We start from the raw sequence: 144,179 nt of genomic DNA on the forward strand, positions 1-144,179 counted from the left end.
GAGCCCTCTCTGATTGCAGGTGGGCTAGAACCTGCAGTCCAAAGATTGGTCTGTGGTTACCTCGGCCATATCCTTTTGATGCCGACCAGAAGGACAACTTGAGTGATAACATAATGGCGACTCCACTGGGGAACATCCTCAGTTATTTTCACAAATCAAATTGGAAAAATCCGGAGGAACAAAAATCAGTGCTGTCTATTCCTTAAAACTACAGATGAAATTTGAATGTCGGCTAGGAAGCCTTTGAAACTGTTCTTGCTTTGCAGTTACAGGAGTAAATAAATGCTGCTTCAGTCAATCTTCATGCTAGTTTTAAGCTACAGATAGCTATCCCCGAAATTTAATCAGTTCCTTGCCAATTCTAAAAACATTCGTAGAAAATACCAAAACAAATTCAGAATCTGGCTCCCAAAAAGAATTCTCGTTATACTAGGTCAAATACAAACCCTAATCCACCAGTTGCTTTTGAAAATCTGAACTTAATCCCAAAAATCCTTAGGAAGCAAGAACAAAGAGAAGATTTTGCTGATAATAGTCCTCATGCAGTTCGCCCAAGCAGTGTTCCAACCCCTGTCAAAGTCTTATTTCGTTCAACCCCTACTTCCCCTTGTTCATCATCTAATTCCCAAAGCACTCCTTCCACACCTCCATTCACTGCACATACTACCATTACCACTACTGTTGTTCCAATTGTCCCAGTTGTTCCACTCATCCCTGTTGTTCCGGTCGTCGCTGTAAACATGGCTAATAGATATGCACCCCTGCAATTACCTGCAAACCCTGGGGCTATGCCTCAGGATTATCAAACTAAAATCACATATTTTGATGGAACTGGCGCTTACACAGCCCTTCAGCATACAAAGAAGATGAAAGAATACTTTGAGAACTACGAAATAGATGATGATAGTGTGAGAATGAAAATTTTTGTTCAAAGTTTAACAGGTGATGTAAGAACTTGGTTCAGATCACTTGCTGCAAATTTCATAACTACTCCGGATGAGCTTTACCAATCCTTTACCAACAGATGGGATAAAAAGAAAGACCCCTTGCACATACTTGCTGAGTACGATACAATAAAAAGAGGACCCAGATATGGCCTACCAGTTAAAAGAAAGAGCCCCTCAAACCCTTGCAGACATGCAAAATGTTGCTGTTAGCGTAGAGGCCAACCTGATTGCCAAAAGAAATAGAGCTAGAATGGAGAGAAGAACCACTTTCAAAGAAGAACCCACAACCTTAGATCAGAAACTTTATGCTATTATCAATGGCATGCAAAGGCTGGGAGACAGAGTAGAAAGTGTTGAGAGGAAATCATCATGGGAAGGACAATAGTCCAATACAATAAGGAACCCAAATTTCAGGAAAACATAGAACACAAATGCTGGTAGGTCTAGTCCAGACCATGATATAAGACCACCTTTTCATGAAAATTATGCGGAAGCATCTACATCTAGTGAACCCACAGAGGACACTCACATGAACCTAGTGGATTCGAGGGCTGAGCAACAATTTTTCCTAACTCAACAAGACCAAGATGAGCATGACTTTAATAAATTTTAGACTAAGTCTGGTGAGTCTTTTGATTTTAAACAAGGCTATCATACTACTGTGTATGAGGTCCACAAACAATATAAGCTGAGAACTAGGACCATTGACATTCCTGAACCTAACAAACCAAAGGATGGCAAACAGCCCAACAAGACTAAAGGCAAGGCTGTCATAACAGAACCAGCTGATATACCTGTCCCAAACCCGCATCAAGTGACTGTAGAGGACATAACACAAATGCAGCCTTCTATTGACCAGCCTCGGCCACCTTCTTCCTCGAAAGAAAATTTGAACAACATTCCGAAAAGCCCTCCTAAAACAGAAAAACCGCAATCAAACACTTCCCATAACATTGATAAACAAGACCAAGTTGCTGATACTCCAATGGAAAAAGGGAAACCTGCTTCTCACATTACTAAAACCCAATCTGAAAAATCATTTGACTTAGAGGTAGAAATAGGTAAATTGAAGATATCCATCCCCTTATCTGAACTGGCCAAACATGATGTGTATAGGCAACAAATTCAAAGGTCACTTCAAATGCCAGAGGTAAAGGATGATGTGAATGTTCTTGATGATCAACCTGAGCTGCTGTTTGGTCCAGAAGTTAATGGAAAATCAACATATGGATCTGCCTTGCCCTTTTATGTCAGTTTACATATACATGACAAAGTCCTGCACAATGCCATGTTTGACTCAGGTGCCTCCCACAACCTTATGCCCAAAGCTGTAATGGAAAATCTGAACCTTGATGTTACAAGACCTTACAAAGATCTATTCTCCTTTGACTCAAGTCAAGTCAAGTGTTTAGGCCTCATCAAAGACCTGTGTGTCTCCTTAGTCCAATTTCCTAACAAGACAATCCTCATGGATGTGGTGGTTGCTGACATTCCACCAAAGTATGGAATGTTATTGTCAAGATCTTGGGGAGAAAAACTCCAAGGATCCCTCCAATTAGACCTCTCCTATGCCACTATATCTGTCTTTGGGCAACCAAAGAGACTGTATAGAGAAACACTGATGAAATATGTGGTAACTAGTGAGAGCAAGCCTGAAAATTTTCCCATTTACTCAATCGATTCTGATATGGATTCTTTTATTTTATTTAATGATGAAATAAGTCCTCTAATTGATGACAAGCCGTTGGCTTTAGAAATGAACACACACATCAACGAAGAATCGGTTGCCCACACTGATAAAACTGTCAAAACAATCAAGGCAACCAGCTTACAAGAAGAACCTCCCCAAACAGAAAATTCAAATCTGTCCGCTGCAAGAATGATTGAAACTATTGACACTAACCACAAGCAAGAAATCATATGGTATTTAGAGTTTGATGGCACTGTCAACAAGTTAGGAGCAGGGGCAGGTGTCTGGATTCACAATACATATAACAATCATGCAGAAGGCCATGCCTACAGACTAAATTTCAAATGCACTAATAACATGGCAGAGTATGAGGCTCTCCTCTTAGGCCTTAAACTGCTCAAAGCTCTAGGAGCTGCAAAAGTATCCATTTTAGGTGACTCTGATTTAATCATACAATAGATGAAAGGTAATTTTGTTACCAATGACAATAGAATGAGGGCCTATAGGACTGCTGCCACTACTATACTCAATACATTTACTGAATCCAAGCTTGCCAAAATTTCAAGAGAGCATAACATTCATGCACACAGCCTAGCCACTTTTGCTAGTACATGCAAGCTTCCCTTTGAGCCAAATCATCATTTTACTGCTGAAATAAAACACAGGCCCACTGTCCCAAATAATGTTAAAGATTGGCAAGTGTTCAAGAATGATGCCCAGATTAACAATTTCCTCACCCTTGAGCATGAGTTTTCAAATATTAACATTGACATGGATGCTATGACGGATGAAAAACAACAAATGAATGAAAATCAGCAGGCTGTAACGCCCATAACGGCAAAACGAATGCTGAACCCAACTGTTTTTGATAATACAAATATAGAAGAACTGAAACTGATGCATTTGGAGGAAATAGCCGAAACAGAGGCCGAGATCGTTGATCTGAAAGATAACTTACTCCCTGCTGGCCTCACTCCGTTGGAAGACATGTTTGATGCTAATGATGTTCCCAAGAAACCAAAAATGCAACCCCTAAACGCTGCTATAGAAGAACATAACATTGGGACAGTAGAGAAGCCTAAAATGATCAAATTATCCAAAAATTTGCCACCTGATCAGAAGCCTAAATATGTTGATTTGTTCAAAGAATTCCAAGATGTATTTGCTTGGAGTTATGAGGATTTGAAATCCTATGACACCTCAGTAATCCAACACACCATTCCCTTAAAACCAAACCAAAAGCCCTTCAAACAGAAACTGAGGAGAATCAATCCCATGTGTCTCCCTTTGATTGAAAAGGAAGTGAAAAGAATGTTTGATGCAGGTATCATAGCACCCATCAGATTTTCTGAATGGGTATCCAATCTTGTTCCTACAAGAAAAAAGACAGGAGAGATTAGGCTATGCGTAGACCTAAGAAATCTAAACCAAGTCTCCCTAAAAGACCACTACCCATTGCCCAAAATGGATCATATTCTGCAGAGAGTAGTGGGATCATCTAGAATTTCTTTGCTAGATGGCTTTTCAGGTTTCAATCAAATACTGGTTCACCCGGATGACCAAGACAAGACAGCCTTTACCACACCGTGGGGAACATTTAAGTATGTGAAGATGCCATTCAGACTTAAAACGTTGGTGCCACCTTTCAAAGGGCAATGGATATTGCATTTGCCAAAGAAATACATGATTTCCTAGTTGTATATCTTGATGATTTAACCCCTTTATCTAAATCTGATCAAGAGCACCTGAAACATTTGAGGCAAATATTCATGACATGCAGGAAATATGGCATTTCCTTGAACCCCAAAAAATCCTTCTTTGGCCTTGAAGAAGGCAAAGTCCTTGGCCATATCATATCAAAGGATGGGATTAGAATTTATCCTGAAAGAATCCAAGCCATCCTCCAAATCCCATATCCAAGAGTTGTAAGAATTCCTGGGAAAGATCAATTTCCTAAGGATATTTATTCCAAATCTAGCTGAGTTGATAAGACTGTTAAGCAACATGTTAAAAAAGGATGCCAAGGTAAGATGGTCTCTTGAAACCAAACAAGCCTTTGAGGGCATAAAATTGGCCTTAACCCAAGCCCCTGTCCTTACAAGTCCACAATTTGATAGGGACTTTATCATATTTTCTTTTGCATCTGATCACACCATAGCTGCTGTTCTTTTGCAAAAGGATGATCAGGGAGCTGAAAAGCCAATTGCATTTTTCAGCCGAGCCTTAAGAGATGCCCCTTTGAAATACCCAATCATGGAGAAGCAGGCCTATGCCCTGGTCAAAGCAATCAAAGATTTCCGAGTATACATTTTATATTCACATGTAATTGCCTATGTCCCAAATGCTGTTATAAAAGACATATTAACCCAAGAGGGATTAGAGGGCAAAAGAGGCAAATGGATTGCAAACATCCTTGAGTATGACATAGAAATAAAACCAACCAAGCTCATAAAGGGACAAGGTTTAGCCAAACTGATGTCCGAAACAAACTTTCAAGCCTTAGACATTAACCAATTGGACAATGAACAGGAGCTGGCGACTCCACAGATCAGTGAAACCTTTTTGCAATCCCCATGGTACGCTGATATATGCTTTGTTTTGTTAAACCTGTTTGCTCCCCCAAGATTGTCCAGAACTAAGAAAAGATTTTTAAAAATGAAGGCTTCAAAGTTTTGTGTCATAGATGGTGCATTATTTTGGAAAAATCATGAAGGTATATTGCTTAATTGTTTAATCATGAATGAAACTAACAATGTCATGAAAAAATTCCATGCAGGTGACTGTGGAGGACATCTATATTGGAAATCCACTGCTGATAAAATTCTAAGGGCTGGTTTTGTATTGGCCCTCTCTTTTTGCAGATGTAAAGAAGTTTGCCATTTCATGTCACAAATGCAAAATCTTTGAGGGCAAAAGAAAGTTGTTGCCCCTGCCCCTTAAACCCATCTCAACTGAAAAGCCTTTTCAACAATGGGGTCTTGACTTCATTGGAGAAATCCATCCCTCTTCCTCAGGCCAACACAAATGGATTTTAACAGCCACTGACTATTTCACCAAGTGGGTTGAGGCCATCCCATGCAGACAAGCCAATGACACCATCATTATCCAATTCCTTGAGTGCAACATCCTTTCTAGATTTGGCTGCCCTGAGAAGATCATTACTGATAACGCCGTTGCTTTTAAATCCAAAAAAATGGTCAATTTTTGCCACAAATTTCACATCACCTTGGGGCATTCCACATCCTATAACCCCCAAGGTAATGGCTTGGCTGAGTCATCTAATAAGAGCCTGATTAATATCATAAAGAAAGTGCTAGAAGAAAACAAGAAGAACTAGCATAGAAAGCTCACAAATGCCCTATGGGCAGACAGACTTTCAACAAAGAAATCCATTGGGATGAGCCCTTATGAGCTAGTATATGGCATGGAAGCCAGGTTTCCTTCATCTTTGGGCATCCCTACTATCAGACTGTTACAGGAGATTCAGGCTGAACCAAATGACATTCAACGAAGAATCAACCAAACCATTCATCTTCAGCAAACCAGAGAGCAAGTTTATGACAGAGCTCATATTTTGCAAGAAAAGCTTAAAAGGATGTTTGATAAGAGAGCTAAGGCTGAGGATTTCTATATTGGTGACAAATTTCTAAGGTGGGATTCACGGAGAGAAGACAAGGGAAAACGTGCAAAATTTGATTTTTTATGGAAAGGGCCATTCGTTATTTCTGTTGTTTAGGGAAATAACACATATTTTCTCAAATATGTAGAGGGCAGCACGGCTGAAGAAGGCCCTGTGAATGGCCAAATGCTGAAACATTACCATGATCCATTTTGAAGGGATACAATCCAGCTCTGTACATATCTCTTTGTACATTGATATTTGTATATATCAGCGCTTTGTTTTTAGTTTTTGTGTAAGAAATCTGAGTGTTAGAGGAGCAGCAGCAATGTTTGTGAAGACACAGCCAATTGCCAGTATTCCATTCTTTAAAGCTCTGTCTCTGCATTAATCTCGGTAAAACAACAATAGTAGCACTGTCATATCACAGAAATTCATGGTAAAAGCAAACAGTGGGCAGCTTGCAGTCTTCAGTCAAACAGTATCAATAAGAGAGGAGCATTTTTTAATTTCACATCAGCAACTGTTTCTAGACCAGAGCTAAAGCAAACACATCAGTTTTGATCTCTGTTTTTCAAAGGCACAATGCTCAAGCAATACTGTACATAACATCAAGCACGCAGAAGAAAGCAGGCGATGCTATGCAGTTTACAGTAATTCAGTTGAGGAGGGAGCTGTTCATATTCCAAAGTTTCACACTTTAACAGCCAGCATAAAGAAGTTTTTCAATCCACAGCAACAATAGAAGATCAAGGCAGTCTGACCTGCTGTTCTTGGCTTTTTCACAAGGAAAAGCCATCCCCAAGTGGAGCCACTGTTAGCCTCCTATTGCAACAGGTGTTCATCTTTCATGATTGACAGTTTTACATGCCAAATATGTCATACTTTGCATCCTGCAATGCTCCATATTTCCAGAAAAAGGCCAAAGAAGAGGCCATGAAAGTGTGCCAGTCCAAATGCCACTGCTGTATTCCAATTTTGATGACTTAACCATTTTTGAAGAATGTTCTGTTAAGGGAAGTCCAAACAGCTTAATCTTGGCTTCCCTAGGTTTCAATTTCTTGTTTTAGAATATAGAGAATTGATATCTGTCCAAACAGCTTAATCTTGGCAGATTTGTAGATAGGTAGAGAAACAAAGGAGTCCAAATGCTTAATCTGGGCCCTTGGAAGAAATAAGGATAAAATTAGATAGGAGGGCAGCCAAAAGAAAAATTGTAAAGTAGGGTCTGCAAGTCTAAATGCACCCAAACCAAAAAGAAGAAAAAATGCCAGGTAAGTAGGCTGGGTAGGTAGTTTTTGAGGTTGCAGAATGTTGATATGTGATTAGTCTTGTGTTTTAAAGTGATATTGTACTTCAGATCACAGCTACAAGGCAGTTTTTGTTTGGAGGAACTCAAACTGGATATCTCTAACCTCCCCTTCTTCCTTTTCCCCCAAATCACTCACTAATTTCCCTAAAGAGGTCAAGATCTGCTTCATTCCCCTTAGTTTCATCATTTTCCGTATCATTTGCCTGGTGAAGATCCGCTTCACTCAAAGATTTCCATTCTTCCTCTATGAGTCACTTTTCCCCCTTTAATAGCCTAAGATAGACATAATTAGCGCTTTCTTGTCATTTCCATGTTAACTACTGACTCTATTATGTAAATCCCTATCTGTGTTACCCTTCCCCTACTAAAATTATGTTAATAGCTCCCCTATATACTTATCCCCTCCCCTTGGTTGAAACATAACCATAAGTTCATTGGGAATCGCTAAGTTTATCTGAAACTCACCAAGAACCCTCATCTCCACCCTCAAACTATCTCTTCATGCATATTACTCCATCACACAACATAAAATTCCTTTCATGTGTATAAAAACCATCTTATTTTGACTTATTTTCACCCTCCCAAGGCATAAACCCCTTGTTTTGCCTTAAAACCCTCCTCAAACTGCACAAATCCCCCTTTCTAGGCTTTCAGACCCCTCTGATGCCTTAAAAACTTGTTAAAAACCCCCCAAACTCCGCAAACCCAAGGTTTTGGATGTTGGAATTAATACTGAGAGGGGGGGTGAATCAGTATTATATAATACTTTTAATAAATCTTCATTATTTGTTCTTTGAATTATCTTTGCATGTTAGTACCATAAAATAATGAGCATGAACAAAAGAAAACAGATAGTCACACCAAAGAACACAAGATGTAAGGTGGAAACCCAATGTGGGTGAAAACCACCTGCTGCAATATGTCTCTATCTTCTTTCAAATTAGAAACTCCTTTTACAATGGTTTTGTACTGGTGCAGTCCTTTACCAGTACGCAGGCTGCAACCTGCAGAGAGCTACAACTCTCTCTCGTTTTCCAGTCTCTCCTGGAAGGGAGCTACAACCCCCTACTTATTTTCTTACAAGGACCACTTTTCATAAATTTTCAAACTGGATCCATAAGCATCAATTGATCATCAAGTATGAGAGAATCACCCAATCAACTGTAGTAACCAGATCAACAGTAATAGGACCAAACCCAGAACACAACAATGATAAACAAAGATTTTAAGAGAAGGAAGCACCCTGCTCCATTGCTAGCCTGCTTCCCGGACTCACCCTGCTCAACTGCTAGCCTGCTTCCCGGACTCACCCTGCTCAACTGCTAGCTTGCTTCCCGGACTCACCCTGCTCAACTGCTAGCCTGCGTCCCGGACGCACCCTGCTCAACTGCTAGCCTGCGTCCCTCGCTCTGAGTCTATTGAACTGCCTGCATCCCGGCGCACCTGAACCCTTCTGCGCCTGCGTCCCGACGCACCTGAACCCTTCTGCACCTGTATCCAGGCGCACCTGCACCCTTCTGTGCCTGCGTCCCGACGCACCTGAACCCTTCTGCGCCTGCGTCCCGGCGCACCTGAACCCTTACTGCACCTGCGTCTCTGGGCTTTCAAGACTTCAGAAGCAAACCCAGACAGTCAGATCTACAGATCTGAACATGCGCCGAAGAGATCTCGGTCCATCAGTAGATTCGCCTTGTTTAGATCTAGACCGGATCTAGCCCTCATAAGATATTCAACCAAAAACCATGCCTAAACCAAATGATCTCCTTTGCTTTATATAGGCAAGCTCCTCCTCAAATCATGGAACAATACCACGAGCCGACACCATAATAACACAATACCGTCGGCTAGATACCAAGAGTAAAACACAAGAAACCCCCACGTGAGCTTTTCTCTGCCTTGAAATGTGTGCACTGAGTGGACGCACCTCCTGAATGGCTGGCCTGCGTCTCTGGACGTAGTCCCTGCATGGTGTACCTGCGGGTATGCACCTTCTGAACTGCTTTCCTGCGTCCTTCTTAATTTTCAACAAATTGAGAGCCTTGCCACGGGAGTTGCCATCAAGTACAACATCTGTAACATATATAGCCATTCCTGAAACATAATGCCAACAATCTCCCCCTTTGGACTTGATGGCAACCTCACAATCTTTGCTTCATTCTCCCCCTTTGACATCAAGGGCAAAGGGTATGCTCCCCCTAAGATCATGCTCCCCCTGAACCAGGTCTGCAACAAAGAACCATAATCCTCCATGAAAGAGATAGAGACATATTGCAGCTATTTCCAAGATCTCCTTCTGACCATCCTCCATAATGCCAACAATGCATTATATGCTCCCCCTGAACCTGTACCATCAATCAGAAAAGGTTCAATAATAAGATGATGCATCAACAACCCCCAGCTTTTGCCTGAGGTATTCAAAAGTGTCCCTGGGCAATGGTTTGGTGAAAATATCAGCAACTTGTTCCTTAGAAGGAACATACTCCAACTTGACCTTCTGTTCAAGTACTTGTTCTCGGAGAAAATGGTACTTGATTGGTATGTGCTTGGTTTTTGAATGCATAACAGGATTCTTTGAGATGCTGATTGCACTTGTGTTGTCACATAAGGTGGGGATTGGTGGTGTACAAGTGATTTGAAAATCCTGCAAAGTCTGCATCATCCAAAGGAGTTGGGTGCAACAAGATGCAGCAGCAACATATTCCGCTTCAGCTGTAGAGAAGGCAATTGAACTCTGTTTCTTGCTGAACCAAGATACCAGTCTGGAACCCATAAAGAACGCACCACCACTTGTGCTTTTCCTGTCATCCACGCTTCCGGCCCAATCTGCATCTGTATAAGCATGAAGTGTAAGATCTGTATCTCTAGGATACCATAAGCCATAATTTTGAGTCCCTTGAAGATATTTGAAAATTCTCTTCACTGCCTGAAGATGAGTCTCTTTCGGATTTGCCTGAAATCTTCCAACTATTCCAACTGCATGCATGATGTCTGGTTGGGTACCTGTCAAATAAAGTAAACTTCCAATCATAGATCTGTAGGTTGGTTGATGTACTGCTGCAGATTCATCATTTGCACTGAGGCTACATCCTGTGACCATGGGTGTACATACTGGTTTTGCATATTCCATACCATATTTCTTCAAAATCTGTTTGAGATAAAAAGATTCCTCCTTCTTTTTGTTGGATTTGCAAACCAAGGAAATATGTCAGTTCTCCTAGCAAGGACATTTCAAATTCTTTCTGCATGACAGAGGCAAAGTTTTGACTCATAGCTTCTTCATTGCTCCCAAAAATAATGTCATCTACATATACAACAAGTATTAGCAATTTGTCATTTTCAACTTTTATATAAAGATTGCTATCTGCTGATCCTTTTGAAAAGCCTTGTTGATGAAGATATTTGTCCAAACGGTAGTACCAAGCCCTGGAGCTTGTTTGAGACCATAGAGAGCCTTTTTCAATCTGCATACAAGATTTGGATCATTTCTAAGAATGAACCCATCTGGTTGTTCAATGTACACTTCTTCTTCCAAGTCTCCATTCAGAAAGGCCGATTTCACGTCCATTTGAAATACTTTGAAGTTTTGAAAACTTGAGAGAGCAAGGAACATTCGGATGGCCTCAAGTCTTGCAACAGGAGCAAAGGTTTCTTCAAAGTCTATTCCTTCTTGCTGCGCATACCCTTTACAAACAAGTCTGGCTTTGTTTCTAATTACTTCTCCATTTTCATTCAATTTATTTTTGAAGACCCATTTTGTTCCGATAACATTCTTATCTTTTGGTCTAGGAACCAGCTCCCAAGTGTTGTTCTTTTCGATCTGCTCAAGTTCTTCATCCATTGCTTTCACCCAACATTCATCTTTGCATGCCTCTTTCACATTTTGTGGTTCAGTAGAGGAGAGTAATGCCAAATAGCTTGAAGCTTCTGCAACTATTCTTCTTGTTTGTACACCTGCTTCTTTCTGCCCCATAATCTGAGATTCTGGATGATTCTTCTGAACATATCTGGATGGAGTCTTTTCTTCTATTCTTGTTTGCTCCTCTGGTTCTTCTTCTTGAGGTTCTTCTTCTTCATCATTCTGTCGTTGGGGGTAGCCTTCATCTTCTTCGATGTCTTCATGATGTACTTGCCTAGGAATGTATCCCTTTTCATCAACCACTACATCAATGCTGTCAACAATTCTGCCAAGTCTTTTATTGTAGCATTTGTATGCTTTGCTATGTGGAGAGTAACCAAGAAGAATGCCTTCATCTGCTGTAGGTTCAAGTTTTCCAAGCTGCTCATCTGTATTCTTGATATAGCATTTGCTCCCAAAGATTTTGAAGTGCTTTACCGAAGGAGTCCTACCACTCCAGAGCTCATGAGGAGTTTGAGTGCTGTTCACCCGGACATTTGTTTTGTTGAGAATAACAACCGCAGCATGTGCAGCTTCACCCCAGAAGGTTGCGGGAGTTCCTGACTCATCAAGCATAGCACGAGCCATTTGTTGGATTGTTCTGTTCATTCTTTCCACAACTCCATTTTGCTGAGGAGTTCTTGCTGTAGAGAATTCTCTTCTTATCCCATGTTCTTCACAAAAATTGAAAAATTCATTTGAAGTAAATTCCCCACCTCTATCAGATCTAAGGCACTTAATTTTGTGACCTGATTGATTTTCAACCAAGGCTTTGAAGGATTTGAATTTTTCGAATGCTTCATCTTTGTGCTTCATAAGTCCTAACTAGACAAACCTGGAGAAATCGTCAATGAATAATATCAAGTATTCTTCTCCTCGAGGTGTTCTTTTCCTGAAAGGACCGCATGTATCTGTATGTACTAGCTCAAGAGGCATGCTAGCTGATCCTTCTTTCTCTGGAAAGTTAGTTCTGGTTTGTTTTCCAAATTGACATGATTTGCATATGGTGTTGTCAGGAATTTTGATATCTGGAAGATCACGAACTGCCTGATATTTGCATGCTTTCCTTATTTGTGAAAAGCTTAGATGTCCCAACCTCCGATGCCATAACCAGTGCTCATCATCCTTGCTCAGATAGCATTGTTGTTGTCCTTCTTCAAATATGTACATATTATTTGGAGTTCTTTTACCTTTGATCACTGTTTTACCTGTATCAAGATCACGAACAAGACATCCATTTGATCTGAATATAACCTCGGTTCTTTGATCACACATCTGGCTGACACTTAGAAGATTATGCTTCAATCCATCAACATACAAAACATTTCCAGCCTTGACCTTTTCTTTTAACTGAGCAATGCCCTTTCCTTTTATAGTTGCAGGAGTATCATTTCCAAAAGAGACTTTCTTTCCCTTTTCTAGAGCAGAACAAGACTCGAGTTTTTCTTTATCACCTGTCATATGCTTCGAACATCCACTGTCAATGTACCATAGATTTTCCTGTCCCTCTGCATAAAATGCTATCCCACATCTTTCTGTTTGAGGTTCCTTTATTCTCCATGTTTTGGTGCTTGAGGCTTGTTCCTTTTTCTGCTGAAACCTGCTCCTGCATTCCGAGTCTTCATGACCAAAGTTATTGCAAATAGAACATTCAACTTCATTTTCAAGAACCGAAAAGTTGTTATAGGTCCTCTTTGTAATCCCTGTCATACTTCTTTGCTTTTGAGCTTCTCTAGTCATGATCGTTTTATATGCAACACATTGAGCTGCTATGTGACAAAAGTTATGGCAAGAAAAACATTGTCCATTGAAGAAACTTCTGCGGTTATTGAATCTACCAGCCAACTGATTGTAGTTTCTATTTTCATCTATTCTTGAACCAATTTGAGAAGATTTTACCTGTGGCTGGTTGTAGCTTTTGTTCACCCTTAAGATGGATTGCCCTTGATAGTTTCTGTTTGTAATTCGTTCCTGCTTTACCTGTTGGTCTTCTTTGTTCTTTTGCTCATTTCTTCTTGCTGCATCAAGATAAATTTTTGAGGTGGATGCTTGAGAAGTTTCTCCATTATAGCCCAGACCTGTCTTGTTTAGAGGAGTCCGCTGCACATTGATAATCTCATCCAAAGTTTCAGATCCTTTGACAAACTTGAGATTTATAGCTTTTGTTTTCTCAATCTCTTTTCTAAGACCAACAATTTCACCTTCTAATTTTTCAAGATGTTTTTCCTTTCCATCAATTTGAAATTGTAGAGTATCAATGATCATGTTCTTTTCTTCTATACATCTCTTGAGTCTAGTAATTTCATCATAAAGGTTATCCACATCTACAACATCCATATAATCATCATCTTCAAATTCCATTAACAACTTATATTCATTACCTTGTTCATCTTCATCACTGTTTGATAGACCATCACTATCTTCATGAGTGTAGTAGCTTTTCTTATTTGCGTTCTGTTTCTTGTTCCATCTAGCAGGTTCTTTTCCTTTATCTTTATAAGGACATTTTGCAGCATAATGACCTACTCTTCCACAGGCAAAGCATTTAAATGGTAATTTACCTCTGAACCTTCCAGAACCCCTTTGAAGATTTCTGACAAAATTTGATTCTTCTTCCTCTTCTTCTGGAACGTGGCTTGCTTCATAATAATCTCCTTTGCCTGATGCCTTGAAAGCAGCTTCTCTTCTGTCTAAAGGACCTCCCTTTCTCATTTCATAAGCAGTTAGAATTCCATGTAGCTGAGACATAGTAAGAATTCGTAGATTTTCCTTTTCTTCTATAGCAGATACTTTAGATTCAAACTTGGGAGACAAAGATCTTAGAACCTTTTCAACCACTATAGCCTCTCTTATTTCTTCACCCAAATTTTTCATACAATTAACAATCTCATCTACCCGAAGAAAATAGTTAGCCACACTTTCATCATTATACATCTTGAGAGTCTCATACTGAATCCTGAGAGTTTGAAGTTTAGCACGCTTTACCTGTTCATCTCCTTCATAGCTTGTGACAATTTTGTCCCATATTTCTTTTGCGGATTTGTAGTGCATTACCTTCATGAATTCCGTTTGGGATATACATCCTAACAGAGTACTGACTGCTTTTGCATTTGTTTCATACTTCTTTTTCTCAGCTGGATCTGTAGGAGTAGCTGAAGGAAAAGCATAGCCTGTTTCTACAATGTCCCAAACTTCTGTACCAAGAGATTGAAGATATGCAGTAACTCTTACCTTCCAATAATTGAAGTTTGTTCCATCAAAAACCGGTGGCCTGATTGATGCTTCTCTCTCTTAGTTGCTCATGATGAACGATCTACCTTCAAGCGATCAAGCTTCTCTGAAGGACCTGCTCTGATACCAATTGTTGGAATTAATACTGAGAGGGGGGGTGAATCAGTATTATATAATACTTTTAATAAATCTTCATTATTTGTTCTTTGAATTATCTTTGCATGTCAGTACCATAAAATAATGAGCATGAACAAAAGAAAACAGATAGTCACACCAAAGAACACAAGATGTAAGGTGGAAACCCAATGTGGGTGAAAACCACCTGCTGCAATATGTCTCTATCTTCTTTCAAATTAGAAACTCCTTTTACAATGGTTTTGTACTGGTGCAGTCCTTTACCAGTACGCAGGCTGCAACCTGCAGAGAGCTACAACTCTCTCTCGTTTTCTAGTCTCTCCTGGAAGGGAGCTACAACCCCCTACTTCTTTTCTTACAAGGACCACTTTTCATAAATTTTCAAACTAGATCCATAAGCATCAATTGATCATCAAGTATGAGAGAATCACCCAATCAACTGTAGTAACTAGATCAACAGTAATAGGACCAAACCCAGAACACAACAATGATAAACAAATATTTTAAGAGAAGGAAGCACCCTGCTCCATTGCTAGCCTGCTTCCCGGACTCACCCTGCTCAACTGCTAGCCTGCTTCCCGGACTCACCCTGCTCAACTGCTAGCCTGCTTCCCGGACTCACCCTGCTCAACTGCTAGCCTGCGTCCCGGACGCACCCTGCTCAACTGCTAGCCTGCGTCCCTCGCTCTGAGTCTATTGAACTGCCTGCGTCCCGGCGCACCTGAACCCTTCTGCGCCTGCGTCCCGACGCACCTGAACCCTTCTGCGCCTGCATCCCGGCGCACCTGAACCCTTCTGCGCCTGCGTCCCGACGCACCTGAACCCTTCTGCGCCTGCGTCCCGGCGCACCTGAACCCTTACTGCACTTGCGTCTCCGGGCTTTCAAGACTTTAGAAGCAAACCCAGACAGTCAGATCTACAGATCTGAACATGCGCCAAAGAGATCTCGGTCCATCAGTAGATTCGCCTTGTTTAGATCTAGACCGGATCTAGCCCTCATGAGATATTCAACCAAAAACCATGCCTAAACCAAATGATCTCCTTTGCTTTATATAGGCAAGATCCTCCTCAAATCATGGAACAATACCACGAGCCAACACCATAATAACACAATACCGTCGGCTAGATACCAAGAGTAAAACACAAGAAACCCCCACGTGAGCTTTTCTCTGCCTTGAAATGTGTGCACTGGGTGGACGCACCTCCTGAATGGCTAGCCTGCGTCTCTGGACGCAGTCCCTGCATGGTGTACCTGCGGGTACGCACCTTCTGAACTGCTTTCCTGCGTCCTTCTTAATTTTCAACAAATTGAGAGCCTTGCCACGGGAGTTGCCATCATGTACAACATCTGTAACATATATAGCCATTCCTGAAACATAATGCCAACATTGGACCCTTGCGGCGCTGTATTAAAATTCAAATATTCGCTGGCCCCGTCCCTAAACCTCCGCCGCCTCATCTTTGCCGCCAACCGTTAGATCTGGCACGCCGCAGATCAACGGTGGGCGGGTCCTTTCCCCAGCGAAGCCGCCGAGGGTTAACGCCCAGGAGATCGGCGGTTTTCCCGTCGTACTCCCGCCACGCGTCGCCCTCCCAGCTGTGGCGGAGCCCCCTCCTCCCAAACCACTCAGGCGCTAAAGCGGTGCGCCATGAAACCGCTTACCACCCTCGCCTGCATGACATCAGCGCCACGTTCTACCACGCGTAGCCTTCTGCGCCTCCACTGCTGTGCCACGATTGCCGCCACCTCACCCCTCACCTCCCCTTGTCCTGCCACCGTGTCCTTGCCACGTAGCTGCCACCGTACCGCCACATCACCTCCTCCACCATACCGCCACATCACCCGGCCGTACTGCTGACATCATCTGCTGACGTCATCATGCCATGTCACCGCCGTACTGGGACCCACTGCTGACGTCATGCTGACGTCATCGTCAAAAAGTGCGAAAGGCGCAAATCGCAGCCTAGGAAGCCCGGAATCAGATTCTGAGGCAGTTTTTCATGCGCGATTAGCGTAATCGCGCATGGCTACGGGAAATGGGCCAAAGTGGAAAGCCCCTCACCACGCGGCCCCCAGCAAGCCCGAAAGGCGCAGAATGACCCGATTTTCTTCGCGAAGCATTCAGAAAGGGGAAAACACAGTTTTTAAAGCAACAGAGGGCCAAGCAGCTGCCATGAAGGATCGATGGGACAGTCTAAACCATTGAGAAGATATTAAAGACTCCAGGATCAGTGCCAAGGAGTATCAGGAAGCGGCAAAGAGTATCAGTTCAGCAACATCAAATCAGGTGAAAATTAAAAGCCTTCATCAAAGTCAGAAAAGCAGTTAAGACCATTTAAAAGCCTATCTGGTCGGGATTAGTGCACATTAATGCCGACAAAACAACAGCAAAACCAAGTTAGAGGTGGAGATAAAGGACAAATCATAGTTATTACAGGAGGACTGCACCGAGCCACCCAGGACAAATATTAACTCAATTTTGATACAGCTGCCCTCAGCGCAGCTCAAAGATATTTTCATGCATTTATTTCTGGATAAGATTAGGTTAAAGTAATCATTTTCTTTCAGACCTATTTAGGTCGGCTGTAATAGATGAGTTTTTGGATAATTTTCCCTATATATACTGACCCTCTATATTGTTTAAAGGGTTGGTTGGTTGATAGTCCTCATGAGAGACTCACACTGGATATCTGATATGTTTTACTTAATCAAAGATTGCTGAAAAGCTTTGGAGGAATGACTGTCTGCTCTGTGTCTAATGGTTTGAAGAATTGAATGCGGAATTCTTGTGCTGCTATATGAATCAATAAGTTTTCCTTACCTCTGTTATTTTGATTTCACATATGCTCAAGTCACAGAACAAAGGATTGGTTTAGAATTTGCTTGATTGCACTCTATGCTCAGTTTCTGTGGTTTCTTAATGTTTTCCTCTTGAATTAGGCATAAATATGAATTCTGTTATGGCTCTTGTTTGACCTATTTTCATATATGAATGACTGTTATCTAGGAATTCCTAACTGCTCCTAAATAGGGCTCATTTGTCTTCTTTCTGCTAATCTGAATGAGAGATTCTTAATGCCCCTCATTCCTTAGCCATTAATCCATCTCTTTTACCTTGAATGATTGTTTCATACGCAGCTAGCTTGCTCCATATTCCTTCTTGTGACCAAGAAAACGCACCAGCAGTCCTACTCCTTGACTCCACGCCCAATGGTTCTAAAACTTTCATGCTGTCCCTGCCTCTTTACTTGAAAGCATCATCCTTCCCACCAAAAAACAAAACAAAACCCCTTGAACTCAATAACTAGCCTAAAAACATTATCAACAAAGCTAAATCCGAAAGAGAGAGCCCTCTCTGATTGCAGGTGGGCTAGAACCTGCAGTCCAAAGATTGGTCTGTGGTTACCTCGGCCGTATCCTTTTGATGCCGACCAGAAGGACAACCTGAGTGATAACACAACTTGTGATATTTCACCTCCTTTTCTCCTATTTTCCTTTATTTTCATAAATACATGTGACAAAATACATTTTTTCCCTTTCTAATGCCTTAGCCATTGCCTTTGCCAATTTCCCTTAGCCATAAACACGTCTAGTGATGCCCAATAGGATATCTTTGCCCAACATTCAACTTGGAATAAGTGTCCCTTAACCATGGTCTTATTTTGCCTTTATTAACTTTTATTACATGAACTTTTAATCAAGGGATGTTACAGACCCCTCGCCCTTGGGGAACATTGTCCATGGTGTTAAACCACACCAAGAACTTGTTAGATGATCCAAAATAAATATTATCATAGGTTATTAAGTTAGAATAAAATAATTATTAATTTAAGATAGTAAATTAATAATTACTAATCTAGAATGTTTAATTATTAAATGGAGACATTTAGAATTAGTATATTGTTGTAAAAGGATATGGCTCTACAAATGTGTCGTATCTTGGGCTCTAATATAGGAGAATTGTTAGTAAGATGTTTGAATAGCTTTTATTGTAAATGGACACTTGTTGTTTTATAAGTGATCCATAATTAGAGATAGTTAGGACATTGAGCTTATAAATAGCTCATTGCAAGAGTGTTTTGTTGTTAGGGTGTAAACTCTTGCAAAATCCTAGATGTAATTGTTTTTCTTATTAATAAAATTACGTGTCTAAGGACACTTCTACCATTATTGTGGTATTAGAGCTTCAGGTATGCAGTTGATGTGAGGAGGATATTCCATCTCTACAAGTTTTTGGAAAACTCCATTGAATTAATCAACAAATGATTGGTATGAAAATTGTCCAGTTTTGTGTTCAAAAGAAAAGAAATTTTATTATTTTATCGATTTTAGATTTTTAAATCTGAAAATCAATTTTTGTATTATTATAAAAAATTTTTGTGTCTTATTTGCTTCGCTTCAATAATTTCTCTCTTGGTATGATTGGTTTGTTACAATCGATAAGTTGTTGCTTGGAAAGGGAAACAAGATTGCCATTCTCGATTTGGTGGATGCTTTCTACTGCTCCAGTTACGCTGAAAGCCCAAGAAGTGCCGTGTTTGCCTTGATCTTTCACAGCGGTCACTGCACCTTTCGTCCTCCAATCTATAGACTTGGGCACATCACTAATGTTTTTATATTTCGGAATGCACTTTCTCGCGCACCGGTGGTGAGCAGAAAGATTGCTTGATTTACACGTCTCAAAGGAGATATATCAACTGCTTGACGTCGAACAACACCAGCTGAACCAATTCGAGTGGCATCTTCTCTTGGACCACTGTTTATGATGGCATCCACTATGACCTGTATTGGGTTCTGATTAGTAAGGAGATGAATTATTTCCATAGCATGTTTGACTATTCGTACAACCATCAACTTCTTTCCATTGTTACGCCCATGCATCATCAAAGAGTTGGTCAATCGTTCAACAATAGGGCATTGAGCCTTCCGAAACCGTTTGATTGAGTAATGGCTAGCTGTGTGTGGAACAAATGTTGCATGTTTTTGTGATGAGACAACTATGTAATCTACTAGTGATAGATCATTATTCATTGCTGAAACAAATCGAAAACAGATTGTTGAGTCAGTATCAAGTCCAACCCCAAGCTGAATTTAACTAAAATCAATTCTCTGATTAGAAATTAATGTGGGTTGACATAATTGACCAGCATGAGCCAGCCAGCAAGCAAAAAGCTAGTGTGAGCCAGCCAGCCAGCAAGAAGCCGGGATGAGCCACAAATTGAATGCGTGGAAGTTTCCAGCTTGAAAATATATCGGAAAATAGCTTGGCGATAATTATCTGAATGGGTTAATTTTTTATTTTTTTTTGATGTGCATACATATTGGGTGTTGTGTGCTAAGAATTCATTTTATTAATTAAGTGCGTGCTTTTACATTTCAAAAAAAAAGAGGGAGATACACATTAAATTACCTCCATTCATTTTTCAAAGCAAGTTTTAGAGACTTTCATAAAGTTCTTTTAAATGAATGAGAGTTTAAAAGAACTTAAAAATGGATTAATTTGTAATTTGGAGAGATAAGGAATTTTCTATTATTTGTAAATGTTTAGGGCAGTAAATTTTTGGAGTAATAAGGAGATTTTATTTTGAGAGATAAGTGTGACATTGTAACTCAAAGTAATTTTACTTTGAGGGGGGGTAACATTTTTTTTACCAGGATTTGCAAGAGCATTGTAAAAGTCAAATTTCGAAAGTTACCTTGTAAATTTTTGAGAAATTGACTAGAGCCAAGTGCAAAGCTTAGTTATTTTTCTCCTGTTTCAACGACTATACGAGAGTCAAGGCCAAGCCTCAATAGATCATTTTTTCTTTTTGCATAGTGTGTTGCATGGTGTGTTGCCCATCTTGATATTTTTTCTGAGCCTGATTCTTGGTGTGAAGCTTCAACACTACAATGTCAAAGTTGATTAATTTGTTTTCTGATTCCGACAAACTTGAAGGCACAAAATCTTACAAAACATGGCAACGCCTCATCGAAAGCACTCTCATTTATAATGAACTGTGGCATGATATATGTGATGGTGATATTAAGCCAAATAAACCCACAGATGCAACTGCACTAGAAAAATGGGAAGTTAAGAATGCCAAAGCATTAGCTCTCATTAAATCTTATGTTAATGATGAAATGTATGTCCATATAGAAAATGCTACATATGCATGGTCTGCTTTGCGAATTTTCAAAGACTTTTTTGATACTCAGCCTGAATCAAAGAAAGTTGATCTACAATTAAAATTGTTGCAACAAAAATTGACTGAAGGAGGTGATGTTCTTGAATACATCTCCAGACTTAAGAATATAAAGCAGGAAATCATTAATGCTAGTTTTCAAGCAGTAGATGATAGTTTTATGGTCACAATTTTAATTGTTGGACTTCCTTCTTCCTAGACACATTTTTTGGAAACTCTGCAATTAACTGGAAAGTTAGAGAAGCTAAAGTTTGATGAGCTATGCGAAATTTTGAAAGAACATGATAAAACCTTTGGGAAGAAAAAGAAAGTTGGTGAAGATGTCTTTTTCGCAGAGGCCAACACTAGTAAATCATCAGCTGACAGTTCTAGAAATAGAGACAGAGGGAATTTAAATCAGAATCAAGCAGCACATAATGTACAAAGTCGAGGTTGAAGCCAAAGCTGAGGAAACAACTTTAATAGTGGAAACAATTTAGGCAAGAGTAATTTTCAAGGCAGAGGAAACAGTCAAGGAAGAGGCTATTTTCAAGGAAGAGGAAATAATAATCAAGGTAGAGGACAACCTCAAAACAGAAGTCAAAGCAAAGGCAGAGGATAGTCTCCACGAAGAGGAAGAGACTTAAGTCAAATTGTGTGTTGAAGGTGTAACAAAGTTGGACATTATGCTGAAGATTGTCGAACTTCTATTGACAAAGTCCCCAAGTTTCATCAGCACTCAACACAATTTACAAATGATCAAGATGATGATAGTTCATAAGATGTGTTTACTTCTTCCTCAGTATTACAACTTTCATCCCATCTTAAAAGTGATTATGAAGATGCTTGGATCTTGGATTCAGGGGCAACTCAACACATGACTTGTCGACATGATTTTTTTTGGAATTTTCAAGATTGCCTACTTAATGCCATCTTCTTGCAGATGATACAAAACATGTTCCTTATGGAAAAGGTGCAGTGAAAGTTTCTCTCCCTAGCATTGGAGAGAAAATGATTTCAAATGTATGGTATGTACCAACCTTTAAGAAAAATTTATTATCTTTAGTCACGATTCGAAAAGCAAGACATCAGGTAATTATGGAAGATGGCCTAGTTAAGATTAATTTAGTCAAACGTAGCTTGAAAACTATGATGACATGTTATGAAGATGGAAAATTGCTTAGGATGAAAGGGACAATTATTCCAAGGCATTCTGATTTTGCAGGGGCAGTGACTACAGGAATTTCACCTATAAGATTATGGCATGTAAGATATGAACATTTAAATTTTAATAGTCTTTCTCAATTTCAAAAACAAGGGATGGTTAAGGGACTTCCAACTTTCAAAAAGGAAAATGCAAATGTGAAGCTTGCATTTATGGAAAACAAAGTAGAGAATGTTTTCCAACAAGTTCATGGCGTGCAACCAAACTACTGCAACTAGTTCACAATGATGTTTGTGGACCACTACAAACTTCATTCGGTGGTTGCAAATATTTCTTACTATTCATTGATGATTTCAGTTGAATGGCTTGGGTTTATTTCTTAAAGAAAAAGTCAGAAGCATTTGAAAAGTTTAAAATTTTTTTCAAACTTGAAAATGAAGTCAAAGAAAAGATAGGTACTCTCAGGACAGATAATGGGGGAGAATTCACTTCAAATGAATTCAAAACTTATTTCAGTGATCATGGCATAAGAAGACATCTTACAAATGTTTACACTCAACAGCGAAATGGAGTAGTAGAAAGAATGAATCGCACCTTGTTAGGAATGGCGAGATCTATGTTAACTTTCAAAAGGTTAAGTCCAACATACTGGGCAGAATCAATTCATATAGTTTTTTACTTAAGAAACAGATCTCCAACTACTTGTTTAGACGGAATCACACCTTATGAGGCTTGGTTTGGTTTCAAACCTCGAGTTAAACATCTTAGATTTTTTGGATCAGTATGTTATGCCTTAGTTCCGAAAGAAAAAAGAACTAAGCTTGACTCAAGAAGTTTGAAATGCACAATGATTGGATATTCTGATGAGAAGAAAGGGTACCGTCTTTTGACCAATGGAAAATTTATTGTGAGAAGGGATGTAATTTTTGATGAAATAGAGAGTAAGAGTGCTGAAGAAATCGAAAGTCTTCTTCAAAAGTCAGAAGAACTGCTCGAAGATCCAGATGGCATTGTTGAAGTAGATGGATTGGATGAATCATTTTTAGATGAACGAAAATCAAGTTCATACAAATTTGGTGAATTTGGTTGAATTTGCATATTTCATTTTCTTTGAATGCCTTTAGTTTCTAACTTTTGAAGAAGAATTTCAATTTCTTCAGCACTCTTACTCTCTGTTTCATCAAAAACTACGTCCCTGCTCACAATAAATTTTCCTTTGGTCAAAAGACGGTACCCTTTCTCCACCTCCAGAATCTCCAACTGATCAACGAACATCAGTTTATATTAATCCTCTTTACAATGATGGTGACTTTTCAGAATCTCAAACAAGTGAGCATCAACTACCAAAATGGGCGGTTCAACTTTTGAAAGATGTAAGGCCTGATGAGCAGAATAAAACAGGAACAAGGAAGTCACACATAAGTGAAGGAAATTGTGCCTTGATAGCAAATGATTTTACTAAACCTTCCACAAACAACGAAGCAATAAAACGTAAAGAATGGAAACAAGATATGATTGAAGAATATCGAACAGTAATTGAGAACAACACTTGGAAACTTGTTGATTGTCCTCAAAATGTTAAACCCATAGGATGCAAATGGGTTTACAGAATTAAGTACAACCAAAAGGGAGAACTTGAAAAGTATAAATAAAGATTTGTGGCTAAAGGTTTTGCGCAGCAAGAAGGCATTGATTATGAGGAAACTTTTGCTCCTACAGCTAAATGGAACACCATCCGATTAACACTTGCATTGGCCGCTAAAAAAGGATGGAAAGTTCATAAAATAGATGTAAAAAGTGCTTTTCTCAACGGGGATTTACAAGAAGAAGTATATATGAAACAACCACCCGGTTTTGAAATTGAAGGGCAAGAACATAAAGTCTGCAAATTGATCAAGGCTTTATATGGGTTAAAACAAGCTCCCCGAGCTTGGTATGCAAAAATGGATGAATACCTTAGGAAAGTTGGTTTTCAACAAAGTGAATCTGATGATAAATTGTATGTGCAACAACAGGGTAAATATCTGATGATTCTTGTTATGTATGTACATGATTTGATCATTACTGGAAACAATGATGATCATATTGCAAAGGTGAAAACATAGTTACATGCAGGTTTTAAGATGACAGATTTGGGATTACTTCATTACTATCTTGGAGTTGAAGTCTTCCAACATCCACATCATATTTTCATTTCTTAGAGTTAGTATGCAACAGAGGTTCTTAGTGATTTGGAATGCAGGATTGCAAGCCCGTGCTTACCCCCATGGAGCAAAACTTGACACTTTCAAAATTTGAAGGGGGGGAAAGGTGGAGAATACTACTTATAGACAGTTGATTGGCGGCTTGATTTATTTGACAAATACTCGCCCTGATCTATCCTATGCAGTTAGTATTCTTTCATGTTTTATGCAGGAACCAGGAGACAACCATTGGAATGCCGCAAAAATAGTTCTTCGATATATCCAAGGAACAAAAGATTTTGGTCTTCTTTACATAAAGACTAAAAAATTTGTACTTGGTGGATATTCAGATGCCAACTTTGCTGGAAGTATCGATGATCAAGCATCAACATTAGGTTATTTAATGAACATGGGGTCAACAATAGTGTCTTAGAGTTGTAAGAAACAAGCTACAGTGGCCACTTCTTCAACAAAAGCATAGTACATTTCAGCATGAGAAGCAACATGTGAAATTGTTTGGTTGCACAGAATTTTGAAGGACTTGGGCATTTCTTAGGCAGAAGCTACGTCATTATTCATTGACAGCCAGTCAGCCATCAAGCTTGCTAAGAACCCAATTTTTCATTCAAAGACAAAGCATGTGGACACCAAGTATCATCATATCAGATCTCTCATAGCCAAAGATGTCCTCAAGCCAATTTATTGTCCTTCAGATTATCAGATCTCCGACATTTTCACAAAACCTCTTGGCAAAATAAAATTTACTAAGTTCAGGGATGAACTTGGTATCTGTTGTAATGTATCTTTGGATCATAGGGGGGAATGTTAAATGATCCAAAATAAATATTATCATAGGTTATTAAGTTAGAATAAAATAATTATTAATTTAAGATATTAACTTAATAATTATTAATCTAGAATATTTAATTATTAAATGGAGACATTTAGAATTAGTATATTGTTGTAGAAGGACATGACTCTACAAATGTGTCGTATCTTAGGCTCTAATTTAGGAGAATTATTAGTAAGTTGTTTGAATAACTTCTATTATAAATTGACACTTGTTATTTTATAAGTGATCCATAATTAGAGGTAGTTAGGACATTGAGCTTATAAATAGCTCACTGCAAGAGTGTTTTGTTGTTAGGGTGTAAACTCTTGCAAAATTCCAGATGTAATTGTTTTTCTTATTAATAAAACTACGTGTCTGAGGACACTTCTACCATTAGAACTCAAAAAAACTGCTGAAAAGCAAACATATTACCCATGGAGATTTATAACTTAGCTCGTTGCAATATTTACAATGAATGACCTGCTCAAAAGCAAAACATCATGACAACATAAGATAACAACCATACCGCCTATTGGAGCTTTATAACTTAGCTCATGGCGGTATGTACATCCATATACATATGTAAATATACCAAAACATCAACAAAACATATGCTAAACATATACCAAACATCATACCAAAACTACTTTGCCTCCACCAGCAAACAAAGAAGGATACATGGCCCACATTTGATTTGCCATCTCCCATGTAGCTTCGTTGGGCCCAAACTGCTTCAATTGCACTTTAACTTGCTTTATGGCTTTGTTCTTGAGAATGAGCTGCTTCCGTTGCAATATGCATTGGGTCTTCGATTGGAATTCTCCTTCTTGCTTCACCTGCAATAAAGAACAATCAATAACATGATCAACATCCTTTATATACCTCTTAAGAGATGAAACATGGAAAGCATCATGGAATTTCACTGTTGGAGGTAGTGTAAGTCGAAATTCCACTGGTCCAATCCTCTCAAGGATCTCAAAAGACCCGCAAAATCGTGGTACCAACTTGGCACATGATCCAATCCTCAAAAATCTCTTCTTGGGCTTGATGCACAAATAGACATGCTCCCCAACCTAAAACTCCTTGAATGCCCTGTGTTGTTTCGCATAACTCTTATGTCTATCATGTGTTGCCTTTAGATTCTTCTTTATAACCTGCATTTATTGTTCCATGTTTGGCAACATATCTGGTCCAATAAGTACCCTGTTCACTAGATCACTCCAGTTGATGGGAGTATTAAAACTCTTCCCATACAGTGCCTCAAAAGGACTCATCTTCAATGACTCCTGATAATCATTGTTGTATGCAAATTCAACCAATGGAATATACTTCTCCCATATTCTCTGTTGGTGCATCACATACATCCTTAACATATCCTCCAAGATCTTGTTAACCCTCTCTATCTGTCCATCTTTTTGCAGATGATAGGTTGTACTAAATGCCAAATCTGTACCCAAGCCTTCAAATAGCTCCTTCCAAAACTTGGAAGTGAAATTTTCATCCTTATCTGACACAATTTTCTTCAGAACACCATGTAACTCATGATCTCCTTGATGAAAACCTATGCCACATTGCTAGTTGCATATGTAGTCTTCACTGGAATGAAGTGAGATACCTTCCTCAACCTGTCAACCACGACCATAATAGAATCATGTTGTCTCACTGTCCTCGAAAGACCTGTAATGAAATCCATGGAGATGACCTCCAAATTCCATTCCAGAATCAAAATAGGCTGTAGTAGACTACTTGGATGCTTATATTCCGCCTTTACTTGCTGACAATCTAAACATCTAGCCACAAAATTTGCCACTTCCTTCTTCAGATTCATCCAATAGTAGAACTTCTTCACTGCCATCAATGTCTTCTAATATCCTGGGTGACTTGAGTATCACTTGATGTAAAACGCCCTCAATATAAGATCCTTGAGGTCACTGCAATCAAACACATAGATCCTATCCCTGAATCTCACCAAACCATCTACCGTGAGACGATAGTCTGCATCTTGATCACCTGTACCTATACTCTATTGTAACATGTGCATAATCTCCATATAACTGTCATCCCTCTGTCCTTCCTGCAAGATCCTATCCTATAAATTTGTGCCATAAGAGCTCATAGTTGCTATATGATTCACTTATACCTTATGTTGTACTATGTAACAACCCCCCCATTTATGAATAACAATATCTAGGTTAGAGATATAAATGAGGACCCTTTTTAAATTTTTAGTCTTAGGACAATAAAACCTAACTCTAATAAATGGCCTTGAAAAATCTCGCAAAACAACCCAAGGACGAGATCCTTATCGCAAATCACACTTTTCCATGTGACTATCATAAAACACCTTTAAAAATTTGCGATGCGCGATCAAACCTCCTGCTGCGATATCCCAATTATAAGCACCTTGTCATTTTGCAAATTGCACTTCGCAAACTTCGCAAGTAATTAAGTTATGCCACTACAATGCCCATTAATGATTTGCAAAATGCGATATTGTGACAATCGCAATCGCATTTCGCTTGATAGAAAGCACAATCCTATATTGTAGCCATTTGAAAATTGCGATGTGCGAGTAAGAGTGGTAATGATCTGAAAATGGGGCACTTAGGCTTCTTGTAAAACTTACAAGAACCTATCCCACTTCCAAGGCTTATTTATTCCCAAGTCTTTATGATTAACCAATGCGGAATTAGATATGTGTTTGAACAGAAGGTGTATGCTGGTATTTGTTTTAAACTGATTATATGCTTTAAAATCTGCTTTTTGTGCTGATATGTAAATGTGCTTGAACTGATATATAAATACATATAACAGTAAATAATGCAGCAGTAAAAACAAACACAGAACAACAATATTAATTTGGAGTTCACCCAAAACTCTTGGTCTACGTCTCCATGAGCTCTAGTCAACTCAACTAGGCTCTCTGGGATTATGGTATAAGTCCTTTTTACAAGCCCTTGGCTCAAATCCTGCTGTTTTCCGCAAAAATAGTGGGTTCAGACATCATTTTATCCCTTGGCTCTTGAAGCTTTCAACTTTCTAGCTCTCGGCTCTAGCTCTTCAGCTCTGGCTCTGGCTTTGTCTCTTCGACTCTGGCTTCTTGGCCCTTTGCGACCTTCAGCTCTCTGGCTTTTCACTTGAACTTCAAGTGACTCCCTCGGCTGCTCTATGCTTCAACTTTTTCTTTTTGCACTGCTTGTTATGCTGCTGCCTTTTCGCACTGCTCTCTTACGCCTCAGCTTCATGCTTTGGCTTCACTTTAGCAATAACTCCAAAAAACCCCCTCTGTCACTTACATTCATGGCTTTTAAGCCAATTGGTGATTGTTTGTTCATTTTCCTTCTTTGGGCTCTTCGGCCTTTCGAATCCCCCTTTGATCATTAGCAATCATTGCTAAATTCCCTCAGGGATGGTGGCCACCTGTTCTGTAACGGAATGGACCCATCAACACTTGAAATCCCTAGAAATAGCCGTTTTCTGTTTACACAGAAAAATGCTGCAAAACACAGAAAAATCCGCCAAAACACTATTTATCGGACTGCAAAAACTATGAACTCCGCCTTATATTCCATCGGGTCTGCATTTTAAATCGTTTATCGCGTCCCCACCATTGATCTAGGAGATCTGGATCCAATGGTGGTGGTTCATTTCAGGCGGCTCTTTCGTATGGGTGTTAACCACCCAATGAGGGTGGTTTTCTCTCTCCTTAGCTTGGACATGTGGCAACCATTGTATGGGATTGAGCGGAGCTCGATCCAAACCATCTACCGCCTGCAGTCCTCCCGAAATCTGCTTGTTTCCTTTCTATAGAATAAATGCATTAAACACTGAAAAACTCGGAAAAATGGATTTAGACAGACTTGAAATATTATTCAGTAGCATTAATAAACCCTTTCGGGTCTAGTTTTCATCGCATCGACACTTCCCTTCATATTTCGTTTAATAAACGAAATATGTGAAAATACATAGAAACTACTGTTTGACGGATCTCAAATTTTATGGAATATCGTTTATAGCTCTATCAGGTCCGGCTATCGCATTGTGCATATATATATATATATATATATATATATATATATAACCCCACTCCTCTGTGTAGCTTCGGTTGCGATTTGCCGATATCGGCGATCGCGATATTGCATCGCCCGGGGTCCCACCTTTGCCTCGTGGTATCGCTGATTGCGATCTGCTGATATCGGTGATCGCAATATCGGTGGCCGGATCCCGCCTTTATGTTATATGCGCATGTGCCTTCCTTCGACCCAATTTGTCGGGGATCGACAAATGGGGGTGCTTCCCCTTTTCACTTAAATCCTCCTCCAATGCGATTTTCTTCATAAAGCCTTTTAGGCCATTTTTAAAAGATTTTGCCACTTTTTCCAAAGAAACTGGGCATCTTCTACATGCGATAACTTCTGCATCCTAAGTCCATTTTAGCCCATTCAAGTTGTAGTAGATTCAGAAGAAAAGATCTATGCAATGGGGCTATTTCCGAGAGCAACCTACGACTTTCATTTTCATTTGATTTACAAAGTATTTGTGTCATTTGGCACCTTTTACCTCTTATATGAAGTTTTTTAGACTTAGAGGTTTATTCAGGATCCATTTTTGGATCATGCCTTCCCACTAAAGAACTTTTGGTCTCCAAAAGACTGATATACTGATCTGAAAAATACCTAAGAGTAAAAACACCCTCTTCTTTCAGCCTCCACACACTTGCCTTGCATAGTGCCTCTAAACCAAAGTCTTTGACCACTTCCTTTCCTGGATGGGCTGGTCTTCTTGGGAAGAACTCTCTTCCTCCTTGCCTTCCTGCAGAAGTTCTGCTGAAATGGTCATAGAAGGTGGTTTGAACTTCTTTACCTTGATCATTGATCCAAGGTGGCTCAAACCAATGTGGAGTTACATCTGCTCCACAAAACTATCATTTGCACCTGTTGGACAAGCTACCAACAACAATTGTTAACAACAACAAAAACGCAGACAACAACTAGATGGCCTAAACTCTTGCTTCAACAAAAGAAATAGATTTTCACATCTTCTGAACACCTCCATGTCTTACATCTACATACAAATGATGGACTAGATAACAAGCCCACAAAATATGCCTTTAGACAAATGACCCTTCAAGTCAAGCATGTAGAAAAGACCATTAGGAATCTTTTTCAAAAGATGAAACACTTCATCATTATCTCCATTTGGAGACCAAGTTAACTTCTCCCAAGTCAATCATGGCATCACATGTATGTCAAAGCAATCAACCCTGCAAGTTAATTACACAGACATGTTCAAAAACAAGGAATCATCAACATCCCTGTGTTCATGCATCTCAAGCTTAAGCATGCATTTCATTCTCCAAATTTCGCTTAAGCACACTGTACTTTCAAAGTTGAAATGAAATATAATGTTGCAGCAACAAAGTGAGTCTCCTGCTTAACTTCTCCATTCACCTACTTGGTAAAATCCTGCAACTTGCATTCCATTAACAAATAAATGCAAATAGATGCATCAATAGACATGCAATCTTAATCGGATAAGAACTCTAACCATTCCTCACCAATCCTTTTCAAAGGTACTACCTTTGTCTGCACATCAGCATCAACATGTGAATCATCCTGAAACACATCAATCATGGAATCTTCCTTTCCATTTCTGCCATCTTCTCTTTCCACTTTCTTCAACTTTGGTGGAAGCATTGCTAGATTCAAAGTCCAACATTATGCGGCAAGATGTCCTTGCTTATGGTAGTAAGTGCACTGCATGTGCATCCTCTTGACAGCATGATTTGCCTTGTCCAATGGACCTTTGGCTTTTTGCTTCTTTTCGTTCAAAATTTTCCTGTATGTGGCCATTCTCTTCCAACATCTAGAAACATTATGGTTATCCAAACGACAAAATGAACATGCAATTCTTTTCCCATACATATGTGGAAATTTACCATGCTTTGAAAAATCAAAAGGAAAAAGTTTAGAACCAGATTTATACCTTTCTCTTTCACCTTTATTGCCTTCATGAGGAGGTGAAGCATATGAAGAGGTGGCTCCCTTTAGAACACCATCAATCTCTTCAAGGCTGTTGGAGTCTCCCCAACTCTCTCGTTCAATTGTGTGCTTCTAAACACCTGCATCCTGCAAATGATGTTTCAAGCTATTGCATTTCTTCTGAATACAATCTTCACACTCTGTATTGCAACCCCTTCTTGGATCTGTTTTAATGGCCTTCATGGCAGCTCTGGAACTTTCTCCATAAGCTTGTCCATAGCCAAGACCCAAATACTTAGGCCTTTCCTCAGTCATTATTGGCTCAAAAATACCTTGTGCATGTCTACCCAAGCCTTTTCCTTCATAGCCCATCTTGGACATTAGCTTGGAACCTATGCCTTTGGTATGTTTTTCAAAAGAACCAATATAAGCATTCTTAGAGGAATTTGAAGAAAAACTGGAATGGCTTACCTCTTCTTCAAGCTGATACTTGACCAAGGCTTCTTTGGCAACAAAGAGCTGTGACTCCAACTCATGCATCCTTTTCAGGTTCATACTTTCTGTTAACACCCAGGTTGTTCCCTTTGACTCCTGAGGGAATACGGCCGGGGTAAACACTAACCAAGCTTTGGATTACAGGTTCTAGCCTACCTGTAATCAGAGAGGGCTCTCTCTTTTTAGTTTTAACTTTGTTTTCTGAAGATTTTAGGCTAGTTATGAGGTGAGAGTTTTGTTTGAATTTTGGTTGTCGGATATTGTTCAAAGAAGGGCAAGCAAGCATCAAAGAGAGTTCAATCCATTGGGCATGTGGAGTCCAGAAATGAATAGCATTTGATATCTATGATAAAGAGAGGTTCACTGCAGGGCCAGATGGGTATTCATGATACAAACTTTGATTTTTTTTAGACAAGAAACAGTATAAATCACACCAGAAAAGGCAGTTAAGAGTTCTTTCACAGTGTAACAGGGAATAACGGACAAATCCTAATCAGCAGCAAGTGAGAACTACTGAATACAGACTTATCATGTGATTAGAGCAAATAGGAGCATTTAAGAATTCCATAGTCGCAGCTAACCCTGGAGAAAACATATTTAGTAGTAAAGATTGAGTTTAGGGTGTTCTTAATGGACAAATCCTGAACTATTCTTTTTCTTTTCTACCAAGACTAATCACCAAACATCATAAATAGATTATGCAAGAAATGAAACACAAATACAGTTAGAAAACACTTATTGTATCACGCCATAACACGAGAATCCTGCAGCAGTCAATAGTTTCATCACATCACGTCCAAGCCAAACTCATTCTTTTGGAAACCAACAGCTCCTTTGCATTATATCTTTCAGAGGATATACAGCCGAGTTCTCTTGAACAACTGAGCAACAACCACCCAAATAAGCTATGCGGGGGTGCATATATAAAAAATATCACAAAAATATCTCAATAATGAGTTATTGCACAATAATTGCTCTTACCAACTTCCTAAGATATTTCTTACAAAATTAAAAGCTACTTAAATAAATATACAACAGTTGCTTGCTGTTTGTCAGAAATTCTTGACTTTTGGGTTTATGGGCCATCTGAGCTCCTTGCGGCGATTTCGATTGCTTTTGCCTTTATGCTACCGCGTCAGGGCACTGTTGTATTCGGACAGCTCATCTGTGATGCTCAAGCTGTGCATAGCCACTGTCCACCTCATCCAACTGCTTTCCTGTTGCTGTGAAAAGCTTTTAGACCAAAATTTAGACTTGATTTAAAGCACAGTTTTAATCATATTCATCCACCACTCTTCAGTGGGCATTTGATGTCTCTGCATCTTGATTAAGGTCTCATCTGCCTCTGTATACTTATAATAATTAGGGGGCACTTCAAAAAGGTGCTTAATTTCATGTTCAATGAAGAATAAATTCTCTAATTTATCATAAATCTCTTGCCCTGATGGTGGCCCAACTCCTTCTGGACTGCTTGCTGTAGCTGTCAATTGATTAGCTGCATAATTGTTGACCCTTTTAGCATACTGTTCATGGGACAACAGTCTTCCTACACTGGTCAATAGGCTGGGAAGCCCTCTGCCATGTAATGCTGTGATTTTGGTGGCAAAAGCATTGACCTCTACTTGAATATCTTGGCACTTTCTTTCTAATGTCTGCAAATAGTTCCGGAGGGTGAGCACCCTTTTGATTAACAAAATTGTATCAGTCCTATCCCTGATACCTATTGTTGCCAATTGAAGGCTAGTTCTATTATTCAGGACATTGATCATCCTGGTAGCAATATCAGGCATACTTCCCAGAGAAGCTCTGGCCCTTTGACTTTCAGCATGAGCCTTGTTCAGTAGATCCATTTGCTCATGAATTGTCTCTATGTATTGCCACCGATCTGTGATTGACTGGCCAATCTTAGCCCACAGGATCTTCTTGACCTCAGTTATGACCTTGCTCATGGTGAGCTCCTTTTCAAGCTCTTTGATCCTTCTTTCTAGTGTCCTAACTTCCCTGGTCTTTTCTGCCACTTGCTGCTTAGATTTGTCATATTTCTCGTCCAGCTGGGCCAGCTTTTCTTTGGCATCCTTCAGCTCAATCATTTGGGTTTCAAGAGCTTGCATCTCCTTCATCATATCTCGCATACCGAGGCCTGTGACTTGCTCTGTTGCTGTTTCCTTTTCTGTGGCTTGAGGCCCAGCAATTGAGGCACTTGCTTCTGTTGTTTGCACGAGGGGAGGACTTATAATTTGAGGAGACTCCTCAAGATTTATTACTGGTTGAGAGGGTTGAGGTATCTGCTCTCCTTGTTTTTGTTTCAGGGCTGCCTCTAATGCACCCTCTGTTGCTACCAATCGTCCTTCTGTTTCTACCAATTGTTTGTGTAATGTCAACAGCATGGCCGCTACATCTTGATCCTTTCTCTGCTGAGCAACATCTTCTGTTTGCGGGTGAAGGGTTGCTGGAAGTTTGACCATCTTCCTCAAAGCTGATATATCTTCAGCTTTTCTCTTCATCAGCGCCTGCATAGCTTTGGGATCACTTGGGTCATGCCCAAGCTCTATGATGATATCTTCCAAAGACTTAATCCTATTGTCTTTGGCTTGAGAAGAAGCTTTCTCCAATTCTAGTTGGGCAGTAGTATTATGGAGAGAATTTTGCAGTTTGTGTGCTAGAAGTGTTTTATCTGCAAGAGTAGAGTAGACCATCTCACCCGTTTGCTTATGTAGCTCTATTTGGTCCATTGGGTGGATGTCTTTTGCAAACACTTCTAGGTTGGTTCTGATGTAATCTGCAGCTGACTGTGGCTGCAGCATGGCAGGCATGAAATGGACCATAGTCATCTTCCCCTCTGCAATGTCATATGATGACATGAGCCTCTGTTGATTGGTGGGAGCCATCTTGAGCAAATGATTGTAAAGCTGGATTTTGACTGGCTCATTCCTAGCTTTTATATCCATAATTTTTTTTTTGATTCCAGACTCCGCCCTTCTTTGCTGGCTTGAGGAGCTGACCTCTCCTCCAAGTGGTCTCTCTTGTTCCTACTGGAAGGAACTGGCTGATGCTTCCATACTAGGGGGGCCCATACCCATGGATGGTCCAATAGGCATCTCTTCTTCAGAAAAAGGGTTTAGTCTTTGCCTTTTCTCCCCTTGTTGACTTGCTGATGTAGTAAGGGGAGTTTCTTGCTGTCTATCCCTCTTCCTGGCTCTCTCTTCATTCATCAGGGTTTGGAGCACCGAGGTATCCACTGCTATTTCCTGCCTTGGAGGCACATTTTCTTGAACCTGTTGCTCTGTGGATACAGGGGCCTCAGCCATTTCTTCTTGCTGTTCTGTCTGTTCTTTCTGCTGTTCTGCTGTTGGGAGTGTCTGCTCCTGCTCCATTTCTTTCCCCTTATCTGTGCTAGCTGCTAGAGTAGTGGTTTGAGCTGCTTGCTGGGGAGCTGTAGAAGATGAGGCAGCTGCTCCAAGTTGAGTATGATGAAAAGAAGAAACCTGTCCATAATATTCCAAGTTAGCTTCCTTCTCAAGTTTCTTTCCTGCTTTTTGTGTTATTTCCTCTTTAGAACTTGCCTCTTCTAGGGTGCCCTCTTTCCATTCTAATTGATTTGCATATTTTTCAATATGTGGTAACCTGAGATGATCATAGCTAGCCAATTTGTATATGACCCTTCTAAGACTAATGAAGTGATTGGGGTTATAGGGTAACCAGAGGAAACTGGTTTGCAACTCGAGGCACTTCAGGATCTTATCTGCTTCTTGCCATGCCTCTTCTCTTTTGTTATAAATAAATGGGCCTAGCTGGTTTTTGACTTTGAGCTGTGCCTTTTTATTTTTGCTGTGGAAATGGATCATGTCTGCATTTCCAAACTGTCTGAAATATTCTAAGGCAAAAAGTCTCATAGGGACATATCTTGGTAGCCTGTATGGGGCTAACTCACAACCATATATCCTGATCACTGTATGGTGTTGGTAAAAGTACCAATCCCCAATGCTGTAGGCCTTTGAGAGCTGGAGGATTCTTTGCATCTCATCTGTCAATCTTGGAGGAGGAGAACTCAACAGCAAGGACATGGCTGGATGGATGAAAAGGTCTATGAATTCATAGTAGCTATATGGTGAAAAAGATGTGTGATGAAAGATTGAAGACCAAAATACCACAGACCTTTGGTTCCCCTGGGCATCAAACTTCTTGAGAGTAATAGGGAAGCTGTCAGGCTAATTAAATAGGAACAAGTGATAGATGTAAGAAGTGTATCTAAACATCCTTTCCCTCTCTAAATTCATTAATTGCTCGTGAATTTTGTTGGCAATGAATGTAGCATAATCATAGTGAACCGAAGGAGGCTTTCCAGGGGAGAAGACAGACATCATAGCCAGAATGGTTTCATCAACATCCTCAGTTGACCTGTAACCCAGGATATAACTAATCATATCCACAAGAATCCTGCCCAACTCATTGAGATATACATTTACAATAGGAGGAAACCTCACAGTTTGAGAGCTTGATTGAATGAATAGTTGATTAATCTTTACGATTTGGGCACTGGACAGCTTGCCTCCTTGGTCTATCAAGTGCATCATGGATAGAGGAGTCAATGGCTTTATAGTATGAAAGTGCAGCATTTGATTTATAGCCTCAGGGGTGACATAGAACAAGACTGAGCCTGAGGGACTGAGAACAGCTCTCTGACATGGATCATAGTTGGCACTGCATCGATGGATTAAATCTGGGAGGACATTGACTTGAGGAAGATTGAAAATGGGGAAATAGGAGTCCCAAATCCCTAGAATATCAGTTCCATTGAGATGTTTGGCTTTTAGTTCATTGATTAAATGAATATGATACCTGCTGTAATCTGGGATTACTTCTACCATCTGGTAGTATCTATCAGCCAGGGGCAGCCATTCTAGCTCTCTGTGTGGGGAATTTAAAGGTGGAATGTTTAGAGCTACCGATGTATCCATGTGTTTGGTGCTTTTCAAGCAGAATTTCACTTAGGAATGTCGGCAAATGTGACCTTGCGCGACGAATTGAGGTAAAAAGGATTTTCAACGAAAACAGGGCAGTTCTGGTGTAAAAAGGGGCACAATTGGTCACTCTTGGAAGAAATTGAATCACTTGCAGGACGAGGAAGCTTGAGTTTTTAGGAAAAAAGGCAGTTCCGGGCCTTTTTTACAGCGAAGAACCAACTGAACCAGGTGCAGAAAGAGTTGGTAAATACCTGGTCACGGCGCGATGGGTGGAGGCTTATCCAAACTGAATTCTAGGCGGCCACGACTTTGAATCAGTTTCTGCAGGTTTGCGACGAGAACGTCGTGAAATTTCATGCAGGAGGCAGAGTAGTTTTTTGGTGAAAAATGCGAAAAAACGTGATTTTGGGCAAAAATATAGAAAATTTGGCCTTTGGCGCGCTTTTGTCGGATGACGTCGTAGGTGAGGTCATGGTGCAAAATGATGACGTGGCGATCTGTGAGGGGTCCACGTGGACGGGGGACATGGCAGACAGCTCGGAGCGATGGCGGGTTGGGCGCTGATGTGGTGCTGACTCGGCAATGGCGTGGAGGTGACGTAGGGTTGACTTGGCGGGCGGTAAACAGAAGGTGGTAAGCGGTAATTTCGGACCGCTTAACGTACGGGCGCGGTTTTGGCAGGAGGCCGCCCGATACAATTAAATTGTGACACGTGTCCAGCACCCTACGTCATCATTCTGACATTTTCGGGCGCTAAAGTACCGCCACCGGAGGCAGCCCGATATTGCAGAGGACCGTCGGATGGGAGGGCCCAGATCCGACGGTTGACGGGGAGCAGATCCGATCGGACAATACGGCGGGGAGCAGATAATAAAAAATTATTTTTTCTGGGAATGCGCGCCAGAGCGGGACTTTAGCCATCAGCGGGTTTTTGGGTTTTTGTAATGTTTTATGGACAAAATGGGTTTTGGACATTTGGTTAATAAAACGCAGTTAGGGTTGTTAAACCAAGCAGGTCTTGATTTAATCCCGAGACATAGTTCTAGCGCTATTTTGCCTTTCGCTCTTCAATTCCTTTACGCTCTGACCTTTTGGAGCTATAAGGCTATATTGCCTAGGGGAAGGGGTATATACATATTTTTGGGGTTTTTTATATACAATAGTGATATAATAATAGGGAAAAGGGGAACATAGGGAGTTAAGTAATGATAGAGTTAGTAGTTAGTATTGGATGGGAGATATGGAAGAGAGGAAGCAAACACTAAGTTTTTGGGGAACAAACTTAGTTATGAGAGTAGATCAAAATGAAAAGATTTTTACACAAGAAATGTGGCTCTTCTATATAACAAGAATCAACAAATGAGTTTGATTTCTGTCATGAACCAAGGTGATAGTGGGATGTTAGAAAGAAGTTTGATAGGGAATGATTGGGAAATTAGACATGCTTCACTTTGTTGCCACAAAATTGCTGAATAGGAAGATCTGCCCTGGCCACCATGTGTTCCTTTGCTTAGGCCAGTGATATGAAAGAAATCATGCTTCTGCAACCCCATCTACCTACCCATTCTATTGCCTAGCATTCTTTGTTACTTCAAGGAGGGTGCACTTAGACTGGAAAACCCTCAATTGCTCTCCTTCTTTTCTTTTTTGCATTTCCTTTTGATTTTCTATCTAAGGCTAGCCTTATTACTGCCAAGGCCCCAGATTAAGCAGTTGGGAACCTTCATTCTCTACCTAACTACTGATCTGCCAAGATTGAACAGTTTGGACAGATTTCTCTCTCTAATCTACAACAAAAATTGAAATATGGCATGACCCAGCTTAGACTGTTGGATCACCTATTTAGAAGTAGGACAGTATCAATCAACTGTAGATAGGTGTTTTCCACAAAAATATGAGATCTTTGCATCACGAAAGTAGAGCATATTTGGGACTTCCCCTGCCAATCATGAAAAATGAAACCTATTGGTATAGGTAGCTAACAGTGGCTCCACTTGGGGATGGTTTTTCTACTTGAAAGACCAAGAACAGTAGGTCAGACTGCCTTGGCTCTTGACTTCTTATCAAAACTTGGAAGCTTTCTCCTTGGATTTCAAAACTGGAATCTTCCACCATTGTGGAAGTTCTGAAGTAAAAAGCCTTTTCCCGCTTATTTACAAAACTTGTGAAGCTGCAATATCTATATGCTGAAAGAAAATACTATATACAACTGATAATGTACAGGGAAAATCCATGCTATATACATGGAAAGTAGTCAAAATAATGCTTTAACATGCGGAAATTCATAGGGCCCTCTTCAGCTTCAGTGTCATCCAAATTCTTCAAGAAATAGGTGTTATTTCCTTGTACTGCTTGAATTACAAAGGGTCCCCTCCAAAGGGAGTCAAATTTGCCATGCTTTCCCTTGTCTTCTCTTCTTGAATCCCATTTAAGCACTTTATCACCTATGAAAAAATCTTCGGCCTTTGATCTTCTATCAAAGGCTTTCTTCAGCTTCTCTTGTAGGACTTGAACTCTGCTGTACACTTGATCTCTGGTTTGCTGTAAACAAATTATCTGTTTGATTCTTATTTGCATGTTATTTGGTTCAGCCTGACTTTATTGAAGTAGCTTCATGACAGGGACCCCTAATGATGAAGGGAATTTGGCTTCCATTCCATAAACCAACTTATATGGGCTGACCCCAATAGATCTTTTGGTTGTTAGCCTGTCTGTCCATAAGGCATTTACAAGCTTCTTATGCCAATTTTTCTTATTCTCTTCCAATATCTTCTTAATGATGTTGATAAGACTTTTATTAGATGATTCAGCTAAACCATTGCCTTGAGGGTAGTATGCAGTAGAATGGCCCAAAGTAATATGGAACTTGTGGCAAAAGTTCACCATCTTCTTGGATCTGAAAGCAGCAGCATTGTCTGTGATAATCTTGTCAGGACAACCAAATCTGGAAAGAATATTAGTTTCAAGGAACTGAATGATAGTAGAATCATTTGCTTGTCTGCATGGAACAGCCTCAATCCATTTAGTAAAATAATCTGTGGCTGTTAGGATCCATTTAATTTGGCTTGAAGATGAAGGATGAATTTCCCCAATGAAGTCCAAGCCTCATTGCTGAAAGGGCCTTTCTGTTGCAATAGGCTTTAAGGGGAGTGGTAGTAACTTTCTTTTTCCCTCAAACATTTGACACTTGTGACATGAAGTGGTAAAATTTTTAACATCAGAGAACAGAGTGGGCCAATAGTAACCTGCCCTTAATATCTTATCCACAGTGGACTTCCAATACAAATGTCCACCACAATCACCTGCATGAAATTCTTTCATAACATTGTTAGTCTCATCCATATTCAAACAATTCAGCAATATACCTTCATGATTTTTCCATAGTAAATTACCATCTATAACACAAAATCTTGAAGCTTTCATTTTTAAAAATCTAGATTTGGTTCTGGACAATCCTGGGGGAGCACACAGGTTTTGCAATACATAACAGATATCAGAATACCAAAGGGATTGTTCAAAGGCTGCACTGATCTTTGGAGTCGCCAGCTCCGGTTCATTGTCCAGTTGGTTAATATCCAAGGCTTGGAAGTTTGCTTCAGACATCAATTTAGCCAAACCTTGCCCTTTTATCAGTTTTGTAGGTCTTATTTCAATGTCAAATTCTAAAATGTTAGCAATCCATTTTCCTCTTCTGCCCTCTAAACTTTCTTGAGTCAATATGTCTTTCACAATGGCATTTGGTACATAAGCAATAACATGGGAGTATAGGATGTAAATCCTAAAGTCTTTGATGGCCTTGACCAAAGCATAAGCTTGCTTTTCCATGATCTGATATTTTAGAGGTGCATCTCTAAGGGCTCTACTGAAGAAAGCAATCGGTTTTTCATCCCCCTGATCATCTTTCTGCAATAAGACAGCAGCAATGGTATGATGGGAGGCAAAAGAGAAAATGATAAATTCTCTGTCAAATTGAGGATTTGTTAAGACTGGGGTTTGGGTAAGGGCCAATTTAATACCTTCAAAAGCTTGATTTGCTTCTACTGTCCACTTCACTTTTGAATCCTTTTTTAGCATGTTGTTTAGTAATCTGATCAATTTTGCTAAGTTTGGGATAAATCTCCTTAAAAAGTTGATCTTTCCCAAGAAGGCTTGTAATTCTTTAATATTTCTTGGATGGGGCATTTGCAAGATGGCCTGTATTCTGTCTGGGTCAATTCTAATGCCATCCTTTGAAATGATATGACCCAATAGCTTACCCTCTTCCAAACCAAATAGAGACTTCTTAGGATTTAAGGAAATTCCATATTTCCTACATGTTATGAATATTTGTCTCAAGTGTTTCAGATGTTCTTGGTCAGACTTTGAGAAAGGTGTGAGGTCATCTAAGTAAATAACAAGGAAATCACGAATCTCTTTAGCAAAAGCAATATCCATTGCTCTCTGAAATGTAGCTCCTGCATTTTTCAACCCAAAAGGCATTTTGACATACTTGAAAGTTCCCCATGGGGTTGTGAATGCTGTTTTATCCTGATCATCAGGGTGGACTAGGATCTGATTAAAGCCTGAAAATCCATCAAGTAATGAGATTCTTGAAGCCCCCACCACTCTTTGGAGAATGTGATCCATTTTGGGTAAGGGATAATTGTCTTTGAGGGACACTTGATTCAAATTCCTTAGATCAACACAAAGCCTAATCTCACCAGTTTTCTTTCTTGTGGGGACCAAATTTGAAATCCAGTCTGAAAACTTGATTGGTGCTATGATACCAGCTTTAAACATTTTTTGCACCTCTTTCTCAATTGAAGGGAGAAGCATAGGATTGATTCTTCTTAATTTTTTCTTGAATGGCTTTTGATTAGGCTTGGGAGGGATGGTGTGTTGAATAACAGAGGTGTCATAGGATTTCAAATTCTCATAACTCCATGCAAACACATCTTGGAACTCTTTAAAGAGGTCAATGTATTTGGGCTTCTGGTCGGGAGGTAAAGATGCAGACAATTTTATTATCTTGGGTTTTTCAGTAGTTCCAATGTTGCATTCTTCAATGGCAGCATTAAGGGGTTGCATTTTTGGTTTCCTAGGAACATCATTTGAGTAAAAAATGTCCTCCAAAGGAGTCAGGCCCGCTGGTAGAAAATTGTCTTTTAGTTGTATGACTTCAGCCTCTGTACCAGCTATTTCATCAAAATGTAATTGTTTGAGTTCTTGTATATTTACCTTGTCAAAGGTTGTTGGACAAAGTATTTGATTTGTTGTTTTGTGCGATATAGTTGTTTGGTCATATTCACTTAGTGGTTGTGTGTCTTTCACAGAATCAACATCAATGTTTAAACCTGAAAATTCATGCTACAAGGTCAAGAAACTATTTATCTGTGTGTCATCCTCAAATACTTGCCAATCTTTGACATTGTTTGGGATAGAAGGTCTGTGTTTTATCTCAGCTGTAAAACAATGGTTGGGTTCAAAAGGCAATTTGCATGTACTGGAAAATGTAGCTAAACTATGTGCATGAAGGTTGTGGGTTCTAGATATTTTGGTCATTTGAAATTTAGTGAAGGCATTGAGTATTTCAATAGCAGCAGACCTGTATGATCTTAGTCTTTTGTCATTGGTGACAAAATTGCCTTTCACTTGTTGAATAATGAGGTCTGAATCTCCCAGGATTGAAACTTTTGTGGCCTGTAAGGATTTTACCAGTTTGAGGCCTAGCAAAAGAGCCTCATACTCTGCCACATTATTAGTACATCTGAAATTAAGCCTATAAGCTCGACCTTCTGCACGATTGCTTTATTTGTTATGAATCCATACTCCAGCTCCTGCCCCTGATTTGTTGACTGATCCATCAAACTCAAGAAACCAAAGGATTTCTTGATTTAGGGGAGGTTTAACAACCTCTTTATGACTTGGAATTAAAAGCTGGGGGTCTTGTTTTTCATCTGGTTTGTGTTCTAGAACGGTCTCATCAATTGATTTCTCAACCTTGATTTCTTGGGAACTTGATTTCTCATTCATATGCAGATCTTGTTCAAGTAAGACAGATTTGTCATCACACATTGGACTTATATCATCATTGAACATAATGAAGGAATCCATGTCAGAATGGACTGCATAAATAGGGAAATTTTGAGGTTTTTCTTCACTGCTCACCATGTATTTCATGAGTGATTCTATGTATAGCCTCTTTGGTTTCCCAAAGACAGAGATGGTGGCATATGACATGTCCAATTGTAGGGAACCTTGGAGTTTAGCTCCCCATGATCTTGATAACAACATTCCATATTTAGGTGGGATATCAGCAACTACAACATCCATTAAAATTGTTTTATTTGGGTACTGGACAAGGGAAACACATAGATCTCTTATCAAGCCTAAACACTTAACTTGGCTGGAGTCAAATGAAAATAGGTCCTTATATGGTCTTGTGATGTCTAGATTCAATCTCTCCATTACTGACTTAGGCATAAGGTTATGAGAGGCGCCTGAATCAAACATTGCATTGTGTAATATCTTATCATGAATATGCAAGCTGACATAAAGTAAAATTCCAGTGCCTCCTGTCTTTCCATCAACTTCTGGACCGAAAAGCAATTCTGGGGTGTCATCCAACACATTGACATCATCTTTGTTGTGGGTCAGTTGAAGGGACTTCTTGATTTGTTGTTTGTAAATGTTAAGTTTAGCTAGCTCTGAAAGAGGAATGGCTATCTTTAATTTACCAATTTCAGCTTCTAAGTCGAAAGGTTTTTCAGATTAAATCTTGGTGTTCTGGTTAACAACTTTTTCTTTGTCAATTGACTTTTGGTTTCCTCTTGACTTTCTATCTGATCTTGAGTTTTATCTTTTTTGCTCAACTTCTGAGAAGTGTTACTTGGATTGTGCTGTAAAGGAGGTGTAGCCAATTGTTAGAAAATTATATATTACGGAGCAATGGAACACATAAAATATTGCAGAAATATAAACACAGAAAACGCACAAAACAAGAGAGACACAGATATACGTGGTTCACCCAGTTTGGGCTACGTCCACCCCGAACAGCCAGTCCTTCCTTTCTATTATCCAGCAAAATGAAGAGATACAACCTACATCAAAACCACTGTAATATCCTCTGTTTTCTCTCACAGTCTCACCTCTATGTTTCTCGCTCACCGAATACTCATCTGTCACAGCCTCAAATACAATGCCCTCATATAAAGAGAGGGGTTGCCTTCTAGGGAAAAAAAACCCTAAACTAAACATAAGTTCTACCGTCAGATCATCCGCCTAATGAACGGCCCAGATTGACTAGAAATTACTATACTTTTACAAGGCAATTTTACAGCTGTTTTTAGCTTCGGGGGCACTGCCCCCGAAACCCCCCGCCAGGGGGGGGCGGCAGCGATCATTTTACGGGCGGCGTTGCCGCCCCATTTTGAACTGGGGTCCAAAATGCCGGTACTATAGAAGATAATCAGGCTCCACACCCAACAATCTCCCACTTGGAGACTGATTGTAGCAACTCCACCGCTGCTCCATTTGCTGGACAATGACTCCTCTTTGGACCTGGCTGTTTCTCATCTTCATCGTCATCCTTGAAGACCAACTGAAACTGAGCATATTCTCAGTTTCTCCCTGGTTACAACTTTTGTTAGCATATCTGCAGGGTTCTGGCTAGTGTGTATCTTTTCCAGCTTCAACTCTCCATCTTCCAACACTGATCGCATGAAATGGTACTTGAGCTGTATGTGTTTTGTCCTGGAATGAAATGCTGAGTTCTTTGCAAGATGAATGGCACTTTGACTATCACTGTATAACGTGCCCATATCATGCTCCTTATCCAATTCACCCATAAACCTTTGTAACCAAATCATTTCTTTACTAGCCTCTGTAGCAGCAACATACTCTGCTTCTGTTGTTGAGAGTGCAACAACACTTTGGATTTTTGAAACCCAACTGACAGCTGTTCCTCCGACAGTAAATACATATCCTGTAGTGCTCCTCCTATTATCTCTGTCACCTGCCATATCTGCATCAACATATCCTTGTAGGGATATGTTTGAACCACCAAAGCATAGTGCCTGATTTGTGGTACCTCTCAAATATCTGAGAATCCATTTCACTGCCATCCAATGTTCCTTTCCTGGATTGTTCATGTACCTGCTTACAACTCCCTCTGCATGTGCAATATCAGGCCTTGTGCAGACCATTGCATACATTAAACTTCCAACTGCTGATGCATATGGAACTTTAGACATATGATCCATGTCTTCTTGGGTCTTTGGGCACATTTCTTTGCTAAGTTTGAAATGGCTAGCAAAAGGTGTACTAACTGTTTTGCATTTTGCATGTTAAATCTTTTCAACACCTTTTGTATGTACTCATTCTGAGACAATGTTAATTTTCTATTTTTCCTGTCTCTAGTTATTCTCATACCAAGGATTTGTTTTGCAGCACCCAAATCCTTCATTGAAAATGAATTTTCCAATTTTCTTTTGAGCACATTTATTTCCTGCATGTTAGATTCTGCAACAAGCATGTCATCTACATACAATAACAATATAATATAGCTGCCATCATTTTGCTTTTTCAGATAAACACAATGATCAGAGTGACATCTAGTATAACCTTGTTCAGACATAAACTTGTCAAATTTTAGATACCACTGCCTTGGAACCTGTTTTAAACCATACAAGCTCTTCTTCAACCTGCACACAAGTTTCTCCTTCCCTTTCACCTCATATCCTTGTGGCTGCTGCATATATATCTCTTCCTCCAAATCCCCATGGAGAAAGGCTGTCTTTACATCTAACTGCTCAAGATGCAAATCTTCAGCTGCTACAAGACTTAAAATAGTTATGATTGAAGTCATTTTAACAACAGGAGAAAATATTTCATCAAAATCAATACCTTTCTTCTGTGCAAACCCCTTCACCACAAGTCTAGCTTTGTACCTTTGCTTTCCTCCATCTTCTCCCTTCAGCCTGTAAACCCATTTATTCTTCAATGTAGTTTTTCCTGCAGGCAACCTGGCTAAATCCCAAGTCTGGTTATGCATTAAGGAGTCCATCTCTTCTTCCATGGATACGTCTCACTTCTTCTTGTTTTCAACCTGCATTGCTTCTTCATAACATTCAGGTTCACCGGAATCAGTCAACAATAAATAATATAATGAAGGAGAGTATCGTTCAGGAGGTCTACCTATCCTGGTAGATCTTCTAACACCACTTTCAGGTGTTTGGGGTGCCTGTTGCTGTTGTGGTGGTTGCTGTTGTTGTGGTTGTTGATTATTATTATTTTCAGGCACCTTTACTTTTTCAGTGATTTCATCAAGGACTGCGTATTCCTTGTTTTCCTTTTCCTGTTTCTTTTCCTGCAACTGATTCTTATACAAGACCTTTTCATTGAATATTACATCTCTGCTCCTAATGATTTTGTGATTTTCGTAATCATATAAGCGATAACCAAAATCATTAACACCATATCCAATAAAGGTACATTTCTTTGACTTTGCCTCAAGCTTTGTTCTATTTTCTTTATCAATATGGACAAAGGCCTCACAACCAAAAGACTTTAAAATAGAGTAGTTTACCTTTTTACCTGTCCATGCTTCCTCTGGAACACCACCATCCAAGGAACTTGAAGGCCCTCTGTTTATTAGATAAACAACAGTATCTACAGCATCTGCCCAAAACTGTAAAGGCAATCCTGCATGCAATCTCATGCACCTTGCACACTCCATGATTGTTCTGTTCATCCTTTCTGACACACCATTTTCTTGTGGTGTTCTTGGAACTGTCTTCTCTCTACGAATTCCATGCTCTGAATAGTACCTATCAAACTCTTTGCTGCAATATTCACCTCCAGTGTCTGATCTAAGACACTTCAATTTCTTTCCTGTCTCAATCTCAACCAAAGCTTTCCATTTCTTGAAAGTATCAAATACATCAGATTTATTCTTAATACAATAAATCCAAGTTTTTCTAGTTGCATCATCAATAAAAGTAACATAATAACGAGAGCCACCAAGAGATGATACCTGAGCAGGTCCCCATATGTCTGTATGCACAAGCTCTAATTTTTCGTTCTTCTTTTCTTTCCCAACTCTGAGAAATCTGACTCTCTTCTGTTTTCCATAAATGCAGTTCTCACAGAAGTCCAAATCAACATTCTTCAAACCTGGCAACAAATTCCTTGAGTGAAGAATCTTCATCCCTTTTTCACTCATGTGTCCGAGCCTATGATGCCATAATGCTGCATCTGCTCCTTTGGAAGTCAAAGCATTAACAGAGTTAGAAATACCATTGCATAAATACAATGTACCAACCTTTTCACCTTTTGCTATTACCAGGGCTCCTTTTGTGACCTTCCAAGCTTTATCTGTGAAAGTTGTCACACAACCTTCACTGCCTAACTGCCCTGTTGAAATCAGAATTTTCTTTAGATCTGGAACATGCCTTACCTCCTTTAGTAGCCATTGGTTTCCATTCTGCTGTTTTACAAGAACCTTACCCATTCCAACAATTTTACAGGGTTTGTCATCACCCAGACGAACTTGTCCAAAATCTCCTTGAACATAGTCATAAAAGTATTTCTTTTCAGGTGTGGCATGGAATGAGGCCCCTGAATCTACCACCCAGGAATCAGTAATATTTTCGAAAGAAAGAATCAAAGCATCTTGTTACACCTCACCTGTCACATTTGCTTCATGATTGTTTTCTTGCTGTGCATCTCCTTCTTTTCCCTTCCGAGATCTACAGTCTTTCTTTAGGTGTCCTTTCTTTCCACATTTCCAGCACACTATCCCCGATCTGGACTTGGATCTGCCTTTCCTTGATTTACTGCAATATCCTGAGCTCTTTCCTCTTTCCATTTTTCTTCCTCTAGACTCTGCACTCAAAGCATTTCCCGATGTCTCACCGGAGATTTTCCGTCGCATTTCCTCGCTAAGGATAGCACCGACAACATCATCAAACTTTAAAGTACTAGATCCAGAAACGGAGTTACTAATGGCCATTACCAAACCATTCCAACTTTTTGGTAATGAGCACAAGAATAACAGAGCTCTAACTTCATCATCAAAGTTTACCCCTACAGAACTTAACTGGCTTGTAACTGTATTAAAATCATTTAAATGGTTTGCAACAGATCCACCTTCCGACATATTCATATTAAATAACCGTTTCATAAGAAATACCTTGTTTGAGGCTGAGGGTTTTTCATATAGTTTCGACAATGTCTGCATCAAACCCTCTGTCGTGGTTTCCTTCGAAATGTTGAAGGCGACTGACGCAGCAAGACACAACCGTATTGTTCCGAGTGCCTTTCTATCGAGAAGGTTCCATTCTTCGTCTTTCATACCCATCGGCATCTTTGTTTTTCCGCCCAATGGTAGGTATAGATCTTTCTGATACAGGTAATCTTCCATCTGCATCTTCCACAGCGAGAAGTTTTGGCCGTTAAATTTCTCGACCCTAAACTTACCATCTTCCGCCATTGCTCCCACTCGAACCAGGAACCCTTCTTTCCTGCGAGTTTACCAGCCAAATAGACCTTCGGCTCTGATACCAGTTGTTAGAAAATTATATATTACGGAGCAATGGAACATATAAAATATTGCAGAAATATAAACACAGAAAATGCACAAAACAAGAGAGACACAGATATACGTGGTTCACCCAGTTTGGGCTACGTCCACCCCGAACAGCCAGTCCTTCCTTTCTATTATCCAGCAAAATGAAGAGATACAACCTATAGCAAAACCACTGTAATATCCTCTGTTTTCTCTCACAGTCTCACCTCTATGTTTCTCGCTCACCGAATACTCATCTGTCACAGCCTCAAATACAATGCCCTCATATAAAGAGAGGGGTTGCCTTCTAGGGCAAAAAAACCCTAAACTAAACATAAGTTCTACCGTCAGATCATCCGCCTAATGAACGGCCCAGATTGACTAGAAATTACTATACTTTTACAAGGCAATTTTACAGCTGTTTTTAGCTTCGGGGGTGCTGCGCCCGAAACCCCCCGCCAGGGGGGGCGGCAGCGATCATTTTACGGGCGGCGTTGCCGCCCCATTTTGAACTGGGGTCCAAAATGCCGGTACTATAGAAGATAATCAGGCTCCACACCCAACACCAATGGCTATTGATTTGAGGGAATTGCTTCGGCTACCTCTTCAACTGTTACTTCATTTGTAATTGAATCAATTTTGTCAATTGGCTCTGTGATAATAACCTTCCTGGGCTGTTGGCTATCTTTTGTTTTCTCAGGCTGTGTCACGTTTATAGTTCTGCTTCTCAATTTGTATTGTTTATGAACTTCAAAAACAACTGTGTCATAGCCTTGTTTGAAATCAAATGATTCACCTGATTTAGTTTGGAACTGATTGGTGTCATCATCCTGATTGTCTTCTTGACTCAGAAAAACTTGCTGATCATCGTTCAGGCCCATCAAATTAATGTGGGTATCATCTATCTGCTCACTAGAAGTGGATGCTTCAACATAGTTTTCTTGGAACGAAGGTCTAATCTCTGGTTCAGGGCTGGCCTTGCCAACATTAGGATTTTGATTTCTTCTAAAATTGGGATTCCTGATAGGATTATTCTGTGGTGCCTCCCATGATGATTTCCTCTCGACTGATTCTACTATGTCACCTAATCTGTGCATACCAGAGATTATTGCATCTAATTTCTGATCCCAGCCTGAAGGCTCTTCTTTGAAGGTAGTTTTTCTTTCAGTTTTCGTCCTATTTCTCTTAGCTATCAGGTTGGCTTCTACACTAACTGCTATATCTTGCATCTCAGCTAAAGTTCGGGGAGCTCTTTCTCTCAATTGGTATGCCATATCTGAATCAAACCCATCAGGAAAGGTGTATATGGCCAAATCAGGTGGGGGTCTCAGATTTTGGGGAATAGCATTGTACACATTGTTGAATCGAGCACAATAGTCCAAGACAGTTTCTTGGGGACCTCTTTTGATAGCATTGGATTCAGATAAAATATGGAGTGGATCCTTTTTCTTCTCCCATCTGTTGATAAAGGTTTGGTACAGGGCTTCGGGGTCAGCTATGGAGTTTGCTGGAAGTGACCTGAACCATGATCTTACATCTCCGGTTAGACTTTGCACAAAAATTTTCATTCTAACCCCATCATCATCTATCTCATAATTTTCAAAACAATCCTGCATTTTCTTAGTATGTTGAAGGGCTGAATAAGAGCCAGTACCATCAAAATATGAAATCTTGGTTTGATAATCTTGAGGCATAGGCCCTGGATTGGCAGGTAACTACAGTGGAGCATATCTATTAGCCATGTTTGGTGGGACAATAGGGATAACAGGAACAAATGGGACAAGTGGAGGAAAGGGGATGAGAAGGGTATGTGCAGTTGATGGAGGGGTTGAAAGGACACCTTGTGAAGTGGATGAAGAACTGGGAGAGTGTGGAACGGTGGTATGAGGATGTAAAGAAACCTTAGCAGGGGTTGGAATATTAGTTTGAAATCCTGCCTCAGAACTTGAATCTGATAAAGTCTCTTCCGATTTTTGTTTCTTAATGATTCTTGGAATCAGGTTTGGATTTTGGAACTCAGGTGATGGATCTAGATCCGGGTTAGATCTTGTATAACGAGTTTTCTTCTTAGGAGCCAGCTTCTATGATTTTCTTTGGGAGAATTTTCTAAGAAATATTAATCTTTGAAAAGGACTGATCAAGTATAGCACAACTGTATGGAACTTAAGACTGAATAAAGATTGACTGAGGCAACCTTTATATAATCCTGCAAATGGAAAGCAAAGGCAGTTTCTGAGGCTGTATGGCTATCACTTAGGCTTTATCTACAGTTTTAAGAATCAGACAGGGGCTTATGGATTTCACTCAGCTCCCCAGTGGAGTCGCCATTTATGTTAACACCCAGGTTGTTCCCTTTGACTCCTGAGGGAATACGGCCGGGGTAACCACTAACCAAGCTTTGGATTACAGGTTCTAGCCTACCTGTAATCAGAGAGGGCTCTCTCTTTTTAGTTTTAACTTTGTTTTTTGAAGATTTTAGGCTAGTTATGAGGTGAGAGTTTTGTTTGAATTTTGGTTGTCGGCTATTGTTCAAAGAAGGGCAAGCAAGTATCAAAGAGAGTTCAATCCATTGGGCATGTGGAGTCCAGAAATGAATAGCATTTGATATCTGTGATAAAGAGAGGTTCACTGCAGGGCCAGATGGGTATTCATGATACAAAATTTGATTTTTTTTAGACAAGAAACAGTATAAATCACACCAGAAAAGGCAGTTAAGAGTTCTTTCACAGTGTAACAGGGAATAACAGACAAATCCTAATCAGCAGCAAGTGAGAATTACTGAATACAGACTTATCATGTGATTAGAGCAAATAGGAGCATTTAAGAATTCCATAGTCGCAGCTAACCCTGGAGAAAACATATTTAGTAGTAAAGATTGAGTTTAGGGTGTTCTTAATGGACAAATCCTGAACTATTCTTTTTCTTTTCTACCAAGACTAATCACCAAACATCATAAATAGATTATGCAAGAAATGAAACACAAATACAGTTAGAAAACACTTATTGTATCACGCCATAACACGAGAATCCTGCAGCAGTCAATAGTTTCATCACATCACGTCCAAGCCAAACTCATTCTTTTGGAAACCAACAGCTCCTTTGCATTATATCTTTCAGAGGATATACAGCCGAGTTCTCTTGAACAACTGAGCAACAACCACCCCAATAAGCTATGCGGGGGTGCATATATACAAAATATCACAAAAATATCTCAACAATGAGTTATTGCACAATAACTGCTCTTACCAACTTTCTAAGATATTTCTTACAAAATTAAAAGCTACTTAAATAAATATACAACAGCTGCTTGCTGTTTGTCAGAAATTCTTGACTTTTGGGTTTATGGGCCATCTGAGCTCCTTACGGCGATTTCGATTGCTTTTGCCTTTATGCTACCGCGTCAGGGCACTGCTGTATTCGGACAGCTCATCTGTGATGCTCAAGCTGTGCATAGCCACTGTCCACCTCATCTAACTGCTTTCTTGTTGTTGTGAAAAACTTTTAGACCAAAATTTAGGTTTGATTTAAAGCAAAGTTTTAATCATATTCGTCCACCACTCTTCAGTGGGCATTTGATGTCTCTGCATCTTGATTAAGGTCTCATCTGCCTCTGTATACTTATAATAATTAGGGGGCACTTCAAAAAGGTGCTTAATTTCATGTTCAATGAAGAATAAATTCTCTAATTTATCATAAATCTCTTGCCCTGATGGTGGCCCAGCTCCTTCTGGACTGCTTGCTGTAGCTGTCAACTGATTAGCTGCATAATTGTTGACCCTTTTAGCATACTGTTCATGGGACAACAGTCTTCCTACACTGGTCACTAGGCTGGGAAGCCCTCTGCCATGTAATGCTGTGATTTTGGTGGCAAAAGCATTGACCTCTACTTGAATATCTTGGCACTTTCTTTCTAATGTCTGCAAATAGTTCCGGAGGGTGAGCACCCTTTTGATTAACAAAATTGTATCAGTCCTATCCCTGATACCTATTGTTGCCAATTGAAGGCCAGTTCTATTATTTAGGACATTGATCATCCTGGTAGCAATATCAGGCATACTTCCCAGAGAAGCTCTGGCCCTTTGACTTTCAGCATGAGCCTTGTTCAGTAGATCCATTTGCTCATGAATTGTCTCTATGTATTGCCACCGATCTGTGATTGACTGGCCAATATTAGCCCACAGGATCTTCTTGACCTCAGTTATGACCTTGCTCATGGTGAGCTCCTTTTCAAGCTCTTTGATCCTTCTTTCTAGTGTCCTAACTTCCCTGGTCTTTTCTGCCACTTGCTGCTTAGATTTGTCATATTTCTCGTCCAACTGGGCCAGCTTTTCTTTGGCATCCTTCAACTAAATCATTTGGGTTTCAAGAGCTTGCAGCTCCTTCATCATATCTCGCATACTGAGGCCTGGGACTTGCTCTGTTGCTGTTTCCTTTTCTGTGGCTTGAGGCCCAGCAATTGAGGCACTTGCTTCTGTTGTTTGCACCAGGGGAGGACTTATAATTTGAGGAGGCTCCTCAAGATTTATTACTGGTTGAGAGGGCTGAGGTATCTGCTCTCCTTGTTTTTGTTTCAGGGCTGCCTCTAATGCACCCTCTGTTGCTACCAATCGTCCTTCTGTTTCTACCAATTGTTTGTGTAATGTAAACAACATGGCCGCTACATCTTGATCCTTTCTCTGCTGAGCAACATCTTCTGTTTGGGGGTGAAGGGTTGCTGGAAGTTTGACCATCTTCCTCAAAGCTGATATATCTTCATCTTTTTTCTTCATCAGCGCCTGCACAGCTTTGGGATCACTTGGGTCATGCCCAAGCTCTATGATGATATCTTCCAAAGACTTAATCCTATTGTCTTTGGCTTGAGAAGAAGCTTTCTCCAATTCTAGTTGGGCAGTAGTATTATGGAGAGAATTTTGCAGTTTGTGCGCTAGAAGTGTTTTAACTGCAAGAGTAGAGTAGACCATCTCACCCGTTTTCTTATGTAGCTCTCTTTGGTCCATTGGGTGGATGTCTTTTGCAAACACTTCTAGGTTGGTTCTGATGTAATCTGCAGCTGACTGTGGCTGCAGCATGGCAGGCATGAAATGGCTCATAGTCATCTTCCCCTCTGCAATGTCATATGCTGACATGAGCCTTTGTTGATTGGTGGGAGCCATCTTGAGCAAATGATTGTAAAGCTGGATTCTGACTGGCTCATTCCTAGCTTTTATATCCATAAATTGTTTTTTGATTCCAGACTCTGCCCTTCTTTGTTGGCTTGAGGAGCTGACCTCTCCTCCAAGTGGTCTCTCTTGTTCCTGCTGGAAGGAACTGGCTGATGCATCCATACTAGGGGGGCCCATACCCATGGATGGTCCAATAGGAATCTCTTCTTCAGAAAAAGGGTTTAGTCTTTGCCTTTTCTTCCCTTGTTGACTTGCTGATGTTGTAAGGGGAGTTTCTTGCTGTCTGTCCCTCTTCCTGTCTCTCTCTTCATTCATCGGGGTTTGGAGCACCGAGGTCTCCACTGCTATTTCCTGCCTTGGAGGCACACTTTATTGAACCTGTTGCTCTATGGATACAGGGGCCTCAGCCATTTCTTCTTGCTGTTTTGTCTATTCTTTCTGCTGTTTTGCTGTTGGGAGTGTCTGCTCCTGCTCCATTTCTTTCCCCTTATCTGTGCTAGCTGCTAGAGTAGTGGTTTGAGCTACTTGCTGGGGAGCTGTAGAAGATGAGGCAACTGCTCCAAGTTGAGTATGATGAAAAGAAGAAACCTGTCCACAATATTCCAAGTCAGCTTCCTTCTCAAGTTTCTTTGCTGCTTTTTGTGCTATTTCCTCTTTAGAACTTGCCTCTTTTAGGGTGCCCTCTTTCCATTCTAATTGATTTGCATATTTTTCAATATGTGGTAACCTGAGATGATCATAGCTAGCCAATTTGTATTTGAACCTTCTAAGACTAATGAAAGTGATTGGGGTCATAGGGTAACCAGAGGAACCTGGTTTGCAAGTTGAGGCACTTCAGGATCTTATCTGCTTCTTGCCATGCCTCTTCTCTTTTGTTATAAATAAATGGGCCTAGCTGGTTTTTGACTTTGAGCTGTGCCTTTTTATTTTTGCTGTGGAAATGGATCATGTCTGCATTTCCAAACTGTCTGAAATATTCTAAGGCAAAAAGTCTCATAGGGACATATCTTGGTAGCCTGTATGGGGCTATCTCACAACCATATATCCTGATCACTGTATGGTGTTGGTAAAAGTACCAATCCCCAATGTTGTAGGCCTTTGAGAGCTGGAGGATTCTTTGCATCTCATCTGTCAATCTTGGAGGAGGAGAAATCAACAGCAAGGACATGGCTGGATGGATGAAAAGGTCTATGAATTCACAGTAGCTATATGGTGAAAAAGATGTGTGATGAAAGATTGAAGACCAAAATACCACAGACCTTTGGTTCCCCTGGGCATCAAACTTCTTGAGAGTAATAGGGAAGCTGTCAGGCTGATTAAATAGGAACAAGTGATAGATGTAAGAAGTGTATCTAAACATCCTTTCCCTCTCTAAATTCATCAATTGCTCGTGAATTTTGTTGGCAATGAATGTAGCATAATCATAGTGAACCGAAGGAGGCTTTCCAGGGGAGAAGACAGACATCATAGCCAGAATGGTTTCATCAACATCCTCAGTTGACCTGTAACCCAGGATATAACTGATCATATCCACAAGAATCCTGCCCAACTCATTGAGATATACATTTCCAATAGGAGGAGACCTCACAGTTTGAGAGCCTGATTGAATGAATAGTTGATTAATCTTTACGATTTGGGCATTGGACAGCTTGCCTCCTTGGTCTATCAAGTGCATCATGGATAGAGGAGTCAATGGCTTTGTAGTATGAAAGTGCAGCATTTGATTTATAGCCTCAGGGGTGACATAGAACAAGACTGAGCCTGAGGGACTGAGGACAGCTCTCTGACATGGATCATAGTTGGCACTACATCGATGGATTAAATCTGGGAGGACATTGACTTGAGGAAGATTGAAAATGGGCAAATAGGAGTCCCAAATCCCTAGAATATCAGTTCCATTGAGATGTTTGGCTTTTAGCTCATTGATTAAATGAATATGATACCTGCTGTAATCTGGGATTACTTCTGCCATCTGGTAGTCTCTATCAGCCAGGGGCAGCCATTCTAGCTCTCTGTGTGGGGCATTTAAAGGTGGAATGTTTAGAGCTACTGGTGTCTCCATGTGTTTGGTGATTTTCAAGCAGAATTTCACTTAGGAATGTAGGCAAATGTGACCTTGCGCGGTGAATTGAGGTAAAAATGATTTTCAATGAAAACAGGGCAGTTCTGGTGTAAAAAGTGGCACAATTGGTCACTCTTGGAAGAAATTGAATCACTTGCAGGACGAGGAAGCTTGATTTTTTAGGAAAAAAGGCAGTTCCGGGTGTTTTTTACAGCGAAGAACCAACTGAACCAGGTGCAGAAAGAATTGGTAAATACCTGGTCACGGCGCGATGGGTGGAGGCTTATCCAAGCTGAATTCTGGGCGGCCACGACTTTGAATTAGTTTCTACAGGTTGGCGGCGAGAACGTCGTGAAATTTCATGCAGGAGGCATAGTAGTTTTTTGGTGAAAAATGCGAAAAAACGTGATTTTGGGCAAAAATATAGAAAATTTGACCTTTGGCGCGCTTTTGTCGGATGACGTCAGCATGACGTCATAGGTGGGGTCATGGTACGGAATGATGACGTGGCGATCTGTGAGGGGTACACGTGGACGGGGGACGTGGCAGACAACTTGGAGCGATGGCGGGTCGGGCGCTGATGTGGTGTTGACTCGGCAATGGCGTGGAGGTGACGTAGGGTTGACTTGGCGGGCGGTAAACAGAAGGTGGTAAGCGGTAATTTCAGACCGCTTAACGTACGGGCGCGGTTTTGGCAGGAGGTCGCCCGATACAATTAAATTGTGACGCGTGTCCAGCGCCCTACGTCATCATTCTGAAATTTTCGGGCGCTAAAGTACCGCCACCGGAGGCAGCCCGATATTGCAGAGGACCGTTGGATGGGAGGGCCCAGATCCGACAGTCGACGAGGAGCAGATCTGATCGGACAATACGACGGGGAGCGGATAATAAAAAATTATTTTTTCTGGGAATGCGCGCCAGAGCGGGACTTTAGCCATCGGCGGGTTTTTGGGTTTTTGCAATGTTTTGTGGACAAAATGGGTTTTGGACATTTGGTTAATAAAACGCGGTTAGGGCTGTTAAACCAAGCAGGTCTTGATTTAATCCCGAGACATAGTTCTAGCGCTATTTTGCCTTTCGCTCTTCAATTCTTTTGCGCTCTGACCTTTTGGAGCTATAAGGCTATATTGCCTAGGGGAAGGGGTATATACATATTTTTGGGGTTTTTTATATATAATAGTGATATAATAATAGGGAAAAGGGGAACATAGGGAGTTAAGTAATGATAGAGTTAGTAGTTAGTATTGGATGGGAGATATGGAAGAGAGGAAGCAAACACTAAGTTTTTGGGGAACAAACTTAGTTATGAGAGTAGATCAAAATGAAAAGATTTTTACACAAGAAATGTGGCTCTTCTATATAACAAGAATCAACAAATGAGTTTGATTTCTGTCATGAACCAAGGTGATAGTGGGATGTTAGAAAGAAGTTTGATAGGGAATGATTGGGAAATTAGACATGCTTCACTTTGTTGCCACAAAATTGCTGAATAGGAAGATCTGCCCTGGCCACCATGTGTTCCTTTGCTTAGGCCAGTGATATGAAAGAAATCATGCTTCTGCAACCCCATCTACCTACCCATTCTATTGCCTAGCATTCTTTGTTACTTCAAGGAGGATGCACTTAGACTGGCAAACCCTTAATTGCTCTCCTTCTTTTCTTTTTGCATTTCCTTTTGATTTTCTATCTAAGGCTAGCCTTATTACTTCCAAGGCCCCAGATTAAGCAGTTGGGAACCTTCATTCTCTACCTAACTACTGATCTGCCAAGATTGAACAGTTTGGACAGATTTCTCTCTCTAATCTACAACAAAAATTGAAATATGGCATGACCCAGCTTAGACTGTTGGATCACCCATTTAGAAGTAGGACAATATCAATCAACTGTAGATAGGTGTATTCCACAAAAATATGAGATCTTTGCATCACCAAAGTAGACCATATTTGGCACTTCCCCTGCCAATCATGAAAAATGAAACCTATTGGTATAGGTAGGTAAAACTTTCAATATGAAGTTGCCTCTCCATTTCCTCCAATTTTTCAGAAAGCAACTGCTTCTCTTCCTCCATGTAATTCAACTTCTCTATAAGTCTGCTGCTCTTCCTTCCATCCTCATACATTTCTCTTACCATATCCATCATGGTGGATAATTCTTGCTGCATGTCTTCATCAAAGAATCCTTTGAAGAAAGCAAAATTTGAGGACCCACTTGTAGAAGTTGTCACTAAGCCAATGAACAAAAAAAAACTTCAAACAAGATTAAAAAAAGGCTTTATTAAGCAACCTTTTGCAACAAATCTCTTGTGCTTCAAGGATTGCTTTGAGGTCCTTTGGAATAGAAGAATGCCTTTAGCCCTTCTTCCTTCTTGTCCTTCCTGGACTGAGCTATCAACAACTTTTCCTTTACCTCTACAAACACAAACAATAGTCAGTTTGCAACAAGCATACAATCAATTAGACAATCAATCCTTGACTGCCCAAACACCTTCCAGACAATCAATCCTTGCTCTGTAAATCAAGCATTCTAATATAACCTTCTTTGAAGGTGTGGTTAATCAAACTTAAGCTCTGATACCACTTGATCTAAAAATGGGGCACTTAGGCTTCTTGTCAAACTTACAAGAACCTCTCCCACTTTCAAAGCTTATTTATTTTCAAGTCTTTATGATTAACTAGTGCAGAATTAGATGTGTGCTTGAACAGAAGGTGTATGCTGGTATTTGTTTTAAATTGATTATATGCTTTAAAATCTGCTTTTTGTGTTGATATGTAAATGTGCTTGAACTGATATATAAATACATATAACAGTAAATAATGCAGCAGTAAAAACAAACATAGAACAACAATATTAATTTGGAGTTCACCCAAAACTCTTGGGCTACGTCTCTGTGAGCTCTAGTCAATTCAACTAGTCTCTCTGGGATTATGGTATAAGTCCTTTTTACAAGCTCTTGGCTCAACTCCTACTGTTTTACACATAAATAGTGGGTTCAGGCACCATTTTATCCCCTAGCTCTTGGATCTCTCGACTTTCTAGCTCTCGGCTCTGGCACTGGCTCTTCGGCTGTGGCTTCTTGGCCCTCTGCAACCTTCAGCTCTATGGATTTTCACTTGAAGTTCAAGTGACTCCCTCGGCTGCTCTGCACTTCAGCTTTTGCTTTATGCGCTGCTTATTTTGCTGCTGCCTTTTCGCACTGTTGTCTTACACCTCAGCTTCCTTCTTTGACTTCGCTTTCAGCAACAACTGCAAACAAACCCCTCTGTCAGTAACATTCATGGATTTTAAGCCAATTGGTGGTTGTCTATTCATTTTCCTTCTTCGAGCTCTCCGGCCTTTCGAATCCCCCTCTGAGCATTAGTAATCATTGCAAAATTCCCTCAGGGATGGTGGCCACCTGTTCTGTAACGGAATGGACCCATCGGTGCTTGAAATCCCCAGAAACATTCGTTTTTTGTTTACACAGAGAAACGGTGCAAAACACGGAAAAATCCGCCAAAACACTATTTATCGGACTTCAAAAACTATGAAATCCACCTTATATTCCATCGGGTCTGCCTTTTAAATCGTTTATCACATCCCCACCGTTGATCTAGGAGATCTGGATCCAACAGTGGTGGTTCATTTTGGGTGGATCTTTCGTATGGGGGTTAATCGCCTGATGAGGGTGGTTTTCTCTCTCCTTGGCCTGGACACGTGGCAGCCATTGTATGGGATCGAGCGGAGCCCGACCCAAACCATCTACCACCTTCTGTCCTCCTGTTGAGGCCTCGAAAATCGCTGCAACAACATTGGGGATAACCACCTGGTCCGGACCTTAGTACAGTTCCTTTTCCGTTTGGAATAGTGGCTCCGACTGGGGATAATGGGAATAGTTTCCCAAAAGTGGATAAACGGGATGAATGGATGATTTATAAACTAAACTAGCGGTGAGCGAATAACTAAAACTATTAACACGAATACATAAACTATAATCTATCCCGGGAACTTATTGAGCTTTAAAGTGCAGTGCTTGATGATCTGTGTCTATAAACAGGCATATAGATGACTCTATTTAACAGACATAGACATTATTTCATTCATGTTTACTATGCCTAAATAGTTAAGCAAAGCGATTGAAGCGATATTACCAAACTTATCATTTATATCATTGACATATACATGATTAAAATGAAAGGCACATCATAAAACATCCAATAGTGGAATGAATGTAGATCTGCTATTACAGCGCATGCATATAATCAATAATAGCAAGAATAATCACATAAAAATTCATATGAAAGGAATGAATTCAGACATAGATAGAAATACCATATGAGCTGCTTGACACTCCCAATATCAATCGCTACTTGTAATTCTTCCTTCAACGCAGAAACATTCTCAACAAAGACAATAGTGCACAATTGCATCAAAACTTCCTTGTTGAATTAAGAACAACTGGTCCAGTTTCATAAAAGAATATTGACTGAAGCACAATAGTGCAAACTTCAGTCTTTAAGGCTGGTACAAAACTTTACGACCTTTTCCAAAACAATGAAAGGGTCTATAAATACTAAATTAATCTAAATATCTACTAAACTAAAATCCTACTAAATCGGTATCAATAAATCTTGATCCTATTTTCCTTAGCGATCTAGCAATCAGCGGCATGATTCATCAAGTAGGCTGCTTGCCTTTAAATCTGAGCTGACTTATCGCAAGCATTGGCTCTACTTCAGGAGGTTTGTTGAGGCGCGAACTGAGCTGGGCGGCATAGGTGGCATCCTGAATATCGGGAATCATATACCCGATCGCATCTGTTAGGCACTTAAGGGTGGCTCTTTGTGTATGCGGCTTTACCAGGAAGAACCAATATGTGTCCCAGGTTAAACTGTTAATCCCAGCGATTAATCTCCCTTTTTCCTCTAAATCAGGATAACATGATTGCTCCAATGTGTTCGTTGTTGTCAACTGTCCTGGTGTGCATTGGGAGATCATGTTTGATAAGTAGAGAGTGTTATTAACCAGTTCAACTAGATTGCTGGAAGTTGATTTACATCTTGAAGCCGCCCTCTCTGCTTTCATCAACTGGGACTGCCATTTTGTGAAGAGTATATCTTTATGTGGTTCTAGGATCCTGGGCAAATTCGCCGCTTGTCCTTGATCAGAATCTTGCCAGTCAAGAAATGCAGCTATGGTTTCCTCGGCTTGATCCAATTCAGTTCTGGCCTTTTCTACCTGCTTATTAATGGATGCCGTTAATTCACACAGTGGCTCTGCCTGGGCGATTTGTTGACACAGAAGCTTAATTTGAGATATTAATGCAGTGTTTATTTGTAATGCTTCTGCTCTAAATTCAGCCACTTGTGGAATGCCCTTTGTCTTTTCAACCTGTGCTGATAATTGAGCGATTTTCTCATCCTTTGTTTTCAGCATTAATTCATTCACGGCCTTTAATTGTGCCAATGCATCTGATAATTCCTTCTGTTTCTGGATCGCGCTTTGCTTGACCCTTTGCTTTTCTGCCTGCAATTGTTGAGTTAGTTGACTGTTCGCTTGCTGTTGTGTTAACAATTGCTGCTCTGCCTGCTCTGCCTTTTGCTTTGTCTCAGCTAACTCTGCCTGTAATGAGAAAATTTCTTGATCCTTGGTTTTCAGTAGAAGACTTACCTCTGATGCCTTATCAATCGTCGCTGCTGAATAGGCTCCCACATAGTGCGACAGTTTTGTCAGGTCATCGCAGGGGTCAAATTCCTCCTTCCAAACCACATTGCCCGTAACAGTTTGTTCTGGGAAAAGGGAAGGTTGATCAGTCCTTCTTCTTTTCCTTTGTCGCTTAACCACTGCTTTATGCCTTGGGCTGTAGAAAACATCCAGGGGAGGAATATCTTCTACCTGCAAAATGATTTGGTCGGAGGGGTCCTTTGGTATTATCTCAACGTCTTTAGAAATGGGTGGGCCGCTGGTTCCACTTAGAACCTGAGGTGAAGTGATTTCCGGTGTGTCCGTTGTCTTGGAAGTGTCTCTATCTTTTGAACATTCCAACCCACTGATGATGGAATCAAATTTCTTCCATTCCTGGAGCAATTTAGGGTCAATACGAGTATCTATATTGACATCAATGGTGGTTTGTTTTTGCTTTTCCGCTTGGGACTCCTTCCGCACTTTTTCCTGTTCTCTCTTCTGCTGTTCCTCTTGTTCTTTTCTCTGCCTTTCCTCTTGTTCTCTCCTCTGCTTTTCCTCCTGTTCTTTCTTATGATCCTTTGTTATAACCAGAGGTTCCTTTGACTGTTTCCGACCAGGCTCGCTTGATGATGTCGCTGGGGTTGTTGCTAGTAAATCTAGAGGCAGAGTTTGCAACCTCTGTTCTCTAAGTTTATTAAATTCAGTCAACCCTTCATCATTATATTTCGCTTTGGCGAATTCTTTAACCTGATATATTGAATCAGCTGAAGAGAACAGGTCGTCAAACATATCTTCCTTATGGTCAAATCTTGTCAATTTGGCCTGTTCTAGTGCATTGTAGACAACTTTGTTTGGATCAAATGGCTTATTTGGGAGAGTTTCCAGAGTTAAGGATTGAATATTTGTGGCTTCCTTTTCTGCATGCTTGAGATCATGCAGAGTATAGACACCACACCTCAAGGGAAAAGAGGGCCAACCCTTCTTCTTTTCTTTCTTGAGAGTCTGTGTAACACTCTCAGCCATAATCTGGTAAGCAATTTCCCTTGCCAGCAGTTTATCAGGTATGTATAAAGGGAGGACATGGGGGTTGGCTTGACTACCGAAAACTCTTATGTAGGTAAATCTCTCCTCTCCAAACGATCTACCTAATGCGGTTAAATCAAATTCGTCTTGATAAGAAATCTTGGGAGCAGGTTGATCGAAAATGGAATAATAAATAGGCAACATAAAGCCATTACAGACTTGGTATAGATGATGTTTATAAGAAGATTTCCACAACTTCTGATGATATATATGAATAGGCGTGGGGTCTTGTGCAGTCCACCTCCAGCCGAGTAGAGGGAATTCAGAGTTAAAACACAGGGTATCTAGAATATAGGCACTGTAGTAAAATGGGGGAATTACCCTTTCAGAAATACGGGTCTTGCTTCTAAACTCAAGCACAGCTGTTGCTAATTTGTCTGAGAGGATAGTGGCCCAATCCATAATTACACTATTGCATGCTGCTTCCATTAGGGGAACCATTTCTATGGTAAAATTAGCAGAATCATGCAATCCCCACAATCTACACATCATTATCCCAGCATAGCAATAAGGAGAGGACAAGGAATCAACTGAGTACTTACTAGACGACTCATGTTTGTGCTTGGCCGTATTTTGTCTCCAATCCCGGATAGGTTCGGATTCAACTTCATTTTCGTTTGCGAATTTCTCCAGGAACGCCTTATTATATATCTTCTCGGGTAAATGATACATTTGCCTTAGATCATCCGCCCTGAATGACCTGAAAATTATCCCGTCTCTGGTGCTGAAGGTTCTATCCAGGATTGGGATTTCTTCAATCGCCCATCGCACTACATCCGTGTATGGGAGAATTTGTTCCCTGGGTTCTATCCTGTGAAGGAAAGAGTTTGCTAAGTCCTTGAGAGTACCTTCAGATTTCCGAGTTAAATCCACAGTAGCTTCTACTGTTGTCACTGCTGGTTCTTTGGCTTCAATCAGGTTGTAGATACCTTGCCAAGTAACTCTAACGAGACCCGTACATGTAGTATCAGATATCAATCCCTTCTTTTTGTCCACGACAGCTTGTCCTGCAGCTGGTGTAGCGGAAGCGCCTATTGTCTTCTTGGATTTCTTCCCCATTTTGCTTGAGCCTTCTCCTTTGGATGAATTCTGCACAGAGGCGAAAATAAACGTAACACAGAGATATGCCAATGAAAATCCAATAGGGGAAAGATATATTGATCAAAGCGTGCTAAGAGATTAACTCTAAAAAATGGTCGCGGATACAATCCATGGGAAGATCTTTCAATTGCATTAAATGGCCGTTTAAAACCTGCCACCCCTTAAATGCACATTATATCATTAATCGGCCGAATGACCTGTTTAAGCGTGCTGTGGATGTTTTGGCGGTTGAGCGCAGGTGAATAATTGCTTAACAGATCAAGCTTTAAATATGAATGAATCGTAATATTCCTCCACTTAACGGATTTTTTGAAATCTGCGCTTTATCGCAATAAGCGATCGGGGAGAGCTTAGCCTCTTGTATTGGCACCATTTAAAATCCCCCGATCGCCGATAGCCGATATCGCATCGCGTTGGGAGCATAGGAATTATATATGACATGCATTATATATCGCCGATCGCCGATCGCCGATATCGCATCAGATCGGGGTGAAAGGCTTGGGGCAATTTAAGACTGCGTATAGAGTATCGCCGATCACCGATCGCCGATTGCGCATCGCATCGGGGCTAATGGTATGGAGGCGCTTTAAAATGTGCATAGAGTATTGCCGATAGCCGATAGCGATATCGCATCGACGGAGACCAATGTGCCACTTATTTATGTACCTTATGTCATTGCGATATGCGATCTTGCGATCACTTTATCGCAATGATAAAGGATTGTTTTATTTGATCAAATGATTTTTCAAAAGGCTTTTTAATAATGTTTTCATTTGGTTATCGGACCTTTTTGAGCAATATAATATTGATACCAATTAAACTCTAAAGGGACCCATTTCATATGATAATTTTGTAAATAAACATGATATGAAATGGGGGGTTGTTGTAGGGCACAACAATTGGCGATTCGCTAGAAGAACCAGTTATCTCTGGAAAGCATAGAAATACTTAGACTTTTTCAAAATAGAGTTCTAATCAAAGGGGAAAATTCTAATATAACTGGTTATATATGCATTCTGAGTAAAATGAAACTATTTTGCTAACTTCCTTTCTTTTTTAAGAAAATAAATACATTCTAAGTTTTAAATAGGCCTTTATTGGTTTATAATGATAAAACATAAAAACCTTTCCAAATCAGCTTTTATAGTGAACTCATCTGTCATAGGTAGAGCCTCTGCTGCCAGCAAACGTTCATAGTTTCGACAGGGATACCTTTTAACCATGTTATTGTCCATTGTCCCATCCAATTAAGAGTGTGATTAACAGAATGAATTCAAAACATGTTTTCATATTTTGTATTCCTTCTTTTTTCTGTAATTGACAAGATAAAAAGCCATTGTCTTGGTTTGGTGGCCAACTATTGACAATGCCATTCACTGGTAGTAATCTAACCGAACAAGCTAGCTCGTGATGAGACCCCTTGTATTATAATTTTAAGCCATTACCCTGTTTTGGTATGCAGTATTGGTAATGTCGGTTAAACTATTTCCCTATGAACATGGTAAGCAGGCTTATAATAAGACCTCTTATCTTTAATATCGGATATTTTAGAATTACACTCTGAGTAATCATAAACTTTAGTGAATGGGATGAACAATCTTCTCCTTAAGAGTAAATGGATGACAGGGTAAGAGTTGAAGATGATGAAATTGGATTAGCTTCTATCTTGATATTGATAACCTTTTGAGACCAATTTGAAAACAGAAAATGATTTACAATATTTCTAAACTTTGAGAGGAGTTCACAAAACTTGAAATGTGGTTTCAAAATACAATGATACCTAATTTCCTAGAAATTATCCCTTTTGGTTAAGAGTTCTATTATTTTAAAAGCAAATATCACACTACTTTTGTAGATCAAATTTTCAAACATAGCAAAGGTCAATATAAGATACCTTACAACATTATTTTCTACAAATCCTACAAACTACAAAAATCTATCAAACTAAAAGGAGAAGGGGTTACCTCCTCAATTAAATAATTTCTTCAAGATAAGGCCATTAACAGGGAGAGAATCTCTCAACCCTGATAAGTCTTGCAATATAAAAGTCGAATGTCCTATCTTTTCACAGATCTGAAATGGTCCAAGCCACTCTTCTGGAACTTGGTGTGTTTTCCCTTGTCCTCATGGGCTTTGTCCCATTTCAGAACTAAATCACCGACTTGAAATTGTTTTGAACCAGATGATACTGAATCAAAAGCTGCCTTGATGATTTGCTGATGTTTGGCATGAATGACCCTGGCTTTTTCTCTTTCCTCTTCTAATTTTAGAATTTGATCATGTCTAAGTTGAATAGAAGAAGAAGGAGTTTCCTCAATGAACTGAACTAGGGCTAGAGAAGGAAGAACAAGATTTGTGGGTAGTACTGCTTCTTTTCCATACACGAGATTGAATGGGGAAGATCCTATAGAAGCTTTCTGTGTTATCCTATCAGCCCATAAAGCAAACATTAAGGATTTATGCCAGTTTTTATGATTCTATTCGATAGTTCGCTTAATGATTTTGATCAGATTCTTATTAGTAAATTCTGCTAAACCATTACCCTGGGGATAGTAATTAGTAGAATATTTTAATTTAAATCATATTTTAATAGCGAAATCAAACATAGCATTTCCTGAGAAATAAGATGCATTATCAAAAACAAGAGCATTTGGGACACCAAACCTGGTAATGATGAATTGATCTATGAATTCAATGATTGCTTCAAACTTTGCTGTCTTCAAAGGGATTGCCTCAACCCACTTAGTAAAATAATCGGCAGCAGTAAGGATATACTTATGCTGTTTGGAAGACGGTGGAGTAATTTTCCCAATGATATCCAATCCCCATTGCTCAAACGGTTGTTCAATGTTGACTGGTTGCAGAGGGAAAGCTGGTTTACGTTGTCTTCCACTAGAAGTTTGGCAATTGAGGCATTTCCTTACATACTCGTGGGCATCTTTAAACAGAGTGGGCCAATAATATCCAGCATGAATAATTTTGTGAGCTGTTGTGTCAGCTCCAAAATGTCCTCCTGCTGGTCCATCATGTAACTCCTGCAAAACCTTTTGTGCTTCAGGTTTCTCAAGGCATCTTAATAAGATAGAATCATAATTCTGCTTAAAAAGCACATCATCAATAATTGTAAAATTCTTTGCTTTCAACCTAATGGCCCTTTTGTTCTTGTAAGATAGGTTTGGAGGTGCATAACCATTCTTTAAATAAAAGATTAAATCTGCATATTGAGATTCAGAATCAGTAACACTTATCTGATTGATTTCTTCAGTTTGATCTGTATCGCTTGATTCTGGAATGTTGGATGCTCCTGCCAAAAATCCTGCAAAAACCTTGGCCCCTAACAATCTTTGCTGGCCTAATTTCTAAGTCATACTCTTGAAGCGCTGTGACCCAATTTGCCCTTTTTTCACCCAGTTATTTTTGGATTAATAGTTGCCTAACTGCAAGGAAAGAAACTATAATTTTTGTGTGGGTTTTCAAAAGGAAGGGTCTATAATGCTTGACTGCTTTAAATACAGCAAAGGTTTGTTTTTCTACATCAGAATAATTCAATTCAGCACCCTAAAGATTTGAGCTAAAAAATGAAATGGGTGCTTCCAAATTGTGATCATTTAGTTGCGTGAGTACTGCAACATACGACGAGTTGGAGGCGATGGTATACAATGTAAAATGATTAGAAAAATTTGGAGTATTTAAGGCTGGGGCATTGATTATTGATTGCTTGATTAGATCAAAAGCTTCTTTTTCTACTGATCCCCACTTAAAAACTGAATTTTTCTTAATCATTGTTTGAAGTGGAAAAATAATTTGAGAAAAATCTGGAACAAATCTTTTAACAAAATTGATCTGGCCTAAAAATGACTGCATCAATTTTTTATTGTGTGGGAAAGGGATTTCAGAGATTTCTTTGATCCGATCAGGATCAATATAAATGCCATCTTTGGACACAATAAAACCTAAGAGTTTTCCTTGATCAAGAGCAAAGAAAGAATTTTTTGGGTTAAGGGAAATACCATATCTTTTGCAACGTTGAAAAATTTGATTTAGATCATGCAAATGATTATACCTCTCCTTAGAGAATACAGTAATATCGTCTAGATAGACGACTACTGTTCTATTAATCAACCCTCTAAAAGCTATATCCATAGCTCTTTGAAATGTCGCTCCTGCATTTATAAGTCCGAAAGGCATTTTCTGATATGCATATGTTCCCCATTTTGTTCTGAATGTAGTTTTAAGCTGGTCATCAGGATGAACCATGACTTGGTCATATCCTGAGAAATCATCTAGAAAGGACATCAATTCAGAGCTTGCTACCGATTGAAGTATTTGCTCCATAGTAGGTAATGGGAAATTGTCCTTCAAGCTTGCTTTGTTCAAATTTCTGAAATCAATACAAATTCGAATGTCACCATTTTTCTTTCTGACTGGCACCATATTAGAGACCCAGTTTGAGTGTCGGACAAGAAAAATAATCTTGGCTTTCAAGAGTTTGTTAAGTTCCGATTTTATCTGGCTCTCTAAGTTTGGATGTATTTTTCTTAACTTTTGCTGAATCGGTTTCTGATCGGGGAGTACCGGAATGGTATGCTGGATAATAGATGTATCATATGTCTTCAAATCATCATATTTCCAAGCAAAAATCTGTTTATTTTTCCTTAACAGTTTAATGAATGCCTCTTTCTCTTCAAAGGAAAGTCCTAATCCTAAATTAATATTTTGAGGAGCTTGCTCAGTACCTAGATTTATCAATTCAAACCTTAGGGTAGAGCTTTGGAGCTTTGCATTAGTTACAGGTTTAAACCTGTCTTTAATATCATAAAGATCTTCCAGCTTTACCACAGGCTTAGGAATTGCATTTTCCTGAGGTGTCTCTCTAATTTGGGAGTCATGCTCATCTTCCTCAATGATTTGATTATCATAGGACTTTTCAGAAGTTAAGAATTGTAAAATATCCTCATCATGGTTGAATACTCTCCAATTAGTGACATTGTCAGGAACTGAAGGCCTAAAAAGCAATTCTACGGAAAATCTATCTGGGCTGTAGTCTTCAGAAGGTAGGAGCTTGGAAGCTACATTAGCTAGGAGATCGGCTGCCGAGTTTTGAGACCTGGGAATGGAGGAAATGTTGAATGCAGAAAAGTGCGAGGTAAGTTCTTGTACTAGCGATTGATAATGCTTGAGGTGTTTTGAAAGACAATGAATTGCATTCCTCACCTGTTTAACAATAATTTCAGAATCGCCAAATACTTTTAGATACTCCACTTTAAGGCCGATTGCTTTATATAATCCCTAGACTAAGGCTTCATATTCGGCTGTATTGTTAGTGCATTCAAATTCTAGCCTACAGGACAGCATTGTCTTTTCTCCTTGTGGGCTAACCAAAATACATCCTGCTCCTGAGCCCTCGCTAGACTTGGACCCATTGAAATATAAAGACCAAAATAAAGAGGTATTAACAAATGTATTTACAGTTTTCTCAGCATCATTGAAACATCTAGACCTATCAGTTTGTGAAAAATTCTCAATCTGAGATGTAAAATGATTGACTGAGAAAGGATATGGTTGGGCAACAAAGTTGCCAAAGAATGACTCTGATGAATAATTCCCCAAAATGTTGTTTTTGAATGCTAAGGGTTGGTTTTCTTGCTCAAATTCAGTAACTGTATGGGTCATATGTTTCTCTCGATCGATCCTTATTTGATTTGGCTTACCCTTATAGGGAAGCCACATATGTGACCAATCAGTGGAAATATACCCATGCAATTTTTCGGACCAATCCCTACTCAAAACTAAACCGTAAAATTCAGGTATATCGGCTATTAGGATGTCAATCCTTTGTACTACTCTGGGATCAACAGACAACCTGATAGTTACGGAATTAATTTCTCCCACAACCTGCACTTTGGTCCTATCCAACTGTACAATATGGATAACAGACTTCTGGGGTTCAATGTTCAGTTTAGAACAAACTGAAGTTGGCATTATGTTAGACGATGCCCCTGAGTCAATTAAACAGTTGTGCAGGTTGCTGTTATAGATATCATAGGTTAGAAGGAAGGGTGGAGTATGAGAATTTGATCTATCTCCAATCAGAACTGAATCGGTAGCTTCAACCATACCTGGAGGAGGTTGGCCTGAATCATTAGCAGCTTTAGCACTGGGAAGAGGTGGGAACAACATTCAATTCTTTAAGAAGTAATTTCTGCTGATGCTTTAATTTACTAAGTTCAAACATGGTAATGTTTGCTTTAGTTTTCTTCATGTCATCAACAATGTTATACTCCATTGAATCAGATACCACTAATGTTTTGGATGTTGAAGGAGTACTAGAAGTTGAAGGCTGGTTTTGGGGAACTGCTACAGGTGATTTCTTTGCAGGTGTTTTTTCTTTGGTTGTAGCAGCACCAACACTCCTTTTCTTTGACGTTACCTGAACAGGTTCAGAAGTACTTTTGCTCCTAGTAGTGACTGGGAACGCTTCTTCTTCATTATCGGTATCGGAGTTGGGGAGTATAAAATCCCACATTCCATGACATTCCACTACTTCTTCTTCATCATCAGTTGGTAAAATCGTTTCCTCTTCCTCTTCTTCTTCTTGCTCTGAATCTGCGTTAGATATGACATTTGGTGGCTTTGATTCATTTCTCTTATAAGTCCTAAAGGGTCTTTTGGTTGAGGTTTCGGCTACCTGTTTCTTTATCTCCACCATTTCATTCGATAAAGTTTTTAGGACTTTTTGCAAACCTTCCATGTCATATGGGTCTTTTGGGGTCTTCTTTCTTGAGTCATCTTTAAAAGAGACTTTTTTGGCTTTTCTGTCTTCCAGAGCAACTTTCTTTTCTAGAGCATTGATGCGTTTTTCCACAGCAAGTGCTTCTCTCATGTTTTCAGCTAAGGTAGGTTTCCCAGCCCTGTCTACAAAAATGGCTATATTGGCAGGTAGGGCGGTGATATACCATTTGCTTCGAATTTGTTCACTTGGTTTGGAAGCTGTAGGGATTTTATTGAGGAGTTTATTGAAGCGAGCATTAAATTCCTTAATTGGTTCCCTATGCTCTATTCTCAGATTGGAGAGATCGTTTATTAGGGTAGCCAAAGACCTATCATCTCCATATTTGGTAAGAAACTGCTCTTGGCAAGTGTTCCAACTGGTAATGGAACCAGAGGGTAAAGAGAAATACCAGGATCCTGCTGATCCTTGCAAGGTGTAAGGGAAAAGTCTAACAACAACATCTTGTTCTGTTACTCCTTTCAAGTTGACTGCTAACATGAAATTATTAATGTGTTCCTCAGCCTGGGTTCCATCATCTGGATTAAACTTGGGTAGCCATTTTTCAGGATAATCTGGTAATGGATGCAATGGTGCAGGCATATTGACTGCACCAGGTCTGGTCCATGGATCTGCCATTATAATAGCAGTAGTGGATGATACTACTGCTGGAACTCCAGATGTCTAGGAAGGAAATAATGTTGAGGAGTGAGCAGGTTGGGATGTTGAAGCTTCTAATCCCTGGTGAACAACAATATGTAATGGGGGAGTGGATGATTGACTTTGCAGATGGGAAGTTGAAATGGAGGATGTGGATGAAAGCTCTCCACTATCAGATTCTTCAGTATATTTCTTCGCCTTTTTCCTTTTGGGTAAAGGGAACTCAGTGGGTTCAATACCGAGCTTTTCGCTCTGAAGTCTGGTGAGAGGATGAGATAAATTGAACTGCGAAGTCGCACTGCTTTGTGATACCTCAGATTTCTGTGGTGAAATCGAGAAGCTCTGAAGTTTGTGGATAAGAGACTGGACTTCAGGTGATTCAAGACTTAATTGTTCTGGAGTATGATGGGTTTGAGCAGTGGTAGTTGATTCCTCTTCTTCTTGTTTGGATACTGGAGAACCAGCATGCGAATGAGAAGTTCGAGGGGATTCGGAGGGAGATTTACTCTTAGAATGGCTTGCAGATTTGGGTTTGCTTGCCATTCACAGTCAGGCCCTCCTTCTAGCGCCAAAAATGTTGAGGCCTCGAAAATCGCTGCAACAACATTGGGGATAACCACCTGGTCCGGACCTTAGTACAGTTCCTTTTCCGTTTGGAATAGTGGCTCCGACTGGGGATAATGGGACCAGTTTCCCAAAAGTGGATAAACAGGATTAATGGACGATTTATAAACTAAACTAGCGGTGAGCGAATAACTAAAAATATTAACACGAATACATAAACTATAATCTATCCCAGGAACTTATTGAGCTTTAAAGTGCAGTGCTTGATGATCTGTGTCTATAAACAGGCATATAGATGACTCTATTTAACAGACATAGACATTATTTTATTCATGTTTACTATGCTTAAATAGTTAAGCAAAGCGATTGAAGCGATATTACCACACTTATCATTTATATCATTGACATATACATGATTAAAATGAAAGGTACATCATAAAACATCCAATAGTGGAATGAATGTAGATCTGCTATTACAACGCATGCATATAATCAATAATAGCAAGAATAATCACATAACAATTCATATGAAAGGAATGAATTCAGACATAGATAGAAATACCATATGAGATGCTTGACACTCCCAATATCAATCGCTACTTGTAATTCTTCCTTCAACGCAGAAACATTCTCAACAAAGACAATAGTGCACAATTGCATCAAAACTTCCTTGTTGAATTAAGAACAACTGGTCCAGTTTCATAAAAGGATATTGACTAAAGCACAATAGTGCAAACTTCAGTCTTTAAGTCTGGTACAAAACTTTACGACCTTTTCCAAAACAATGAAAGGGTCTATAAATACTAAATTAATCTAAATATCTACTAAACTGAAATCCTACTAAATCGGTATCAATAAATCTTGATCCTATTTTCCTCAGCGATCTGGCAATCGGCGGCATGATTCATCAAGTAGGCTGCTTGCCTTTAAATCTGAGCTGACTTATCGCAAGCATTGGCTCTACTTCAGGAGGTCTGTTGAGGTGCGAACTGAGCTGGGCGGCATAGGTGGCATCGTGAATATCGGGAATCATATACCCGATCGCATCTGTTAGGCACTTAAGGGTGGCTCTTTGTGTATGCGGCTTTACCAGGAAGAACCAATATGTGTCCCAGGTTAAACTATTAATCCCAGCGATTAATCTCCCTTTTTCCTCTAAATTAGGATAACATGATTGCTCCAATGTGTTCATTGTTTTCAACTGTCCTGGTGTGCATTGGGAGATCATGTTTGATAAGTAGAGAGTGTTATTAACTAGTTCAACTAGATTGCTGGAAGTTGATTTACATCTTGAAGCCGCCCTCTCTGCTTTCATCAACTGGGACTGCCATTATGTGAAGAGTATATCTTTATGTGGTTCTAGGATCCTGGGCAAATTCGCCGCTTGTCCTTGATCAGAATCTTGCCAGTCAAGAAATGCAGCTATGGTTTCCTCGGCTTGATCCAATTCAGTTCTGGCCTTTTCTACCTGCTTATTAATGGATGCCGTTAATTCACACAGCGGCTCTGCCTGGGCGATTTGTTGACACAGAAGCTTAATTTGAGATATTAATTCAGTGTTTATTTGTAATGCTTCTGCTCTAAATTCAGCCACTTGTGGAATGCCCTTGCCTTTTCAACCTGTGCTGATAATTGAGCGATTTGCTCATCCTTTGTTTTCAGCATTAATTCATTCGCGGCCTTTAATTGTGCCAATGCCTCTGATAATTCCTTCTGTTTTTGGATCGCGCTTTGGTCGACCCTTTGCTTTTCTGCCTGCAATTGTTGAGTTAGTTGACTGTTCGCTTGTTGTTGTGTCAACAATTGCTGCTCTGCCTTCTGCTTTGTCTCAGCTAACTCTGCCTGTAATGAGAAAATTTCTTGATCCTTGGTTTTCAGTAGAAGACTTACCTCTGATGCCTTATCAATCGTCGCTGCTGAATAAGCTCCCGCATACTGCGACAGTTTTGTCACGTCATCGGATGGGTCAAATTCCTCCTTCCAAACCACATTGCCCGTAACAGTTTGTTCTGGGAAAAGGGAAGGTTGATCAGTCCTTCTTCTTTTCCTTTGTCACTTAACCACTGCTTTATGCCTTGGGCTGTAGAAAACATCCAGGGGAGGAATATCTTCTACCTGCAAAATGATTTGGTCGGAGGGGTCCTTTGGTATTATCTCAACGTCTTTAGAAATGGGTGGGCTGCTGGTTCCACTTAGAACCTGAGGTGAAGTGATTTCCGGTGTGTCCGTTGTCTTGGAAGTGTCTGTATCTTTTGAACATTCCAACCCACTGATGATGGAATCAAATTGCTTCCATTCCTGGAGCAATTTAGGGTCAATACAAGTATCTATATTGACATCAATGGTGGTTTGTTTTTGCTTTTCAGCTTGGGACTCCTTCCGCACTTTTTCCTGTTCTCTCTTCTGCTGTTCCTCTTGTTCTTTTCTCTGCCTTTCCTCTTGTTCTCTCCTCTGCTTTTCCTCCTGTTCTTTCTTATGATCCTTTGTTATAACCGGAGGTTCCTTTGACTGTTGCCGACCAGGCTCACTTGATGATGTCGCTGGGGTTGTTGCTAGTAAATCTAGAGGCAGAGTTTGCAAACTCTGTTCTCTAAGTTTATTAAATTCAGTCAACCCTTCATCATTATATTTCGCTTTGGAAAATTCTTTAACCTGATATATTGACTCAACTGAAGAGAACAGGTCGTCAAACATATCTTCCTTATGGTCAAATCTTGTCAATTTGGCCTGTTCTAGTGCATTGTAGACAAGTTTGTTTGGATCAAATGGCCTATTTGGTAGAGTTTCCAGAGTTAAGGATTGAATCTTTGTGGCTTCCTTTTCTGCATGCTTGAGATCATGCAGAGTATAGACACCACACCTCAAGGGAAAAGAGGGCCAACCCTTCTTCTTTTCTTTCTTGAGAGTCTGTGTAACACTCTCAGCCATAATCTGGTAAGCAATTTCCCTTGCCAGCAGTTTATCAGGTATGTATAAAGGGAGGACATGGGGGTTGGCTTGACTACCGAAAACTCTTATGTAGGTAAATCTCTCCTCTCCAAACGATCTACCTAATGTGGTTAAATCAAATTCGGCTTGATAAGAAATCTTGGGAGCAGGTTGATCGAAAATGGAATAATAAATAGGCAACATAAAGCCATTACAGACTTGGTATAGATGATGTTTATAAGAAGATTTCCACAACTTCTGATGATATATATGAATAGGCGTGGGGTCTTGTGCAGTCCACCTCCAGCCGAGTAGAGGGAATTCAGAGTTAAAACACAGGGTATCTAGAATATAGGCACTGTAGTAAAATGGGGGAATTACCCTTTCAGAAATACGGGTCTTGCTTCTAAACTCAAGCACAGCTGTTGCTAATTTGTCTGAGAGGATAGTGTCCCAATCCATAATTATACTATTGCATGCTGCTTCCATTAGGGGAACCATTTCTATGGTAAAATTAGCAGAATCATGCAATCCCCACAATCTACACATCATTATCCCAGCATAGCAATAAGGAGAGGACAGGGAATCAACTGAGTACTTACCAGACGACTCATGTTTGTGCTTGGCCAGATTTTGTCTCCAATCCCGGATAGGTTCGGTTTCAACTTCATTTTCGTTCGCGAATTTCTCCAGGAACGCCTTATTATATATCTTCTCTGGCTCGGGCAAATGATACATTTGCCTTAGATCATCCACCCTGAATGACCCGAAAATTCTCTCGTCTCTGGTGCTGAAGGTTCTATCCAGGATTGGGATTTCTTCAATCGCCCATCGCACTACGTCCGTGTATGGGAGAATTTGTTCCCTGGCTGCTATCCTGTGAAGGAAAGAGTCTGCTAAGTCCTTGAGAGTACCTTCAGATTTCCGAGTTAAATCCACAGTAGCTTCTACTGTTTTCATTGCTGGTTCTTCGGCTTCAATCAGGTTGTAGGTACCTTGCCAAGTAACTCTAACGAGACCCGTACATGTAGTATCAGATATCAATCCCTTCTTTTTGTCCACGACAGCTTGTCTTGCAGTTGGTGTAGCGGAAGCGCCTGTGGTCTTCTTGGATTTCTTCCCCATTTTGCTTGAGCCTTCTCCTTTGGATGAATTCTGCACAGAGGTGGAAATAAACGTAACACAGAGATATGCCAATGAAAATCCAATATGGGAAAGATATATTGATCAAATCGTGCTGAGAGATTAACTCTAAAAAATGGCTGCGGATACAATCGATGGGAAGATCTTTCAATTACATTAAATGGCCGTTTAAAACCTGGCACCCCTTAAATGCGCATTATATCATTAATCGGCCGAATGACCTGTTTAAGCGTGCTGTGGATGTTTTGGCGGTGTAGCGCAGGTGAATGATTGCTTAACAGATCAAGCTTTAAATATGAATGAATCGTAATATTCCTCCACTTAACGACTTTTTTGAAATCTGCGCTTTATCACAATAAGCGATCGGGGAGAGCTTAACCTCTTGTATTGGCACCATTTAAAACCCCCGATCGCCGATAGTCGATATCGCATCGCGTTGGGAGCATAGGAATTATATAAGACATGCATTATATATCGCCGATCGCCGATATCGCATCGGATCGGGGTGAAAGGCTTGGGGCAATTTAAGACTGCGTATAGAGTATCGCCGATCGCCGATCGCCGATTGCGCATCGCATCGGGGCTAATGGCATGGGGGCGCTTTAAAATGTGCATAGAGTATTGCCGATAGCCGATAGCGATATCGCATCGGCGGAGACCAATGTGCCACTTATTTATGTACCTTATGTCATTGCGATATGCGATCTTGCGATCGCTTTATCGCAATGATAAAGGATTGTTTTATTTGATCAAATGGATTTTTCAAAAGGCTTTTTAATAATGTTTTCATTTGGTTATCGGACCTTTTTGAACAATATAATATTGATACCAATTAAACTCTAAAGGGACCCATTTCATATGATAATTTTGTAAATAAACATGATATGAAATGGGGGGTTGTTGTAGGGCACAACACCTCCTGAAATCTGTTTATTTCCTTTGTATAAAAGAAATGCATTAAACACTGAAAAACCTGGAAAAATGGCTTTAGATGGACTTGAAATATTATTCAACATCATTAATAAACCCTTTCGGCTCCAGTTTTCATCGCATCGACACTTCCCTTCATATTTCCTTTAATAAACAAAATACGTGAAAATACATAGAAACTATCGTTTGACGGATCTCAAATTTTATGGAATATTGTTTATAGCTCTATTGGGTCTGGATATCGCATCATGCATATATATATATAACCCCGCTCCTCTGTGTAGCTCTGATTGCGATCCGCCGATATTGACGATTGCGATATCACATCATCCCGGGGTCCCGCCTTTGCCTCGTGGTATTGCCGATTGCGATCCGCTGATATCGGCGATCACAATATCGCCGGCCCGGTCCCGCCTTTATGTTATATGTGCATGTGCCTTCCTCCAACCCGATTTGTCGGGGATCGGCAATCGGGGGTGCTTACCCTTTTCACTTAAATCCTCCTCCGATGCGATTTTCTTCATAAAGCCTTTTAGGCCATTTTTAAAGGACTTTTCCTCTTCTTCCAAAGAAACTGGGCATCTTCTGCATGCGATAACTTCTGCATCCTAAGTCCCTTTTAGCCTGTTCAAGTTGTAGTAGATCTAGAAGAAAAAGATCTCTACAACGGGGCTATTTCTGAGAGCAGCCCACGACTTTCATTTTCCTTTAATTTACAAAGGTTTTGTGCCATTTGTCACCTTTTACCTCTTATATGAAGTCTTTTATACTTAGAGGTTTATTCAGGATCCATTTTTGGATCAAGTAAGCATGTGAAATAATTGCATTTTAAATACAAAAACTAATGAATTGACAGGTTAATAAATATTTAGCAGCCCAAGGAGAGCTAATCATTTTCCAAGTTATGGGTAGTTAACGTTGAGTATCTCATTAAACCTTTCTCATGATCCAAGGTCATTTCAGAAATGATTTCAATCTTAATTGCCCGATATTGTCTGCGCTGATATATCTTGTCCATTTTAGGCAAGCTACAAAAGACATGTCATTGAGGAAGGTGATGCAAAAACAGAAAAAGTAGAGCATTGCTGAATCCGAGTTTACAGAGATGGCTCCCATATTCTCTGATACAGTCTGCAACTCTGACGGAGGAGCAACAGCTTGGGAGGTCATTTACAATAGGCTTGAGGACGAGCGTCCCAAGATTACTATTACAAGAGCAACAACTGACTCAACAAGACCTTTGGGGCTTCAATTCAAGGATGCTGCCTGTTATTTCCTGCATAGGATAGGAGAAAGGGCTAAAATCCTCCCATACACGGATATGATCAGGTGGGTGGTCAAAAACCTCACCATTGAAGATAGGCAATTCAGGAATTCAAGAAACGAACTCATGGGATCATTCAGAGCAGAGGACATGAAGAAAATGTATCATATACCTGATCCTCAGGATATATATGATAAGACATACATGGCCACCTTTGCAAAGAAGATCCCAGACCCCTTCAAGCTGATTTATGGCTCGAGAGTAGTGGACAACAAATTTAAATTTGACAAATCGGGTATGTATGCTATAGCCTCTTTGGCAAACCCCTATAACTATGCAGCTACTATGTTATGTAGAATATAATTGGGCCACCATCCTATCTGATAACCTGGCCACCATCATTATTGAATATCGACCGAAGGGAGCCTCCTCTCCGGAGAACCTTTCCCCCTTTTATTTTAGTGCCTACATTATGGATTCCATTTGTTTCTGCACTGCATTTCTGACCATGGGTTGCAAATGGACCTTACAGGACCCCTACCCTATCCACCTCAGTCATAAGAAAATATGGGAATCCCATTATATACCCCATTTCTATAAGATATGTCATTATGTTGTTTTTCCCCTGCATCAAATAATTTTCAATAAGAAAGCCCCCAGGTTTTCCCAAGAAGCCGCAACAGATCTTCTAGCTGTCAGCAAATATTTTATTGAAGAATGGTTCACCTACATTAGGGTTTTTGGTAGCACAACTGACCCACATATCCTTGCTTTATATGTTTTTGATAAATTGTTAGCTAGGGAAGTCGCCCACCAGACCGTGGGAAAAGGCCTAACTAAAGTCCTCAAAGAAAACAAGGAGTTATCATGGCCCTCATTTCCTGTCAAGTACGGTTCTTTTGCTTTAGCAAATTTTAATCATGCCATTAAGGAGTCAAAAAACATGCAAGCCCTTAGGCTTCATACATTATCGAAAAGGCAATTCGATCCAGACAAGGTAACACATAAAATCACTACTGTGGTAAAGCTCAAGCCATACAACCATGAGGATAATGATTTTTAAGACCTGTTACAGTCAGCCAAGTCCTTCGAATGGGCTAAAGCGAACCTGAGTCTTGAAATTTTTGAAAGATTTTGGGAATTAAGAAATGAAAGGCTCGAAGTAATCCCACTGCACTTGTTGAAGATTGAAGATAATCCTACACCAAGTGTGACTGCTAACAGTGAAGGACCTAGTTCCCGTACAACGGCTCAGGTGAATACTAAGAAAACACCAGATACGGGGAAGGCCCAATCGACAGATAATACCTTAGAGTCCAGTAGGAAGTTAGCTGAGAAACAAGTTCTGAGCACCCTACCTAAAGAAATTAGTTCAAAGGTCAAAGGCAGCAGTTTGGAGCAGGAGTGGGATCAGTTTAGTTAGAAACTACAAGACACTTCCAAAACGACAGATACCCAAAAGACAATGGAGTGTCAAACTCCTCTACATATTCAAGAGAATACAGTGTCCAAGTCTATGGATGAGTAGTCCAAACCCATGGATGAGCAGTCAAAGCCTATGGATGAGCAAGCGACAACATCCCAACAGACTGAGATTATCACTACTTTGCCCACATCAGAGATCATCTTGAAAGTGACCGAAATCCTTCCACTTGATGTGTTCTACAACTCGCTCCACAAGGCAGTAGTAAGAAGACAGAGAAAAAGGAAAATGGTAGAAACACCTGAGCTCCCACCTGGAAATGAGCCAATGGACATAGTTTGGAGGGACATTCCTTTCAACCCAACTGAGAACTTGACTAGATTATCACAGTTCACATGAGCATATGTAATGGCTACCATGGACAAAGCCACTGAAGTCTCTACTTTTTTGAGAGAAAAGGAGGAGAGGATTGCACAGCTTGAGCAACAGCTCAAAATAGAGAAAGCAAATGTGAACAAGCAAGTAGCTGAGCAATAGAGCATGGAGGTCCTGAAAATAAGCCACAAAGTCGATATATAGGTTAAAAACATGCAACTCCAAGAATTGTAGCAAGCCATGGAAATATATAAGGATGTTCCTACTATTGAGGAGTTCGTTAAAGAGGCTCTGGAACTGAATTCCCTCCTAATGAAACAACAGGAGAATTTTTGCCAAAAGATGTCACACATTACTCCTTATCTGATCACTAGCGACCAACTAACAGATAAGGCGATTGACCAGAGAACCAAGTTTACTGATCTCAACACCAGAATCTCAGAGTTCATCGAATGGCAGGAAATAGAAGATGGAAGGAAGGCCAATCTGCTTGAAATCGAGGAGACACACAAAGACATTCTTTTCACAGATTGGGATGCGAGAATCAAGCAAGATGAGCTAGCAGTGGCAAGGGTAGCTGGGGTATCGAAGAATATAATCAAGGCGGTGAACCACACTTTGTTTGTCACCAACCTGCTAAAGGAAGGAAACCTAAAAGAAATGCCTGATTTTGGTGCTTTGCATAAACACTAGTAGGAAAATGCATAGGCTCAAAGGAAGGCAATCAAAAAATTGACCAACACCAACTGGGAGTCATATTGGAAATAACTCGTAAAACTGCACAACCAGATCATGATCCTTAACTGCTCACTTCATTCGACTCAGTGGATGTTTCCATCTCTCACCGATGTGATTTTCGTAGGACAGCTTAGGACACATTATGGGGCACCTCCTCAAAGCAAATGAATGGTCGATATATGCGATTTTAAGGACAATATGGAAGACAACAAATCATCATCTTAGTTATGCTCATCAGGCCATTGTTTATTTTTAGAGTTAGTTAACTAGTTAAGAGGAAGGTTGTTTGAAACCTCCTCAAATTTTTGTATAATCTATTTTTGCACATTAGTTAGAATAGTATTTATACTGTTCTCATGCATTCAGAGAAGGGTTCATAATTTTATCAAAAACATTTGCAAAGAATGCACTTTTGTAAGTTTGTGAATGCTTTGGTGAAATTATGGAAAATGATCATTTCTTTTAGATATCAGATTACTTTCCTCTCTTGACGCACTACTGTGTTCTTGGGAGATAATTTGATTTGAAGAAAGGAGTTGATCCATGTCATTAGTTAAATGAGCAAAACTTTTCACATATGGTACTATTATCTTGTATGATTGATTTTGTTTTCTTTTAATCAGTGACAACACTTTACTTTCATGAATTATATGTGAGATTTATTCTTTTTGTTAAGCGTTAATTTCACTATTGTATGATGCCTAGCTGAAATTGTTAATTTTCATATATATATAATTCATAATATAAGTGATATATTTTATAAATTTCTTTGAATAACTATTTAGTCAAAGAAATTATCCTATACGTTATCATCTCTGTTTATAAGTGATTAATCTTTATTACCACATGTTAAGCAGATATCTTTGTAGATCGCATACCAAAAAGAAATACCCGAGTTTATATTAGAATAAGTTAGTTGGAAGATTTGCATGATATAATAGGTTATTTAGATTAACATTAATCTATTGCAAATGCTCATGAACCACCCACTCTCATCTTAAAACCCATACTGGGAAACTGGTCCCATTATCCCCAGTTGGAGCCATCACTTTAAACAGAAAAGGAGTTGTCTTAAGGTCTAGACCGGGTGGTTATCCCCCATGTTGGGGAAATAGAGATCTGAGGCCATTCAACACCTTCCTTCTAAGAGCATCTACAACTTGGTTCTACTTTCCCTTAATTTATCTAATCTCGAAGTCAAACTCACTAAGGGTAGCAAACCATCTAGCTTGCCTAAAATTTAGATTCTCTTGGTCAAACAAGTATCTCAACCCACTGTGATCGCTTATCAATACAAATCTCATGCTAATAATATATGTCTCCACATCTTCAATGTGTGAATAATAGTTTCCATCTCAAGATCATGAGTCGCATAGTTCTGCTCATGATCATTCAACTTCTTGGATTAATAGCACACCACCTGTCCCTCCTGCATAAGGACTCCACCAAGTCCTATTTTACATGTATCTATACACACTACAAAATATTTATCCGGATATGCAATCTTAAGGACTGGAGCATTGGTCAACAATTGTTTTAGCTGCTAAAAAATAGCTGCACATTCTTCTGTCCATTTGAACTTCTTACCTTTCCTCTGCAAGGATGTCATATGATATGCAATGCATGATAAGTTCATGATGAACCTCTTGTTGTAACCTTCCAATCCCATGAATGATCTCAACGCATCCACATTCTTAATGGCCCTTATCTTTTCTAGATCTACTACTATGCCTTCCTTGGAAACAAAATGTCCCAAGTAATGTACCTCTATCTGAAAGAATTTGCAATTGATAATATTGGCATACAATTGATGCTCTCTTAGCAATATCAACACTACTGCTAAATGCTCGACATGATCTTCTTCATTCTTGGAGTATATCAAGATGTCATCATTGAATACAATAACAAATTTATCTAGATAAGGACACAACACACTATTCATCAAACACATAAATGTAGCTTGGGCATTAGTAAAACTGAATGGAACTACAACAAACTCATAATGCCCATACCTGGGCTTGAAGGCAGTCATGTAGATATCCTCTTCCTTGATGCGTACTTGATGGTATCCTGATATCAAGATGATCTTAGAGAACACTGCTTCTCCCTTCAACTGATCAAAAAAATCATCAATCCTCAGCAATGGGTACTTGTTCTTGATTGTCACCTTGTTCAACTACCTGTAATCAATGCACAGTCTGAGAGTACCATATTTCTTCTTTACAAACAACACTCATGCACCCCAAGGTGATACAATTGGCCTAATGTATCCCTTGTCAAGCATATCTTTTAACTATAATTTGACTCTACTAGCTCTGGGGTACTTATCTTGTAAGGTGCCTTTGATGTTGGTGCTACCACTGGCACCAACTCAATAGAGAAATCTATTTCCTTGTGAGGAGGTAACTCTGGAATATCTACTGGAAACACATCCTAATAATGCTGTAATATAGGGTACCTCTTGAATATTTCTTCATCCTCAACATCTTTACCCTTGTCACTAGATATATGCACTACAAACATCACTTAACCTTTTCTGAAATTGCGCTTAGCTTGCATAGCAGTAACCATCCTAACTGATGTAAGCTTCTTCTTTCCCTAAAAAATTATCTTTTACCCATTATCATCTAGGCACTCAATGGCCCTGTCGAAGCAATCCAATTTGGTGCTGTGAAGGTACAACCAGTCGATACCCAAAAGCATGTTATGCGATCCCAATGGTAGTACATTCAAATGTGTTGTTGTAGGCATACCATTTAACTCAAATTCACAAGCTCTTACCCAATGGTGAACTCTCTTCTTTGTACCTGTATCCAACTGTACCAACCAAGATTTTGCATGCACTTGTTTTCTCAAAGAACACTTATCCACCAGGTCAAGATTAATATAACTATAATTAGATCTAGGATCAATCAAAGTAGAGACAACTTGATCACAAAGCATATCATCCATCTCAATGATAGATGCCTAATGATCCGCCCGCCTGTTGTCCACAGGTGCATAAATTCGAGGAATGTTATGACCAACATCCCCAATTGTATGCGCCTCCTGAGCACTAATGATATGGGGTATACCACCCTGATATTGCAGACAATCCCTCTTATGATGATCCTTTCCACATATCCAACACTACAACGCCGCTCTACCATCGCCTCTAGTATGCTGCTCTCGATGTCCCTTCTCAATTGCATTGACTTCTTGTAAGGGATCACATTTTCTTTCTCACCTGTATCTTGAGGTCTTCCCCATTGTTATCACTCCTCCGGATCTCCAAGGATGAGGAAGATTCCAGCTGAGGTAACCATAGACCAATCTTTTGACTTGGTAGCTAGCCCTACCAAGTCGGTAAGGGATCTCTCCAAAGGATCACAGTCCAAAAGGCTTGGATGGATTACAGTTTTAGGCTAGATATAGTAGCTCAGGGTTTTGATTTGATTTTGATTGGGGTAGTCACTGGATGAGTGAATTAGGTCAAAGAGTGAACTAGGTCAAGGCAAAAGAAAAACAAAATTGTAGACATTTGATGGGGCAAGGTAGGAAAGTATTTTAACACTTTGTAGTATTTTGAAGAAATGGTTTAGACTGATGAGGTGCTAAAAATGAAAATCATGAATTCTTTTTAAACTGAAGAAATGAAACAAATTAAGGTGATTTTCCCAAAACAGAGCATAGAAGATGAATTCTGCTTATCACACCTTGAAAATAAAACATATTTAGAAGTGAAATATATCATGGAAGATAAAAAACATTCACACACATGTAACTGAGGAAGAAACATTATCAAAATACCATGCCACGAGAATCCCACCAAAATAGCTGCAACTCATCCAATATATTCCATGCCAAAGTCTGAAACACTAGTACGACATCCAATGGAGTCCAACTTGTAGAATGGCTGAAAAAGTACATGATATAGGGCTCAAAACAACTCCTCCCAGTCTCAGGGGTTGAATCCATGAGAGGAGGAGTAGTTCCACCAAAAACTAAACTGGTAGCTAGAGTGTAGGGTCGTCAAAGTGACTCATCCCTCACTTTTTGGAAACTGATTCATTACATCACAAAAAGAGTTTTCACCTAATGTATTTACCCTAGGTAATAGTAAAAAAATCATTATTATATTTACATCCTTCAATTACATTGGTAAAAACATGATTTTTCAAGGTGAAACTGTCAAAACTGAGAAAATTCACAAAATGATGAAACTCGGAAAATTTGTGTCAAAAGCATAGTGCCACTGTCCTAAGCGTAGTGCCAACTTCAGCTCCACTTTTGATGGGGTTCCTGATTTCCATAGTGAGCCCATGATAGCTCATTGGAAAGCCTGACCTATCTAGTTTCCAGATCTACCTTTAGTTTCCAAAATGGTCAAATTTTGACCCTCCAAAAATTGACCCTTTGACTGCCCAGTTGACCCAAAAAATCTTAGAAAAGTGGTTTTCCTGACTGTATGTGGCCTTTTGAATATAATGGTGGTGGCCATTTTTCATTTGGAGGCCTCTAGGAAAAGTGCAACGCCCTAGCCTCCAAAATAGGGTAGAAACATGAATTTTTGGGTGTTTTTTGACCTTTTGACTGCCCAGTTGACCAAAAAAAGCTTAGCAAAGTGGTTTTCCATTTTGCTTTTTGGCAGTGAGACTGGTGCAAAAATTGCCAAAAATGCAAAAAAATCCAAAATTTTCCAAAATTGCTCAAACTTCTTCAAAATTTGATATGTGGAAGGCTGATGAGGTATGTTAGGAAATGAGTGAAGCCTCAACAAGGATTTCAAGCTTGTCTTCCTTCTTTTGGTTGGCTAGGGTTTCAAGTCTTGTTTTGACCTTTTGGAGCTTGGACCTTGCAATTTGATTTTTCTTGAAGTAATGTTTGGCCATATTTCTTTGTAAGTCATTGTCCCTATTTGACTTCTTCAAGAGCTTCTCAAGATGTTGGTTAATCCTTCCTCCCTTATGTGGCCTTCTCTCTTCCCTCTCTTCTTCCTCCATGAAATCTATGTTTCTCTTCTTCCATAGTGTCTTGGCTAGAAACCCTAGGGAGATGAATTGGGAGTGAAATGTAGGTTTAGGGAGTGGGGAATGGGATGGAAAAAATTAGGGAGATGGGGGAAGGGATTATCAAATTGAGGGAGGTGACAGGGAGGAGAAATGTTGTGGGATTTGGGAGCCTAGGGAATTGAGATACCTAGGTCTTAGGGTTTAGAGGATAAAGGGCTCTGGGCAAAGGGAATGGTAGTGTAGGGTTTAGAGGATAAAGGGCTCTGGGCAAAGGGAATGGTAGTGTAAGGGTAGGGATAGGTTTTCTAGATATGTAGGAAGGGTAGTGAAAGTATTAGGAAGTATATTTGGAATTTGGGAATGAAACTAGGGTTTTTAGCAAGAAAGACACCAAATTTTTATAGAAGATTCAAACACCACTAAAATTTTCCTTTAGGAATGCTAAGAGGTGTAATTAGATGTTATTTACTTTCTAGGAGGTGGAAACAAGACTTTTTTGAAGTTTTGAGAGAATTTGGAGGTGTTTTGGTGCTCTGGGGGCTCATTGGGAAAAAGCGCAATACCTTGTTGAGAAGCACAACACCTGTGTTAAAAAAGGCACAACCACTGCTCTAAGAGCAACACCAACTTCAGCTCCACTTTTGAGGGGGTTCCTGGTGTCCAAATTGAGCTCATGATATCTCGTTGGAAATATCTCTCTCTTTGCTACAAAATGGACCTATAAAGCATTGAAAATGATCAAGTATAGCCCTCAAAAATTAATTCTCCCAAGACGGGTCAAAAAGTGTAGAATGGGGGTGCAAAAATGTAGTGTTATCTTGCAGGAAACTTTTGGAGGCCTTCCTCAATTCCAAATTGAGCTAAGGATATCTCATTGGAAAGATCTTCCAGTCTAGGTTTCATTTGGCTCATCAAGAAAGTCATTTGGAGACTCAAGCTAGGATAAAAAATGATTTTCCCAAGGTCACTCCAGAAACGCAGAAAACCTCTTGTAGCACCTGTATGTTTTACATTTCTCCAAAACCATAACATCTGTGTAAAAATTGAAGGAGGGCTTTCATCCTTGGCCTATGATGGACAAAAACATCTCTCACTATTGTCAAATTCATCTCTGCTTGGTCAAAAACACAATTTGAAGAAACACTGGCCCTATGTGTGGAAAATGATGTGTCCCTTGGAATGAATTCTTTGAAAAATGATGGAGACATAATGTTTATGAGTTGGAATGGCTTCACACTTGCTGAAATGACCTCCATTATGCCTCCCCTTCTCAGATGTCTCTGATTCCATAGCCAACCCTAGCTCAGTGGGAGAGAAAATTAGGGTTTAGTGCTTGTGGAAAATGATGATTTAGGCACCCTTGGGAAAAGACAACTCCCTTTGGGATTCACTCAAATTTTGAAACTTTACCCTTTCACTTGACTATTTCCTTTGAACTTGATCTTTTGATTTTATCTTCTTCGTGGATCTGGAAACATAACGACTTTGAAACTCTTCCTTTTGGCTAATGGAACTTTGAACTTACAACACTTGGAACCATGAGAATTATTACATATTAAAACCATAAAATTACATTTTTGCTTGAATATTCAAATTACAAATTATTTTGCTGATGAAATCTTGTTTATTCTTACTCCTTCACTTGCTGGTCTTTTATGTAGGAAATGGTGTTTTAGTGGACCTCGGAAACCCTAAGACCTAATGGAGACTTTGAGTGGCTATGACCATGATGAAAATGACTGTCATGATGAAGACAAGTCATGACTAATGGTATACTTCAACAAAAGGTGAAATGAGCTAGCAAGGGGTAAATTTATAAAAGGAGTAAAGGAAACCCTAATTCAACCATCAGTGACCAAATTTTGCTTGATGACCTAGTGGAATGACAAAAATTTCAGAATGGGACCCTAATATGATATGAAAAGAGGATTTTGATCACTAATGGAAGTATGCAAATACTAACACTAACACCCACTTTGGTGAACATTTTCCTTTAAATTTATCATTTCCTTTCAAGTCATGCTTAGGCTCAACTTTGCACTTTGACTGCTCATAAGAATGTTTCAGTTTTCAGATGGCATCCTCAACCGATCTAGCCTCATCAAACTCAATCTGGTCTCTGTATGTTACTAACATTCCACTGACAAATCTCTGAACCTTGTCCTTCTCCTCATTGAGGTAAGGCACATATCTCAATAGCTCCATTAACATGCTAGTGTACTCATCATTTGTCATGGAACCCATCTGCAACTCATAAAACTCCTTAGCTCTGTCATCATAGTACCTTTCTGACAAATACTTCTTCTTGAAGAGCCTCTCAAACTCATTCCAAGTCAAGTCATCCTCCCAAATACCTTTAACATTCTTCACATCCTCCCACTAGATATTTACTTTCCCTTTAAGACTAAAAGTGGCTATCTTTTGTTTCATGTTCTTTGTATAAATATGAAATCTGAAGATTTTCTTCAACCCAAGCAACCATGCCTCAACATCTTCTGACTTCTTCATCTTTCCATCGAATGTAGGCAACTTGACTTTCTTAAAATCCTCAGGCAAGTACTCACCCTTCCTGTAAGGATGATGATGATGATGACTACGGTAATGTCTCCTAGAAGAGGAACTAGAATGATGCCCATACATATTAGTCCTCCTATCATGTGTGTCCAATGATCTGCCACCTCTAACTCTGTCTGGATGAAGACCTGCTACCATAGGTGCCATTGGTCTTTTCTTCTTGCTCTTGACTTGTTGGGTGTGTGTTATATTATTTCCATGACTACCCCATGTGCGGGGGGGTGGTAGCCCCCCTGCACAAGGTCCGACGCAGCACCACAGGAATTTTTTTTTAGACCCTATATTACGTGGGTAGACCTACTTATGGTTTTGTGTATGGATTTCACACATGTTTTTAGGCATGATGGTTTTCTGTCCATGGTATTTTGTAGATCTAGTCAAATGAACTGCGGTTATGTTCTAATCCAGGGTTAATGGATTGGGGTTTATGGATGCTTCAGCATGTATATATATGTATTGTAACATTGAAAGGAATAATAAAAAATCAATTTAGTAGTCCCGGTTTTGGGATCAAAGGAAAATCTCTGCGTATATTTGTTTTATGTTTTATGCTCTCGCCATTGTTTATTTTCTATTTTTTTAGAATTCGTATGCACATAATTTCTGTACAGGGTTAAAACCTACATGACTGATCCTCATATGTACTTGTTTATGCAACTTTAAAAAGATTTGAAGGATAGTTGCATTAACCTCTATCCTCTTTTCCTGAGCCCTTGCAAGTCTTTCCTAAGCCTAAGCCAACCTGTCATTATCTAGCTTGCAACTTCTGATTTCAACCCTCAAGCTCCTCAATGTATCTTCCATACCAGGAGAATTCTCATCTCCTTTCTTCCAAACTGATCTGTAAGGAGAGTAACACGAGCTATAGTCTACCATTTTTCTCTCCATCCTTGATTCTCTTCTTCATGAAAGTATATCATGTTAGAAAAACCAAATAGATACCAAAAATTAAATCCATACCTTTTTTTTGTTTAGGGGAGGCTTATCTCGTCTGCAAGATCAGTCCACATTATCATGTACATGTATAAATATAATCATATATGGATATAACATTATAAACATATAACACCATGCATGGCCATACCAACAGTATACCCTGATCCCATTCATGATGACAATGACCTTGACAACATCAGACTTTTCCCACAGAGAGCGCAACCTGCTACGATACCACTCTGTAACTCCCTCATCCCACATCTACCTAAGAAACTAGCCAACCAAGGTAAATATGTGATGAAAGGCCACTATAATTGGATTCAACCTCCTAATTCACCTTAAGGTAGTGGAATCGACAAAAACACACCACACAAGCCTTCCACATCAGCAATAGAACTCCGAGGAGCCATCCCAACGACTCAAGTAACCAACCACTGAGACCAAATAAAGTTTTAGTGCATCAAAACCTTGGACGCTCCCTTTATATGGAGAAGAGTGTGTCTGGGAGGCTCCAGAATCTCCCACAACAAGGGAAAGGGAGCTTCTGGGGACCTTTTTTTCCAGTGTTGTGCCCGTGACTCTGGGATTTGTGCCACTTTTCAAGCCCATAATCTAGGTCACTTCTTAGAAACCATTGTAGCTTTTAGAATCCATAATTTATATGACAAAAAGACTTGCAAGCCAAAAAATGGCTCTAGGACTAGGCTTGACCATCCCCAACCGGGACTGAAATTCTATCAAAAACTTGGCATCAATGCAAACTATAGGACATGAATACAATACAAAGCATAAATGACTGATAACTCATATGAGACTTGACGAGAAGGATCACCACCCTCTTCCCTTAACTATTTTGACATCAATTAGGTCTTTCATCCATTATCCTTTTAGTTACAAGTAAATACATGAAATAATAATGAATATAACCTACCATATAACTATGCTCATAACCAACATTAAACCATGTAAATAACAATGAGATAACAACCATTAAGGCCACATAATAACAAGTACAAAATCAAGTGAACTTAGCTTTTATTAAACATACGCAAGTGCGAACCAGGTTCGAGACTTCCACGTACCACCCGACCATAGACATGGATGAACCAAATATTTCTTTTAGTCTGTCACCCCTGTTCTATATTCCAAGAATGAATGTGGGATCTCATGGATAAACCAATCAAAAAACAACCAAGGGAATTGAGAGGCTAAATCACCTCCAACCTCACCAAACCATGATCTCACCAAAACCGACACCGATAGGGAAAACATCATTTATCCTATTTTCATCCATAGGTTGGGTATGTGAAGTGGGTTCTTCTTCTTCCCTAATAGGTTCTTCAAATATTTTAGGTTGCCCACCTAGAGGGTATTATAACTCCCTTGTAGTCAGTGAGGGAAGTTGACAGTCACCGAAGAAGAGTGAAGGTTGACTGCTTGAGGGTGTGGGGGTGTTTGGTAAGAATTTTCCTTGAGTATCTATACTCCTACAAGGCATGAAATAATTTTTTCTCTTTTTCTTTTATGCTACTTTTTCAAAACTATATGCAAAACAAAAACAATGCTTAAGAAGAAACAACATCTACCTAGACACCCCCTTGACAATGACACCAAAATGTGGCGAGCTTTGGTATTGCACCAAGAGTGATGCAACTCCCAAGGGCTCCTCAACTCTATTTATCTACTCGGGGTTCATATAAACTTCAAGGTGACAATGATATATGCACATTATATGGGATTCCACTCATGCCACCCTCAAATAGGACAATTGATCAATAGTGCTCCAAGGCCATTCCTCATTGACACAGGGAAAACCTGCGATATCCACAGTATGCATATAAAATGCATAATCTAATCTATCCCAGAAATTTCAATGACTTGCCTAGTCAAATATTCATAAGTTAAGGTTTAAGTCCCCTTAATTAAATCCCATGCGCAATGAGTTAATAACTAACCCCAGTATGATCCTTAGTTAATCCTGGTTCGCAGAACCTTGTAACTCGACCCTTCAACCTTTATACCATACTTTGGTTAATTGTATAACCATGCATGTTAACCAAAGCCCCCCTCTACGTGCCAACTCATCATATGTCGCAATCGCGGAGTTTCAATGGACTCAATAGAATATGCATTCAGAACTCCCGATTTGCGATAAGCGATTGCACTTTCCACCGTTGATTTCATCCATTAGATCAACGGCCATCGCAATATCGCATCACACGACTTCATCGCATTCCTAAGTCTCCTCCTCTCACATGCAATATGTGATAACACAACCAGACTTCAAATAAAATAAAACTACACCTATAACCTTCTTGGGTTCGCTCTACCCAAGCCTTATCACTCAATCTCCACTATCGATCTTACCTTCAATCTGACAGTTGATGTCTTCCCCGATCAACAGAGTTGCTCGGTGATCCTACGCTGTAGATCAAAACCCATTTGATCCGATGGTCTGCGGCCCTTCAACTAGCACGTGAGTTAATTATAGGCTTAATACCATAGTTGACTGTGACGTAAGTGTTGACTTTTGTGATCGATGACTAAGATCAATTGCGGGCCTTCAACCACGATTTAGGCATCCTGTACTCTCCTACCCCGCTCCGATTGCTAATCACCATCGATCTACTAGATCTGTCGATCTGACAGTCCAGATCGATTCTCGCCTTTCACCTTCCGCAAATACTTGGATTTAATCTTCATCGTTCATTTATTTCTCTTATGTTGTGACTTAATCTTGGTCACCCATCGGCTTCAGACTCGTTCGTTGATCTTTAGATCCAACCACTCTTGTATGTTGTTACCGCACTTCCTTTGTCCTTCTCTTTCCTTGGTTTTTATGCCATTCCTTCAATGTTCTTCTGTGGTTTCAATTTCTTAAGGGTTCTGGTCCTTCGCTGTTCTTCCAAATAACTCTGTCCTTAACTTAGCTTCGCTCATGCCTTTATGCTCCCTTCACCTTACTGTAACATTAAGGGCTTCCTCCTATACTGTCGGTGTGTACAAAGCCATAACACCTCTATGTTATTCTTCTCTATATTCCACCTCTGATTCTACACATGCAACTTCTGTTACATAGAACTTACTTCTAGTTCACACATAGATTACAACTAAATTACTCCTTACACACACAAACTCAGGATTGAGTTGTTTGTATTAATAAACAAGGATTTACACAGTTTATTCTCTCAAGCCTGATTTCCAATATCAATGGCCTCTGTTTCACAATCTGCTGGTAGGCTTACAATCAAACTCTTCACACTCTAACTCCTAACTAACCAGCTAACCCCTGAGTATTCCTTTTAGGCTTACATTTATAAAAAAAGATTCTACAAAAAATTCTTGGTTTAGATCCATAATATTCTCAAAAAAATCCTAAAGTCTCTTCCTTATTTCTAAGGATCCTCTCTAATCCACAAAATCATGAACTAACTCCTAATATGAGATTTACAGTTAATTCTCAAATCTCTCAATCTCTCAACTATCCTGATTCTCTCATGTTCTCCTACATTCGAGAATATTTACTAACATGCCTCACTATACTTAATTAAATCCCTATTCTAGCTTCTCTCATTAAAATCACTCAAAACCTTAATAATTACATTAATTCAAAACATAGGAAACCAACTTCCTTAAAAACACAAGACCCCCCTATGTCTACTAAGATACAATGATATTATTGAGATGAATGCTCCTGCATCTGACTCTCAAGGTTGAAAATAATCATGATCTCTTGATCATGTGCTTCTAATTTGTGTCCTCCTGGATCCCATACTTTGTTTTGTAGTCTGTACTTGGTTGATGTTGTTGTCTGTTGTTGTTCTCCAGGTCTCCACACTTTATGATGCATTGCCCCACTAGCTATGCTTTCATAGTCTGCTGCTGTCTTTTTCTTGTTGCTACTTTGCTTCATTTATGTTGTCTTCTCCCTTTGAGACTCTTTTCTCATCAAATCCATCATCAATTCAATTTCTATGTCCAACTCACTTCTTTTCTGGACATTTTCCTCTTCCTTTCTTGCATATCCTTTGCAATCTTCATCAGGTTCTTTCTTCCCTACTGGTGCTTTTAGCCATTTCTCCAGTAGCTCCAATTCTGTCTCCCATTCACTGATCCTTTGATGAGAGTTTAGTCCTTCTTCTTTATTGACTACCTCAACAGCTTCCCTGGTTATCTCCACTGTGCCTATCATCATGATGGAATGATTATCCTTTACTATTTTTTCAGCTAACATAGTCTCTTCTTTAAATTTGCTTTTAATCTTTTGCTGGCTACCTTTACTTAGTAGTTGTTGGTTCCTTACGGCCACCCTTACATCCTTACCTTGCTTCTGAACTTCCATTTCATCTCCAAATAAATTTTGTTCAATTTCTTCGATCACAGCTTCACACTCATTCATTCTATGAATTGTTCCTGCAAACAAACTATTGGTTTGTGAACCAAAACACTCTTCTGCCTCCATGTCTTTTAAAGACCCTTTTCTACTATTGAGTACTGTTGTAACCACTTCTTTTCTATTTCCATTTCCTCCTAGCAACTTCTCTAGCAATTCAGTTTCCTCCTTACATTTAGCAAGTGTCTTATCACGATGCTCTTAATTTCCAACTTCATCCTTTACATGGTCACTATTGTCCAACTATTCAATCGGTCTGCCTTCCATAGACAATTCTATCTGCTTAATCTCCACAGAAATAAGTTCCTGTTCAACACTTATAATCCCTGTATTCACACAAAAATTGTTAGTTTGAAAAATTTATAGATCAACAATCTCAACTAACGTTTCACATATCAGCTTTTCAAGCTGATCTTCATCTCCTTCTTCCACAAGGAATTGTTCTTGTTTTGTAACAGTTCCAAATATCAATTCATCAATAATTTCTTTCTACTGCAACAATTAAATATTTTCCCCATTTAAGAGGCATTCTTCATCATACTCTGCTCTAGAATACTTATACTCTTCATCCTCTATCAGTACTCCAGTATGCTGACCCAAGTTCTCCTCTGAACTCTGGTATTTTTTATCAAGTTTTATGACAACTTCATAAGGCTTCCAATCCTCTACAAAACCTACACTCACAAAACAATCATTATAATTAAAAACGTAAGACCTCAGTGTCTCTTCTTCCTTTTGGCAACACTTTAGTATGATTCTATGAACTATCCCAATTGTTCACTGATCTCCATTCTTCATCTTCACCCATAACTTCACCCTGTTCTGTTTCACAAATGGAAACTTCCGTTTCCAACTCAGCTTCTCTGAGTTCTCCCATCAACCACTTTACTTTCCTCTGTTGTATCCTTCTCTGTAGTTTGTGCCACTTTATTGGCTTCTTCTTTAATACCCAACCTAATCTCTGGTTTTCCTCCAATATCCTTCTTAATGCATCAAGTTGTTCTTTTATCTCCGCAACTTCATTTTCAAGCTCCTCTTGACTCATTCTCTTGCCATTTTCCTTTGCGTCCTCCTTCTTCACTTTTCTTCTGCTATGGTCTTCCTCAAAACCTCTGCTATGACTACCAGTAGTCATTTTCTCCTCCAACTCTATGAGTTCCTCACTCACTCACTATGAGCTGCATTAAAGCCTTTGCAACAACAAGTCCTCCTTGCTGCCACTTACCTCACCAAGCTTTCCTCTATACTTGGTATTTTGGAAAGCCCTTGGTTCTCTATCCCTCGAACCTCTTTTGAGCACTTCCCTTTGCTCCTTCTAGGCTTCAACTCATCTACATCTTCTAAGAACACAACTGTCCTCTTGTATTTCAATCACAATGAAATACTTGGTTCTAACCACCTCTTCTTTCACTTAGAAAGTCTTATCAACTTCCTTCATTACTTAGCAATTCTACCCACATCCTCTGTGGAATTTCCCTTATGATCTTCTTGTGAGTTGCAAAAATACCTCAAGTCTCCTTCTTGCTACATATGCCTCACTAAGCTTCTCTCCTCTGAGCTTAGTGTTTTAGCATCTCTATGGTTCTTTCCTCTGGAACCAATTGAGCACTCCTTGCTCTAGGTTGTTGCAATCTTCTCACCTTCTTTTGCTGTTACCTATGTATCAATATAAAGACCACACACTATCCAATCTTCAAATCAAATTAAAATAAAAACATACCATCTCACCTTCAAGACTTCTACACGATCTTGTTCTACCATTCACCTGCACTTTGAATGGATTGTCCTCTGTTCCCTTGCATATGCAATTCTCCCAATATTCTGCTATACTTTATCTCTGTGTGCTTATTGTTTGTCAGATTAGAATATGATCTCCTCTTGCCTGCTTTCATCACCATTCACCTATATACACACCTCCAAAACATAACTCTGTTCTAAATTCTTTTCAAAGAAATTTTCACACAGAATTTCTTTATGCTTTAATATCAAATGTTTCAGCCACAATTCTGCTTTGATACCAAAATGACGTAGGAAAAACCTGCGATACCCATAGTATGCATATAAAATGCATAATCTCGTCTATCCCAGGAATTTCAATGACCTGCCTAGTCAAATCTTCATAAGTTAAGGTTTAAGGCCCCTTAATTAAATCTTATGCGGAACGAGATAATAACTAACCCCATTCTAATCCTTAGTTAATCCTGGTTCGCGGAACCTTGTAACTCAACCCTTCAACCTTTCTACCATACTTTGGTTAATTCTATAACCGTGCATGTTAACCAAAGCCCCCCTCTACGTTCCAACTCATCAAATGTTGCAATCGCGGAGTTTCAAAGGACTCAATAGAATATGCATTCAGAACTCCCGATTTGTGACATGCAATTGCACTTTCCATCGTTGATTTCATCCATCAGATCAATGGTTGTCGCAATATCGCATCACATGACTTCATCTCATTCCTAAGACTCATACTCTCGCATGTGATATGCGATAACACATCCAGACTTCAAATAAAATAAAACCGTGCTTATAACCTTCTTGGGTCCGCTTTGCCCAAGCCTTATCGCTCAATCTCCACCGTCGATCTTACCTTCAATCTGACGGTTGATGTATTCCACGATCAACAGGGTTGCTCAGTGATCCTACGACGTAGGTCAAAACTCATTTGATCCGACGGTCTGCTGCCCTTCAACTAGCACGTGGATTAATTACAGGCTTAATACCGTAGTTGACTTTGGCGTAAGCATTGAATTTTGCGATCGATAACTAAGATCAATTAAGGGCCTTCAACGACAATTTACGCATCCCGTACTTTCCTACCCCGCTCTGATTGCTAATCACCGTCGATCTACCAGATCTGTCAATCTTAAGGTCTAGATCGATTCCCGCCTTTCACCTTCCGCAAGTACTTGGATTTAATCTCTGTTGTTCATTTCTTTCTCTTATGTTGTACAACTTAATCTTGGTTGCCCATCGCCTTTAGACTCATTCGTTGATATTTATATCCAACGACTCCTGTGCGTCATTACCTCACTTCATTCGTCCTTTTCTTTCCTTTTTTTTTATGCCATTCCTTCAATGTTCTTCTGTGGTTTTGCTTTCTTCAGGGTTCTGGTCCTTCACTGTTCTGCCACATAACTCTCTCCTTAACTTAGCTCCTCCCGTGCCTTTATGCTTCCTTCACCTTCATTGTAACATTAAGGGCTTCCTCCTATACTGTTGGTGTGTACAAAGCCATAACACCTCTCTGTATTCCGCCTCTAATTCTACACATGCAACTTTTGATACATAGAACTTTCTTCTAGTTCACACACAGATTACAATTAAATTACTCCTTACACACACATAAACTTAGAATTGAGTTGTTTGTATTAATAAACAAGTATTTACACAATTTCTCCTCTCAGGCATGATTTCCAATATCAGTGGCCTCTGTTTCACAATTTTCTCGTAGGCTTATAATCAAACTCTTCACACTCTAACTCCTAACTAACTAGATAACCCTTGACTATGCCTTTTAGGCTTACATTTATACAAAAGAATTCTACAACCAATTCCTGGTTTAGATCCATAATCTTCTCAACAAAATCCTAAAGTCTCTTCCTTATCTCTAAGGATCCTCTCTAATCCACAAAATCATGAGCTAACTCCTAATCTAAGATTTAAAATTAATTCTCAAATATCTCAATATCTCAACTATCTTGATTCTATGATGTTCTCCTACATTTGAGAATATTTACTAATATGCCTCACTATACTTAATTAAATCCATATTCTAGCTTCTCTCATTAAAATCACTCAAAACCTTAATAATTACATTAATTCAAAACATAGGAAACCAACTTCCTTGAAAACACAAAACCCCCTATGTATACAACGATACAATGATATTATTGAGCTGAATTCTCCTGCATCACTCCTACTGAATTAGAATGAAAACTAGCTAATGGAGGTGAAATTTAGAAGCTACCTCTAACTATGAAAAGGGAAATGATATTAACTTCAACTTACAAATGCTATTGAATCAATTCATGAAAAGACAAGAGCTACACTACTTGCAGAAATGAAGCTACGTTATCTTGAAATCAAATATCTACGTATCAAATCTACTTGTAGAAAAGAAGCTAACCTACCAACTCATAACTCAAGATTATATGTATCATCTATTCATATCAATCAATGTTATGTTTGTACCAAATATGTGATAAGGGAACTGACACTATTTTATTTTACAATGAAGGAAAAGGAGCGTTTATAGTGGATTAGGAGTTTCTCTTGATCATGGAGTCATAGATGGGGGTCAACATCCTTCTAAACTAAGTCCAAATTGCAGCAAAGGTCAAAACTAGTGAAGAAACAAGCTGCTAAAGCTGTGCTACAGGAGGTTGCTACAGGTTCCATGTATTGCTACAAGAAGGAATGTAATGCTATAAGAAGGTTTAGGAGGTGGAAATGATGGGGACGGGGCATGGAAAGGTGGATGGAGGTTGAGGTAAATGAATGAAGCGTGGCCAAAGCCCCTAACCAAGCTCAAAGCCTTTTGAAGGCATGTTTTGCACTAGGAGAGATGTTCACGGTGGTCTAGGAAAATGATCTCATGAACATAAATTTTCAAACAGAATTTGGGATTCATAAGAGAAGGTGAAGGTTCCATTTTCTAAATATCTAAACAACCTTGCAATCATCACATGCATATACCCTTTTATCATTGACAAAATGAAACAACTAATAGTGTAAAAGTGATGGGTCTCTAAATTAGACATAAATTAAGGCCCATGCCTCTAAATTAAACATAAATTAAGGTCTATGACCATCCTTCAGCACATTAAACCTATATTTTTTCATTAGATAATGTATTCTTAACTTAATATATTAACTAGGAAAGTTTATGAATAATTGCATATTTGTGCCTAATATTATTTATTTTTGTGGAATATTATGAGAATATTCTGCAGATTATGAAAATCTGGAGGAGGAGATAATTTAGGGACTTTATCCCTACTACAGGAGAATCACTATTAAATATTAAATCAACAAGATATTATGGAATTATGGCACAAATTGTGGAACTCCAATGATTGAGAAAATCTAGGAATGTGTTCCCTGCCATTTAATGTAGATTCCTAGTATTGGGAAACAGATCCACTAATTAAGGGATTTTGGTGGGGAAAGCTTCCTCCATTCATGGGGAATTATTCCTAACCATTTTGTATAAGCACCAAGTCAAACTTGCCTCTAGGGGGGATTTTCATTAGTGTTATTGTGGAGAGAACTCGTATTTTTGCAGTTCCACGTATTTTCTTGCAGGGATGTAATTGTATTGATGAAAATAATGAAGATTGGTGTCATGTTCAACTTCTAAATCTTGTTCTCCTCCATAGGTCTTTGATTTTCCTTGGGCTTGGCCATCCCAGGAGCCTCAGAGCCCTTTTGTATCATTTTCTTTCCTTCTTTTCACTTCTTATTCACATGCATCTCTTGTTTTTATTTCTTTCTATTTCTGCATTTAGTATTAATGATTTATTGTTGTAGGATTGGGTTAAATGGTTGATGTAAGTTATTTTTCAGGATCACAAGCATCATTTCATCCTTGGAAAATATTTGGAAGGTCATAGTAATCATTGATCTACTTGGATTAGTCTTCTTATTCCCAAATCTAGATTTCTGGAACTCCTTTGTGGCAACTAGCAGTAAATTTATGCTATTTTTTAGAGAATGCTAACGAGCTTCAATCAAGTTGATTCCACTTGTATTAGATCACAAAAAAATTCTATTTAATAACAAAATCTACCCCATTGAACTCTCACTTGATTAGGTTAGGCATTTGATGGATTTACTAGCTCACTAGTTCTTGAATTTCTACATTTTAGACTTGTAATTTCCTGTTGTTTTTTAGCATGGGTTAACAAAGGTATTTTTGAGTGATTCCACTTGGAATTGAGACCTAAGACATCCTAGTCAATAACAAATTTTGTCCAATCCAATTTGGATTTGATTTTCTTGGTCATTCGATGAATTATAATTTCGTATAGTAAATCTGTAACATCCTGTAGTAAAACAGGGGATCCTGTAGGAAATCCTGTAGCAGCCTGTTTTGAGCCCGAATTGAGAAAAATCATCATTGAAGCTGGGATTGGGCCTCTACTTGAACTCCATGCCATCAAGACAATTTTATCCCTCTTCCTCCATACCTGTCTCTCCTGCCAAAGAACAAGTGAGATTAACATTTGCATTTATAAAACAAAAAGATTAAAAAAATAGTTTATCAAGTGATAAATTCTAAATCCTACCACTAAAATCATTATACTAAAACCTAATGCAAACCCTAAAACCTAATCCATACTTTGAAAATTCATTAACCCTAAGTTCTAAACCCATTTGGGCCATGTTACATTACCAACCTATGTAATAAACATTACAAAAAAATTAACGACAGATCCTAACCACATCGGAACCACGCGTAGTAAACCTTGACATGTGAACGAATCATGGCTTCGAGTAACAGGTGTCTAAGTTAACTGTCAGGGTTAGAATCTGAGCCTGACCGTAGTGGACTAAAAGTCAACAAGTGAACAACAACGTAATTCACCGCCTAGTTTGGGTGGATAGTCACAGTTAGGCAGGGTTAATGGTAGTATGTGAGCGCCAGATTAACCACAACCGCCAACTGTCACGACAAACAGGTCAACGGAACCGTCAAATCCATAACCGTGGGTTATCCAACCTACACACATGTGTGGTTAGCATCCTCTACCCGGTTAGCTAACCACTAACAGTCTATGGGCTAATATAAGGTTTTCAAGTGGGGTTGTTCGGATTTAGGATTATTTAATTACACCTAAGACCTAATAACATTAACTCATTAACCAAAAACCCTAAAATAACCCTAGAATTCATCTTGTTCATTCCTAAACTTAGAGTAGAGGAGTTTGAATGCATCTGGAGGGTTATAAAGACAATTTGGCTCATTGAAGATTGGGGAGAGTGTTTTAGAGTTTCGTATGCAGATTCTGGAGGACATAGGATGATTTGTTTTCAGTGTAACGAGAGCATCCAGAGTCAGAATTGGGAACCATGATAGGTGTTGGAAATATAATTCAGAGAGCTTTCTTGTGAAAGTAACCATAATTTCTTGCTTGCACAGTCGATCTGGTTAAATTGCTATGTAATCGACCTTCTCGGATTCAATCCTAATAAAGAGGATGCCCATCTTGAAAGCGGACTCGGAGACATAGTCCATCAGGGACGAAATCCGTAATCAATATTGTTATTTGGTATCACTGTGTTTTTGCTGCTTATTGCTTCTGTTTACACGTTTCTTATCTTTCAATTCCATCGTAAAATCATTCCTTTTCATTCAGTTATCACGGTTAAAGCACCTTGAGTTAACATCCATTTCGCTGATGGCATTAATTAATTCTACTTCAATTTAATATATGATAATTTCAGATCAATAATTCTTTTATATTCACACATGTGCATAGCAGTTAATACTCCCTAGATCAGAATCCATGCTTAGTTAGTTTAAATAATCACATTTGATAAATAGGGTTAAGTTAGGTCTCTTTCACATTTAGTTCATGATATTTATGCAATTAGAATAGGTTTCTTTCCTTGTACTTTATTTCTTGCAATAGGTTAAGGTTTCCATTTCGAGCATTCCATTTCTGCAATTAGTTTAGGATTTGGTTTCAGTACATGCACTCCATTACATCATGACATCAAAAGAAGGACACATTGGATATTGCATATATAGTGTCGATACCTCTTAAGTTTGTACGAAACCCGGTTGATAATTAAAAGTCGGTAGCCTTGGGAGTTGTAGCATTCTTGCTGCAATACCGAGGCTCATCAAAAAGATGAGTTGAATTTAAATTCTATCTAATCTATGCCAAAACATTGATCTAATCAATAATACAACAAGCACATGCAAACAAGATAACCAACATCAATCTTCTTCCAAGAAATCATAAACATAATATTTTTTTGATTGTGGTTGTAAATCCTTCTATTCATGCTCGCATAAGAGAGATGAGGTAGAGGTTGCAATCACATATTTTTGATGGATTATTCTCTAATGAAATGCAATAAACTAATAAGCACTCTGAAATAAAAAGAGATGCAAATACACAAGAGGGACCTAAGCCACTAAGGTTGGGCCCAAACCCAAGATCCTCAACCCTCTGGAACTAACTCCATGATGAACCAATAAGAAACTTCTCATTATCATTGCATCAATGTCTAATACATCACATAACAGTAAAAAATAACAATGCCAAGTACTTGAGCTCAATAGCTACCTAGCTAAAAAAAGAAACTTGAATCCTAATGGGCTCTTTTCCATGTTTGTTTATAGAAGAGGGTAGCTACTGTCATCTCCCTAGAAAATAGGAATATTTGTCTCCAAAAACTTGAGAATGGTGGATCTTGTTCCTCATTAAATTCACTTGCTTGGTTGCCAACGACCTCGTCTTGCTTGGCTACCAATGATCTCGTCTTTCTTTGTTAGGTTCCTATACTACTAGTGTAACCCCTTATTGTTATTAGTACAACCCCCTTATTATATTGTTGTGCCCATGTAGTCCCCATATTGTTATTACTATGCCCATAGAAGCCCACTATTGTTATTATTGTGCCCTTACATTATTATTGTTATGTCAGCTCTGATTATATTATGACCACTTAGACTCCTATATATAGAAAGGATGTCTTGTCATTTGTATCATCCAAGAATTTTTCATTTGTGTAATGTAAAGGAGGTTTCCCCCTCGAAGAGGCTGAATTCTAAGGCGTTCAACTATCTTTTCTATCTTTTTGTGAGTTGGTTTCATAATATTTGGTATCAGAGCTTTGGATTCTAGGGTTTCGCTGCTCCAAACAGGTCATCGTGGCATTTTCACTATAACGTTTTTCTGTGAAATTTAAGAAGCTAAAAAAAAATCCCACTTGAGATAAAATCGTGCTGAACTGTAGGTCCAAATTGTAGATCTTGTCTCGCTATATTTTAGGATATAGGATCTGAGGAAGTTATGGTTTTTGCAAGCTCCAAAATTTCATCTAAAACAGGTCATCATGGAATTTTCGCTATAACCTTTTCGCTACGAAGTTTCAGAATCCAAACAAAAAACCTAATTGAGAAGAAATAAATATAAACCTCAGGTCCAAATTTCAGATCTTGTTTCGCTATATTTTGGGATATATGATCTGAGGAATTTAGGGTTTTTGCAGACTCCCAAATTACATACTAAACAGGTGACCTTGGGAAAATCGTCATAACTTTCTCTCTGAGCATAAGATTGAAATTTCGTAAGAAGTTACAAAAAGAGGACGGAATGTATTTTGTTTGGATATAATTTTTAGAACCTAAGGTTGAAGCAGTGACATGTGGCACATCGTACAAGTTCACTCTACTAAACTGGTCTATAATAAGGTCATCATGGGAGATTGGGAAGAAATCTTTCTTCAGGAATCCAATTGTGATCATAATTACAGAGTTTGAAAGAGGACTCAGAGGGCTATTAGAGACAGAAATTTCAGAACTTAAAGATCTGAAAGTACAAAGTTACAGTCATTTCTAGATCGAGCTCCTCAAATCAAGAAAAAGCGAGATGAGGAAGTTTGATGGCAAGGATCGGGTAAATTGGATACTACAGATGGAGAAATATTTTGTCTACATGGTGTACCATTGTTACAAAAAGGTATGAATTGCATATAATTATTTAGAAACAAATCATTTTTTATGGTATAAATGGCTTTGTTCTTGTAAACCACTTGTCACGTGGTCAATTTTCACGGAGGAAATGATAACACATTATGAGGATACAAAGAGAAACACCTTCTTTAGCCAATTGATAAATGTCAAACAAAAGGGTTCAATGGTAGAGCACATTGAGGACTTCCAAAAATCGAATATAAGGGTAAAAGATATTCCAGAGAAGAAAATGGTTGGTGTCTTCATAGGGACTTTAAAGGATAACATTCAACACGAGGTTCGTCTTTGGGAACCTGATTCATGGGAGAAGGCATTCAGGTTGGAAAGAAAAATTGAAAGATGAAAATATGGAAACAAGGAATCCCACCACTCACAACTATAATTAAGGAAGTTTTTTTTTCTCCTAGCCTTCCACAACATACAAGGTTTACGCCACACCAATTGAAAGAAAAAAGAGAAAAATGGCTTTCTTACAATTGTGATAGCAAATACACTAAAGGTCATAAGTGTGCTGAGAAGAAATTATTTTACATAGATTATGAAGAGGAGGAAGAAAAGGATCAAGAAACATAAAAAGAAGAGGATATACACTAGGAACCCACCCCAGAGAAAGAAGAAATGAATATGACCATATCTTGTAAAGCATTGGAAATAATTACCACTCCTCAAACTCTCATGATAGAAGGACATATCGAGAAGAAAAAGGTTCAAGAAGTGAAAGATCACATTCAGAAAGAAGAAATGAATCTGACCATATCTTGTAATGCATTGGCCGGAATTACCACTACTCAAACTATCAATATAGAAGGACATATCAAGAAGAAAAATGTTCAAGAAGTGAAAGATCACATCGAGTATCAAGAAATGAATCTGACCATATCTTGTAATGCATTGGAAGAAATTACCACTGCTCAAACTATCAAGATAGAAGGACATATCAAGAAGAAAAAGGTAATAATGTTGATTGATTCAGGTAGTACCCATAATTTTATTCATTCTAAGATAGCCAAGGAATTTAATTGCTTCCTATATCCAACATCAGAGTGTCAAGTGATGGTTGCAAGTGGAGGAACCATAAATTACTCTGGAAAGTGCCATAATATCAAGCTATACATGGGAGAATATGTATTGAATAGCCCAATGCTTTCCATTCCAATGGGTGGTGTTGATGTTTTACTAGGAGTCCAATGGCTACAATCTTTGGGTATGATAGCTTTTAATTTTCAAGAACTTTTCTTGAAATTTCTTTTGGGAGGAAAGGAAGTTGAATTGAGGGGTATCGAAGGGAAACTGGTAAAGATAATCAACTCTAATAGCATGACAAAGCTTCTAAATAAAGAACAACGGGGCGTAATTGCACAATTATGTCACTAGAGGATCCCACATCAAAATCATGTATTTCTCCATATCTCAAAAATGTTTTGGACAATGTTTACAAGGTATTTGAGACTCCCAAAGGCCTCCCACCTATTCGTGATCATGATCATGCTATTCATTTTATTCGAGGAAGTGTTCCTCCAAACATCAGGCCTTACAGATATCCATATGCCTAAAGGAGTGGGAACTCATTCAAAAGTTGCAGAAGATCCCAATTCAAATAGTATTGCGAGAACTTGAAAAGGAAGGAAAAACCATATTGGAACCTAAAGCAGTCACAGAACCGAGAAATCGACAGCTACGAAATAGATCAATTTTAGAGTATCTCACTAAGTGGAAGAACTTACCCACTGAAGATTCCACATGGGAGGACAATAATTTATACAGAAGCATCAAGAACTACTCAAGCATTGAGGACAACACTTTTTGAAGGAGAGGGGCATGTTAGGTCCCTATACTACTAGTGTAACCCATTATTGTTATTAGTACAACCCCCTCATTATATTGTTGTTCCCATGTAGTCCCCATATTGTTATTATTGTGCCCAATAGAAGCCCACTATTTTTATTATTGTGCCCTTACATTATTATTGTTATGTCGGCTCTGATTATATTATGACCCCTTAGACTCCTATATATAGAAAGGATGTGTTGTCATTTGTATCATCCAAGAATTGTTCATTTGTGTAATGTAAAGGAAGTTTCCTCCTTCAAGAGGTTGAATTCTAAGGCATTCATCTATCTTTTCTATCTTTTTGTGAGTTGGTTTCATAACATGCTTGGCTACCAATGACCTCGAGTTGATGAGAGAGAGTTTTGTGATCTTGGGCTAATTGAAGGAGTTAACGAGGTGGACAACCCCCTAGAATCTCTCCATGTTGTCTACTTTGAGCCCTTGCATAGAAATTATCTCAAAAATTCTCCATTTCCTATGATTAAACCATATTAGGTCACATGACATAGAAAACATCTTTTACCCTTCTCACTAAGCATAATATAACAAAAATTATAATAAATATCAGAAAGATATAGTTCTAAAGCTGGAGGATAACATCATGACCCTTATAATGTCCCTATTGATGAACCTCATCATCACCCCCTACTGGAATTGTTGCTCATTCTATGAGAAACTTAGTCATCTATGTGCATCTATTTCATGGACCTGGTGGCCTCCTTGACATCCCATGGTTCCTTAGATGGTTTTCCTTCTTGCGGATAGAAACCTACATTCTTTTCTATTTCTGTCCACTCCTTCTGCTCTTCTGCTTCGTCTCTTCCATCCCGTAGGCCTAAAAACAAGGGTGGACTAAGCTTATCCACTTAACTTTTAATGTTTGCATGATCCTCTTGTATAGGAGTGTCCTCTCCAAGGCTTACCTTAGCCTTTCAGGAGAGTGATATTCTCTGATCTAGAGGCTGTGGGATAAGGCATGCCATATCCTATGGCAGACTTGTAGGCTTTTTGTTCCCAACAAACTGAATGTGTCTTCAAAATGTAAGATGGATTTTTCCTAGTTGGCAAGGTATTTAGGTGCTAAGTCAACATCATTGGAGATGGTGCTATGATTGCTAATGATAGACACTGGGTCCACTAGCTTTGCCCTGATATATAATGGTTCCTTGTCCTCCATTTCCATGAATTTCTTCACTTCCTCGGCTCTTGCCTCCTCATGAGTCATCCAGGATGCTAAGGCCATCACCTATGCATCCCCCAATCTTGCATTGGGATCCCAAAAATTCATATCAGTCAAAGTGAGGTTGTGTATGTAAAATTCAACCAATTTTTCTTTATTCTCCATGCTATCTTGGTTGCAAAATTCCATGAACTATTTGTAATCCTGAAAAGGTGTATACCCATGTTGTGTTAAGGTTTTGATTTGGAATTGTATCCATTGTTCTTTGAGAAAGAGTGCATAAGGCTTGGATGGTTGTCTGCACTGTAATGCCTCCATGGAGAGGCTTTCCATAGTGGAAATTTGGGTTTCTTTCTCTTGCAGCTTCTCTCTCAACCACATATTTTCTATCTATAGTCACTCCTTCATTGTGGACTCCCTCATTCTTAGCTCATTTAATTATTTTCTCATTTCAAGAACCTTTTCTTCCATGAGGCCCACATCCTCTACCTTCTTATACTTAGAAATTTGAATCCACCTGTGGGTTCTTCCCCTTTTTGTTTCTAGCTCATAGCAAAGTGGAACTGCAAATTTTTGGGGAATAATCCTCCCTCCTTTAATGAATATTTAGTACAAGCTTAGGATAGGTTGTGGACTAGGCTCCTAGAGCTCTGGAAAGGCCTTCTCAAATGTTTTTTGGGAGGCTTCTACCTCCTATAGTTGTTGTTTCACATTCTGCCCCTCTAGCAGCACATTCTGCCCCTCCTGTAGCTCATTCGGCCTCTCCTGTAGCATCCTCTGTGCCTCCTGTAGCGCACTTTGTTCCTCATGTAGCATGCTATGCCACTTCTGTAGCTTCCCTTTTTCTTCTTGTTGGAGGGTTGTTGGTGTCTTGGGTTGTTTGAAGGAGGTTGATCTAGTGGTGGGCCTCCTTACATATGCTATAGGAGTCTTTTTTGTGGGTTTTGGAGAAGTGACCTCTTCGATTTTTCCTTCAGTTGACCCTACCTCCTATTTCTTGCTTGGGAACTTCTCAATTGAGATGAGGACCTTTGTGGGAGTTTGTGGCCTCCCTTGCTTGATCCTGGTGCTTTTCCTGGTCTTAAAATATAGGGAGGCTTACCTTTTTCTCTTCTTTTTAGGTTTGTATGGGGTGCTTAAGGTAGCTAAAGTTGCAACTACCTCCTGTTCAGTGGTTCCTAGAGACAAACTTGTTTGTTTTTGGGGTATCTCTATTTCTCTAGGCTCAGTAGTCTTCTTAGGACTTGATTTTTACTATTTCTCCCTCTCTTTTTTTTTCATATTGTTCTCCTCCTAACTCTGCCTCTGGGTTTTCTTACTCATCTGTTTTTATCTCTACTTCTTCTACTATCCTTTCCACTTATGTTTCTCTTTCTTTTCTTCTGACCCTACTTCTTCGTCCTCTTCTATTCTTGCCCCTTCTTCTTCTTCCTCTACTTTTCCCTCTCTTCCCCACCACTAGAGGCTAGGGTCTCACCTGGTGTTAGGGTTTGTGTCTCAATGAAGGTTTCTTTATCCATGTCTATGAATTTGGACCAAATAACCTGGATTCTCAAGATGCTCAAGGCATCGACCACTATCCATTTAATGAGGTGATGGTGGCCTAGGTGTTGGTGTTTTCCCTCTCTCACTTTTTGACTCATGTCCCTAATGGACTGCAAGAGGAAGAATTGAAACACTAAGTCTTTGAGCAAGAGGCAATTCTTCCTAGAACCCGAGTTCATGAAGTAATATAAAGTGGTAATTATAAACCAAACTCATTCTTCCCTCACAAGATATGTATTTCAGAATATGGTAGGCCACCTCATCCCAAGGATAAGGTAGGCTTTCCCTCCTAACTCCATTCTTGTCCTCAACAGGCTTTTCATTGGAAGTGAAGAAATTATTTTTAGCAGTGACACTAGTGGCTTTATCTTCTCTGCTCCACTTGATTCCTAGAGGTAGGGTTGTTAATCTGCTAATTATTTTATGGTTGAGAGAGATATCCAACCCCCTCACCACATTGGTGGCACTATCCTCTGTTTGTAAATTCAGATCCATGGAAAATTCAAAGGCAAGGTCATCATCACACCCTTTCATTAACTTGAAAAATACTAGCCACTGGTGTCTTCCAAAAATGTCTACCACATGAGGGTGTAGGTGGATTCTCTTGCTATCTAAGGGCTCCCTTCTATTAAATCCTCCCCCCATCTCTTCTCTATGTTCTTAATTAAGTGAGGGAGAGATACTTCTTCGATAGCTTCAGTGTGTAATTTAGTGGAAACAATGAGTTAAAAATTTCTTGTAAATGAAAATTTCTTACATTCCCATTACTCTATTACTTGAAAACACCTTTTAATTTCACAATTAGACCGCCACTTCCTGTAGAATTTTAAGTGAAATTTTCATGCAATCTTATGGATGGATGAGAGATAGCGACACTTACTTTTTTTCAAGTAGTATGGGATTAAGGTAGTAATTTGGAGATCAATTCGAACTTTTGTGGCTTTCCTCCACCTTCTCAACCTTCCTGTAGCATTTTCTCGACCCTCCTATGGAAGTTGCAAGCTTGCCTATAGCTCCTTCCTATAGAAATTGTAGAATGGTGTTTGAAACTCCTCGATGGCACCATGAGCTTGTTCTCTCCCTACTTGTTTTCGAAATGAGAGACTATGAAAAAGAACTTGATCCCAACTACATAATATGCCATTTTTGGTTTAGGCTTGGAGTGATGTGGTGGTCTGGAAGTCACACAGGCTTTCCTCTTTTGGACCGTTGTCCCCACTCTGAGTAATTATTTCTCCTTTTCTCATAATCAACACCCATTATTTGTGATCCCAACTTGGCTGATGTGAAATCTCCTGTTATGAAACCAATGTTGGGTGTGGAGCCTGATTATCTTATGTATTCAAAGGTATCGCTGCATTGGACCCCAGTTCACTGCAGGGGGATGGCTATAACCTTTGGGAGCCCCCCCTGGAGGGGGGATCGGGGGCAACACCCCCGAAGCTAAGAATAGATGTAAAATTGCCTTGTAAAAAGTTGTAATTTCGTAGTCAATCTGGGCCATTCATTAGGCGGAGATCTGACGGTAGAAGTTATGTTTAATTTAGGGTTTTTTCCCCTAGAATGCAACCCCTCGCTATATATGAGGGAATTGTATTCCGTCTATGTATATCTCTATTCTTAGTGAGGAAGAGAGAGGAGATTGAGAGTGAAGACGGAATTACAGTGGACCTACTGTAGGTTGTATCTTTGCTGGATAATATAAAAGGAAGAACTGGCTGTTTCTCTATGAACGTAGCCCAAACATGGTGAACCACGTATATCTGTGTCTCTCTTGTTTTATGCATTTTCTTTGTTTATATTTATGCAATATTTGATGTGTTCCATTTCTTTGTAATATATAATTCTCTAACAACTAGTATCAGAGTTGAAGGTCTATTTGGCTGATAAACTCGTAGGAGAGAATGGTTCTTGGTTCGAATGGGAGAAATGGCGGAAGATGGTAGGTTTAGGGTCGAAAAATTTAATGGCCAAAACTACCAGCTGTGGAATATGCAAATGGAAGATTATCTGTATCATAGAGATTTGTACCAGCCATTGAGCAGAAAGACAAAGAAGCCGATGAGTATGATAGACACATAATGGGATATTCTCGACAGAAAGGCACTTGGAACAATACGGATGTGCCTAGTGGCGTCGATAGCGTTTAATACTTCAAAGGAAATGACAACAAAGGGTTTAATGTCGACATTGGCCAAACTATGTGAAAAACCCTCGGCCTCAAATAAGGTATTTTTTATGAAGCATTTATTTAATATGAAGATGTCAGAAGGTGGATATGTTGCTGATCATTTAAATGAATTTAATATAGTTACCAGTCTGTTAATTTTCGTAGGGGTAACTTTTGATGATGAAGTTAGGGATTTGTTATTTCTGTGCTCATTGCCAGAAAGTTGGAATGGTTTAGCTATGGCCAATAGTAACTTTGTCTCTAGATCTAGTACTTTAAAGTTTGATGATGTTGTTGATGCAATCCTTAGCGAGGAAATGTGACGGAAAAACTTCGGTGAGACATCAGGTAATGCTTTGACTTCAGAGACTAGGGGAAGAAAAATGGAAAGAGGAAAGAGCCCTGGATATCGCAGTAAGTCAAGAAAAGGCAGATCCAAGTCTACATCGGGGATAGTGTGCTGGAAATGCGGGAAGAAAGGACACCTGAATAAAGATTGCAAGTCTCGAAAAGGAAAAGAAGGAGATGTGTAGCAAGAAACTAATCATGAAGCGAATGTAATAGGTGATGTGTTGCAAGATGCTTTGATTATTTCATTAGAAAATATTATTGATGCTTTGGTGGTAGATTCAGGGGCCTCATTCCATGCCACACCTGATAGGAAACATTTTTATGATTATGTTCAAGGAGATTTTGGATAGGTTCGATTGGGTGATGATAAACCCTGTAAAATCATTGGAATGGGTACAGTTTTCATAAAACAACAAAATGGAAATTAGTGGCTATTGAAGGAGGTAAGGCATGTTCCAGATCTGAAGAAAAATCTGATTTCAACAGGGCAGTTGGGAGGTGAAGGTTACATAATTGCTTTCATAGATAAAACTTGGAAGGTCACTAAATGATCCCTCGTAATAGCGAAAGGAGGAAAGGTTGGTACATTGTATTTATGCAATCATATTTCTAATTCTGTTAATGCTTTAACCTCTATAGGAGAAGATATGACATTGTGGCATCATAGGCTTGGGTACATGAGTGAGAAGGGGATGCAAATTCTTCACTCAAGAAATTTGTTGCCAGGTTTGAAGCATGTTGATTTAAAATTTTGTGAGAATTGTGTTTATGGAAAACAGAAGAGAGTCAAATTCCTTAGAGTTGGGAAAGAAAAGAAGAGCGAAAAATTAGAGCTTGTGCATACAGATGTATGGGGACCTGCTCAGGTATCATATCTTGGTGGCTCTTTTTATTATGTTACTTTTATTGATGATGGAACCATAAAAACCTGGATTTATTGTAATCGAAATAAATATGATGTATTTGATACTTTCAAGAAATGGAAAGCTTTGGTTGAAAATGAGACAGGAAAAAGGTTGAAGTGTCTCAGATCAGACAATGGAGGTGAATATTGCAGCAAAGAGTTTGATAGGTACTATTCAGAGAATGGAATTCGTAGAGAGAAGACAGTTCCAGGAACACCATAAGAAAATGGTGTGTCAGAAAGGATGAACAGGACAATCATGGAGCGTGCAAGGTGCATGAGATTGCATGCAGGATTGCCTTTACAATTTTGGGCAGATGTTGTAGATATTGTTGTTTATCTAATAAACAAAGGGCCTTCAAGTTACTTGGATGGTGGTATTCCAGAGGAGGCATGGACAGGTAAAATGGTAAACTACTCTTTTTTAAAGACTTTTAGTTGTGAAGCCTTTGTCCACATTAATAAAGAAAATAGAAAAAATCTTGAGGCAAAATCAAAGAAATGTACCTTTATTGGATATGGTGTTAATGGTTTTGGTTATCGCTTTTATGATTATGAAAAACACAAAATCATTAGGAGCAGAGATGTCATATTCAGTGAAAAGGTTTTGTATAAGGATCAGCTATAGGAAAAGAAACAGGAAAAAGAAAATAAAGAATACACAGTGCTTGACGAGATCACAGAAAAAGTGATGGTGTTTGAAAATGATAATGATCAACAACCAGAACAAAAACCACAACAGCAACACGCACCTCAAACACCTGAAAGTGGTGTTAGAAGATCTACTAGGATAAGTAGACCCCCTGAACGATACTCTCCTTCATTATATTATGTATTGTTGACTCATTCTAGTGAACCAGAATGTTATGAAGAAGCAGTGCAAGTAGAAACCAGGAAGAAGTGGGAGCAAGCCATAAAAGAAGAGATGGACTCCTTAGCACATAACCAGACTTAGGACTTAGTCAGGTGTTTGTAGGTAAAGCAACATTGCAGAATAAATGGGTTTACAAGTTGAAGGAGGAAGATAGAGGTAGAAAAAGGTATAAAGCTAGACTTGTGGTGAAAGGGTTTGTACAGAAAAAGGGTATATACTTTGATGAGATATTTTCTCCTGTTGTTAAAATGACTTCAATCAGAACTATTTTAAGTCAAGTAGCAGCTGAAGATTTTCATCTTGAGCAATTAGATGTAAAGACAACCTTTCTCCATGGGGATTTGGAGGAAGAGATATATATGCAGCAGCCACAAGGATATGAGGTAAAAGGGAAGGAGAAACTAGTGTGCAGGTTGAAGAAGAGCTTGTATGGCTTAAAATAGGCTCCAAGGTAGTGGTATCTAAAATTTGATAGGTTTATATCTGAACAAGGTTATACTAGATGTCACTCTGATCATTGTGTTTATCTCAAAAGGAAAAATGATGGAAACTATATTATATTGTTATTGTATGTAGATGACATGCTTGTTGTAGGTTCTAACATGCAGGAAATAAATGCGCTCAAAAGAAAATTGGCAAACTCATTTGAAATGAAGGATTTGGGTGCTTCAAAACAAATCCTTGGTATGAGAATAACTAGAGATAGAAAGAATCACAAATTAACATTGTCTCAAAGTGAGTACATAGAAAAGGTGTTGAAAAGGTTTAATATGAAAAATGAAAAACCAGTTAGTATAACTTTGGCTAGCCATTTCAAATTAAGGAAGGAGTGTCCCAAGACTCAGGAAGAAATGGTTCATATGTCTAAAGTTCCATATGCATCAACAATTGGAAGCTTAATGTATGCAATGGTTTGCACAAGGCCTGAAATTGCACATGTAGTGGGAGTTGTAAGCAGGTATATGAACAATCCGGTAAAAGAAAATTGAATGGCGGTGAAGTGGATTCTCAGGTATTTGAGGGGTACCACAAATCAAGAATTATGCTTTGGTGGTTCAAACATTGGTCTACATGGATATGTTGATGCAGATATGGCGGGTGATAGAGATAATAGGAGAAGCACAATAGGGTATGTGTTTACTGTAGGTGGAACAACTGTCTGTTGGGTCTCAAAACTGCAAAGTGTTGTTGCACTCTCAACAACAGAAGTAGAGTATGTTGCTGCTACAGAGGCTAGTAAAGAAATGATTTGGTTACAAAGGTTTCTGGATGAATTGGGTAAGAAGCAGGAGTTAGGCAAGTTATACAGTGATAGCCAGAGTGACATACATCTTGCAAATAACTCTGCATTTCATTCCAAGACTAAACATATACAACTCAAGTACTATTTCATATGGTTAGCATTGGAAGATGGACAATTGAAGCTGGAAAAGATACACGCTAGCCAGAATCCTGCAGATATGTTAACAAAAGTTGTAACCAGGGAGAACCTAATAATTTGCTCTGTTTCAATTGGTCTTGAAGTATGATGAAGAAGATGAGAAATAACCAGGTCCAAAGTGGAGTCATTGTCTAGCAAATGAAGCAACGATGGAGTTTCTATAATCAGTCTCCAAGTGGGAGATTGTTGGGTGTGGAGCCTAATTATCTTCTGTATTCAAAGGTATCGCTGCATTGGACCCGAGTTCGCATAAAATATTCGCTACAGGGGGGGTCCGGGGGGTGGGGGTGTGGCTGCAACCTTTGGGAGCCCCCCCTAGTAGGGGGATCGGGGGCAGAGCCCCCGAAACTAAGAATAGATGTAAAATTGCCTTGTAAAATGTTGTAATTTTGTAGTCAATCTGGGCCATTCATTAGGTGGAGATTTGACGGTAGAAGTTATGTTTAATTTATGGTTTTTTTGCCCTAGAAGGCAACCCCTCGCTATATATGAGGGATTTGTATTGCGTCTATGTATATCTGTATTCTGAGTGAGGAAGAGAGAGAGGAGATTGAGAGCGAAGAGGGAATGACAATGGATCTGCTGTAGGTTGTATCTCTTTAGTTTGTTGGATAATATAAAAGGAAGGACTGGTTGTTTCTCTGTGGACGTAGCCCAAACTGGGTGAACCACGTATATCTGTGTTTCTCTTGTTTTATGTGTTTTTTGTGTTTATATTTTGCAATATTTGAAGTGTTCCATTGCTCTGTAATATATAATTCTCTAACAACCAACTCACAAAAAGAGAGAAAAGATAGATCAATGACTTAAAAATCAACCCCTTCAAGGGGGCAACCTCCTTTACATTACACAAATGAACAATTCTTGGATGATACAAATGACAAGACCTCCTTTCTATATGTAGGAGTCTAAGGGGTGCCAATACAATCAGAGCCTACATAACAATAATATTATAGGGGCACAAAAATAATAAAAGTGGGCTTTTATGGGGCATAATAATAACAACATGGGGACTATATGAGCACAATAATACGATAAGGGGGTTGCACTAATAACAATAAGGGGTACACTAGTAGTATAGGGACCTAACATGCCCCTTTCCTGCAAAAAGTGTTTTCCTCAACGCTTAAGTAGTTCTGGATGTTTCTGTATAATATTGTTATCCTCCCATGTGGAATCTTCAATGGGTAAGTTATTCCAGTTGATGAGGTACTCTAAAATTGATCGATTTCCTAGAAGTTGATTTCTTGTTTTTGTGACTGCTTCCAATTCCAAATGATTTTTCCTTCTTCGTCAAGTTCTGGCAATATTGTATGAATTGGGATCTTCTCATCTATAACCTTCTTTAAGCATGAAACATGGAAAACTGGGTGCACTCGGGAAGATGCAGGAAGCTCCAATTTATATGCCATAGTACCAATATTTTGTAGCACCTTGTAAGGACCATAATAATTTGGCAATAATTTATTATCCTTCTTAGCTTACTTGAGGGACATTTGTTTGTATGTTTGTATTTGTAAAAAACCCAGTCGCCTATATCAAAACTTCTTTCGCTGCGATGTTGGTCTGGCTGTTGTTTCATTCGATTCTGCACGAAAGTAAGGTTATCCTTTTTCTTCTTGATATGTCCTTCTATCTTGAGAGTTTGAGGAGTGGTAATTCCTGCCAATGAATTACAAGATATGGTCAGATTCATTTCTTCTTTCTCTAGGGTTGGTTCTAGTGCATATCCTCTTCTTTTGACATTTCTTGATCCTTTTCTTCCTTCTCTTCACAATCAATGTAAAATAATTTCTTCTCACCACACTTATGACCTTTAGTGTATTTGTTATCACAATTGTAACAAAGGCCGTTTTCTCCTTTGTCTTCCAATTGTTGTGATGTCAACCTTGTAGGTTGTGGAAGGCTAGGAGCAACAACGCTTCCATCTTTATAATTTTGAGCGGTAAGATTTCTTGTTGCCATAATTTTTCTTTCAATTTTTCTTTCTAGCCTGAATGCCTTCTCTAATGAATGAGGTTCCCAAAGGTGAAACTCATGTTGAATGCTATCCTTTAAATTCCCTATGAAGACACCAATGCTCTCCTTCTCTGGAATATCATTTACCATTATATTCCATTTTTGGCAGTCCTCAATGTACTCTGCCATTTAGCCCTTTTTTTTGAGATTTATCAATTGGCTAAAGAAGGTATTTCACTTTGTATCCTCGTAATGTTCTATCATTTCCTCCATGAAAATTGACCAAGTGATAAGTGGTTAACGAGAAAAAATCCCTTTATACCATAAAAATTGATTCGGTTCTAAATATAAAGATGCAATACGTACCTTTTGTAACAGTTGCACATCATGTAGATCAAAATATTTCTCCATCAGTAGTATCCATGTTATGGGATCCTTGCCATCAAACTTCCTCATATCAATATTTGGAATATGGTGGGTCTTCAATCCAATGTTAGATTCTATGAAATCATGATTAACATTTATTTTTTTCTCATCATGAGTTTCCTCTACTACCTTTTCGTCATTAGGAGGCCTTTCTTGTAGTATCTTTGTCCCACCTTCCTTCAAACCTTCCATGTATTTCTTCAAATATTCCATGTCTTTCTTCAAATATGCTTCCATGGCACATATAAAACTATTTATCTTAGCTTCGATCACATTCTTCAAATCATCCATCCAATTTTTCTTACTAGGTGTTTCTATTTTCTTGATTCGAGTCATTATTTTTCTTGCTTTTAGGATCTCGATCTTGAATCTGTTGTATCTCTGAAATTTCGTATCTCCAAGGTCTGAAATTGTGACCTACGGTAGCCCACTGTATCCTCTTTCCAATGCCACTAGTCTAATCAATATTGGATTCTTCAATAAAGAGTTATGCCAAATCTCCTACGATGATCTGATTATAGATTGGTTCAAGAGAGCGAACTTTTATGACCTTCCACGTGTCTCTGTTTTGACCTTAGGACATGAAAAATATACACAGAAAAGTATAGTCTGTCCTCTTTCTATAACTTCTTATGAAATTTCAATTTGATGCTCAGAGAGAAATTTATGACGATTTTCCCAAGGTCACCTGTTTGGAATGTAATTCGAGAGTATGCAAAAACCCTAAATGTCTTCAATTGTATCTCCAAAAATATAGCGAAACAAGACATCAAATTAGGATTCAAGCTTCACCAAGATTTCTTCTCGAATGGGTTTTAATTTAAGAGTTTGGACCTTTGTAGAAAAAAAAATTATAGTGAAAATTCCATGATGACCTGTTTGAGATGGAATTCTGGAGCTTGCAAAAACCCTAACTTCCTCAAATCATATCTCCAAAAATGTAGCGAGACAAGATTTGAAATTTGGACTTGAGGTTTAGAACAACTTCGGCTCAAACGAGTTTTATTTTTAGCTTCTAAAACGTCGTAGGGAGAAATTTAGAGAGAAAATTCCACGATGGCCTATTTGGAGAAGCAAAACCCTAGAATCCAAAGCTCTGATACCAAATGTTATGAAACCAACTCACAAAAAGATAGAAAAGATAGGTCAACATCTTAGAAATAAGCCACTTCGAGGGGGAAACCTCCTTTACATTACACAAATGAACAATTCTTGGATGATACAAATGACAAGGCCTCCTTTCTATATATAGGATTCTAAGGGGTCCCAATACAATTAGAGCCTACATAGCAATAATATTGTAGGGGCACAACAATAACAACAGTGGGCTTCTATGGGGCATAATAATAACAACATGGGGACTATATGGGCACAATAATGCAATGAGGGGGTTGCATTATTAACAATAAGGGGTTACACTAGTAGTATAGAGGCCTAACATCTCCACGTTGCATGAGTGTTTACCATCACTTTTAGTTTACTAACCAAGGGTGGCCAAGTTAATTGGCCACCTCGAGCTTATTAAAACATCCCCTCTCGACATTTAGACATTTTTGTTATTCACACATAGGGAAGAGGTAATATTTTTCCATACCTGTGCCTACCTCATGATCAAACTGCTGCAAGGATTTTCATGCTGAAGATGGACCATATCATTAGCATTAAGGGAGTTGGCTTGTTGACTTATTTCCTGTGTATTTCTTCATTTCTCCTCGTGATACTTGACTGTTGTGTTTCTGTGTGTGCAGGTACCTTATTGATGTTCAAGATGATACTGCTGGTGGAAAGTCCTCCTGGGAGTGATATGACTACTTCAGAGTGGAATCATAAGTTTCCATCACCCCCATACTGATGAGAGAAAACAGGTTTAGTGCTTTCTGTGATGTGTGCACAGGAGAAGGTTTTCTTGTTGTAGTAGTCTTTTTCTTTTCCTCTGGGGCCTTCAGTCTGCATGGGGGTGATGATAGAAGTTGTAACAAGTCCTAAGGAAAATGCTAGGACCATGAGGAAGTAGTGTAGACTTGTAGAAATGACGTTAATGACTTCTGTGTGTTTTAAAAAAAATTAACAGGGGTAAGACAGGGTGGAGTAATTGAGTGATTTTTTTTTATGAAATGAAGTGGATGAGTGATATATGGATGATGGAACATGATTGGGGAACCTTATTTATCATTTTCAAGGTCATAAGGTTCCTGTTGGATTGTCCCTGTCCTTGGATCTCCCTCCTTTAGCTTTTTAGAACCCTCTTGTAGCACTACAGGACCTTCTTGTAGCAATTACAGGTCCTTCCTATAATAGTCCAGAGAGGGGGTGAAACTTGAATTTTGGGCTAATGGGATGGTCGAGAGGGGTGATAAAATGAGTGGAGATGATGGATAGGAAGTGTCTGGATGGGAGAATGAAGAAATCTTGAGAATTTTGGTCATGTAGCCATGGAATCTTCCATTGTATATAATTTGTAATAATGACAAAAAGGTCAGCAGACATGGTAAAAATCATTTTCTTGTGGTTTTTTCTTTTTCTTTAGACACAGAGGCTGCCTTAGAGGATGTTTTCAACTTGTATGCATTCCCTAGGTGACTCAAGATAGGTTTTCACCTATGGATCTTTATTATTTTTTGCTCCTGGGTTGCCTTAAGGAGTTTTTCAACCCAAGAGTTGGCCTCAGATGCATCATAAAGGTTTTCAGCCAAGCCTTTTTCCTTCTTTTTTTTTTCAACAAAAAATATCTAAGAGTGTTGTGGATTTGGAGCTATGACACTCCCAATCACATTGGCTTCTCTGGTGATTGTACTAATGAATTCTACCTTAGACATAGGTTTCTTGTATAACTTCAACTTGTAACCATTGACAAGAAAGGGGATCACTTCCTCAATAATGGTCCTGATTTGAAAAAATCCATTGTCATGACACTTTTCTATCAGGTATATGCCTAACCCTCTTGTCATATATTTTCCTTTAAAATCTTTGAACCTAGAATCATATAATAATGTCTAATCCCCTTCTTGTAAAACCTTTTCCTTGATATGATTATCATGCCAGACCTTCCTTTGAAATTGTATAAATTTAGTGTGGAGGAGGGCTTGCATTCTGAACTCATCCAAGCCATTGAATTGGAGCAAAATATCTTACTATGATTTGGTGACATCTAAGTCCAATTGGGCTACCATTCTCAAAGTATTATACTCAAACTCAATAGAAAGTAGAGCTTTCTTCCCATAAACTAGATCATATGGAGTGAACCCAGTAGTTGTCTTCCAAGTGGTGTTATAGGCCCAAGTGGCCTCCACTAATATGTCTACCCAATCTCTCCTGCTACTGCTCATAACCTTGGTGAGGATGCTCTCCAATTCCTTATTTGTAACTTCTACTTGCCTGTTTGCTTGAGGGTGATAGGCAGTAGATGTTTTGTGTTTGATATTATGACGCCTTAGGAGATTCTCAATTAGATGTGATGTGAATTGAGCCCCCTGATCAGTGATTATCTCTCTTGGGTACCCAAATTTGTAGAAAATATTTTCCCTTAATAACTCAACCACTTTCTCCTTTGTTGTTGCTTTGACAACCTTTGTCTCAGCCCACTTTGTCAAGTAATCAATGCACACAATGATGTACTTTTTCTGCCTTGATGGTGGATCAATTGGCCCAATGAAATCCATGCCCCACTTTTCAAATGAATCTAAGGCCACTTGAGGTTGTAGAGAAATTTCATCCCTGGGTGTGGGTTTCCCCATCCTATAGCATTGATCACATCTCTTGGTATACCTTCTTGCATCTCTGTGGAGAGTGGGCCAATAGTAGCCAGCTTGTAAAGCTTTGAAAGTTATTCTCTTGGCAGAAAAATGACCCCCACAGGGCCCATCATGGCAGGCTGAGAGGATGTCAAAGACTTCCTCTTCCTTAACACATCTCCTTAAAATCTGATCTAGTCCCATCTTAAAAATATTGTCCCCAATCCAAGAGAAAGGGGCACTTTTCCTTACAATTCTATTTTTCTCCCTGGATGACAGATTTGGATGAAATCTCCCAACAACTAGGTAGTTGTCTATGCCAACAAACTAGGGAGAGAGCATTGAGATAACAACTAGGTGCTCATATGGAAGCTAATCATCGACCATCCCTTCATCACCTGCAGGAAAAGTAAGTCTAGACAAAAAATATGCAACTACATTTTCTTTTCTTGGCTTGTCTATGATAATCAAATCAATTTTTTGTAGCAATAACAACCATATAATAATTATAGCATTCAAATCAAGATTATTCATCAAATATTTAATAGTTGCATGATCGGTATGCACAAAAGTTTGGTATCCAGTGATGTAGTGACTAAATTTGTTTAAGGAGTGTACAACAACTAAGAGCTCTTTTTCAGTGACAATGTAGTTCAATTCAACCTTAGACATATTTTTACTAATGAAATAAATGGCATAGGGTAACTTATCATCTATTTTCCCCAAGGCTGCCCCCACAACTTTGCATAATGCATCAATATGGATATAGAAAGGCAGAGCTTAATTGGGACCCCTAAGTATGGGTACAATGATCAATTTATCTTTTAATGTCTTAAGGGCCTCTTGGTAGCTACTTGTCCGACAAAATTCAGAGTCTTTGGCCAACAATCCAAACAATGGTGAAGCCACTTTACTAAAATCCTTGATAAACCTCCTATAATAGCCAACTAAACCCAAGAAACTCCTAACATCCCTCTACTTTTGAGGAGTAGGGACCCTTTTTATGATGGAAATCTTGTTTGGGTCCACTTGTATCCCCTCCTGAGATATTGAATGGCCAAGGGTAGTCCCTGTATTCATTAAGAATTCCCATTTTTCAGGACTAAGCAAGAGGCTCATTTCAATGCATTTTCTCAGTCCACTTTACCCAGATTAGAGAGAGCCTCCAGGAAGTCACACCCATAGGGAGTGAAATAATCCATGTAGATCTTCACAGAGTCATGGAAAATCTCAACAAAGATGCTCATAACTTCCCTTTGAAAAGTGACAGGAGCATTGCATAGGCCGAATGATAAGACCCTATAAGCAACAGTACCCCAGGGACATGTGAATGTAGTCTTGTCTTGATCCTCAGGGTTGATCTAGATCTGATTGTAACCATTGAATCCATCCAGGAAAGAGAAGGACTTCTTCCCTCCAAGACCATATAAAACTTGATCATTGAAAGGCAAATGGAAATGGTCTTTCTTTGTGGCCTTGTTCAATTCTCTGTAATCCACACAGATCTCCCACTTCCCATTCTTCTTTAAGACTAAGGCTAGAGGGGACACCCACTCACTATCTGAGATGGGTTATATGAACCTTGCATCCAACAACTTTTGTAACTCTTCCTTTACTATGTTCTTGAGGGCTGGGTTCATTCTCCTCTGAGGTTGGCGCATAGGTTTGCATCCCTCCTTGATGTAGATGTGATGAGTACAAAATGAGGGATGCACCCCCTTCATTTATTTATAGTTCCAAGCAAAGGAATCTAAGTGCTCTCTTAGCATCTTGCACAATTTCTCTTCTTGGTTGGCTGAGAGAGAGGGGTTAATATTCAAGGTTCTAGATGGGCCAAATTCTACAACTTTGACATGGGTAGGACTTGGGTCAATTGAGCATAATTCAGTCCAAAGACTACTCTCAGATTCTTTCACTAGCTCATCAAGAGGTATGGTACTGGGGGGTTCGCTTTGAAGGATATGGTCAATGAGGTCATCTTAATTAGGGTTCACCCCTCCTATAACAACATCTATGGTACAGATTGGGTAGGATGTTGTATGATACACTTCATCTTCCTCCTCCTCTTCTAGCCACAAGGGTAAGTCATGCTCAATGGATGGTTGAGCAGGAGGATACAATACCAATTGTTTAGACAAATGTCCATTCTTAATGGTCATGTTCCTAGCCCTGCAACTAATGTAAGCATCAACAGTGGCTAACCATGGCCTTCCCAAGATGATAGGATAGCCATTGAACTTGGTTTTGGGATGGAGAACTAAGAAGTCAGTAGGATACTCCCAAGAGTCAATGGAGACCATGACATCCTCAACAACTCCCTCAGGAGCTACTGTAGATCTATCTGCAAGTTGCAACACTGTAGTGGTCTTTCTTAATGCTCCTTGGAGGTTTAGCTTTAGCATGGTGTCTTTAGTCATCACATTGATGGCAACCCCAAGATCAATCATGGTATGAGGGACAATGATGCCATCAAAGTGCACATCTACTACTCGACTTCTAGGGTGTAAATATTTTGGACAAATTAGATAATTGACCAATAAAATTGATGTTAGGGGTGTCTCTTTTTCTTCTCCCAGGGTTTTTGAAACATTTCTTCTTCATAAGCTTATTATAGATGGGAACATCCTTAATAGGCTGGAGAAGGGATATTTTAACACACATTCTCCAATTCTCCCAGAAGTTCAATCTCTTCTGGGGTGTGCGGGCTAGGGTGGATCAATGTCTCACGAAAAGAAAGTGGATTTACTTTAGGGGTATTCTCTTCCTTTTCCTCTTCAATTTCTTCAGGTGGAGATGGTGGATGGTTATCTAGAAGCACTCTTCCAAATCTGATGGTTGATCTCTTGGATCTCCACAACATAGGTAGGGTAAGATGTCTCTCCACTATAGACCGGCTGTGCTTGCTTGTTATTCAAGTTCGAATTCGTTTGAGCAGGAATCTGAGGTTGATTGGGTGGAGCAAGATGAGTGAGTTGTGTTTGACGCTGAGATGGAGGCATTAGAGCAGGAGGTTAGTTGAATTGAGGCCTCCACCCTTGTGATGAGTTGTTCCATTGAGGAGGTTGGGGAGCATATGGCTGAAATGGTTGATTGACAGGTTGAGGAGCATAAGGCCAAGAAGGAGGTGTGGACCATGATGAATGAGTGGAATAGTACTAGGGTGGCAAGGTGCATTCTGGTTGGGATGGTAATAAGAGTAATATACAGCTTGCATGCCCTACTGGTATGGCTGAGGTTCTTGATGCCTCCTTTGATTTATAAATCAGAGCTACCCAACCCCACCTTAGACCCCTTGGTATACAACTTTTAACCCAGGAAAAGAAGGGCGTTTATCTGTGGCATGGTTTTCCTCATAGACTAAGCATACCTCTATGACATTTAATGGAATTCATTTATGGGGTGCCTTCTAGTGCATTTAGGGAAGAAAATAGCTAGGGCTCTCTCTGCTTCCTCTTGTTTCCTCTTGATTTGCATGGTATCCATTTTCAAAGCAAAGGTATGCAACATTTCACTTTTAAAGTCCTCCAACATGTTCCCAATCTCATTCTTGATGGATGTTGTAGAAGGAGAGGAATTAGCCAAGCCTTGACTAGCCCTACCCTTCTTTCTAGCAACCCTAGAGTGATTCTTGAACACAATTTTAATGTCATCATAGGATAACTGATAGATATCTCCCCCAGACAACATGTTGAGGGTCTCCAACATGTCTTCCCTGATCCCTCAGAGAAGAACTAGTTTGAGTGATTTAGGATCAAGGGTGCATCTGGCCCTCCTATAACTGAGTTGAAATCTCTCCTCATAGTCTTCTAGGGATTCATCAAGTCCAAGAGTCATTCTAAAGATTTCTTCCTTGGTTTCTTTGGACCTACAATAGTCCCTATACTTGTCATTAAAGGCTTGTTGCATTTGAGGCCAAGTAGTGATGCTATCCCCAGGCAGACCCATAAACCAGCGCAAGGCTACATCCTTAAGGGTAGAGGGAAATAAGTTCATCTTCTAGTCATCAGAGACATAGTCATAGGTCCTACAAAAAACAAATTCAAACATGAAAGTATCAGGATCCTCAAAGGTTAATCCATGGAAGTGTGGAAGGGCAATAGGGCTTATATTATTCATTCTAGCTTCTCCATTAGTCTCTTTGATAGGGAAAACCTCATTGTTCCTATTTTTAGCCATAGGTTGGGTAGGTGAAGTGGGTTCTTCTTCTTCCCTAATAGGTTCTTCAAATATTTTAGGTTGCTGACCTAAATGGTCTTCTAACTCCCCTATAGTCAGAGAGGGAATCTGACAGTCACCGAAGAAGACTGAAGGTTGACTGCTTGAGGGTGTGGGAGTGTTTAGAAAGAATTTTCCTTGAGTATTTATACTCCTACAAGGCATGAAATATTTTTTTTCTCTTTTTTCTTTTATGTTACTTTTTCAAATCTATATGAAAAATAGAAAACAATGCTTAAGCATAAATAACATCTACCTAGACACCTCTTGACAACGGCGCCAAAAAGTGGTGAGCCTTGGTATTGCTCCAAGAGTGCTACAACTCCCAAGGGCTCCTCAACTCTATTTATCAACCCAGGGTTCATGCAAAATTTGAGGTGATAATGTTATATGCACAATAGATGTGAGTCCACTCATGTCACCCTCGACTAGGACAATTGATCAATAGTGCTCCAAGACCATTCCTCCTACTGAATTAGAATGAAAAATAGCTAATGAAGGTGAAATTTAGAAGCCAGTTCTAACTATGAAAAGGTAAATGATATTAACTTCAACTTACAAATGCTATTGAATCAATTCATGAAAAGACAAGAGTTACACTACTTGCAGAAATGAAACTACATTATCTTGCAATCAACCATCTAGGTATCAAATCTACTTGTAGAAAATAAGCTAACCTACCAACTCATAACTCAATATTATATCTATCATCTATCTAGCTCACACTTACATATCAATCAATGTTCTATTTGTGCCAAATCTGTGATAAGGAAACTAATGCTATTATGTTTTGCAGTGAAGGGAAAGGAGGGTTTGGAGTGGCCTAGGAGCTGCCCTTGATCATGGAGTCATAGTTGGGGGTCAAAATCCTTCTAAACTAAGTCCAAATTACAGCAAAGGTCAAAACTGGTGAAGAAATAGGTTGCTACAAGTGTTCTACATGAGGCTGCTACAGGTGCCTTGTATTGCTACAGGAAGGCTTGTAATGCTATAGGAAGGTTACCGAGAAGGTTTAGGAGGTGGAAATGATGGGTTCAGGGTATGAAAAGGTGGATGGAGGTTGAGGTAAATGAATGAATGGTGGCCAAAGACCCTAGCCAAACTCAGAGCCTTTTGAAGGTCTATTTTGCACTAGGAGAGATGCTCACAACAGTCTAGGAAAATGATATCATGAACATAACTTTTAGGACAGAATTTGGGATTGATAAGAGAAGGCGAGGAAGTACAAGATGGATGTGGTGATGGTGCCCTTTCCTACAGATCCAAACAAAAGTGCAATAATCACATGCATATACCCATTTATCATTGAAAAAATGAAACAACTAATAGTGGAAAAGATGAGTTGAATTTAAATTATATCTAATGTATGCCAAAACTCTGATCTAATCAATAAATCAACTCCTAATATACAAAAAGCAAATGCAAACAAGGTAACCAACATCAGTATGATTCCAAGAAATCATAAACATAATATAGTTTGGACTGTGGTTGTAAATCCTTCTATTCATGCTCCCACGAGAGAGATGAGGTAGAGGTTGCAATCACAGGTTTTTAATGGATTATTCTTTAATGAAATGGAAGAAACTAATAAGCACTCTGAACTAAAAAGAGATACAAATACACAAGAGGGACCTAACTAAGTGATGAACCAATAAGTAACTTCTCATTATCATTGCATCAATGTCTAATACATCACATAACAGTATAAAATAACAATGCCAAGTACTTGAGCTCAATAGCTACCTAACTGGAAACAAAATTCAAATCCTAATGAGCTATTTTACATGTTTATTTATGCAATATGGTAGCTACTAGTAGCTCCCTAGAAAATAGGAATATTTGTCTCCCACAACTTGAGAATCATGGATCTTGTTCCCCATTAACTGCACTTGCTTGGTTGCTAATGACCTCATCTTGCTTGGCTGCCAACAACCTCGAGCTGATGAGAGAGAGTGTTGTGATCTTGTGCTAATTGAAGGAGTTAAAGAGGTGGAAAAACCTCTATAATCTCTCCCTGCAATCTACCTGCATATAAATCATCTAAAAAATGCTCCATTTCTTGCAATTAAACCATATTAGGCCACATGACATATCAAACATCTTTTACCCTTCTCACTAAGCATAATATAACAAAAATTGTAAACAAATGTGTGAAAGAGATAGTTCTAAAGCTGGAGGATGGCATCATGACCCTAATAATGTCCCTATTGATGGGCCTCATCAGTTGTGTTGCAGATAGGTAAGGCTCTCATCCCAACTATTGTAGCCTAATCTTGCGAGGTAAATGATGAAAACTTTCTGACTCTTGGGTTCTAATGTGGACAAATTTACCTATTGTGTTGCATATAGGGAAGGCTCTCATCCCAGTTGTTGTAGACTAATCTTGCGAGGTAAATGATGAAGACTTTCTGACTCTTGGGTTCTAATGTGGACAAATTTACCTATTGTGTTGCATATAGGGAAGGCTCTCATCCTAGCTGTTGTAGCCTAATCTTGCGAGGTAACTGATGAAGACTTTTTGACTCTTGGGTTCTAATGTCGACCAACTGTTGTAGCCTAATCTTGCGAGGTAAATGTTGAAGAATTTCTGACTCTTGGGTTCTAATGTAGACAAATTTACCTATTGTGTTGCATATAGGGAAGGCTCTACAAAGAGAAACTCATTGCGATATATATATATATATATATATATATATATATATATATATATTTAAGCCATCATATGCCAATAACTGAAGTCAAAGACAACGCAAATCCAAGGCACCAATAGGGAGAATCCCACAATAAATCATAGATGGATCAATGTGCTGATATAAGTTGTGAAGATCAAAACATATAAATTTCCGAAGTGTTTTATATATGCCAAAATGTCTTCAGAAAGATTATATGGAGGCAAAGGAAGGGTTTGATGCATCAATACACCAAAGGTTGCCCATTCTATAAGGTGTCAAGGCTCCTTGGCACATACATGATTTACAAATCAATTATACGCAACACATGTGCAAAACAATATCTACAAATGTTTTTTCATGAAAAAAGGCCCCACAATAACTAATGTTCATGTTCATAGTGAGAACCACTCCAACACTTATTCCAAAATACTATTGCATCCATGTTGCCATCATTTAAAAGATTACATGAGAGTTTCATTTTCTTTCATATTGACTATGAGGTCCTACTTTGAGGGGTGATATTTGAATGCCAAGCAGATGTTTGAATTTTATTTGTAAACATTGATGTGTCTTTGGAGCACCACAACTACAATTATCCTTCCGGTTTTGATCATAGAGCAAACAACCATGGGTGAGCCTAAGCAATTCATTATGTATATTTTGACATGTGTTGATGTTTTATCTAAGCTGGGAAGGAGTAAAGGCATTAGCAAGGGGGTCAATGCAAGCAGTTGGAAAAATGCAGATGCTGGTTGAGGTATGGTAAAAAACGCAGGGTTTTTGGATAGTCTATTTTTTTTCAGCACGAAAAAAAGCTATATATTTGTATTATATTCATCAAATAAGATTATACAACCAATGCATATACATGAGAAGAAAGAAAGAAAAACCAGCAGCTATGGCATAAATGTGGAACAATGCCACACAAAGTGGTAAGGACATAAAAAGATAACTTGTTCAACTACATATGGAACATGTGTAGGAAAAAGTATGTAAGAACAATGGAAAGTGAGAAAACTTGATCCCTGTGACAAATATATGAGAATTCCTTCGCAATGGAAAGGAAAAAAGTGGGAGAAAGATACATACTAGATATTCATCATTAGAAAGAAAATTATGTACCCGGTAAGCAAAAGTCCTGGATCTGGTAGGAGATATTGTCCACCGTGATTTGCATCCTCCAAAAACCTTGGGGAGAAGATAGACCCATTTTGGATAAAGCATCTGCCCTTTTGTTTTTTTCCCTGTCAATATGTGTAATTGTGTAGTCCCTCCTGCTACTCCATAAAGCCTCTATTCTGTTCAGCCATCCAGTAAGATTGATATTTTTTATAATGTGTTTTGACTGAACGTGGTCGATGATGACTTTCGAATCTCCAAAAATTTGTAGATTCGGAAGGTCAAGAAAGTTACAAAGGGATAGAAGACCAGCGAGGGCCATCGCCTCAGCTCTATTGTTGGACCCTGGTCCACCATTCCAATGTATTTCAAAGGCTTGACCAGCTTCTGGAATAATGTATACACCACATGCACACGAACCATGTTGTGCAGCTCCGTCAAAATAGGCGCGTGGAATTGCCGTGGGCTCCCATGTTGAAAACCTTCTTCCATTGCAGACCTTGGTTTGACCTAGCAAATCGAGTGCATTGTATAGACAATGGATGGATTCTACAACAGAAGAAGGAGATTCCATTTTTGAATTGAAAATCATCCCATTTCGCCATTTCCAAATGGCCCAAATAGCCAATAAAGGAATGGGCCGCCACATTTTGTTCATAATACTCCACCTTTTGAAAGCCTTAGGAATGGAAGGGAAAGAGCTGTGGTTGTAACCAAAGTGAGCTGTGGTCGTAGATAGTCTATTTTACATGTACGTTTTGAACAAATGAAGGCGAATTTTTAAAATTCGCAATTTGGGTTTTTGGCAGAAGGACCCAAATTGACTTCTACGAAGTCAGTTTCCAAAAATTGAGAGTAATTTTGGATATTTTGTGGGTTCCTTCAAACACGTTGTTATAAAAACGCCCTGCAAATGACATTTATGCTAGAATTCGATTTGTATTTTGACAATTCCCCCCAAAAGATAGCAAGATCTAGAAGTTGAATTTACAATCGCTGGTGCAATAATGGAATATGGTGGTTTAAATACTGTTTTAAGCATGGTTCAACACTCGAGGGATGGTGAATTGAAATATAATCAAGAAGAGCTGGGTTTAGTGCTCAAACTTCTATTATATTGCTGCACAATATGAGATAATAGGCAGGCATTGTTGCCCCTAGGTGCATTGACATTTCTCTTGGAGACAGTTGGGAGGGCATTTTCTGTATATTCTATTAAACCTGCAGAAATCATTCTCCCGATTGTTGAAAGTTTAGTTATGGAAGCTAATGAAAGTGACATTGGGATCACAGAGAGTGTGTCAACCATGTCAGATGACTGTATGCTGCTAGTGAGAAAGCTGCAACAGAAAAAAGCACTACGTGACTTTGAAGATGTAATTGGGCATTCCTTTGTGATTCATAGAAAGTAAAGAGAAACAATTAGACCTGCATATTATGATGCTACTGTGTACGCTCAAGGCCACCTAGCTCGCTTGCCAAAGGCACTTAGGCCAAATCCTGGTGGACTCTCTCCAACTCAAAGGTCAATGAAAGATCTGATTTTATAGCTCTTACAGGTGTCAGAACAATCAATGAATCAGGGTGACAATACTCTAAATCAACAAAATAACCAATGAATCAGGGTGACAATACTCTAAATCAACAAAATAATCAATGAATCAGGGTGACAATACTCTAAATCAACAAAATTATGGTGGCATAAAATGCTCGAAGGTTACCACAATAAGTGGTCCCGAGAAGCAGTTTTTTTCAAACTACTCATCAAAAAAATTATTATGCAAAACGACATCATCTCTTCTCCATTTCAGAAACTGCTAAAGGTGATCGGGAGGAGGTTTGGGCTTTATAAAACTATAAAATCTTTTGCTGACTACTATCTGGCTGCAGCTTGATCAGCTTGATGGGATGCGCACATATTTTAATTATACTTCAAATCGAAAACTTCCAAATATTTTTGATATGCAATGTAAAAAATCTTGTTGAACCACACTTGTTGGTTTAAACTTTGTTGGTCAAAAAATTCTCTTATATGATTTCTACTCAGAAATTTTGCTTTATTCATTATGGATCACAGAAACAGAAAATCTTTTTAAACGAGGGATTTCTTGTACTAATGACACATACAAATATAAATTAATATTTATATAATATTAAATTTATAAAAGTATTCCAAAAAACTAAAATAAAACCATGTATATTTAAAAATAAGTAACTTTTCAGGTAACTGTCTATAAAAATAGTTTTGTAACCAATTATTGGACAGTTAGGTTGGAAAGTGAGGATAAAATCTTGAAAAAACTGATTATGTGGGTTCCGAGTCCAACTCTTCATGACTGACATTGTAAGCAGAAAATCTCTCTTGAATCTAAATAATACATAGCAGTTTGATTCCAGTTTTGGGTAGTTGCAGTCATGTTTAATTTCTCTTTGTATTTTCGTTATTTCATTTAATGTTTTTCCTCTTTCAACATGACTGTAATGAAGTTTTTGGCTTCTTTTATTTAACAAATTCACTAATGTTGTCTTCTTAGTAGAGAGTACTTGCAAATTTTATAAAGAGGTCTTAAAGGGCACTCCACCATGCTGTAAATTCATCCACACTTGCTCATTCTTCCATGATTCTTTCTACAATAGTTGTATTCAGATTCTTAATTGCCTGGGTATAAACTCTGTTATCTTTCTTTTCCTCACATCACTCCTTTAGTCCAAGATCCTGCAACCCTTAGAATTTGTTTGGCCATTCTGTTTTGGAAGGCTAGCATTTCAAAATTAGAAGTTTTGGTTGCAAGCCCTCATGCCCTATCCCTCCGGCCATTGATATTAACTATTTTTATTCAATCTTAAGATGTCTCGGGTAGTGGTTCTCCCATAGGCAAGCACTGTCTCCGAGAGTTACAACATCTTTTGGTATTGTTGCCGGAGACGAAATTGAAAATATCTTCCCCGGGTTTAAGTGCTTTTGTCTAAATTTTTCACCTGGTATTTTTAATTTTGGGCATGCTAGATTTTTTATTGGTTCCAATAGTGGTACTACCAATGTTCTTGGCTCCATTAGATTTGTCTTCCACATCCAGCTTCACAAATCCCGTGCCTTCATTTCATCACTGGAATGCCTTTCTTCCAAGATTTAAAGAAAATGAATATGAAGATCTGACTCAACACCTGAGGGATTTTCATATATGCATGGACCAACAAGGGATCACACATGAAGACACATTAATGAAGCTATTTTTCTATTCATTAGATGGAGATGCTCAAATTTGGTATAGAACCTTGCCTCAATCCATTGTTTCCTCTTTGAAGGATTTTCATGCAACATTTAATTCTTTTTGCAAAACTTTGTACCCATCAGAATTCTTTTTGAAGATTGTTGTGAGTATTTTTCCAGCAAACAAGATTGTGGTTATGAAGCTGATAATAAAGTTAATGGTGACAAATTTGATTGCAAAAGAAAGTGTTTTGCTGAAAGTGAGGAGGACATTCTTGAAAATGATGAAAATACTTCTCAAGAAATTAAAGATGAATTTGCATGTGAAAATCTTCAAGCAACTTTGCAAAACCCTTGTGATCCTAAAGTAGTATTCAACTATTATTTTTCAAAAGAAAGATATGAAAATGACAAGCAATATTTTCTTGGAGAGACTGATAATTTTTTCGAGAAAGAATCTTTCCAAGATTGTCCAGGAGATGTTAATGAAGTATTGTTGACAACCACGTTGAAAGAAGGCAACTTGTTGAGCTCTCTTAGGAATTAAGAAGAAGTTCTTGAAAATGATCAAATTCCAGACCTATGGAAAGGGCCACTGCTTTATGATGAGGAAAGTGAGGAAATTATGATTCAAAAAAATGTTATGGAGTATGGAGGTGACTATAAATCAAGAAATGATTTTCTTGTTTCTGAAATGGAAGAGTTACATCGCTGCATTGAGGAAGAAAATGTTGCTACTAGTTCAAATACAAATATCAGTATCCTTTTAAAAGGAAACATGGAACAACCCTTTGGCCTTACTGATGAAAAGTGCATCTTTTCTAGTTCTCGTGGCTTGGTGGCTAAGGAAAGAATCCAATTGCAAATAAATCCTTGTAAGTTTTATTTTGTAGACTTTGAAGATGCCCCTATTTATGACTCCTATGACTATGATAAAGATTTGGATACTAGTCCCCAAGCAAATTAATTCCCAAGAAAATGCCAAGAAAAAAACCAACACATAGACTTTTTTGGACAACCAGTTTCTAGAGTAAAGAAGATTGTCATGAGTATAAATGGAAAGGATGCTGGTCAAGAAGATGCTCATTAGTGCATTGGATAAAACACAATTGCTCCAGAGCCCAAGGTATGTAGGGAAGTTCTTAAGTTTTCTAATAAATCATATATTGTCTCAGGGAAGAGCTTGAAGCTGCCATTTAAATTTCATAAAAGGCCCAAAGTTGAAGAGCCAAACAATGGATGTAGCTGCCCTGTACAAAAAGACTTATGTCAGCAGATTATTCAAGAAATGTAGGTAGCTATAAATTTCTTTTATCCATTTTATGATCCCCTAGTTGATTATATGGAAGTTTTCCTTGGTCAACCACAAATTTCAGTTTTGGGGTATGTGCAAAATCTTTCATTTGAAAATTTTATGTGGTGCTTGCTTGTTTCAATTTATGAATTCGAGGAGCATAGTGGCATTAGATCAAACACTCAAATGTTGGCTTGGTACCACTGAAAGGTGGATTTCACTTGATTGAATTCACCCATGTTATAGGTAGGACTTGTAAGTAGTTCGAGTTTCATGTAGAAAAGTTCATTTAAAAGCATCAAGGCTCAAGGCCCAAGTATATATATATATATAGATAAGCTAGCATATGCCAATAATTGAAGTCAAACTCAATGAAAATAGAAGGCACCAATAGGGAGAATCCCACAATAAATCACAGATGGCTCAACGTGTTGATATAAGTTGTGAATATCAAAACATATAATTGTCGAAGTGTTTTATATATGCCAAAATGTGGGAAAATGTCTTCAGGAATATTAAATGGAGGCAAAGGAAAGGTTGGATGCATCAATAGACCAAAGGTTTCCCACGCTATAGGGTCCCAAGGATCCTTGGCACATACATGATTTACAAATCAATTATACAGAATGCATGTCCAAAACAATCTCTACAATTTTTTTTCACAAAAAAAGTCCCCACAATAACTAATGTTCATAGCTGGACCACTCCAACACTTATTCCAAGATACTATTGCACCCACGTTGCCATCATTTAAAAGATCACATGAGAGCTTTGTTTTCTTTCATATTGACTACGAGGTCATAATTTGAGGGTGATATTTGAAAGCGAGGCAGATGTTTGAATTTTATTTCTAAACATTGATGTGTCCTTAGAGTGCCACAACTAGAATTATCCTTTTGGTTTTGATCATAGAGCAAATAACCGATGCCCGAGCCTAAGGACTTCATTATGTATATTGTTATCGGGAAATCTAGTGTCCACTCGGAGCTTCTAGTCCTACTAAGACTGGTAGCTATCTTAGAAACAAACAAACTAAAACTACTTTCGCTTTCCTTTATGAGAAGTAGATAAGAGGGGAACAAGGAACACCAACCTCAGTCTTGCGCTTGGTTCCTTGCTTGGTTCCTCTCCCTTCTGACAGATCCTTGCCGCTTTTCCTTCGTCTACCCAGCTTCAAAGAGCACCTGTGGAATCAAAGCAGCCTAATACTATCGAAGAACAGAGATCTACAATCATAAACAATATAGGACCAGATATATATTGACCACACAAATGCATATATCATCAAACATACAAGAATGTGGAGGAAAACTTGAATAGCTTTATTAATATCAAGAATAAAAAAGAGGACTACAACCAATTGTTCTGACCCAACATCATCCTCCTAGCATGAAAGCCCTTCTTCACCTCATGAAAAGCTTAGATCACCCAACACTATGATATTCCACCAAGAAACCAATAGCACTTCCTTACAAGATACAAAATTCCAGCCCCTGGATCTCTGGGATGAGGAATCCATATATAGATGATTGCAGGGGGGTGAGTCAACGTCTGGGATTTTGATTAGTGTCCTCTCTCTAATAGTTCTTGATTCCACTTGGAGATTGATGATCTCTTACTCATCCCTGGGCGAATTCAGAGAGGCAAGTGTCACAGGAGAAGTTTCTGGAAGATTCCATGACAATCCACCTTGCAAACTGTCTTTTCCATTTGTCTATTCTCGCCCATCGCACCCTACAGAAGGGCTTTCCAGTATGCATCACACCCTTTTCACTGAGCAAGTGAGATGCATCGCACCCTCTGCACTGGGCAGTCTGTATGGTCCAGCTTTGACCAGTTCTGAGCAGTTTTCTGTGGAGAACTTCTGGGAGATGATGTAATCAGCTGACCTTGTTCCTTTAGGGTGTGAAGCAACACTTTTAGGGACTTAGGAGCCCTTGGTTTATGGACATGTATGAATGGGGTTGAATTGCCCAAAAATGTCTATAACATATATATTGAAATGCGTTGATGTTTTATCAAAGTAAGCTGAGAAGGAGTAAAGGCATTGGAAAGGCGGTCAATGCAAGTAGTTGGAATAAATGCAAATATTGGTTGACGTTTAGTAAAAAATGTAGGGTTTTTAGAAAACCAATTTTACATGTACTTTTTGAACAAATAAAGGTGAATTTTAAAAATCCGCGATCTGGATTTTTTGCAGAAGGACCCAAATTGACTTCGCATGGGAAGCTTAAGAAAATTGAGAGCAATTTCAAAGATTTTGTGGGTTCCTTCAAACACTATTTTTTTTAAAAACGCCTGCAAATGACTGATTTATGCTGGAATTCAATTTGTATTTTGAAAATTTCTTCCCTAGAAGAGACGCAGGATCCAGAAGTTGAATTTTCAATTGCTGGTGCAATAATGGATTGTGGTGGTTTAAATATTGTTTTGAACATGAGCGCTTGAGGGATGATGAATTGAAATATAATCAAGAAGAGTTGGGTTTGTTGGAATCCATAGAGGTGGCAGTTAAATGATTTCCCTTATTATGAAATTATCTTGTGATTTTTTCGTTATTATTATTAGATATTTAAATTTATCTTTTATTGCCATCAAGACTAATGCTAAGCAATAAATAGAAGAGGACACAAGATATAGGCACGCTGTCAGGGAAAAACCCCACTCTTTGGGGAAAACCTGGTCAAAATTCTTCCTTCATTAGATTCAAAATGAGACAACCAAGACCCTTACAATCTAGACTAAAGACTCCTTCTATCAAGTCATCCTTGATACTATAATTCTATTGAGAGATCATCACTGTAATAACACTTAGCACTGAGACATCCTCACTGTAGTGACATCAAACCATTTTCACTGAAATCTTTACTGTTGTAACATCGAGCCTTTTATCATTGTAGTCATACTCTTAAATTCAAACTGAATCATGATCTCTGTAGTTATATCATTTTCATTGTTGTGGTACCAAAACAGAGTTATTGTAGTAGCACCGAACCTATGCTAATCCGAGCTTCACTACAGAGATATCCACACTTCATTTCAGAGATGTCTGAACTTGTCCTTCTCTGATTTATGCGAGCTACTTAACTAAACTTTGAATCAATGTATAGGATGATATTTATAGTTGTTTGTCCATTTAAATGAGTTGACATGATGCTTTTGAAGAGAAATGTCACTGTATTGAGCCGACATGCTCATGTATAATTTTGACGCTGACTTGAAGAGAATTCTTTCAACAACAAGGAGAATTGATGGATGGAGGAGTCTACACAAATTGAATTTGACAAATAATCTAAAGTTTGCAATGGAGGCTCGACCTATACATTTGACCCAAGCATGAAACCCATGCATTAATAGGTCAAATAAATTCAATAATAAAATTATTTTTGCTTTCTTTTGACAAATATATTACATTTTGACTTCAATTACAATAATGAAGACCAAACCTACTTACATTTTCCAACATTCCCTCTTTACTAGGGAGGTATTCATATTTAAATATAATAAAAGAGGAACATGGAAGATCTCAAACCACATCATCTATGAAGAATTTTAGGCACCACAATGCCACAGACTAGATTCCTAACCAAGGCAATCTATCCATAGGTCTCTCAACAATTTAGGCACCACAATGCCACAGACTAGATTCTTGACCAAGGAAATCTATCTAGGTGGGACTAAGATGGAATCAAGCTTTCATCCTCTCTAGGTACCATCAAGCTTACATGCTAACCATCAACCAAATGATTCAGGTGTGTGTTAGAGCTCAATGAACAACACCACCCTTCCAACTTTGGGACCTAGTCATCAACATAAAGTGCCAACCAGATGTCCTCCCAGGTAATGCTTCACTCACAAAGCCTCAACACCCACTGATCCAACAGATCAAGGACAACAAATCTCTCCCAATCAAACTAATCGGTAACCAACATGCCATCAAAAACCTTCGAGAGATTTACCTGTACAAACACAACCCCAATCAATAATATACTTTCACATGTACATAATCAAATACAAACCTCTAGGTTTGTTCTAGATGTTTCTTATCAACTCAGTAGGACTATCAACCTAATCTTTGACAAAATTTTCCTCAATCGTATACTTTCCTTTCCTACTTCACATGCAACAACATATTCTTCAACTAGATCCATATTTCCTTCTTTCAGTAGCACCCCAAAATGCATCCTCCAATTTCCTTCTCTCTCTCATGGCCTTCACTAAAACTTACAACAATTAGCCTTGGTCCAGTGCATGACGCATGAAGTAGAGAACCATATCAGCCACTCCCTCTTAATTAGAGAGGATATAAGCATTCTTATACAAGGAATATTCTCAACGATCCTCTTATCCTAGGGATATTTCTTTCATTCAAGCTCCCCCTTAACCTAGAGAGATTTCAGTTAGGCTCCCTCTTAACTTAGGGAGTTATACTTCTTCTTTACGACATCAAAGAATCTTTCATCTCTTCCATCCTTCTTATTGGAGTCATTGATATATCATGTTTATTACATCAACTTTACTTACTATCATCTTCACCATCTTGAAGATGATGTACCTGCAGAACTTAGATAACAAGTACAACCAAAATTATAGAAACATGAAGTTAGCCATATCAAAATATTATAACAATGAAAGCATTAGATTTTACAAACATAATCAGCCAGAGACTATATTTCAACATTTTTGAATTCTTGCCCAACTTTAGTTATAAACCCTAAATCACATCAACAATTCATCAAGATATAAAACTCATTATAACTAGTTTTTCAATATTGTTTCAATGACATGACAAGTTCTCTCATATAGAAAACCCTAGAAAAAGATCAGATCAATGAATCTAACAACCTTCAAAATTCATATGTTAGACTCCTCACTAGGACTTCATGTAAACCCTAGATTTTATACATGAGATTCAACAACAAAAAATAATCACAACTTAATCAATATCATGACTAGGATATACCAAGGTTTGATGTAAACCCTAGATTTCCATCTACAAATTCTTAATAATAAATATATAGATTCATAAAGTCCAGATGGTTATACATACTAGATAATTTGACCACTACTGGGGTTTAGTTGCTAAACCCTATATTTTCCAAACAACATCATCCTATATCATCAAAATTTGATTAGGGCTTGTTTCCAAACCCTAGGAATCATGACTATTAACACTTAGGTCAACACATATATCTAGGAATTCATCAGCATATCATAAGCACATCATATGTCAGGCAATATTAATATGTTAGACATATACTATCCTAAACCAAGCTAGGGTTTCAACCAATGGACACATACCTAGGGTTCCCTTCCTAGGACTCTAGATACATAACAAGGGTTTTGCTTATATACCAAACCAAACCGTAAAGATCTAGGATTTCATAACATAGCAAAGAGAACCCTACAATACCAAAACTTCAAGGGTTCGGGATTTCAGCCAACACTGTTTTAACCCTAACAAGTTAGGTTTTCGTGATCATACCGAAATCCAAAACATGACATCATCATCGAAAACTTCAAATAACATTTCCCAATACCCTAAGCAGTTTTAGGGTTTCCGACATTAACATTAGCATACCCTTAGGTTAGGGTTTTCCAGAGAACCTGTCTAGGGTTCTATAAAATCAATTAAGAATATGAGGCAGGGGGTAGATTTATCAAGTGATGAATCACCTAGAACAAGAATCATTATGACTCAAGGCTAGACATAACGATGTTAGTAACACAAATTTCAAAATAAGATGAATATAATTTTACATGATGTATGGTCTAAGACATACCTGGAGATGTTTCTTAACAAAACTTGTAGGAATTCCTTTGAAGTGTAAGCCATGGTCTTCTATACCTGTAATACATACTTTCAAGAAAAACACGTGATACTATGGTTGAATTTCTTATGTTAGATCTCCTACATAACCATGGAGGATGGTATCCTACAAAAGTTATTCCTTCTTTCAGTCAAGGACTTCTACTTGACATCCTAGATTACTTATAATCCCTAGAGGATATGAATGCATGTTGCAATCTTTATCATAGACTTAGCCACAAACATGGATCACCAAAAAGTTAAAAGATTATGTTATACGTACCTTGTGATTACATACCTTTGATAACTTATTAGACTTGCATGTGCATTTTGACAATACTTACTTGAACTTCCTTAAGGCTTGAATTAGAACAGACTTTGAATTCTTCAGTTATGTGGAGATGGCCTTGTCCTTGGTCCTGTAGTAGCCCTTATCATATTTCTTGTAGACATAGATCTCCACAAGTGACAGAATCGAGTTCCTTTTCTTTGACAAGATGTGAATCAAATGTACTTCTTAATTGAACTCATAAACATGTGTTGACCTTATCTTCAACACTTAGTGCTTCAACATATTCTTGAGCCCAAATTCTGAAATATATACGACCGAGACTGTGATATTATAGTGTTACTTATTTACTGTGATGGGCACTGAAACAATGATAGGCATCATTGTAAACACATTGAACTTGTAGTACTAAAGTTAGTTTACTTATGATAGCACCAAAGTTATCTTTGTGATTTTTCTTCACAAGATCATAATACTGTGGAAGCACCGAGACTTTGTTCATATGGTGACCAAGATAACACCAAGACCTCATTACTATGATACCACCGAGACCTTCTTACTGTAAGATCACCAAACTGATGTCACTATGATATTGAAGTCATTGTGATAGCTTCCGAACTGAGGTCCTTGTAGTGACACCAAATTGAAATGACACCCAAATTGTGAGATGTAGTAGCACCGAGTCATGTGTCATACCACCGAACCTATAATAACACTAAACTATGGGAGGAATAATATCGAACTATGTTTACTTAACACCAAAATTTGAAAGAATATATATCCTATGCGAGTTCCTTGTAATGACACCGAACCATCTTCCTTTGACCATTACCATAGCTCTGATACCATGTTGGAAATCCATATAGGTGGCAGTTAAATGATTTCCCTTATTATGAAATTATCTTGTGATGTTTTCATTATTATTGTTAGATATTTCAATTTATATTTCTTATCATCAAAACTAATTCCAAGCTATAAATATAAGAGAACACAAGATGTAGGCACACTGCCACGGAAAAACCCCACTCTTTGGGGAAAATCCGGTCAAAATTATTCCTTCAGTAGAATCAAGATGGTGAACCTCATCATTGGGTAACTATATGGACCTTAATTCACCTCCTAGCTTAGTCAAATCAACTCTTCTCACAATTTATTACATGTTTTGATTATATTTTGTTTAATGAGATGAGTCAAAGTGATATATTATGCCTAGTGGACTAATTTGCATTAAATGCAAGTTTGTGAGAGGAAATCAGGGAATTTTGGAAAGATTAAAGGCTAAAACTCGAATGGGACAAGGAAGAGAGATTGTAGGAGGTAAATCCTCCTCATTTACTCCTCCCTCATTCAAATATTCCTCCATCAATCACACTAGCTTGAAGTAAAAGCAGCCAAGTCATGAAGATCACAAGGCAACCGAGCAAGTGATAGTCAAAGAGTTAGTTCATCTTAATTTTTGGAGCCGAGCCTCCCTAGGTTTAAGGAAGTCATTAGAAACTTCAGTTGTATAAATAAAGAGGCCTAGAGCCTCATTAGGGTTCAAATTCTTGATGTAAAAACACTATTTATTTTTGAGCTCCAGACTTGTGGAAGACATTGCTATGTAATTTTTTGTCTTGATGATGATAATGAGTTTTTTCTTGATCCAATACTGAGTTAACTCAGAGGGCTAAAGCTCTTGGGTTAGGGCCTAAACCTAGTAGCAAAGGATCCTCTTCTTGTATCTGTATGCTTAGATTAATTTCATATATTCATGGTTAAAATTTCCTTAGAAGTATTTCATTGCAAGTAGTGTAAATTTGATTAGTTTGTTTATTAGTTTGCTTCCATTTGTGCTTTACTTCAGTAGTAGGTTAGAAGGGATAAAAGGAGCATCAAAAAGTTGTTAGTAGGTGTCTTGGCCTCACCTCTTCCTTTAGGGATCATGATTTGAGGAAAGGACCCCTATGCAGCCCCAAAAAGACAGAATTCTACTTTCTCATAGAATTTAGAGTTTACTGTACTTGAACCAACATTTGATCAGTTTGCAAGTGTAGGATTTAATTACCATTTCTTCCATATTTAGTCTTACAATAGATTTTATCAATGAATTCATATTATTCTGAAAATTTTCCTCATGCATGAAGTAGACAACTAGCTCATTAAACTCTGTTTTTCTAGCTTATTGAAATTCTTCTTGTTTACATGATTTTTGGGCAAATATCATTGTTTGATGCAGTGCAGGTGTTTCATAAGTAGAGAGAGATCTCATAGCGAACAACCTCCTTCTGACTTCATCCATCCATGATCATTCCTTGCTTTCACTAAGACCCTCACCAATTTCATAATTTTTCAAGGAAACTTCTCCAAGCATGTTGAGAAAATCCAACCATCTCCCAACCATGGTTTTGAGTTCTGAGTGATACTAGGAATTTTATAACTCCATTCCACCCACCAACCACCTTCCCTAAGCCTTCCATCACCTTCAACACCCATTGTTTTTCTCTCGGCTGTATCCTGTAGAAATACAAGGAATTCTGTAGGTTTTTAGGACATCCTATAGGTTTTCCTGTAGTGGCTTGTTTTGAGGCCGAATTGAGGGAAAACCTATAGAAAGCCACACAAGGTCACCTAAGGGTCCTCCAAACTTTCCAACCATCCTCCATCATCCCTAAGCCACCTACCACATCACCAAGAGAGAATTTAGCTTTCATCCTTGTTTTTCCATAAAAAGAGCAAAAAGAAAAAAACAATTTTGTTGTAGCCATTTACATTCACAGTAATAGAATGTTGATGTTTTGAATTTACATGCTTAAGATATTTGAATTTCACACGTTTTAATGTTAATCTAGCATTTTTTTTGAAACATAGTCTCTTAGCAATTAGGTAGGAAATGGTGTGTTTTAGAATTGGATTTCAGTGTTTTTCCTTACTACAGTAGACCAACTTTCACTTAGAGTAGATTTCTCTTTCCCTCATCAGTAATCAAGCTTTTTCTGAATCCATAGAAGTCTGGCTTGACAAACCCTAGTGGTCTCTCACCAGTTGGACAGTGACAAAAGGTAGAACCATCACTTTTACTTGTGTATACAACACTGTCACCTCCAAGTTTGTACGAACCCCGGGTTGATAAAGTAAAGTTGGTAGCCCGAGGAGTTACAACATTCTTGCTACAATACTGGTGTTGATCACTTTTTGGCACAGTTGCTGGGGAGGTGTCTAAGTAATATGTGATTACTGCTTTCTTTCTTCAATTTCTTGTTTCTGATATTCTGCTATTAGTTTCATTTCTACAAGAGTAATTTAGTTGCTTTCTTTTCCATTCTGCATTCTTTGCTTTCCTTTCAATTCTGCAAGTAAGATTTCATTCAATTAGTTAGTTTTAATTTAGTCAGTTAATTTTCATTCAATCTGCAATTTCAATTCTGCAATCACTTTCAAAGTTTGAAAAAACTCAAAACAAAACAAAAAAATTTCTTTCATGCCTCGTAGGAATAGGGATAACTTAGGGAAATTTTTTCTAAATACCCCCACTACTTCAAACAACCAACCTTCCCTCTTCTTCAGTGCTTGAATTAGAGGAACACTTATGTGAGCAACCTGAAATATTTGAAGAAGCTACAGGGGAAAAGGAAGATTAAGAACCCATTCCTACTGATCCAATGGCTGAAAATAGAAATTACAGAGGAAATAGAGAAAGAGATGAGGGTGCCTACCCCATCAGGGAACCAATGGGGATACTAATATGAAGAATATAAGCCCCTCCGCCCTTCCTCATTTCCATGGTCCGACCTCAGAAGATCTAGACGCTTTCTTATTTGAATTTGCTGTCATATGCTAAACCTATTGTTCAATTAATTTAATATCTTAAATTGCTAACATAAATTATCGACCAAGGCTAGTAAACTGATGAAGTGTGGTGCACAATATGTGCTTAGTTAACCTTGTTTCTTACTTCGTTGAGTATTTTTTAATGTTGTTTTGGGGTTTTGTTTCTTATGCCTAAGGAAATTAATCTAAAAAATGAAAGTTACGCTTCTAGATGAGATATCTAAATGTTAATGGACAAAATCTAATGAATTTTAATGTTGAAAACTAATTTCTAAAGAAGGAATAAAAGGAAATGGTTTGATGAAATAAACTAAACTAGGAATTAATCTAAATGAAAGAAAACATGATCTATGAAAGCATAAAGAAAGCACGTAAAAACTTGCAATGACTATGTAATCTAATGTTTTTAAGCAATCAATTTTGGAAGGGTTACCTTCTTGAAATGCTGAACATGAGATGACACAATAGATAAGAAATTTAATCTAAAAAGCATGAGAAAGGAAACTAAATCATTGCCTGTTCTAAATACCTCAAGCAATCAATTTTGGAAGAACTACCTTTTTGAAATGCTCTACACAAGATTAAACAGTGGATGTAAAACTTAATCCTAAGAAAGCGTTGTAAAAGCATGTAAAGGAAAACTAAGAACACTGTATGCTCCAATGCTTCAAACACAATCCAATTTTGGAAAAGAGAAAATTCTTTTCTTGAGATGATTTGATTAGCATAAGATTACACAGTAATTAGGAAAGCAATAAATCTTAATTTATGAAAGCAAATAAATCTTAATCTATGAAAACAAATAAATCTCACAAATTGTAGATGGTTAATCCAAAAGTATGAGGATGAAAGTTGAGAAGCTCCAAATGCAAGACTTCTTCTTTATTCAAAACATGACCAATTCCCCAACTTTACACATAAAAATGATAGGAGAAAACTTCCCCTATTTATATAAAAATATGAGAAGATATCTCATTAAGGAGAGTCCATGAATCTCTCCCTATATCTCTAGAGTTACAATCAAAATAGGAAATGATAAGACACATGTTTTTTTAGAGTTTCAATACAAATAGGAAATGAGACACATATCTTTATGATCCCATGATCTTCTCCACTCAAATTCGAATTTGGTTTTGGGAGGCCACATAAAGGTCTTGTAGAAGCTTTCTTTTGACCTACACATGTCAAAAATCTCATCCCACTTGTTAGGTATAAGCATATGCACATCATTTTCTATTTTTTAACCATAAATTCATTTAAAAATGCTAAGAATTAATAAAGTTTGGAAAAACATAAATGTGACTCAATAATGATAATGGTAAGGTAAATGTAATGAAATGGAGGTAAATGTAATGAAATAGAGGTGGATAGAGGTGGAGTGAAAGTGACAATATGGAAATATAAGTGAAAATGTAATGGAAGTGAATGACAATTTCAAAGCCCAACATACCCCCCAACTGAACCTATTGCATGTCCTCATGCAATCTATTACATTAATTCTTTTTGATCCTTGAGTTTTGGCTTAACTTTGCATGATATCATTTGATGACTTCATACTTCTGCAAAGTCTTTTAGTTGAATTGCAACATGGTTGGTTCTTGTGTTAAAACCATATTTTGTTGTTGCATTCATTTTTTATCTTTGAACTTTGCTTAATGATAATTTTATTATTGTTGCAAAGTATATCTTTATTGGATTTCATCATAGTTGGTTCTTGTGTGACAACCATGATTGTGTTTGTATCCAATTATCTTTTCAGTATTTTTGAAAAGCCTTGTATGCTTATAACAATAATGTAATAGTTAATATCTTTTGAAAGCATGTGGGATTTTGAATGTGATATGAATACGACAAAATATGAATATGAATGTATCCCCCCCTCCAACTGATGATATTGGCAATTTTATGAGATGAAGAAGAAAAATGTTTTTTATCAAAAAATTATCATTCTAGCTTTTGAAGGAATTTTATGGTAAAAAGTTAGAAAATGACATACCTTAACTTACCCTTTGGAAATGGATAAGCTACATGTGTGGTGGCTGCAAAATTTTGATCATAATATTCTTCAAGTGGTTTATAAGTCATGGAGAAAAGAGTCTAAATGACTTTTTATTGCTTTTATTAAAACTTGTTGGATCTGCTGCGGAATAATGTCGATTTTTCTGTTGCCATATGATTCCGCAACTGTTATTTGATTCTGCAGCTGTCATCTGATTCTGCAGCTACTGTCTGATTCTGTAGTTGCCATCTGGTTCTGTAGCTATGTATCTTCTACATTTACTCCAAAATGATGAAAATGATAGTCTTCATGTCTTCAAAACTCATTGGCACAATTCCTGCTATGTGAATAGGTGTTCTGATGTCGAACATAGCAGGAGATTGTTAACTTAGTGGCCATTAATCGATGCCACTAGTCAACACGATAACTTTGAAAATTGATGACAATAAGAGTCAAGATGCCCAAGCACATCTTTGCTAAGTACAAATAATTGTGTTGTTGTCGAGTACCTAGAAAATCCAATGAACAAGGGACATTTATGTATTTCCATTGTTCATCAGCATGAGGACTTGCCATTAAGGCATGCAAGCCTCAAGGTGTTTTTGCAAGGATTTTAGATTCAAAGGACTATGGACTCAATAATTTGCATTGAAGCAGGGTTTAATTTCGAAATGAAAAGGATAGGAAAAGGAAAATGAAAATGGGAGATGACAATGGAAAAT

General features: G+C 38.8%; 1 pseudogene; it reads right to left on the minus strand.

Moving 5' to 3' along the window:
• Positions 1–19,414: 19,414 nt before the first annotated feature.
• LOC149146381 (small ribosomal subunit protein uS7 pseudogene) lies at positions 19,415–92,985 on the minus strand (annotated as a pseudogene).
• Positions 92,986–144,179: the final 51,194 nt, after the last annotated feature.

The sequence above is a fragment of the Pinus tabuliformis genome, chromosome X, assembly GCF_031772625.1.
Source record: "Pinus tabuliformis cultivar Carrire ecotype Pingquan chromosome X, CPIR1, whole genome shotgun sequence".
Classification (NCBI taxonomy): Eukaryota; Viridiplantae; Streptophyta; class Pinopsida; order Pinales; family Pinaceae; genus Pinus; species Pinus tabuliformis.